At 41.0% G+C, this 144179-nt stretch overlaps 3 protein-coding genes and 1 long non-coding RNA gene across 13 annotated transcripts in view; 1 reads left to right on the top strand and 3 right to left on the bottom strand.

Moving 5' to 3' along the window:
• The window catches only part of LOC119502908, a 52833-nt gene extending 21918 nt beyond the window's left edge, over window positions 1-30915 (top strand). The window contains exons 3-6 of one of the 8 annotated variants that reach the window (XR_005210207.1): window positions 26154-26300; window positions 26739-26932; window positions 30451-30515; window positions 30856-30870. This is a non-coding gene — a long non-coding RNA (uncharacterized LOC119502908). Of the gene's footprint in view, window positions 1-26153; window positions 26315-26738; window positions 26933-30450; window positions 30516-30855 lie in introns of those variants that run through there. The other 7 variants (XR_005210210.1, XR_005210208.1, XR_005210211.1 and 4 more) reach the window with 7 other exon arrangements.
• Window positions 24281-29214, bottom strand: edn1 (endothelin 1). The gene is made up of 5 exons (XM_037794192.1): window positions 27149-29214; window positions 26735-26930; window positions 26134-26286; window positions 25789-25893; window positions 24281-25245 (listed from the first exon to the last, which is right to left on the bottom strand). Exons 1-5 carry the CDS (start codon window positions 27207-27209, stop codon window positions 25107-25109), a joined length of 654 nt encoding a protein of 217 aa, XP_037650120.1. The 5' UTR covers window positions 27210-29214; the 3' UTR covers window positions 24281-25106.
• A 3626-nt stretch (window positions 30916-34541) lies between the features above and the next one.
• On the bottom strand, window positions 34542-107617 carry hivep1 (HIVEP zinc finger 1). Of its 3 annotated transcripts, none has more exons than XM_037794172.1 (9): window positions 107504-107617; window positions 102247-102380; window positions 52234-52287; window positions 41938-47720; window positions 41715-41848; window positions 41426-41601; window positions 39521-39622; window positions 37601-38133; window positions 34542-36349 (listed from the first exon to the last, which is right to left on the bottom strand). In XM_037794172.1, exons 2-9 carry the CDS (start codon window positions 102284-102286, stop codon window positions 35198-35200), a joined length of 7974 nt encoding a protein of 2657 aa, XP_037650100.1. In that variant the 5' UTR covers window positions 102287-102380; window positions 107504-107617; the 3' UTR covers window positions 34542-35197. The 3 variants fall into 3 exon arrangements, with proteins under 3 accessions (XP_037650100.1, XP_037650099.1, XP_037650098.1); XM_037794171.1 differs by lacking the exon at window positions 107504-107617 and adding an exon at window positions 107171-107480 and having other exon boundaries at window positions 35198-36349; XM_037794170.1 differs by lacking the exon at window positions 107504-107617 and adding an exon at window positions 105333-105865 and having other exon boundaries at window positions 35198-36349.
• A 33700-nt stretch (window positions 107618-141317) lies between these two features.
• Window positions 141318-144179, bottom strand: part of tmem170b (transmembrane protein 170B) — a 15418-nt gene continuing 12556 nt past the window's right edge. Inside the window, exon 3 of the mRNA XM_037796107.1 lies at window positions 141318-143613. Within this exon, the coding sequence (XP_037652035.1) occupies window positions 143483-143613 (131 nt within the window). The 3' untranslated portion in view covers window positions 141318-143482. The remainder of the gene's footprint in view (window positions 143614-144179) is intronic.

The raw sequence follows: 144179 nt of genomic DNA, 5'->3' as shown, positions 1-144179 counted from the left end.
ACTAGGGCTGGGACGATACAACTGTCTGCCTATTCAATACTATCACGATACTTGGGTGCTGATTCGATATGCATTGTGATTTTTAATTATTGCGATTTGATGTCATGATTTATTTTTAACACTAGACCATGGGGAAAACGTTGTAACGTAACTTCTGGTGAATATAATCCAATCAATCTTATTTCCATATAAGTATATTGCTTTAACACCTTATTTTGTAAACCGTCCGTAGTCTCACGTGTATACTTCCGCTAACGTCGTCAAGTGCGGCGCTAGCTCTCCCTTCAGCTCCGTTCTCTTTATACATCCATGGTCAGCTCCATCGAGGCTGTTTGAATGCATTTAACATAAATGTCAGTATATGGGTGCTCTACAGTTGTAGCGTTGGCCGATTTGACCACGGAGATGAGAGTGACGGCTGGCTTGACCGCACGTTACCACAATATGATAACGTTTCCTGTCCATGACAGAGTTAGTATGCAGCTTTAGCCGTGATGTCTAGCTCTGCTTTTCCTGTCAATGTGTGAAACCCAAAGTGTTTCCATACTTTACTGTATGTGTAGTGTTTACCACGCTGGATTTAATATGTGAGGGTGCAGGTCGTATCCACGTGGACCCTCCGCTGTTTTCTACTTTCTCGTTTCGGCTCGCTGTGGCCGGCTGCGTTTTGTTTTGGTGACGGATACAGAACGTATATGATGTCACGTTATTCCGACTGCAACAATAAAAGCAGTAACTTCCTTCTTCCCCTGCATAGACTCAATGGAAGCAAATATATCAATTCTGGCATGAAAAATTTGACTTCAAAATCGTAAAAAACTAATAAATTGCAATTCATAGGTGAATACATTTTTTTTCCCTCTTCTAGTCTTCACTGTCAAATCCCCCCTCCTATACACGTAGACAGATGTTTGCATTCCTGGGCGATTTAGACTCTCTTGGTCAGCTATATGTCTTTGGACTGTTGGAGGAAACTCTGCAGACTCTACAGTTTCCACATGGAAAAGCTGCAGTCAGCCGGCTCAGTTTCAAACTCGGTACATTTTTGCTGTGATGTAACCGTGCCACCTGGCAGCTCATTTGTCTATTACCTGACAAAGGAGCCGATCAAAGTTAGTTCTGCATGATGATGCAGTTGATTTCATCTCTTTCCATCACAAACTCTGCGCTGCTTGTGGCTGCGAAATGTTGACAGTGTATCAACCTGCCTCTTCACATGCAACACTCGCCTTCGGCTCCAAACATCATCAGCTAAAGATCAGCTGTCAGGCCGTCGTTGAGCCAAATCTGCCTCATGTGTCAGAGGAATGCGTGCAGCACAAAGATTGTGGCTTGTTGCATTAGCGAAGCTGGAAAGAAATTATCATTCTTTCCTCCAGCACCTCAGGAATGCTGGTGTGTGAACTGAGGGGTCACTGCGGAGCACACAGAACATGAATGCGAGGAATTTATTTTTCCAAAATCCTTAGCAGGTGCTTGCAAGCATACTAACTGTACATGTAATCTTCCCTAAGGGGACTGCAGCGCCCCTGATATCACGCAAGTCTCCGTGCGACTTCTTAGTCATGTCATTCTTGGTCTGCTTCACCTGCGTGCAAAACATTAAACCACAGGACGACTTGTACAACTCTGTCTTATGTTCAACTCTCCAGATGCCACCTGGGATGTGGAGTCCTAAAATTGGAAAACGGCTCGGACATTACGTCCACCTGCTATGTGGAAAATGTTCCAGAGGAGCTTTTGGGATTGAAGCCGTGGCACAAAATGTTCACAATGCTTGAAGTGACACTTTAAAAAGAGTTTTCCAGCTGATTTCACTCAACCTGAACACAGCAGTTCATGGAAAGTTTGCAGAACTGCAGGGAGGTCTGTTGGCTGTTACAGTCCAGCGAACAAACAAACTCGGATGCATTAAGGTGATGCTGAGAGAGGCGGCAGTGCTGAGGAAGGGGATGCTGTTCACAGCGGGGTGGTGAATGAATGATGCCAGGTGCCACCTGCACTAGACAGACCCCACAAGTTTCCCCACTCGTTTCTGTCCTCACATTCAGCTTGTTTATGTGACTGAGTTCCAGTCAGCTGGCCAGACATTACCGGGCATTACTGCCACAGTTCCCTTTTGTTTAATGGCATCTCTCTCTTCTCTTCCTCCTCCTCCTGTTTCTCTTCCTCTTGTTCTGCCAGCTTTTCTTTTGGCTCAGTAATGGGAAGTAGATTTAGTCGAAGTAGACTGTAGTCCTGCTTCTATCAAAATATGTTTAAAATTTGGACTGAATGTTGCTGACCATTAAAGCTAGGGTTGGTAATCTTGAGAAACTAGCAAGAGTACGCTAGATTTTAAAAATCATCCAACGAAAGTAGCTAGCAGCGCCAGCTCCAAAAGTTGCTAAATCTAGCGAGAAAGTTGTCAAGCCGGCAACAGACAGTCCGTCTCTTCAGGTCTCCCTCCAAAGCCACTCCCTCAAAATTAGCATTGCAAACATAAACATATTTTAATGAACATAAACAACAAACATGTCTATAGAGAGCTCCAGATATGACATATCTTTTTCTAGGCCAACCAGGAAGTTAGCATCGCCCGGGGTTCTCCCAACAAAAAGTCAATGGAATTTTTTTCATCGAGTTTTGGATTATTGCTGAAAATAAGCTCTGTGGCAAACAGACGTTTATGATACTTACACATTTTGTTCCGTGAGATAATTTCCGGTCACAAATGACCACCACTTTGCGACGCGTAAATGCTATCGCCAGAAGTAAAAAGCTAACGCTAGGCTATAAACGAACTACACCACGGTTGCATGAGCGTGAGTATATACGACGAGTACGGCGTTTAGAAGTCTCATTTAGCCACTTGTTAGCAACCGCCTTTTTTAAGACACAGGAATATCAGGGCTTTCTTTTATTTGTTTCCACAGTGTTAATTTATCATAGCCTCAGTTTGGTTTGATCACAGTTTGACTTCAGAGTTGATGGTTTTCATATCAGTTTTTCTCACTTTTTCAGTGTTAAAAAAAAATCTGTGCTTTATAAATTAAGAGTCTTATTATCTAATTAATATTGAAAAAGTCATGTACAAGGCCGGGTAAAACTTGTCAGAAGCTTAGTGGCGTCAGTCATCCTTGCTCCCTCTGGGCATCGTTGGTGCCTTAACATCCCCCCCACACGCCCCTCAACTCATTTACCCCCTCATCTCCCTGGACCCACTGCAGGATTACCCCAGTAAGAAGCTGTCTGTCAACGCCCGCGGCCTGTGGCGGCGAGGTAATGGAGCAGTTAAGAGTGTTTTTAAGGCGTGTATGTGTCAGGCGGCGTGGGACGCTGCAGGCTCATGGCTCTGGGATTAGCGTGACAGTGGAGAGAACGGCCCGTTTCCTCATATTTGAGTTGACTGGGTGACCTCATTGTCTGCAGAAGACGCACTGCATACCATTAGCCTTTCAGCAACACAAGGAGATATTTCATGGTGTGGTCAGAGAGCAAGAAACTGTAAAGTTTATTACATTTGTTTGTGTAGCTATTGTTTCCGCAGCAGCTTTGACAGCTTTTATCAGCCCACCAGGGGCCTGAACTCTTTGACCTCTGGGTCTAGCTTTGATCCGTGGTGTTGTTGCCTGGGATCTCTGAGGTGACGGGTCAGGAATTAGGAGAGAGTTAGGCTCCTTCTACAAACAGGCGGTGTCACCAGCACTTTGCCAAAATATTTCATGCTTCGCCAGGTTTTCCCCGAAGCTCATTACTTAGGTAAGGCGACAAGGTGAGGTAGGATGTGGGGGGGGGAGTGCTGCCGGTGACACCAGCATCAGGCCAAGATGAAGAATGTGGATAACGCTGTTTGTAGGGATCTGCCTGCATAGAAATTTAAAATAACAAATGGAGTCGTCAGGAGTTATAAAGTCTTTCAGCAGGTGTTAACAAGGATTTGATGATTTCTTCTCTCGCCCAACAATAACAAATCACAGACATAATGACGCTGTCAGAGGAAAACATTGCATCTCCGTACATCAATATTTTTAGACCTGCATGTATTTCTGTTTATAATTGTTGTCATAACAGAGAATTATGAGGAAAGATGGACAAGAATCCTATTTGTTTTAACATATATTACTTGACAACAATCTCAACTCAAGGTCCATTCAATAGCTGTATGGAGCTTTCAATCGTATCCCACACAGATTTCTTCAGTAGATGAAGTTTGCCCAAATCTCAGTTTTTCTGAGCATTTCTCATCCATGATCACACTGATATATAATTATACTAGTGCAGTGGTTACCAAGCTGGGGTCCAGGCCCCCCTTTGGATCTTTGGAGCCCACCAAAGGCGAGACTCGTGGGTACCCATAGAACCAGTTTTCATTCACATATCTTGAGGTCAGAAGTCAATGGACCCCTTTGAAAATGGCCATGACAGTTTTGCCTCTCCAAAATTTAGCACAAATTTAGAGCGTTATTTAGCCTCCTTCGCAACAAGCTAGTATGACATGGTTGATACCAATGGATTCTTTAGGTTTTTCTAGTTTCATAGTTTCTGAAACTGAAGCTGCTACAGCCTCTGAACCCGGTATCTAATAAACAAAACATCTCAGCAGTGATGTTAGCAACAGAACTGTTCCCTGCATCCACAGGTAAACTGTATTGAACAAACACTGCATCAGCTTCTATTCAGCAAATCAAATGAGCTGGAAGAAGAGAAGCTCAGTAAAATATGTTATGATATTACAGTATTTTCACATTCAGTTAAGGTTGCATCATTGGACATGCAGATCATTGCGATGAGTGTGGCATGAATGAAATGACTGCTGCGTTACTCATGTTTATTTTAAAAGTGTTTTCTGTAGGCGTGTTTGGATAGAGACAGAATTCAGGATAACAACTTCATCTGATACTATCGGTATCTTTTCGTCTCTCTCGCCTCTACTTGTTCAATGCTACGATTACAATGAATACTGAGGTATTTTAGCATCTCAAGATTTATCGTCAGGAAGCGATAACATCAACATGGTGTTGAAATAACAACAGGACACTGGTGTGATCTCACCACAGCCAAGGAGAAAGTAGGCATGCTTGGGTGTTAAAATCACTCCACAGCATGTTCACTGTACATTCACTCATTATTAGCAATATGTACCTGTAGGTGTAATGCTATATTAAGACGCTGTAGTTCTGCTCTGAGCCCACTTGATTCTACTTTACCCCATGCCGACACTTTGCACTCTAACCTTCCTGGACAAGTTTTTTTTCTTCTTCTCTTCATTCATCTCTTCCTTTCAGCCTTTTGTCTCTGACTCTTGTCTTCCTCTGGCCTTTCAGGAGAGCATGCTCCTTTCAGGTTCAGTGAACAACAAGCATTTAACACAATAGTTTTGAGTCTGAGAAATCGGCTTCGACTTGGGTCCTGTGCAGAGAAATCCAGTTCTTTCCAGTTTGTAAATGACACCGAGACATTGTTTTCTTAACGGGGTTTTATAACGTCATTGTGCTGACAATCCAATTATTAAAGGATAAGTCTGGTGTTATCCTGCATTTTTCTTATGGTTAACAAAGCTCATGAAAACCTACAATGATTTGATCCATCTAACGAGTATCGTCTGTGCAGCCAAAGCCTGATGTAGCTTGTTCCTCTGTGCCATAGTGCTTGAATTGCCGCCTAAATCTTTGATTTGTTACGAGATTCAAATAGGTCTGGTATTGTGCTCATTGATGGCAGTTTCCTTGGTTGGAAAAACCATCAGAGCTTTATAAGCCATATTAAAGATAAGGACGTCATCTTTCTTACAGCCAGCAAAAAAAGCGACATAAAAATGACAAGAAATGTGGATGAGATCAATGTGGCTGACTGTACAGGTTGTTGTAGGTAAACAGAAGTAACATCTATTAAAGCAGCGGTGGGTAGCATTGGAGCAAATATGATTTAAAAAAAAATATTTTTGTAAAACGGTCACTATATCCTGACAGTACTGCATGAGACCAGTAATCCGAAAAAAGTCATATGCCTCGGTGTCCTACGGTGCTCCTAATGCCATCTGCAAGATTAGCATCCGCTGTCAATCACTCGCGAACTCCGATCAAACGGCAGTGCTGATCAAATATGAATCAATATTCTGTTACTGTAATGCCTATTTCTCGCCTCAAATGTTTTCAGAAACATCTTGTAGTGTACTGTTTAGCTGTAAAATGATAGTTTGTGACCCGGCAGCCATGTTGAGATCAGTTGAGGAAATACCAAGCACCGCCCACCAGCCGAAGCAAACTTTCTAATTTTACAGCTAAACATTTTACGTGAGAAATAGTCATTACAATAACAGAATATTGATTAATATTTGATCAGTGCTGCCTAGTTTGACCGTTTGATCGGAGTTCACGAGTGATTGACAGCTGCCTCCGTTGAATGGACAGCCAATAGGAACACTCTCTCTCTCTGAAATGACCTGTGATTGGCCAAAGTCTTTCGTCACAGGCTAGACTTTTTAAAGCCTGAAAACAGAGCTATGAGGAGGTGCAGAAGTCTAGTTTTCTCCCAGAACACTTGAATTACAATATTCTGAAAGGTTATTATGGATTTTTTGTCCAATGATGCCAAAAACATTCTGCTTACTGCCATTTTAAATCGGCATATTTCTTTGTCGTGAAAAATGTAAACTCCCTAGCAACCGCTATCGCAGCTTCCTTGTCGACTGAAAATGACGACGACGGTACAAATATGTCACTGGCTACCGATTGTTTAGGACAAAACATTATAGAATAACCTCCTCTTGTAACAAGAAATCCTGTAACTGCTGTTACTCCTGTTAATTCATTGACTATTGACTTATCAGACTAATATAGACCATTTTTTACACAATTCCTCTCTGGGAAGCAGCCACAAGGCAGACAGATATAGAGTGGTTTGGTGACATTAAGGGGCTCAAGCTCTTCCACTTAACCACCAGTCCTCCTTTGAGCCCCAAACTGTCACACCATCAGTCGTCTTTCACTTCCCGTCTCTCCAAAAACAACACAAGTCACTCAGGTGAGGCGAGGCGCTGGCGTGCAGCAGCAAATCTCCCAGCAGTCACTTTTGAAAAGTGGCTGTTTGGATTGTGGCGGTGAAATCACTCCTGTCTACAAAGGGACATTAGATTTATTTATTTTTTACTCCCTGGTCCCTAAATGCCTTGTTAAGAACAACAAACAAGCTGCCAAGATAAATCACGCCATGTTTTTCACTCGTGGTTCTAAAGGCTGCCATTTCATCATGCTGCTGTCATCCTCACAGCGCCGTTCCTCAGGCTGAGATAAAGGGTCAAGAGACTAAGAGGGTGTAGAAAGCAATCTGTCCTTCGGCCTTATTCACTACACACAAACACACACACAGTTTGCATCCTCCTGTCTGTGGCTTTTGGCAAGTGAGCATGAAAGGGAAATTTACATTGAATTGTCCGGATGTCTGCATTGCACCGGCCAGAACGTTGATATGAGGTGTTTTTACTGAGGAGATAAAAGAGCCGGACCACAACAACACTGGAGGGCAGCATCGGACAGGATGCACTCTGCTAAACAAATATGACCTGTGCATTGATAAATGTGTCACAGTGCTATTATCATTTCCGCTTACTCTGATAGACAACACAACATTTTCCCTTCTAACAATCTTGGATACCAGACAAAGGCATGGAAGGGCCATACTGCTGTCTATGTATGTTCCATGTCATTAATGACACACATTTAAAATTCACCTCAGAGAAAAGTCAGTTTTAAATTTTATTGACGAGAACTGGATGTTTCCGCAAAACCAACACATTCTCACTCCCAACTCGGCAAATGTTCAGATGTATGGTGCATCCATGTGAAATGTTCTCAGTAATCAGAGGTTTGCGTGACAATAACATGGTTGTTAGCAATGGAGATAAGTGTGCGGTTGCTTCTTTTCATCTGATTATTAATCTTAAAATTTCTCCAGTACAACATGTAGCTGCACGCGTCCTGTGCCGATCTTCATCTTAAAATCTGATGAAAGCGGTAGGTGTGGCTACTTTAGAATACAACATTAATTAGCCTTTTATATTAGCCGCCTCATTTGGAGAAAAACAACAGACATACCGGTATTTGTGGGAAAACTTAAAAATGGCTTCTACTTAGTCTCAGTTGGTTTCTTACTCCCTTGTTGCTGGTGGTCTGGTGCTGCTGCTGCTGATGACCTGTGTGGTCTAAAAAGTGGATGTTTGGGTCAGGGGAAACCATAAAATCTTGAGGATTTATACAGCCCAGTTAGGAGCCCAGCAGAGATTGAAAAAGGGACTCGTCGGGTCACACTGTGAGAGAACTGCTGAGTCACTTGTCTGATCAAGACAGCAACACAGTTAAATGTGCAATTTGTAGACAATGTCAGTGATGTAACATCATGGTCCCAATTAAGGGATTTGCAGAGCCAAGAAGGGACGATGACATGTAGCACATCATTTATAACCAGCTAAACAAGTTTGGTAACTTGTTTCTTTAAGAAGTGTGTGGGCATTGTGCTTCAATTACCTTTACTGTTGCGTGCGGCTAAAGGATCCTCCTCCCTTACTAATTAATTTGTCTTATCTGTATACAAGAGCAGGCACTACAGTAACGCAGCAAACTTTGACACTGTTTTTCAGTGCCTCAGTGAGAGGTGAATATCAGTGTTGATCACTGGCTGAGCTACAACTTATCTGTCAGTGTCACTCACCAGCATGCGGGGACTGAAAGGGAGACAAAGAGCAGTGCCAGTTGTCTGTGCTGTTATCGCTATATAAACTCTGTCTGACACAGAGCCAAAAAAACTGCTCAGTGTTCAGCCACACAAACTGGATCAAATGAAATTTGGGCCATTTTTGTGAGACTTGTTGATAGTTACATCTCTTTTTTTAAGACCAGAAAATCCATTTTTATTGGTGGTTTAAGAATTATGATACTGTGACACACACTGAGCAGATTGACCTCTGACCTTTTTGTTGTTGTGTCATGATCAGGTCATTTAATAACACTTTAGTCCATGACATGGCATCTTGAATCAAAATGCTGAATTCCCATTAAATCTGCTGTGAATATGCATTCATTTAGACTAACAAGAATATTTTCATTATTTTATTTATACTTTTTTTTTTTTGTCTTTCAGTCCAAATTTTCACTATTACACAAAAATGATCAAAATCAGGTTTCATTCAAGTTCCCTCGAGGATGGTCTCTTCTCCATTTTTCATCATGAGTTTTCCTGTATCATTTACCTTAAATTCCAAATTATCCATCTCAGTATGTAGCAGCTGGACTACCATGAGACATTTTATGAGCACCTGCACGTATTAAGTGATGGACCTACTTACAACTGCAAACATTAAAACAAATTGCAGATGATGGTGAGACAGCCCAAGGAACAACAACAAATAAAGTATTAAATTCTTGGAAAAACATTTGTCTCTTTGTAGAGTTTAATTGGCAGCGGTGCCAAAGGTGCAGTTTGACGTTCGTTCTACACGTTAATCACAAGTGCAACTTGCGATTTTTAGGTTGTAGTGGGCTCAGTTTTAAAACTAGAGTGATACTGGCATCATATGAAACTGGAAAACCTAAAGAATCCATTGGTACCAACCATGGCTGGCTAAATAACACACAGAACTTAGGCTAAATTTTGGCGAAGGAAAAACTGGCATGGCCATTTTCAAAGGTGTCCCTTGACCTCTGACCTCAACATATGTGAATGTAAATGGGTTCTCTGGGTACCCACGAGTCTCCCCTTTACAGACATGCCCACTTTATGATAATCACATGCAGTTTGGGGCAAGTCATAGTCAAGTCAGCACACTGACACACTGACAGCTGTTGTTGACCGTTTGGCTGCAGTTTGCCATGTTATAATTTGAACATATTTTTTATGCTAAATGCAGTACCTGGATAATATTGTTTTGTGTTGGTTATTGATAATAAATAAAATATATACCTACATTTGCATAAAGCAAGCATATTTGCCCCCTCCCATATTGATAAGAGTATTAAATACTTGACAAATCTCCCTTTTTAAAGAACATTTTGAACAGATAAAAAAATGTGCGTTTAATTTGCGATTAATTATGTTAATCAATTGACAGCCCTAATTATTTGTATGCATATTTATGTATATCCCGTAGTATGAGACTGGGACAAAGGTTTGTATTGTGGATTAGAATTAACACTGTGACCTCATGGGGCCGCTATTGGAGCTTTAGATTTATGGTCTTTCACTTTTCTTCTGTACTTGGTTTGCAATCGATATTGAAGTAGACTGTCTCCATGCATATGACACTCAAAGGAACATTAAATATTATGGAACATGCTGCTCAGTGTTTACAAGCTGACAAGGAGTTAGTTTTATTTCCACTTGTCATCAAAAAAGGAGCCGTGTTTTGGTACAGTGCGTGATGTCAGATGATTACTACAAAGCAGTGTACTTTTTCAATATTTCATTTTATTACAGCACCCAAACAAGAGTGAAGTGCATCATCTGTTTTATTCCAGACCAAAACATAAACCTCCAGAGTGATAACCAGCTCTAGTTTCCTTATCCAGAGTCGGTTTCATGTCAGGGTGACAGATGTGGCATCTGGGGTCACACCTGCTAACTATTACTGTACCATCTGTGACAGTGCAGTGGTACAGTAATAGTTTATGTTTGGTGCAGCGGTCAGATACTGTCCCACCTGCAAGATACAGTCTAGCTCACCCTGTTAGAATACGTCAGAAGCTGTCTTTGTCTAATATATATATATATATGACCAAGAAGCTGGACATGTGCCTTTAACCCTCTTCTTGCTGCCCTCATGTTTCCGTTCCCAGTGGGTGGTCACTATATGTTTTCCGTAGCTTGTGAAGGTTGGTCAAATGGAGGCCATTCAGAGCAGGAGAGAATCAGGTTGACCCTGTTGTTTCCCTGCCACTCCCCTCTCTGCACCAGAGGCCGTATCCCCCCACAGGGAAGGTCACCACGGCCTGAATGGCGTCCCAAATAGCCCTCATAAAGGCATAGTGGGGGCAAGACCTCTGTGGGGATCAGGTAGTGCATTGGGGGGGTCCCACAGACGAGGCGGTCCTCAACATTTTGAAAGGTTGGCAGGAGAGGAGTGTGAGATCTGACCTAACAGTCGCACCCAGTAGGAAACATGAGGTCAAGCCAAAACCAGTTGTAGGGAGAAGATTTACCTTCATCCTTATCCAATCTGTACTTTTTCTCAATTATTTTCATTATCGATTTATCATTATAATTATTATTTTGATTAATTAAGTCTATAAAAGTTTAAAAAAAATCCAGTTGCCCAATGTGACATCTTCAAATTCCTTGTCTTGTCTTGTCTTTACATTTTTATGGTTAATTGATTTTCAAAATGTGTGCATTATTTTCTGTCGACAAATTTATTAATAACCTTTCTGTATCTCAAAAGGACCTTCTTGATCAGCAGTAAGTCAGTTGGCGTTGTTGTCTGGTCTGGACGTTGTCCGTGTTTTCATTGTGGAACTTTAACCCTTTCACAGTGTGTTTGCGGTTCATAAAAGTTAATTGTAACCTTTGTGATTGCCTAAAAATGTCTCAGCTTTCGGTCGTGCTTAGCTCTCGTGTCACTTTTGGTTGCAAAAAAAACAAGATGGTGATGACCGAAATGCTGAACTCGAGGCTTCAAACCGGCAGTCCACGACCACTTCTTATATACAGTCTATGGTTTAAGTGGAGGCTCACTCTGGGTTGTGATAGTCTTCCATGTTATTTGGGTTAGCGTGGTCTGTGGAAGCGTTGGGTGTCAGCTGGCTCACCCGCTGTTGACAGAGTTTTGAGATTTGTTTGGGAACGGCTGCTTCAACATGCTGCAGGTGCACGCAATCTTGTTTAGCTTCAGGGAGATAGCACCAAAGCAGTTAGGGAGAGGTTACATACAGCGAAGGGGCAGAGCGACATGATCAGAGCTGCACATGGACTGTAGTAGCTCGGTTACAGAGGAGGATGACAGAGTGATAGCGGGAAGTGTAAACACTTTCCTTTTGTGTCTGCGTGAGATTCTCTGGAAGTTGGTGGCTGTTGCATGTGGTGACAGGTCACAACCAATGCAGACAGGCAGTCACATAATCTAATTAGCTGACTGATACTGGAATGTTTACTCAAATTTTAGGCTAAAGGAAACAGCTCAGACCACAAAACTGCAGAAGGTGCAGGGATTTGCACAACGCCACAAAATGAATACCTCTACTAGTGATTTTGTTTTGTCCAGTAGTTTAGCCCACATCCCAGTGCAACGAAATACAGTTTAGCACACAAGCAGAAAGTACAAATGGCAGCAAAGTGCATATAGATAAAATATGCAGATGAATGAATAAGCAATAAAAAGTAGTATGTAGAATGTAGTGTTGAATGAATTAATGTAATTTTGTAGCATATAAACATAAACAGTATTGCTATTGAGGAAAAAATGCTGACCATAAATGGTATAAAAAATGTGGTTAAATTTCATGGAAATCTTAAAGGAACAGTGTGTAACATTTTGGGGGATCTAATAGCAGAAATGGAATATAGTATTCATAACTATGTTTTCATTAGTGTATAATCACCTGAAACTAAGAATCGTTGTGTTTTCGTTAGCTTAGAGTGAGCCCTTCTTATCTACATAGGGAACGGGTCCTCTTCACGGAGTCCGCCATGTTGCTCCGCCATGTTTCTACAGTAGCCCAGAACGGACAAACCAAACACTGGCTCTAGCGAGAGCCTTTCAAGCTTTTACGTTACCTGAAGGCCACCGTAGTTTTCCAAACGCATGTGAAACTGCGGTAACGGGAGCCGCGTGTAAAACCGTCTGACATCCGTTGCTCCTAAAGTAGTGTTATTATTGTAAGGATGGCTTCTGAGGGAGGCCAACAGCGTTACCACGGTTTTGCACTCAGCGGCTCACGTTACCACAGTCTTGGAAAGGGAGGAGTGAGCGGAGGGGTACTCAATTGGTTGCAATCTGCAACCACATTCACTAGGTGCCGCCACATCCTACACACTGCACCTTTTAAGGATTATGACTAATTCAGAAAAGGATTGGTGCACTGTTGCAGCTTTGACAGTTTTTACTTTTTCGGATATTCTTCAGACTGACCAGAAATGCCAGGGGAAATTCTTGTGCAGTGGATTTCCAACTTCAGAGTCCTTCCATAAAATATTGATAGCAAGAGTAACCAGACTGAAATGCCTTTTGCACTAATTGTATTGCATTTATTTTTTTTTAGATCTTCCCTGGTTTTCCTTAACTTTGATCATCGTGTTTGGAGTTAGAAATAGGCCCTTATGTGTCTGTGCTGTAAATTGCTCCTCTACCACCACACATTTATCTCTCTGTGATCCACAATCTCTCACGTGATGGGGCCACAGGACCCTTCAGACCACAGGCCTCCAGTGCAGCTGCACCGTCTGCACCGGTGCTGTGAGTGTGGCGGCGTTCAGTGTTGAGCGGGGACATGTGGGGCCTCGGTGCAGACTGACACACGCTTCGGGAAATAGGACAAAGTCTTGCAGAAGATATGTCTGGAATGTGTTACAGAAACAAGGAAAGAAAAAAAAAGGGACAAACTTTCACAACCAAACCAAATGAAGGTTACGGTAAGAGTATGGTAATCTCCCAGTTTATCAGTGATGTAAGTGTATAACCCCTCGGCCATGGAGATAATTTTCAAGGATATTGGCCAAGCTGTGGATATCATTTACATCAGCATGTGCAGTAATTTAATTCAGTAATTTAGGTTAGGTAATTGGGATAAAGGTTATGGGTCGTGTCTTCTATATAATGTGGTTAATTCTCTGGTTTGTGCTACTTTACATCCTCATATATGGTAGCTGAGAATCATGTGAGCACAATTACAAAATTGAGTTATTTAAGGGCATATTTTAAACCATAAAGGCTAAGAAGTAGTACATTTTTGTGTTCATAGTGATTGTGATTCCGGCCCCCTTGCTTGCACCACACCCATCTTTGAACTCTACTCTACACACCTGTAAAGTTTCCTGACTGTATTTTGCATGGTTGTGATGCTATCGCGTGACAAAATCTGTCCACTGACAGACGGACAGACAAATAAACACCTGGCAAAGTTCTCAAAACCTCCTCTGTGGTAGTTCCCGCTACAGCAGGCATCTCCAGGACCACATTTTGCCATGATGACTCACACACAGACTTACAAGGTGAAACAATACCAGCCACATGCTGCCGCGACTGGTAAATAGTGATTTCCAACCTGAATCCTTTAATTTATTATTAGACTTTACTAACCTTACTTAATGCTTTTCTCGTCAAATACTAAAGAAGATTTAACTATTCATACTTAGTCTGAAAATTATTCAAATTTAATTAATAGATTTACATTTTGGGAAATATGTTGATGCCTCTCTCATGTCTGTAAATATGAAGCTACGGTTATGAGACCGTTAGCTTAGCTTAGCTTAGCACAAAGACTGTAAAATGGGAGAATCAGCTAGCCTGGCTCATTCTGAAGGGAAGATAAACTTGAGAATTGCGTTTACCAGCACTTCTAAAGTCTTATTTGTTAAATCCGCTCAAGAAACAGAAGTGAAAAAAAAAGGTTTTGTTTTTACGGGTGTTTATTTGCAGAACTATGTCTTGGCCGGGTGTAGTGACTATGTGGAGTCCGGTCATCACTATAAGGTAGGGCTGCACAATTATGGCCAACATTTTAATCACAATTATTTTGATTAATATTGAGATCACGATTATCACAATTATTCATAGATTTTGGGGACAAAATATTTTGCAATTTCACATTTAATTAAACAGAGCACTGCTTTCACTTCCATGTTGTGCTAAATCCAACCGTCAAATATTCTAAATGTTATTCTTTTACTTTGTTATTGTGATCTTGCATAAAAACACACAATTTAAATGGTTAGGAAATAAATCTTTGCATTTTTATTTAAATATTTGCTTTGATTAAAAAATGTCTTGCATTAATTGTTCTAATAATATATTATTAGTTGTTTCGAGCTAATGTTAGGAAGTTTGTAATTCCTTCTCTATTATCTATTTTATATTGAAACCATCTCCTTCAAACAACTGGATTGGACTGGACTGAAGTTTCTTGTCAAAAAATACATTTTACAAGATTACATTTGAATGCGTCATGATAGTGTTATGATTTACCATCGTCCAATACTTGAGCTTGAAGACGACGTAATGTAACTAAATGTAACCTCTGTTAACTGAGCTTTTTAGCTCCATACGGTCAGCAGACGAGCCAGTCACTGATTACTCTGAGCAGCATCATGGGAATGAATTACAATATAATACGTGTCTGATTAAGTTAGTTGTTCCAATGTTTTTAAGGTTGTTCCTCCACGGCTTATTAGGGACTTGCAGTTGTGACAATTTGAGAACTTTGTCTTCTTCACGCAGCTGAAGAAAGTCCACACCGACAACATGTTTAAGAAGTGCTTGATTTATGCAACAGAGTTTCCTATGAGCAGAGCCTTTTAAACGTCAATATCGCAGTCGATCATGTTTATTTAATTGTGGGATACCGAAATCGTGACCGTGATTAATATTCAATTAATTGTGCAGCCCTACAATGAGGTTGCCAGGCAACTACCAGAGGGTAGGAAGTCACTGCGCCTGGCCAAGGAAGTGGTTCCACACATAACTCCCAGTAAAACGTTTTTCACTTTGTTTCTTATATGGACTAAACAAATTAAATATAACATGTTAATTCGTGAGCTTCAGTGTCGCTTGTAAGCCTTTTTTTTTTTTTTTTTTTATATACTTTGGACAGAGCCAGCACTAGCTTTTCCCCCCAGTCTTTATGCTAAACTAAGCTAACTGGCTACTGATATATTTATATGACATCATGACTATATTTAACAAACAGGTATGAGTGATCATCTTATCTAACTCTCTCTATGATTTCTTTGCATTAAGGGGGTCACAAGCTAAAAAGGTTGGGAACCACTGGTGTAGGAGACCTTATGATAACATGATAACATTTTTAGGAATACTCTCTCCAAATAGTCCCGGAAACCCACCATGTACATCGTATCACCTTGGAAACGACCCAAATTTAAACAGACTGTCAGCCATGGCACTTTGCACAGACCCGTTGGCCTGCACTGCTCTACACTTCAAACAATTAGGATGTTTACATCCCGGGTTGCATACATGTTTTATCAACGCACACATGTCAGCGGTCTTCTCATTCCTGTGAGCTCCCGTATTTATAGAGCACATTCTGTAGCTCACCCGTATTGTTGTTACTCCCTTAGTTCCCACCTCAGGATGGGATTAAATCTCTGAACTTCCACTGAACTACATCAATCCGACTTAACCCAAGAAATATGGTACACGTTGAAGGCTGCAGAAACCAGCTAATTTGTTCTGTTAATTCTACTTCAAACATTGCAGCAAACCTGTGCTGGTATAATAAAGTGACTACCTGTTGCAACAAAGGCTTGGAGAAACTTCAGACTCTTTCAAACAACATTAATTACAAGCAAAAATGTCAGCATGTTATGTAATCTGATTGGCGCAGTCACTCCTTGAAAAATGATTGAATAATGATTACTTCCGTTTTAAATGATTTTCTTGTGACTCTATCAACAAAAGTGTTTTAAAAAATGCAGCTGAATTTACGAGGCTATAAAAAGCCTCCAGAGATATTAGTAATACAAGTGCAGAGTTGACTCATATTGGGCAGCAGCATGTGTTATTGTTTCGGCTGAGACTGCTGTCAGATCAAACCACACATTGTTTTTGTGCGTTGACAATAGAGGAGAATGAAAAATTCCAGGCCCCGACATGAACTATCATCTTGGCACCATCGTATACAATGAAAGGCTGAGCCAAAGAGGACGATGATGGAGCATATAAAAAGATTTGACACAATGAGTCGAACCCAGAAGTTTATCACTTGGCAGCCGTCCTGTCAAAACAACAACCCGGACTCTTGGTGCTGGTGTCCCAGCCCAGGTTGGCTGTCGCTGGCAGCTGGATGGCAGAGAGGCTCTGAACACTCGCTCAGGTCATTCACCTCTCAACAGACTGCGTTAGGTGTGTTTAGCGTCAGTGTGAGCCATATTGGCAGTGTTGTTGAAGGAATAGTTCCAACAATTTAGGAGATACAATTATGCCAATGTCTGTGTGTTAAGTACTGTACAGAGCTACAGAGTCATGATGTGTTTAGTCTAGTTTAACATTAAGACTGGAAGCAGCTAGCCTTGGCTCCGTCCAAATGTGGAAATGAAATGAAAAAAAGAATCCACACCACTTCAAACAACAAATTTGCTTCCTTTCTGAGAGTGAGATGAAAAGATAAATATCGATCTCATGTCTGTGCGCTGTGTGTGGAGCTAAAGCCGGGATGTGTTTAGCCTGGCCTAGCAGTAAGACTGGAAGCAGGGGGAAACCACTAGCCTGGTTCATTAAAGGTGCTAAATTCGATATCCAGAGCATTAATATAGCAGCAACAACTATTTGATATTTAACGATATAGAGGAGTAATGTCTACCTGAGCAGAGAATGAAGTCTCTCTTCCTCTGTGTGTGTTGTAATCCGAGCTTCATCTTGCTTTGTTGACATAGCCGGGCTGGCTGTGCATGCTTTTAATGCATGTGAGAGTGCACGAACACTGCTCTGCACTGCTCTCATACGACGGTTACAGCTGATAACGGCGTCCCGATCGACGGCGTCGTCGCGGAAGTGTAGCACCCACCCTCCGGTTCCCCTTTGTGTTAACACTTTTATGTATATCAGCACTTTCGCCCTTGTTTGCACTGTTTAGTGCTGTTAGCACCTTTAGCTGCAGGCCGGGGCTTGCTGTTGCCATGTTAAGAACTGTTGAGAGGCACTAGAAATGCTCCCGATCCCGTATTAAGCACCTCTAAGAAAATACACCCAAAATGCACATATTAAACAAACAAGGAACAATGTGTTAATTAGTGAGCTTCAAAAGGTATTGGTAGGTGTATGTTTTTCACTTTAAACAGAGCCAGGCTAGCTTTTTCCCCCTGCTTCCAGCCTTTATGCTAAGCTAAGCTAACCATGTCCTGACTTGTACTCCGTACTTAAAGCAGTAGTTTGAGATTTTGGGAACTACACTTTTTCCCTTCCTTGTAGAGAGTTAGATCAGAAGTTCGGTACCACTCATATTTGTGAGTTGAGTGTGAAAATGTAAAAATGACAATTGTGGTTATGTGCTTGACTCTTTCTTGGCCCGGTGACTTAGCTAATCATGCCCCGGCTCAAGCTTCATACTTTACGTAAAGGTATTGATCTTCTTAACTATCAACAAGAAAGGGAATAAGTGTATTTCCAAACACATTACTTTATTTATTTCCCCAAAATGTCAAACTATTCCTTCCTTTATCGCACAATAGTGAGATTGATATCAATAAAACAAGTAAGTGCCTTCCAAAATGTTAAACTATTACGTTAAAACAAGGATTCTACTGTATTTTAAATTGCGTTAGTATCTATATTGTTACCCAAGTTGTATAACTCAAATTTTGGTGCCTTTTGATTTCAGTTTCACAGTTACATATTATACTCTGGGTTGAACTTATTGGATAATGTCAAAATGAGTTTGCAATCAAGCCAAAATCAAGGCTTTTTTCTTTTTTACCAACATGTTGGAAACCGAAGCTATTTACTGCACAGTAACCTATATAATTTTAAAAGAACATAGGCTTTGACTGTCAGGATGTGTTATGAAATAGTTTGTGTACTAATGGATAAGCTGCTCCAGATAAACATTGAATGAGTTACTCAAACATTTGTTGTTGTTTCAAACTGGCTTATTCTAAAGACTGATGCATGGCTTTGATATTTTACATGCATTAACAAATGAAAACTGAGATACTGACATTGATCTCTGATGAAATGTCTTTTTTTTAAAGTGATTTATACACAAAGGAAAAGGCTTCACCGCTATCATGTCTATCAACGTTTACCTTATGCATCCTTCAGAAGGGATTTTCATCACATGTTGAGAGAGTGACAGAATAATGGCTTAATCTCCTAGCAATGTAAACAAACACAGTGATAAAGGAGAGCAAAACAAACAGGAACATGCTTAATAGCGTGTTGCAAGCTGCTTTAAGTGAGTGCCCCCATTTCTTTGTTTTTTTCTTTGAAATAATCTTTGCGAACCCAAAGCAGATTGATATCTGTATGTTGGCTCAGTGGCATGTTTTCTCAGATAGTGTTATGTTTATTTTTGTTCTAATATATCAGCACTTACTGTTGACAATTATAGTAGTGAGAAAAATATGGGTCAAAATCCTCAAGCTGAAAGAGACACTCCTATCACTAGCACATTATCACTGGACTAAGATAACCCGGCAACAGTTTTAGTCTGTCAAAAATTAAAGGACCACTGTGCAACAATTAGGGCAATCTATTAGCAGAAACAGAATATAATATTAATAAGTAAGTTTTCTTTAATGTATAATCATCTGAAAATAAGAATTGTTGTGTTTTCGTTAACTTAGAATGAGCCGTTTATATCTACATAGAAAACGTGTCCCCTCTCCACGGAGTCCGCCATGTTGCACTGCAATCCGTGCAGTTGTTGTGGAGATATTTCAATTACAACCAAAAATGTCAACCTGGAGGTGGCGCCAAAGGAAAAGTCGGAGGATCACCAAACTCATTAGGATACATCGTCTGGGAACCATGAATGTCTGTACCAAATTTTGTGCCGATCCATTGAGTAGATGTTGAGATATTTTACTGAACGAGTACAAATTTTGACTCGATAGTTTCAGAGGGTCAACAAAGTCATTAGGATTCATCCTCTGGAGACATTGAATATCTATAGAAAATCTAATGAAAATCCATCCGATATTTCACTCTGATCCACAAGTCATCCTCTGGGGACCATGAATGTCTGCGCAAAATTATGTGGCAATCCATCCAGTAGTTGTTGACGTGATTCAGGACCAAAATAGTGGACTGACTGACTGACATTGCCATCCCTAGAACAACACTTCTAGCATGACTAAAAATAATTGAAACTATGACTCTTTGAAGTTAATTATGCTGTTTCTAAAGTTCTTTGACTGAGGTTAAAGTGTACTTCTACATAGCACACCCGCAGGCTTTTTCTCATCACGTTGATGAATGCTAGACAGGGTGATTTACTCCATCTGGAATGCTCTAAGAATAACACCTGTTAGCTACTTCAACAAAAATGCAAATAAGTACTTCAAGTGCCAAACAAATGCAAATTTCGCTGTGCATTTACTATCTGCTTACATGAAGTGTATATATGTTATGTAACGTGTATATATTTGACAGTTAATTTTGGACTACTGGAGTTCAAACTGTGAGCTGTTCCTGAAACTTGGTGTATAATTCGTTGCATTCTGAACATTCCCTCCAAATGTGTATATGAGCACTGGCTGACAGGGCCCCCCACTCTCTTTGATTTCAAACTATAAACCCTGGGAAGAGCAGAAATATACAGTATAACTGCAGACACGACTCATCCTCACATTCATGTCTGCCAGCAAAGCATTTTTTCAATATCTCTGGGATAATTCCTGTAATGCGTTTCAGTGTTTGTTGTGCCTGTGGCAGGCAGGGAGGGAGTAACTGGGTTGGGTTGCACCGAGAGCGGGATTACAGGCAGACAAAGTGCTGAGAGATACCTGCAGATTCCCATAATCAGCTCTCTTGAGAAGTGTGTCATCCCCTCTCGCCCAGATGTGATGACACATCAAATTCAACCACAAAAGGGAGTCACTCAAGTTGCAAGTCTTGACTTTCTCTTGCAAAGCTAAACGCTAAAAGGGCAACATCTCCCCACTCCTCAGATAAACCTCCCTGACAGGTTTCCCCGTGGTGCTCGGTCATCCAGCTGTCTCCTGGTTACATTTTCAGCCAAATCTTGAGTTTGACTCAGGACACCACGGTAATTAATCCCCTCTGGTCGGTTTGCAAAAGGGTTTCGTGACATGCTTTGGCACAGCTGGGAGTGCTGGCTAGAAAACAGGGTGTGTGGAGGTAGAGTTGGGCGTTGGCCAGACGTAAGAAGTCGAGGCCAGTCCGTCCCGCCCAGATGTTCCTCGCAGATTCCTATTGTTCGGCCCGCGTCGAGGAGATTCCTCGCCGTGTAATGGGTTATTATGTTAGCACTCGCTCTATTCAATAGACTAATGAGTTATGCCAAAACCTAATGTCTCAAGGGAGCTCCTTGCATAGAGCTGCATAGTTTAGAGGTGAAGTGCCATTGTGTTTGGTCCCGGGCCCGTCCGCATGCTGTTAACCTCTTCAGTATGCAGGTACATGAAGGCACCCTTTTTTAGCAATGCTCTTGCAGAACTGAAAGCTTAATAAAGCCACGGCTGGCTCGTGACGTAAAGGGCATGCGATGATTTTTAAGATAAGGAGTGAAAGCGCCAAGTCATAGTAGTAAACATGCAGCAGTCGTTTTGATAAAGGTGATCTGATAAACTATGGAGTCAGTGTGTTAAAAGGGCATCAGTGATTTCCAATGGCAGTGTGGTACAATAATAATGTCAGCAGTGGAAAGTAACTAAGTACTCAACTACATTAAGTACAAATTTGAGGTACTTGTACTTTAATATTTCCGTTTAATGCCACTTTATACTTCTACTTCACTACATTTCAGAAAGAGATATTGTGCTTTTTACTCCACTAGTTATTTACAACACTGTCTCATCTCCTACAAAATTATGATCCCATACGACTCAACTGCATTCTCATGTATGTTTCGAGGAAAACATATTTTCTCCCAGAGTAAGTTTGCAGTTTTAAACATGTGGTTAACGTTGTAAATTATAACAAAAATGCAACAAAACTTCTTGGTTAGGTTTTGTAAAAAAACATCGTAGTTTGGCTTAAAATTAACACAAATTTGAAATAAAACAAAAAATGCAACAAAACTATTTTGTTAGTTTTAGTTTAGGGCTGTCAAAGTTAACGTGATAATAACGCGTAGAGCGCAGATCTGCTTCCATGAACAGGAGGTTGGTTTGGCTGCAAAGACTTAGTGCCCACTGTACCTGTATCGTGGGATTAAATCCAGTTGAACACATTTCTTGCGTGTCAGCTAAACTTTCTCTCTATTGTCCTCAGACGGTTTCTGCAGTCCTCACTGTCTCCGGGCAAGTCTTAGAATTGTTTTTCAAACAAAGAAGTAGGTCTTGTCTGGAAAATATGACGTCAGTATTATTATGATTGGACTCTGCACGCAGGAGGAAACAACGGAATTTCTTTCAGTAAGCCCAGAGGCGCAGAATCCACCATGGATTTGTTTGCTAAATGGGCTGGATAGATAAGACTCTTCAACCAATTTGCATTGGATTGTTCTCCACTGCCAGATCAAGCAGCTCGGTGATGAGTGATGGGGGCGAGTTTTAGGTGCACCAATATTTGAACTGAACCCAAGAACAACTTGTATGACATTCATATTAACAGCTGAGGAATAGAGGGGACAAATCTGACGGTTTGATGCAACACATTCACGCTGCTTTAATCTCTGCATTGCAAAGTTTTTAAAAAGTGCTTGTGATGCTAGAAATAACTTTTAAGAACTACCTACTTTAATCGTTGGATCCCAAAGAGATTAAGTTAAGTATTATTTTCTAATCTAAACTCACTGGGTGAGTCTTTTTAAGAGATGTTTGAGAAGAATGGTTTTGCTGTCCATTAAAGTCTATGTTTGGTGGTGATCTTTACATTTTCACATTGAAGTTAAAGGATTGCATGCTTGTCCATAGGTTGAGAATATTCTCCATCTTGGACTATTTAAAAACTTTTATTTACTCTTTATAGGGCTGTCAAAGTTAACGTGATAACTTGCTAGTATGACTGGTACCAACCATGTCATACTAGCTTGTTCGGGAAGGAGGCTAAATAACGCTCCATAGTTGCGCTACATGTCGGCAAGGAAAAACTGTAATGGCCATTTTCAAAGGGGTCCCTTGACCTCTGACCTCCAGATCAGTGAATGAAAATGGGTTCTCTGGGTACCCACGAGTCTCCTCTTTACAGACATGTCCACTTTATGATAATCACATGCAGTTTGGGGCAAGTCATAGTCAAGTCAGCACACTGATACACTGACAGCTGTTGTTGCCTGTTGGGCTGCAGTTTGCCATGTTATGATTTGAGCATATTTTTTATGCTAAATGCAGTACCTGTGAGGGTTTCTGGACAATATTTGTCATTGTTTTGTGTTGTCAATTGATTTCCAATAATAAATATATACATACATTTGCATAATGCAGCACATTTGTCCACTTCCATGTTGATAAGAGTATTAAATACTTGACAAATATGCAATTAATTTGCAATTAATTCACAATGAATCGTTTATTAATAGATTAATCGCGATTAAATATTTTAATCGATTGACAGCCCTACTTTTTATTTACTTTTTTGATTATTTCACTCCTGCAGAGTTGGCATTTTCATGATACAGGGTTTTCTGTTTGACAGCAGCAAAATTAGCTGGATGAGTGATTTACTGAAATGAAAATGAAAGTTGATTTATGTGCCGAGATTAAATTAAAGATATCCGCGAAATTTCCAGGAGGTTTGATTTCATTTAAGGAGAGAAACAGATGCAAAGGCCCCTGGAGGAAGAGGAGGAGGAGAAGGAGGAGGAGGAGGAGGAGGAGGAGGAGGAGTGGTAAAGGGTGATTAAGGGACGGCAGCTGTAAATAATGGCCTTTATCTGCTATAATCGTTGAGAGGTGAGCCGAGAGGCCAGGGCAGGTAGTTAAGAGAATAAAATAAGAGTGACTCAGGCTTTGTTGAATTTTGCTGAGTCACTTGTCAGCAAAAGTTGGAAAAGCTCAGGTTGGAATGTGGTAGATATCTAAAAGTATTTTGAGATCATTACAGAGCTGAAAACAAACAACGTGCTGGATGTGTCTTTGAAATTTAAGCTGCTGAAGGAAACCTTAAATCCACTTTCAGCTGATTTAGAAATTGCAGTGTATACTCTGGTTTGGCACCGAGATGAAAGGGCAGGGTAGGCATGGTTTTTATTGCTCTTTGCCTCCTTGTCTTCCACATCAACACTTTCTTGTTATCACATTGGAGTCTGGCTCTCTCTTTATCCCCGTCTCTCCCACTTTGTCTCACACGTTTCTCTTTCACTTTTAGTGCTTTGTTTACCAATTTAAAATCATCCCTAAAAGCATCCCTACAATTTAAAATGGTGAAACAGAGCTTTTCTCAAGTCAGTGATCTATTTTCAAGGATCTAATTGAATACAACACAGCATGAAACAATAATGACGAAGGAGTTGATGAGTTGTTTTTAAATAATTGTGAACAAATTTATTTAAGTTTGGCCAAAATTTGGCACCTTGGTGACAAAACATTTCATAGAAATGACAAATACCGAACATGTGACGGACCAATGTGGCCAATCAAATTACATGATCTGTAAAAAGAATAAATAAATAGAACACAACATATTCAGTGAAAAAATAATTAAATTATGACAAATGCAAAGATGATAACTGTACTGCTACTAGCTACTGTACTGCATAGCTACAATGACCTGACACACAGGAGACAACCTGTTACGTAAAATGTGGTAAATAGTTTCAGTCAGTGGAAAAATGTCTGGTCTAAAGCAGTGACACAAGGCACATAATCCCTTCTATTGTACAGTATGTCTTGTATAACAGTCTGTTTTTGCATTTTGAAATATGAGCAGGACTGCCTTTGTTCATATACGGCAGCGATTTTTATTTTCTGTAACAGGGATTTATGTTAAATCCTTCCGGTAATGTCAAGCTTTTGAAATGCTATTTGGTGGTGTATTTTGGGTCCGACCGTGACCCCTATACAACATGAATGTCCTTGATTTTTGCAGACCGAGGCCAAGTTCAGCTTATCTCCTTTCACCTGAACTCCCTGTATTGTCTCTGACCTGGTTCATGTGTCTCATGAAGTGCAACCAAGTCCAGTTGTGAATGCTCTGACGCCGCAGCCACGAAGCCAACATGGAGCACGTTCGCCAACCTCATTGGGGGCTTCTCCATTGTCTCCCACGGGGCTCCCCGGTGGCTTTAGAGAAGGGCTTATGAAACCCTCTGTACGACAAGGCTCGGAGGTGTTGCGTGTCGTCTTTAGGAGGCCGTGCTCTCGCCCTCCCATGATCTCGCCCTGCGGCGCTGTCTCGCCCTCCACTTCTTGAGCAGCATACTGGTTTTCACGGCGGCCCTGATGGCTAGAGGGGACACCCGTTTCTTGTTGCTGTTCCTCATCCTGCAAACAAAGACAGAAAACAATCAGTCATCTGAACCATCGATCTCTCGGGTTGTGTTAAAGGTGAACCTAAAAGCTAATTTAACTGTCAGTCACTCACATTTTAAAGTATGCCAAGTGTCACACAGAACACACTATTACACTGAAGTTTATTTTTTTTCCAATATTATTAATGTGTCAGAAAGTGCAGACGTATGGCGCCACAAACTTTGAGATGTGTTTTGAAACATGATGGTACATGAGTGTAGCGTATACCCACATTACTCTCATGGTTAAGTGATGGAAAGTGATGCATTGGATTCTCTACAATCTAAGAAGTTTTTATAGAACTCATTATGGTGCTCAATCATCATGTAGGGAATTCCTTGCTTGAGGGAAATTTTTTATCTCTCAAGCATCACCATGTAAAAAGTGATGCACCCTGAGATATCTTTAGCCTACAAAAGACCTCAGTGTTGTGAGGCTATAATATTACCATGTCCGTTTATTTTGCAAACACGCTTTTGAGAGATATTCAGCCCTGAGCAGGTTGTCTTAACCCACCTCTTAATCCTGCCTGTGTCGGCTGCCAGCATTTGTTTGCACTGCGCTCCAGCACAAGCATCGCCCTCGGCGGAGCGGATCAGCGCGTCTGGCGGTGTTTCATACCTGCAAGGACAGAAACAAAAAAAACACACGATGAGAAAACGTTTCATTTACTCACCCCCATAGTTTTCTGACACATTTCAGAGAGAGAGGGGCTACTTAGGACACGGAACTTGTTCTCACAAGCGGTGCGTAAAAATGATAGACTCGGGCGATTCCTAGTATCACTGACAGTAAATATGATGAATGTATTGCCTTATTATTGTTATTATTGCCTACTGTGAGGGAATATAAATTACATACCTGAGGACGCTGTTTTCCAGGTGGCAGAAGTTTCTACAGGTGTTGTCTTTTTGGTGTAAACACTGGCAGCGAGGTCCGCTGCTGGTTGCCAAGGACTCCGCCACAGCGCGCCTTGTTCTGGGAGAGTTGCCCAGTCCGTATGAGACCATGCGCCTGGAGAGGGAAAGGTGACACAATTCAGGTTAAAAAAACTGTCCGTTTGATTCACTTTTTTTAAAGTAAAATGTATCCAATACTGATAAAATAGGCAACTTTTCAATTCCTCCAAATAGCTTAATGTTACTGTTTGCTACTTGTGCGTACAATGGCTATTTAACATCTATCCAATATTTTAAAATAAATAATGAATTTTTTTTTTTTTTTGCTCGGAATAAAATGTCTACTTTTTACTCCACTATATTTATCTGATAAGTTACTTTCCAGATTCAAAGTAATAATACAAAATATAATAGGAAAATTATATCATATCATATCAATAAGTACTTTTTACACTTTGGTATTACTACTTTTACTTAAGTAAATTAACTGTGAGAAAGCTTTTCAATGAAAACTTGTCTACTCTTCTGGAGAAACATTATTTAATCTGTTAATGTTGACTTACTCAGGTGTGTTGACCCATATGATGTCCAGGTGGCAGAAGTAGATGCACTCATTGTCCAGGAAATTGGCGCAGGAGCAGCGCTTGGTCCGCACATGGCTCCGCTGCTGCTGCTGCTGCTGCTGCTGCTGCTGCTGCTGCTGGGTGTCGGTGTTGGTGGTGGAGGCTGTGGGTGTCTCTCCAGCTGGCGCTGATAGCACTGTAATTAAATAATCATTATCAGAAACACTGCATATCAGCTATTAAACTTATGTGTCAGGAGGGTGCATAATTGCAGCAGGATTTTGCTCTTGCAGATATGTGATTCACATTTTAACTGTAAAATAATTTAAGTAATTCAGATATTACTTAGAGCTTATTATGTGCTTAATGTATAAGTGTTAATGTATTGGTTAAATAGTTAAAATTAAAAGTTACCTGTGCACAAAATCCAGGAGTTCATCACTGAAAACACGGAGATCAAAATGTATGAATCCATTTCTCCAGGCTCTTCTAAAACAAAATACTGCTTAAGAAAATTAATAATCCTCCAGAAGTGGTAAAATAATCATCCAGTGTATCAATCCTTGTCCTCAGAGATTCACACAGGAGCGCAGAGGAGTCAGTGTGGAGTCTCTCTGTCAGTGTGGAGTCTCTCTGTCAGTGTGGAGTCTCTCTGTCAGTGTGGCCCTACATATGCAGCCCTGTGACTTTATACAAGTGCTTCCCTCCTCCTCCTCCTCCTCCTCCTCCTCCTCCTCCTCTTCCTCCTTCTGTTGCTGCAGCGATGTACTGTTCAGTTTTGTCCTTTGGCTTGTACCCAGACAATGGTGTTTGTTAGTAGTCGGCCACTGATAAGCAGCCGTGCACCAATCTGGAGACTTTGAGATAGAAGCCTTGTGGGTCCGGAGTTGGTGGATGGAGGAGTGGAGACTCTGGCTGATTGAATGCAACCTATTAAACCCTTGTAAGACTCTGTGGATGAGTTGCGCTTCTCCATCAGCAGGTGGCAGTCAAGCGACAGGATTAATGTCCCCGTTTTGTTTTATGGAGAGCACTGAAACACTGTGCTATGATGTAAGATTAATGGACATTATTTTGCGTAATGTTTATTATAAAGCAGAAGTGTAGAAATATCAAGTACTGTTACTTGACTTACGCAAATAGAAGTGAAATTCATTATTTTTTTTGTTGAAAACTACTCAAGTTAAATGTGAGAGGTAGGTGGAGTAGGCTACTTTATTAATCACAATTAGAAATTGCAGTGTCACAGCAGTCATGTCACTCACTTTTTAATTGTTTTTTTGCCATTCGGGCTGGAAACTTCTTTTGCGAGGAAGACAAATCCATACAATAGATAAAAAAAATATAACAATAAGTCAAAAATAAACCAGGAACAGAGCCAAATTAAGAAGGGAGTCATTTAATGTAAGATTTACAATAGTCTTGAATTCGTCCAGGGATACCAAATTACTTGATTTAAAATCACAAATGAGATCAGGGAATAATAATGAAATACAATATGAGAATAGAGAGAAAGAATAGAACTAAAACCAAAGGATCATATTAGACTCTAAATATGTGTTGAATATATACTAAACCTCGGTAGTACCCAGTAGTACATTGTGCGTTCTATATGTAAGACAAGTAAAAAAAGCAAAGAGTTATGGTATCAAAATACGTGTGACAAGCTTTTATTATAAAGCTTTCTCACAGTTAGTTTACTTAAATAAAAGTAGTAATACCAAAGTGTAGAAATACTCTGTTACAAGTGAAAGTCATGCTTTCAAATATTTACTTAAGTAAAAGTACTTATACTGATATAATGTTTCTATTATATTTAGTATTATTAATTTGAATCTGGAAAGCAACTTATCAGATAAATATAGCGGAGTAAAAGTACCTCAAAATTGTACTTAAGTACAGTTCTTTTCCTTATGTGATTAAAAAAGGGTCCAAAGCAAAACTGACATAACAGCACAAGGTGGTGTCTTCTGTTATTCTTACCTTTTGAAAACAGAGTACCATTCTTCAATGTGTACATCAAATATGTATTGAAGTGAAAAAAAAGAATAAAAAGTGTACTAAAAAAGTACTTTGTAAATTTCCTTAATTACAACGATAAAAAGTACTTCTTTATAGATATTTCAGCCCATTTTAAAGCAGCGATCTTGTCACAAAGAAGTTGCCTGATGGTAGAAGGGGATTTTGCCCGTTGATTGCATGATTTGGACTGAAGAGTTGGAATAAAGAAAAAATCAAAGTTTAATGCACCTCATTCTCTGCCCCGATTAATGAAGGGTTAAAACTAAGACTGGACGCTACACCCACCATTACATAACCAGCGCAAACATCTTTATCTATAGGTTTTTTTTAGCAAGATTCTTGCTGGGGATTATAGATTTCAACAGGAAATTAAGAGACACGAGCCATTGCTTGAAATACAGATCTGTGTATATAAAAATCAATATTTATAGTCTAGGGCAGGGGTCAGCAACCTTTACTGCCAAAAGAGCCATTTTAGAACCGCAAAACATTTAATCATTGTGATGAAGGTAGCACAGTTTATAGTCTAACTATATAGTATATAAGTCTAATGCAGTGAGGGCCAAAGTGCAAATGTACTACGGAGTATTAGGGCCACATTGAGCGAAAAAAGAATTTGAGATTTCCAGAATAAAGTCATAACTTTACGAGAAAGAAAGTTGTAACATTACGAGAATAAAGATATAACTTTACGAGAAAAAACGTTTTTTTCCTCAATGTGGCTCTTATACTCTGTCGTACCATCGTATCATAGACCTACAACAATGATAAATAAAAATGAAAATGTAAACAAAAAACAGTTATTCATTTCCATTTTTAAAAATCCACAGCGAGCCACTGGAGAGGAGCTAAAGAGACCGCATGTGGCTCCGGAGCCTCAGGTTGCAGACCCCTGGTATAGGAGGTAATCTGTTTTTTCCAGATGCAGTGAATTCAAGGTCCTGTTGGCGTCGTATCTTGTGTTCCAGAACTGCTGTTTTATTAATTGATGAATGATTACTGACAAAGTACAAACCAGGCTCCAAAGTGGCTTGTAATCTAATGGTTTCTCTCCACCACCAATTGTAATGAACTGTGGAAACCAAGGGGCTACTTCATTTCCCTGAATCACATATTCAGAGACACTTTGCTGTTAGGCAGCAGTGGAAAATTGACCTTGTTTGTGTAAGTGTGTGTGTGCAGGCATGCTCAAAGTGGAAAAGTGCAGGTAAAGTATCCTGACATGCTGCAGCTCTGAGGCCCCTAATCAGAGGCTGGTGTTAAGAGTTTCCACTGGTCAGTGGAACAGCTTGTGCTAACGGCAGGAGGAGACAGAAACAACCCAGTAGAATAGCATTAGAGTCAGGACACTCACGCTTAGCTGGTTGAATCATGCAGCTGCTGTGATGTTGTGTAACATCAGAGGTTTGTCGTGGTCTTGTGGGCTCTTCACTTCATCAGCGTGTATTTTGTTTTCTCAGCACTAGCAGATAATGACCTCTAGGGGTCCCTGTTTACTCTGCTATAGTTTCACCCTGAAGGTTTCAGTCAGGCCTGCAGGAGGAGGGGGTCTGTAGATGGATGAGTCACCTTCTGAATGGGTTGGAACGAGGAGGATATCACTGTGAAGCCTCTTGAGTGGAGAGAGAAGTTTCCTCATTAAGGCTAGATTGCTATGTTTGGTCCACTGAGAAGCTTATTCTCTCTTCTTGTAGGTGGTGAAATAAAACAACACCTGCTGATTAAAGTGAGCAACACATCCGGCTCAGACTCACTTAAGGTGGGCTGGTAAGGTGGACCAGCTATTCTCCTTTAAGTGACCAACCGCTCCTCTGAGTTTTGCTCAGCTTTTTATTTAATTTTTAATATTTCTTTTAACCGATTTAAATGATGGCATTGATCGTTCAAAATCCTTATTGTCGGTTAAACGGTTAATTATCAACATCCCTACCTCTATTACAATCCCGCCATAGGTGCAGGGCTTTTTGTGTTTCATTAGGATGTTTGCCACTAAACGAAACCTCTGTTTCTGCGTTGGTCGTCTTCATCAGTTTGGTAAACAGAGACTGTTGTCTTTTAAGCTTTGTTTTCAGTTCCTTTACCTTCTCTGTTCTCCGTAGACTGCTACCAGATGGAAAGTCCCGTGAAAAGATGCTGTGGACTTTGATGAGGTGGCACTCAACATTACATTTTTTACCGACTGACACGCTCGGACTACAAGTGAGTCACACATTTGTCATTCACATTCGTGAAAAAAACAATCCCATGTGAAAATAATATAATTTTTTTATATTAACCTGACTATTTTCTGCGATAAGCGTCAAATCAGGTGTGCGCCTGCTAGTTTGCTAACACTGCTTTGAAAATTGTAACGCATCGCCCAACCCTATTATGGTATACAGTTTTTATGGCATACTATACTTTCACTTTTTTATGAATTTCTGTATGATATAATATACTATGACATTTTTTACAGGATTTTTCGGACATGTTATACTATGACTTTTTTATGGCATGCTATAGGGTATTATGTTTTTTATAACATACTTTACTATAACTTTTTTATGAAATTGTTTTCAACATACTATGAATTTTTAAGACATACTTTAGTATGGCTTTTATGGCATGCTATACTATGAGTTTTTGTGACTTTTATTTAGAGATATTTCAATACCATTTTTTACTTTCCGATACTGATTCCGATACCTGAACTTGCGGTATCGGCTGTTACCAAGTAACAATCTGATACCAGTGTGATTAAAAAAATGGCTGGAAGTGATCTTAGGCTCTGAGGGCCTCCGGGCTTGCAATAGGCTGGCGGAAACTCTGGTATTGGATCGGTGCATAGACTGGTGTACTCGCCGATGAAAGATCCCGAATTTCCCGGGAAAAAAAGTCATAGTATAATATGTCGTAAAAAAAATTGGAAAAAGTTATAGTATAGTTTGTCGAAAAACAAAATGTCATAGCATGGTATGACGAAATTTAAAAAAAAAAAAGTCATATAGTATGTCGAAAAATTTAAAAAGTCATAGTATAGTATGTAGTTTTTTTTTTTAAAAGTCATAGTATTTTGAAATTAAAAAAAAAAAATCATAGTATGGCATGTCGAGAATAAAAAAAAAAAGTCATGGTATAATATGTCGAAAAAAGTCATATTATATTATGTCGAAAGATTCTTTAAAAAGTTATAGTATAGTATTTTTTTTTAAAAAGTCTGAATATTATGTCGAAAAAAAGTCATAGTATTTCGAAATTAAAAAAAAGTCATAGTATGGTATGTCAAAATTAAAAACAAAAAATCAAAGTATCGTAAGTCGAAAAAAAATTGAAAAAGTTATAGTATAGTATGTCGAAAAACAAAATGTCATATTATGGTATGACGAAATTTAAAAAAAAGTCATAGTGTAGTATGTCTAAAAAAAAAAAAAGTCATAGTATAGTATTTTTTGAAAAAAGTCATAGAATATTATGTTGAAAAAAAGTCATAGTATGTGGAAATTTAAAAAAAAAAGTCAAAGTATAGTAAGTCAAAAAAAAAAAAAAAGTCATAGTATACAGAAGTATGTTGATTGAATGTTTTAATCTGTTCTGACGACCCTTCCACTCCACTAGGTGTCCCTGTGTACTTTTTACCTTGCTTTTGTTTCCTTGCAGGATCCGGGTCGTCAGTTTCATGAGCCACACCTAGTTTCTGATATAAAATCGCACCACCCTCCAACGGAGTCCCCTTCTCTTCCCTCGCTGGCGCTATTTTTTTTTTCCCCACATCCATACACGCTCACCTGACTGATTACTGACTTCCATGTATGTTCTGTTTGTTATTGTTACTTTTTAAATAAATATGCTTGTTTGTTACTTGTAAACTCGCCTGGTCACCCATTTCTGTCGCAGCTCAGGAGCCAGGCTAGTATATATATATGTTGAAAATATTAGTATGTCAAAAGTCATAGTAAAGTGTGTCTAAAGAAGTCATAGTATAACATGTCAAAAAAAATAAAAAAGTCATAGTATAGTATGTTGAAAAAATAAATTCAAGGTATAGCATGTCGAAAAAAAAATAGTTATGGTATAGTATGTTGAAAAACAAAATGTCATACTATAGTAGGTCTAAATTAAAAAAAGTCATAGTATGGCATGTCGCAAAAAATAAAAAAAGTCATGGTATATTATGTTGAAAAAAAAAAAGTCAAAGTAAAGTATGTCGAAAAAATAAAAAAGTCATAGTATAGTATGTCGAAAAAAAGTCATAGAATAGTATGTTGAAAAAATAAAAAAAGCCATAGTTTATTATGTCGAAAAAAAGAGTATAGTATGTCAAAATTAAAAAAAAAAGTCATAGTATAGTATGTCGAAAAAAAAGTCATAGTATAGTATGTTGAAAAAAGTCAGTGTAGTATGTCGAATTTTTTTTTTTTTTTTTTAAAGTCATAGTATAGTATGTCAAAATTAAGAAAAATGTCAAAGTATAGTTTGTCGAAATTATTTAAAAAAAAGTCATAGTATAGTATGTCGAAAAAATAAAAAAGTTATTTTATAGTATGTCAAAAAAAGTCATAGCATAGTATGTTGAAAAAAAAAAAAAAGTCAGTTCAGTATGTTGAAGAAAAAGTCATAGTAAAAATTGTCAAAATTTTAAAAAAGTCCAAGTATAGTAATTTGAAATTAAAAAAAAAAATCATAGTGTAGTATGTCGAATTATTTATTTAAAAAGTCAAAGTATATTATGTCAAAATTTTAAAAAAAAGTCAAAGTATAGTTTGTCGGAAAAAAATTAAAATCATAGTATAGTATGTCGAAAAAATAAAAGTCATATAATAGTATGTTGCCATTTAAAAAAAATAAAAAAGTCAGTGTAGTATGTGGAAAAAAGTCATAGTGTAGTATGTCGAAGAACGTCATAGTATAGTTCGTCGAAAAAATAAAGTCATAGTATGTCAAAAAATAAAAAAGTCATAGTATAGTATGTCGAAAAAAGTCATAGTATAGTATGTTGACAATTGCTGTACTGTATACGACATGAAAGTCCTCCCATTTCAATTCGTCCATCTGCTGAGCTCCATAGAAACGATAGAAATCACTACTGAACCTAAAATATAATCATAGTGGAAGTAAAGTCTCACTAATTGAGACAATCACATAACCAGTTATTTATTTTAAGAATCTGAATTCATTGTCATGTAAAAAAAAAACGCTCAGTTTAGGCTCTGCAGAACACGTTTTCAGACCTCGTACAGTCGCTGTAGGTGATCAAATATTAACTATGAATATCTCTGATTTACTGGAGAGTCACCTGGGATTACTCAAAAAAGAAAAAAAATTCACACAAATGTTAATTATTAGTTACCCCAAATATGGCATCTTTTTACATTTGAGTTGTGGTTGCTTGGACATTATTCATACTCCAATAAATTATAGTTAGGGGCTGCAACTAAATATGACAGCAAAAAAAGAGCCTATCACAGTTTACCAGAGCCCAAGGTGTCAACCGACACCAAATATATGTAGTTTATGATCATACAAGAGTAAGAAAAACAGAAAATATTCACATTTGAGAAGCTCAAACCAGTGAATTTTTGCCGTTTTTGTTTAAAAAGAAAATTACTAAAATGATTTAATTAAATATAAAAATTGCTGCCAATTCATTTTATTAATTTTCCAATTCTAATATGTTTTCTTATGGAAAATGTGGCACTCACAATATTAAATGTGGCATAATAAACAGCAGAATAGATAATAAACACATGTACCAAACTGGATGGATGTCCAGTCCAGAGTCCACATTAAAATACGTAGCGACGACGTGTTTCTCGTGTTAAACAAAAATACAGCGATACCTGTTTAATGTTCGTAAACAAATTTTTACTGATACAGTTAAGAATATTGATACAGCAATGTAAAGCTACCATAATGCACATACCTATGGACTTATGAATCATAATGGGCACTAGATGGATTATAATAAATAGTTGAACACAACATCTGTACACAGAAACATTGCCCCATAATCCATAGAAATGTACATATACCAGTACAACATTTATAATTCCATAAATTTAATTTACGAATGACAAATCCTCCAAAATAAAATTGATATCCTCCATTTTTATGCCTCTCTTTACTTCTATTTTTTTGGAAATAAACACAAGCAACTACTGAATTTATAAGGAAATTATGTACAGGTTCCTAAACAAGAAACTCCATAAAGGCACAATTGTCTATACAACATGTACAAAAAAAGAAATTGTCTGGAGCGGACAACAAAAAAACAAAAAGGTAAAAATAAAATGATTGGTCATTATTATAATTATATGATTGCACGTACAATATGAATGTCAGCATCTGTGCTTTTGAAAGGTGATTTGCAACGAAACAAATCCCCTGAAAAGTGTTTTCAGTCTTACAAAGTGACGAGAATTACAAAAAAGAGAAGGAGAAGAGCTTTCCGTGTTCGGGGGTTTTTCAGGTGGCAATGACCAGTCTGTCTTCATCATCACTGGATACCTCGTTATAGTCATCGGTTACCTTCTGCCAGCTGGTCACTGGCGGCGGTCTTGGAGGTGCGGGATCGCCGGCTCCCTCCGCTGGCGACTCCTTAGCGCTGTCTGCTCGTCTCTGAGGAGCCGGTGATCGATGCCGCTGCTGTGGGGATTTATCCCTTTCTGGCCTCTGGACAGTCTGTGTGAGCGCTGCTCTGCTGCTACCTCCACCTCCACCTCCACCTCCACCTCCCGGGCTAGCTCTGCTGCCCGAGGTCACATCTGTACAGCTGCTCACCTTAAAAGGGGCGGGCGGCGACGTGGACATGCTGCTCCATACGGAGCTGAGCCAATGTTCGCTGTGAGGTGGATGCGCTCCCGGAGCTTCGGGGCTGGCCTGCCTCTCCGACAGCCCGGGGAGAGGACTGAGGGCGGAGAGCGGGCTGAGAGACGGAATCATGGCGGGCAGGGCGATGTTGAGTATCTGCAGACCGGGGATGTGCGTCTGGGGGCCGGTGCTGCTTTGGGAGGTCGGGTTGGCGGCTAAAACCTGCAGCCCGAGTGTGGCGTTGAGGGTGAGCCCTTGCTGGGGCAGCAGCTGGGTGGATCCTAGGCCTGTGTTGGTCAGCCCCATGAGGTTTAGAGTCTCCAGACCTAACGGCTGTAACGTTTGAGCCTGTAGGCCGGCGACCTGCCCTAAGGGGAAGCAGGGCATGACGCTGCTGATCGGCTCCTGGACCACGAGCGGCTGGGTGTGCAAGCCCTCCGGATGGGGCGGAGTGTTGGGAGCCGGTAGCGGGCTCGTGTTTCTGTGGATGACGCTCATCGCCGGGATGGTGAGCTGCATGGGGCCGGCCTGGATCGGTACGAAGGTGGAGTAAGCCGCCAGGCCGGCGGGCACAAACTGAATCCCCCCGATCGGGACCATGCTGTACGAGGAGCGGGAGGGCTGCTGGGAGTGCAGGGGCAGGTGACTGAACAGGTGCGTCTGGGTCTCTGTTCCGGGTGTATGGGAGAGACCCTGTGGGGGAAAGTGCATGAGACCCTGGGAGGCATAGAAGGAAGTCTGAGTGCTCCGGTCCACCGGTATGCCCGATTCACTGGTTGCCACGGCAGAAGGTGCAGAGGAGGAGTCCTGTGAACAGACGGACAAAACTCAATATTCAGTCTTATTACTTGACTTAATTGTGGCAAAATCCTAGAAGATTTAACCCTCTGAGACCCGCGATCCTGATTGACTTCACTGTTTTACAGAGGCAGTAGCAGGTTCAGTTTTAGAGCTAGAGAAAATGCCAAATAACGCCAAAATTTGACGCGGGAAAAACTGTCATGGCCATTTTCAAAGGTGTCCCTTGACCTCTGACCTCAAGATATGTGAATGAAAATGGGTTCTCTGGGTACCCACGAGTCTCCCCTTTACAGACATGCCCCTTTATGATAATCACATGCAGTTTTTGAATGCAGTATAAATGTGTTATTTGAATATGTGATGATGTTAGTCCCCATAGGAGCCATTTCATTGTGGTGAGACCATTTTTTAAAAACGTGACCTCACTGTATAAAATGACCTGTGGTGACCTCTAGGATAATCACAGCCTCATGAAACTTTACAGCCACAAACTAGAGACCTAGAGCATTCAGAGGATGGATGGCTTTCCTAGGTAGACTGACAATAAGGGGGTTTCTGAGCAGTTTACACAACAGAAGCGCTCGCCGTCCAATCGCCAAAAAATGCAATTCTTGCAGAAATCTCCAAATGTCAAAACGTTTTTGATACCAAATCACAGCATGGCTTTTTCTATGGTGTTCCTCAAGGTTTGTGTCTTAATTTGGTGTTTTGGAGGTATCTATTGATAATTTTTTATCAATTCTCGAGTGGTAAATTTTTTTTTTAATTTAGCATCAAATCTCAACCCAAAAATTGCTGCAACAATTTATGACACATAAAAGAAGAGCATGGGGATGGATCATATACTTCTATCATAATGTTCTGAGCCCTTATCGATTGCACAATTTATTTTGATTAGTTAATTAAATAATTCATGTTTATTTCTGATTGATGACAAGAACAGCTTGGCATGCAGTCATGAGCTGCATCTCAAATTAATTCCCAGCGTTCAGATGATGTTCACCACTTCTATGTGATATATACTGTTGACCTGCTATGTCCCACTAAAGACCCCCTGTACCCTCCTAAAAAATAACAAAAAAAACTGAATCAATGTGACTATTCACCTTTTTTCTTTTTTTTTTAGAGCATTCACAGGAGCTTTGTGGAAGTGCCTCGCATGCAGGACTCAAAGTAAGGGTAAGGGTATGGATAGGAAAGAAGGGAGGTGGGCAGGGAGGGGTGGAGAGACACACAATGAGAATACACGGGTCTCACCTGGCCTAGCTTGGAGCCCTTGCTTGGCACTGGGGGACTAGGGGGCACGTCAAAGTCGGGGTAGTCGATGGACATCTGCCTGCACGGCGACACCGGGCTCATCATGTGCACTGACTCTGTGTCTGAGGTGTAGGAGTCTGACGTGATGGCGACAGGCGGAGGGGAGTAAGGGAGGGGCATGGAGATGTAGCAGGACCCAGAGATGGATATCTGCTTGCTCAGGGACACGGGGCTCATCATGGGGACGGATTCGGAGTCTGACGTGTGGGATTCGGGAGCTGGAGGCTGGGAGAGAGCTAGGGAGACGGAGCTGATTGACATCTGGGCTAGGAGGGCGCTAGGAGGGACTTCAGCCTCTTTGGTGGGGATGTGCTGAGGGCTGGCGGAGACAGACGGGTTGGTAGATAGGCCAGACTCTGCCTGGCTGTCCTCCTCTTCCTCCTCGTTGTCGTCGTTCTCCTCGTCATCGGGGCCGTCGGAGTCGTCCCCGTCTGAATCTTGACGGTCAGCGCTGCTCACCTGACTCCGGTCTCCTGTGGAGAACATAAGAAGGAAGTCTATTCTTGGTGTTCTGCAGAGCATATGAGTCATCAGAGCTGGTATGAGAATATATACGGTAGTATTGAACCACTTTCATTCATTAAAGATCTTCTAGTATCATATAGGTTTCTTCCACACGGTGAGAAAATACACCACTAAGACTTAGGGGCTGTCAAAGTTAACGTGGCAATAACGCGTTAAACGCAAATTTGCTTCAATGTCACTAATTTCTTTAATGCATTAATGCAATTTGGAATTTTTTAGGTCAGTTTTAAAGCTAGAGAAAGCTGATACTGGCATCATATGAAACTAGTAAACCTAAAGAATCCATCAGTACCATCTATGTCATACTAGCTCGTCGGGAAGGAGGTTAAATAACGCTCCAAAGTTGCGCTAAATTTTGGCGAGGAAAAACTGCAATGGCCATATTCAAAGAGGTCCCTTGACCTCTGACCTCAAGATATGTGAATGAAAATACCCATGAGTCTTCCCTTTGTGTTGTTAATTGATTTCCAATAATAAATATATACATACATTTGCATAAAGCAGGAATCTTTGTCCACTCCCATGTTGATAAAAGTATTAAAATACTTGACAAATCTCCCTTCAAGGTACATTTTGAACAGATAAATAATGTACGATTAATTCGCGATTAATCACAATTAACTACGAACAATCATGCGATTAATCGTGATTAAATATTTTAATCAATTGACAGCCCTAATATAAGCTCTTTGGTAGTATTAAACCGCTTTCATTCATTAAAGATCTTCTTCTTTATGTAGGTTTCTTCCACACAGTGAGAAAATCCCGCACTAAGAACACAACTCAGTGATGTTTTGTTTAGTGCTGCTGCAGTGTTTCACATCCCGGACCACCACACGCCCCTGAGCTGCATCACAGGCAGAGGAGGAAAAACAAATATGCTCTTAGGAGACTGGGACTATAGAACGCTTTCAGGCAGCTTCTCTCTCTCTTTTTTTTTTTTTTTTTCTAAAATTAGACGCAGCAATTTCCTCTTTCTAAACGCTGTGCATGCCGCCCACATGCGCTTTGAGTTAACAGAGGAAGAAGCTGCATTTAGAATTTCTAATTAGACCATGGCAAAGCTATTGATCGACATAGCAACTGAGCACAAGCGGGGACAATCTGTGTTTTATATCTCATGCCGTGAACAGGAGGACTATTTAAAGAAGGGCAATCCTGTTGTTTGGAACCAAAAGCAAACGGCGTGAACAAGACCTGTCTGTATTAAGTCCCTTTGTAAGTGTAAATAAACCCCTTAATTTACAGACAATAGTTCATTTTGTTTGATAAGCTCTTTGAGCAATCCTTCTGTCTTTCCCTCTAAGGCTAAAGCTGCACATGGAAGCACTGTACCTGAGTCCTCCGCGTCCTGATCCTCAATGAGACCCGCAGGAACCCCCATCTCCGTGCATTTCTTACTGTGGGCCTTGGATTTCATGTGCTTGGTCAGATTCCCTGCAAGAAGAGAGGCAGCGAAGGTCTTACGGGTGGGTAGAGCTCGAAACAATAGCACACAGAAGGAGTTTATGTAAGAGAATGCGGTCTTTGGGCGAGCTGTATGTAAAGGGTGAGTAACTGATAAAGACATTTTTAAATGAACGTGGGTTGCTCTGACACCGAGTACTGTTCTGCAGCGTGGCGTGGGAAGGCAAGTTCGATAAAGAACGGTGAATCATACTGTCTTGGTTTAAAAGATGGTGGAACAACATATTTAATTTCATAAAAAGGGAGAAGTTGAACTATAGCAACTGTTTAAGGATATTACAAAGATGTTGTCTTGAATTGTGGTGAAAATGTAAGATTAATGTCACAAAATGTATAAATTAGTTGTACCATATCCATCGTGGTATAAATGGTATCCAGTAATTTAGAACCACATCCAAGGCAGTATATTAAAGAGGATCTATTATGCTCATTTTCAGGTTCATAGAACATGCTTACATGTTTTAATGTTCAGAAAACGCTTTATTTTTCTCATACCGGCTGAGCTGCAGCACCTCTTCACCCTCTGTCTGACGCCCCGTCTACACATATACAGATATTTTCCCCTCCGTTTAAAAAAATAAAATCTGTCCACACGACCTTCATTTTACTAAATATTTCCGTCCGCACTCGAACGTGAAAACGACTCCAAACGCTCGCTGTTATATTTACATGTCACCACAAGTGAGATCACAAGTTAAGGGTCATGGAATTTTAGTTACCACCCTTCTCACTCCCTTTCCTTCAGCTTCATCACAGTCAGCTCAATAACAGTTACTGTTGGTGGGGGGTTGGGGGGATTCCTGTCATCACTCTGCTGTCATCAACTGTCTCTTTACATGCATAAATGATGAAAGGGAGGTCATTCAGGTTTATGTCCACAGCCCCTCTGAGTGCTCCAGACCTCGCCTTCTATCGCCCAAAAGAACATTAAATCACCATTTGGTCTAACAAAACGTAAAAAAGCCGGTAGTCCGCCATCTCTGTTATTGTTTCTGGCGCATGCTCATTACACAAAGCAACAATGTGCATGTGCGAAATGAGGAGAGGACGTCATCGTTTCCCAAACGTAGAGGAAAATATCTGTATACGTGTAGACAGGGCCTAAAAACGCTCAGTTTGAGCTCCGAAAAAGCCCTGTCCGCTCTGATTGGCCAACCGAAGCAAACTCTTTGGACTCCGCTCTAACTAGCTTCGTTTGAGAGTGTGCCAAACTAGCCGTTATGCAAATGTGTTACTTGGTGACATCACCACATTACGGAAGAAAAAGCGAGGCGTTTCAAGCAGTTCAGGAGCAGTGTTTCTGTCGGGGAGTGTAACTCCCTTTGGTGTGGACTTTGTAACTTTGCAGACCTTTTACATGCACAAAAAAAACGATATAACACACTAAAGGAAAGGGGAAAAATTCACAAAAGCATAATAGGTCCTCTTTAAAAGAAATTGCGATTCAATGAAAAAACATTCTATTTTGAGAAATCCCACAGATGGTTCACATCTGGATGTAATATATATTTGCATTACGTGACCTGAGAATATATTCCAAATTATTTTCTAGAATGTTTTTTATGTATTTATTTGTTTTTTTGTATAATTGATTATTGTGAAAGTCCCGAGACTTTTAATCAGAATTAATCAAGAAGTTCAAATTTACTGGTTGATGGAAATATTGATAAAAGCATCTCTAATCATATCATGACTGTACTGTATGTACACAGGTAGAGGAGCAGTGGCTTTAGATGTGTAGCCTTGAACACTGATCAACTACCGAGCTCTAACCTTTTGTCTTGAAGGAGAAGTTGCAGTGGACACAGTGGTACGGCCGGACGTCGGAGTGGGTGCGGATGTGTTTGCGTAGCATGCTCGGCTTCTTGCAGCGGATCCCACATTCCTCACAGATGTATTTACCGCGTCCACGCCCACGAACGTAAATATACTCTTCATTAGATTTGTATCTGTGGGGTTGCAATAGAAACACGAGGGACACATAAGAAGCCAAACACATAAAAACAAATACGATTTCTAATTGTATTTTGATATATAATGAATGAATCGTTTTCAATCATACCCGCCATCGAATATTTTGACCCGTCTCGGTTCGGTTTTAGACGCCACCTCCTTGTCTGACTCGTGGCTGGCCTGAGATTCTGGTAGCACTTTACTTCTGCTTTCAACTGATATAGACTTCTGGGTAATTGGCAGCTGTAGAAAGAAGAAGTGATTGATGTATTTATTGATTTGATTTAAGAAACAAGGCGGCAATATAAGAGAAACGTTGCATTAGTTCTTACTCTGGGCATGACGTCTTTCAGCTTGCTCGAGTAAGACAGGATGTCCGATTTCCCGCTTGTTTTTATGGCCGAGGTGTAGTGTATTTTCTTGGAGGTCTGCTTGGAGTCAAACAGAGACATGACCACCTTGGTGGGCAACCCGAGAAGGTTATGGTTGTTGGGGCTGACAGTCCAAACGGCATAGGCTGAAGTCTTCAGGTCGGTCTGTGGAACATGAAGAGGTTTCCTCTTCATTAAGAAACACCATGTGAAAGTAGTGGTGGTCTTCAGGCTGGGGAAAGACAGCCGATGACTGTCTTTTGTGTTAACCACAGACACAGAAGTGGTCAGTTTCACCTGACCACCGTGGAAACTTGAGGGCCGAATGGGAGATTTGGCAGGAGTCCATCTCTGATCCTCAGCTTTCTCTTGGGGCTTCAAAGTGTTATTAGCCGGCATGCAGGTGCCCTGGCTACCCGGTGTAGTATTAAGGGCAGGGCATGCCTCCTCATGAATAACAGTGTTTGTGCCTTTATTAAGCCCAGCACTGTCGGGTGACATAGGCTTAACATCATCAGTAGCCTGCGAGTCCTTCTCCCCGTCTGTTTTAACCTGCGGCAGAGGCGGGGCCTCAGTTTCAATGGGACTGTCCACCGGTTCAGTTGTGCAAACCTGCCTGACAAGTGTTAGCTTCCGCTGTCGAGTGACCTCTGACATCTTGGAATTAAGATAATTGACGGACCTGCCGTCAGTTAGACAGGCCACACCGTGCTCGTCCTTAGCCCGCTTTTGGTGCTTTTCCATGTAGATGTCCAAGCTGTTGGCAGGTGAGAGCATTCGTTTACTTGAGGCAGTGGGTTCCTGCTGCGGGCATAGAGTCACTGATGCCAGTTTCTGTGTGCAATGTAAAGACCCAAGAGAAGCTGCGTGTTCCCCAGTGTGGTTATGAGTGCTAACTGTGTGAGTTGGAGTCCTATCCTTCTTGGTGTGAGCGTGAGTATCACTCTCTAAACTGTGAGCGGACGAGAGGCTATTTTTATTGGACACGTTGGGAGCTGGGTGCATCTGCTCATGAGTTATGAGGATCTGCGGCAATGGTATAGCACCTGTTTGGGCCAGATCAAATGAATCCCTTTGATGTTCACCTGACAAAACAACAGTCTGTGTCTTAATCTCAGAGGCCTTTTGATTGGTTTGACCAACATATACATTTTGGAGCACATCTGACGATTTTGAAATGCTCAAAATTGAATTGGCAATAGGTATTGTTAAAACTGGCAAGGCTATCTGAGTTCCCTGTGTGCTGGAGAATGAAAACGTTTGGCTTGCTCTCAGAGCGGGACACTGCAGTTGGTATTTGGGCACAAAACACTTCCTTTCTTCAGAGTCGGCTGGCTTGTTTTGGACGTTCTCGCGGCAAACTAAGATCTGGCTCAGTGGTTCGTGCATCTTTTGGCATATTTGAACCCTTGATGTTTGATGCCAAGGGTGTGGAAGGCCATGGACTTGAGGCTGCTGAGTTGAGCTACCCAAATGAATGCTTTGCACCATTTGCTCGTTCGTTTGCAAGGGTGCTTCTCCAGTATGCAGGATAAAAGGCTGAGCCATGGGGCGCCTATTGGCAATGTGAATCTGCTGGGGTCTATTCTGAGTTAAAGAGCTAACATTTGTAATGGGAGGTTTATCTAGAGGTATGACAGCTTTACGAACGGGTTGCTGACTCTCGGGGCCAATCTTTAAAGACATTTGGCGAACTAATGGCCCCCGCCTCCTTTCAATAAGTGGCACCTGGGAAACTTGTCCACTTTTTGGCTGGCCAGCAGGTGACAGAGATCTGCTGGGAGACACATTGCCACAGTCAAAGGACTTGCTACGGTAGTCACATGAAATCTCCACAGAGGGTTGAGTACAAGTGATCTGTTCGGATGCGGCACGCCTCATCATTCCAGGCACACCGAGGGTGTTGAAGGCTGTTGGCAAGCCTTGAGGCTCTGGAACTTTGCTGACGCACTCCCCTCTTGAAGGACTCTCTGACCTGGATGGCTCATCTCTGTCAAAAGAGGCTGAGACGCTGGAACAACGGGAAAGACTACTCTCCCTGCTGAGGCTTCGCGAGAGGCTGGACTCGAGACTGGATTCACCCGAGGAGTGGTCCATTTGAGCGAGACGAATTCTTTTCTTTTTTGGCGGAAGTTTCTCTGCTGGTAACTTTGACAAACTCTCACTTCTCTGAGGCCAGTTGAACTGATCTGCAGGCTTATCTGCTGGCTCAGTGGTTTGCGTTTCATGTTCTCTGTCGGGCTCCTCTGTGACCAGAATCTCAGGAACTTGGATGTTATTTTGACGAACGAGACGAGACTGATGGACAGGAGTAGAGTTTTCGCCAATTGCTGCTACTGCGCCATCAGTGCATTGTTCTTTCCTTTGATTTCCATAGTCTGGATTCTTGGGCATGGACATTTTTTCATGGTAGCTGTCAGCTGACACATTTGATATTACATCTGTTTTGAGTTTGTTGAGGGGATCCTTCTCCAAAATATCAACAGGAGAGGCCCTGTCAATAGATTCTGTCTCAAATGAGTTAGGTCTACTGAGGGAGTTGGTGTGTCTAATGACTGAAGTACCACTGCCTTGCCTTTGCAATTCTCCTTTAGGAGAGGCGCTGATCTGGGTCTCTCGTATTGGTGATAGTCTGGAATCTGAAGGGTTAATACCTCTTGCTACGAGCTGAATCTGAGGTAGCTTTGACTGGTTGTTTTTGGGCTGTATGTCTACAATAACAGCATGCTGAGAAAAAGCCCGACTTGCAAGAGCTGATGGGAGCTCAAAACTAACTGAACAAGGTGGGATGGTGTCAGTAGGAGATTGATCATCTTCATCTCCGACACTTTTCATTTTCCTTCTCTTCCTAATTGATGTCTGTTGATCAAGTATTCCAGAGCCAGTAGTGGATCTAGGGACTATGGGCTGCATTACGTTAACGTGAAAAACATCTTGATCAGTTTCTTTAACTGTGATTGGCTTGTTTTTTGGACCGTGAAGCTCAGAGCAATAGAATTTCTTGTGAGTTTCAAAATTCTCTAACTTTCTGTACCGATTGCGACACGTTCCACACTCGTACATTGAGCCTTTGTTCTGCTGTGGCTTTCTGTTTCTGTCCTCAAAAGATCTGCTTCTTTGCATCACCTCTGCGGAACTGCATTGACCGTGATAGCCCTCGTCCATGGAGCGAACAGTAGGGAGGCCGTGCCCCTCACTTGTGGAAATGTCCTCCACTGCTGCCTGTCTGACTAAGGTACGAGAATGTATTGCTGGATTTGGGGTTGATGGGGCTGATGAAAATACATCATCATTAAACGAACTAATTTTGTCATCAAATGACTGGCAAATTCGCAGAGGGTGGGGCAGGGGGGCAACGTTAAGGGGAAGAGCAGAGTGTCCTGGTGTAGTAGGCATAGAGTTACTTCTTGTTATTGGCAAACAATCCATTGGTGGGTATTGAGAAGGTACAGAGAGAAGAAATACTGGCTTTGATTTATCTGTAGGAGTGAATGGGGACTTGGGGATGTCTGAGCTGGAACTTGACCTTCTTCCCATTGGTTTAAGATCAAACTGAAAAGAGTCTTTAAATATGTATGATTTAGGGGAGTCTATGCTACCTCTCCGTGAGAGAGATGTCCTCCTGGGCTTTACACTGTCCAGCTGCTTGTTGTCAACTACTGCCTCATTATCAGATATCAACTTTGAAATCCGTTCCTCCAGAGAGAGTGCTTTGGCTTCTAACGGCGGACGCATCTGTCCTTCTGCGGCTCGTGGCTTTTGCTCAGTTGCTACATGCATTACTGTGGCAACCACAGGAGGGACATTGGGAAGGGTATTCTTGGCAATGTCAATGTCCACTGGTGGAGTTATCTTAAAAAATGGGCTGGGTGGACTCATTGCCTGGTCAGCACTTTCAGAGCGTGAGAAATAGCCAGAATCTGTGCTTCCCAAACTGCGAGGGCTTAGCAGACACTTCATCTGCTGCTGTTGGGAAAAGTCTGTTGCTTGTTGCCTCTGAAGCTGAGCGTGTCCACCCAACAGTGGAGACTTGCACTGTTGGTCTTCATCTTCACTCACAGCATCTAGTGAAGGATTTGTACCATCCACCTCTTTAAGAGATGACAGGACCGTGATGCCTGATCTCATATTGGCGGTCTGGAACTCTCGTTGCCGTTGCGCGGCCGCTTGCTCCGGTGCCGCACACGTGACTCTCGGGCTATCAGCTCTCAGAGGGGAGACGTTAACTGGGTATACAACAACTTTTGGAAGCGCAGCTGTCACTTTGGGCTCATGCGCCCTCTGACCTGGGGCTGGTTTGATTGACTCAAACACAGCTGAGCAGTCCGCCTCCCCGTGGCTTGCTTGGGTCGTACCTACACTCTGTAAACTGTTTTCGGACAAAGCTGCCACGCTGCTCTGCGACGAGTCGGGGTCCAAGTCTGCGGTGCTACCATCCTCGTCACTGTCCCCACTGTCCTCCGCCTCTGAATGTATCCCTAGGGCTTTGTCAGATTCTTGAGAGAGTGAGCCGCCTCCGGATTCAGAGCGCGCAATGAGACCCAGTTTTATAGCATGAGCATGCGATTTCTTATGCTTGTACAAGTTGCTCTTGGTTTTGAACGAGAAGCCACAAGTAACACAGGGGTATGGTCTTTCTCCTGTGTGAGACCTGATGTGTTTGAGCAGCACGCTGGGTTTTGCACACGCCCTACTGCAGTATTCACAAACGTACTTTCCGGGCTTCTTGGGCTTTTGGTCCTTGGAAACCTGATCAGCGCCAAAATTCATTACAGTGGTCATCTGAACTTGGTTGCTGCCGGGTGTGACCGGGACCTGAATGGTGCTGGGAACACTTGCAGAGAGGGACTGGCATGTGTGCACGACTGGTGGTTGGCTTTGTGGCAAAGCGTTGGGGCCTGAGGGAACGGGTGCGTGGGTTATAGCTGATGGTCCAGTATTAAAGCTCATGTGCAAGCTGGGCTTTTCTGGATTTGAAGCAACAGGCATAAAGTGTGGTGTAGCAAGCGGAGAGGACTGCATGGGGGTACCCTGTGTAGATGTCTGCACGTTTCCCTGTAACGATGCTGCAATGCCAATGAAGTTGCCTTGCTTGTCGATATAATAAGTCTGCATATGGGAGGGTTGGTTCTGGAGACCAACATTGACAGCGGGCATTGTTAATTCACCACTAGATTGAGCGTTAAGGGTGGAAGCTTGTTTTCCAATGGCGGTGACCTGCAAGGAGTTATTCCTCTCAGCCAGTGTACTAAAGTCAGGCTCCATGGCCTTAAGTAGAACATCAAGTGGAGCGCTGCTCTGGAAAGGATCTCCTTCAAAGCTGGGGTCTCTGCTCTGACTGTCTTTGGGCTGAGACACTTGAATCAACGAGCCCTCCTCACCATCAGGGGGCTCAACTGACGGCGGCCTAGAAGATGTTTCTTCCTGCTTCAGCCTTTCAGCGTCGGTGGAAGGTGACCCCTTGTGAGGGGATGCTGCAACTGGTTGGGCATATTGCGGGTCTCTTTTCCCACCTAGTGATGCTGAAGGATTGTGGGAAGGGCTGTTGGAGGAGGAGCAGCAAGAAGAAGAAGGTGTAGTTTCCTTGGACGACGCTCCGCGGAGCGCAGTTTCAGGTGTTTTCAACTGAAGGGGCTTCTTCACCGGAGATTTGGGGATTTTCTCCAGCCGATTCTCTGCGACAACCTTTTTCCTCTTCAGGCCTTTTATGTTGTCTGCATTTCTCCGACTGCTTTCAGATATCCCTGTGGAGAAAGAGACAGAACAAAAGACAGTTGGTACAACAACACCATTTTTCTCTAAATGTTTCCCAACACCATACGGGCAGAGTGAGCTCTCCTCTGAGGAAATAAATTATATTTCATGTGAATTGTTGAAATGTCCTTATTGGCTTATGAAACTAATAGCACTTAATTAAAAACTAGAGATTATTTTAGCATATTTAATTTAGCGATCAGAATTTTTAGACATTTTGTAATTTGGTTTAAAAATAGTGGCTATTTCCAAATTAATAAAATAGTGGATAAGAGAAAGCCCACCAAAGCTACGGCACTTGGTCCAGTGTTTATTTCTTTGACTAGTCAATTATATAACTGCCATTTAAACAGGGGTGATTTTCATTAAGTTAAGCATGTGGATGGAAACAGTGGGTACAGTTTATCTCCCCAACAATCAATAAACAACATTCGATTTTATCTGACATCCATTGATGAGCACCAGCTGATCAATTACTAAGCCTAATTACTATACTTGTCATTTATTAGTCACAGCTGCTTCAGACATATTTCTTTCATAGACCAAAAAAAACAAACAAGTATTATTGCAATTATTACAGTATTTTAAATAATAATTATATGTAGTTCCTCCTAATTAGACTACCTTTATTTTACTCTTCACTATTGTGAAAATTTGTATTTGTATAATATAAGCTGGTGACGATTAGAGTTTTACACGGCTGAACTGTTAGACTGAATCAAAACTAATATTCTTGTTTGATTTGCTTTGTTATCGAGCCATACTGGAAACCAGCAATTTAATGCTGATGCCTATAAGCATCAGTGCAATGCAATTTCATAATTGATGTTTACCATTCATAGCTGTTGTACGAGACAAAATATTGTACTCAACAGATATTAAAGTGTTGTAATTTAAAGGGTTGTCTTGAAGTGGGGTTGTATGAGGTACTTATCCATAGTAGGTGTATGACTTACATGTGTGCGTGCCGGCAGTTTGGAGAAACAGCAGAGTAAATCAATACAGTGCTGTGGACGGCAGCAAAACACATTTTTAGCCACCTAAAAAAAAATCAGTTTAAGTGTACGCTATATTTAGGATATTTTACCTGCTTTATCTCGCCCTTCCCTTCTCCTTTCTGACAGAGAACTGAACTGAAAGTGACATTTATCTATGCTCTCTCCAAAGCCAGCAGGCACAGATGACAAAAACAGTATAAATAAGTTTCACTTTCAGTTCAGTTTGAATTGAATATAGCATACAATTAAACAGATCTTTTATTTTTTAGGTGAGCCTTTCTTTTAGATGGCTAAAATAATGTATTTTCTGCCGTCCCCGTCCACAGCACTGTAGTGCTTTGCGCCGGTGCCGGTGCTCCTGTCTGTTCCTCCATCATCCACTGTAGGTAATACACCTACTATGGATAAGTACCTCATACAAACCCACGTCTTCTTTCCCTTTAAACATCAAGAGCATAACTTTCTGATCACCTTTACTCTGTATTTTCATTGTTTTTATCAATATCTTCATTAGTTGAAATTGGATGGGGATAGATTTTACAATTTAGACTCCTCACCCTTACTTTTATTTATCCGCTGTGTGACTAATACCACCGAGGCCCACGCTTCATTACATAAGACCGTCGACGTACAGAGGCTTGGCTGATCAGAAAACTCAAGTGCTTTCAAAACTGCATTCCGATAATAAAGCAGCACTGTTTTTAAAAAGGGCGCACCCTTACCATGGTCGAGTTGGCCCTGCAATAGTGATTCAGGCGTGTGTTTTTAAGGACATGTTGCATAAGATTAGCAGTGCCCTGTCACAGTTTCCTGGCCTGTGTAGGTATTTCCCAAGATGAGGTCAGGGTTCCTTCAAGGTCTCTAGTATAATTAGATAGAGGAACGCCTTGTCTTTACATAAGTTAATCCGTTCTCCACACAAACACCGACCGTTTTTAAAGCGGCACACAACCGATGTGACACGCTCTCAAAGCAAACCCTGTGATTGTTAATAACTCGCCTTTAACACAGAAACACATTTGTATCGACGGCTGAAGGACATGAGAGTTAGTTAGTTAGTTAGTTCTTCCTAACCCACAACTAGGACGAGTCTATAAAAGAGATTCCATGACTTCACTGAAACTTTTCCATCGTGACAAAGAAGTACTTCATAAACAAACAACGTTAGTCATCGTCTGTCTTTAACTTTTATTGTGAGAAAGAAATGTTGAGGCTATCGTCGGATAAAAAATGTATGTCTGTTCCGATATAATTTCCTTGTCTCTCTAATCATTTAATAATGAAGCTTGTGATGTTTAATGTAAAATAAAGACTGAATGATGAAGTGTGAAAGAGTTCACATCCTGGCGAGGTCAGAGACTTGTTTGTGTCTATTTGGCACCCAGACTTAAGGAAGACTGTACTGTTAGATCTTATTGTCCTGTAAACAATTCTATCATAATATTATATTAAATTATATTATATTGTATTAATTTTTTTTATTTAATTTTATTAAAAAAATATATTATATTAATATTATTTATTTTTTTATTTTTTTTATTTTATTTTTTTTTTTTTTTTAAATAATCACTTACCCTGTTTTGTTGTATTGTTGTTTTTGATGTGCTGTTCTATACCCCTACTTAATAAGTCACAAGTGCAATTAGTATCTAAATGCTGATTATGTTTGACGGAGGGATTAACATCTGACCGGCAGGCTCGGACATCAGTACCTGCTGTACCTTGAGAGGGGGATTGAGATATTCTTATTTGTGCTCCTTCTATTTAGCGTCTCCAGCCAATCTCAATTACAGCGGATGATTCAATCAAAGCTCGCATGTCCTGCAAATAAGCCGGGTGTGTTTTTTTAAAAGGACAATGCTGCAGTGACGAGTTAAGCTCAGCTTAAACAGAGACCACAAAGCTGCTTCGGCTCAAACAAACTGGCTTTTCTATTTGGATGTACTGTAGTTACATAATAACCCACTTAACAGAAGAAAACGCTCCTCATGTGTGTGTCATAATGGCATCGCTGTAGTGTTACTGCAATACAGTGTTCTCTATATGCAAAGATTACTGTGTATACTGTATATCAGATTTATAAAATAAAAAGGCAGAGGTGGAAGAAGTACTCAGATCTTTTACTTAAGTAAAAGTAGCAGTACTGCAGTGTAAAAATACTCTGGTACAAGTAAAAGTCCTGCATTCAAAACCTTACTTAAGTCAAATAATTCAATAATATTGCAAATGTCCCCGCTGTGGGACAAATAAAGGATCATCTCATCTTATCTTAACATGATTGAAATTGAATTGTGTATCACTATGAAACAGGTTTGAAGTATTGAGGTTGAAATGTTTTAGAATACAAATAGTTCCTATAGCGTCTAAGAGTACAAATGGTAGTAATCATTATGTTTAATCTGCGTTACGATAAAGAGGAGATCCTTGGAATATATTTCCCTGGCCCCAAAAAGTTTGAGAACCCCTGGTTTATTTTATTTGATATGGATCTCACAGTAGCATTAAAATTGTAACATACATTTATGCAAAAGCACCAGATACACTGTGTTTAGTGTTTGTAGCAAAACGCTAATTTACACTAACACCTGTACACTGGAGGCTTTTTTTAAAATAGTTAAAATAGAAAAAAAAGATACAAAATACATACACAAAAATATCAAATACAGATGTGTCTATGGTGGTATTAGGCGTGCAAACAATGTTGTTTCTCATTTTAGCCATAATTTAATATCTCTACCCATTTCTTAATCTATATTTTGTATTAATAATCTGAATCTGCAAAGTAACTAAAGTTGTCAAATGATTGTAGTGGAGAATAAGGGTTTTTTGCCTCCAATTTGCAGACGAGTAGAAGTATGAAGTAGCATCAAATGGAAATACTCAAGTAAAATACAAGTACCTGAAAAATATACAGTACTTGAGTAGATGTACTTAGTTACATTCCACCACTGATAGAAACATTTTCCGAAAAAGATTGTTTTCTTTGAAGCAAAAATATTTTTACTGCAATGATTTAACTTTCTGCAGAATAAAAACACAAGAACACATTCAGACCAAATATATTAAAAACAAAGTTTGTGCCACCCTGCTATTGTAAAAATATTCACTCAGGAATGTAAAAGCCAAATAAAACTTTATATATTGCAAATAGTTTTACTGAAAAAGAAAAAATAATAAGACTCCTGCAGAGATCCAGATGCTGCACATCAACTAGTTACCAAATATTATTATTATTAACTTCACTTACATGTAAATACAGCATTCTTTAAAGGACAAAATAAATAAATCAATAATGGTTTTAATTAAATTACAAATAAATAAAGGAAAAAAAATCAATGCTGCAATGCACCTCTAACAAAAAAATGTTTTTTTTTGCTTTTAGTGAAAAATCTAATTTCATTCTTTAATGCTATAAAAACAAATTCAAAAGAAAAAGAGAAATCATTTCTTCTTAAAAAAACAACAAACAACTTTTAATTTAAAGTCTTGATAATACATCTCTTACCTTTCTGTGAGCCTTTGGGGTCTTTGAGCTCTTTCTGTGCCTCTTCGATTTTATCTGTAAGCAAAGAACAGAAACCATTTTCAGCACAGATGCAGGCAGACTCTCGCTGCACGGCGACGGCGGTGCAGAACGTTCAACTAATGATACTGGGGATTCTTCCCACACGGCTGCAGCAGGACGAAGGTCTTTTCAAATGAAAAACAGATATTCTTCCATAGCTGAGAGAGAGAGAGAGAGAGAGAGAGAGAGAGAGAGAGAGAGAGAGAGAGAACTATTCCATTATGGAAACTACTGTAATTATGAAGGGGGGGAGCCCTGTGTGCACACACACACACACACACACACACACACAATAACACAACCATGCAAGCACACCCACTTATAAAAATAAAAGCGTGAGTATATATACAGGTTAAATTTGCAAACAAGTCACTATGGCGGGTTCATTCTCATTATCACAGATCGCTCACCCACAGATCAGTTTGCATATTAAATACCATTCACACCCCTCGGGGAAGTTTTATATGTCATAATCATCACCCACAATGCAGCAGGTGAAGAACCTGTTTCTGTGTAAACCGTATGGATGTGTGGGAGGTGGCGCAGTATTAACGTTGTGTTACTGTAATCAATATCAATTAGATGCGCTGGCTCAATGTGGCGTGAATGGGTTTATACACACAGAGGAGCAGAGGCTTCCTTCAGGGTCTCTACCACAGGCTGTGGGAGTGTGTGTGCGTCATGAATGTGCACATGCATGTCCGAGTCATTAGCTTTAATTCTACTGGGAGACACTAGAGGTGAGTAGGGTAAAAAGAAAACAACTAATAGATTTCGCCATGAAACTTCCCCAGTTGATGACTTACGTTAAGATAATTATTTTTTGTATTACAAGTTTTCTGAAAATGTATGTTTAAATATGCAAATGAGTCATTATCTTATTAAATATGCACTAATTTGTATACATTTCCAGAACAGACATGTGAACATTGGATAAAGCTTTATTAAAAATTATTGTTATACTTTGTTGACATATTAGTCAAAGTTTTTACTGAGTGGATTTTTTTTTTTTATCACTCCATAAATCTGAAAATTCAGCCATAAAATATCAATTTTCGCCATGTTTTTAGGAATAAAATGTTATATAAATCCGGCTATGAATGATGTATGAACAATCAATATGTCAGTAAAAACCTTCAGAATATAGATAAGAATGAAACTAGAAAGTTTGGTGTATGTAAGTGCTGCTGATGTGGAGATTTCTGGTTCAGTCTGAGAAAAAAAAACGAATTTTGAGAAAATGGCCTTTTATTGTTGACACTACAGGTGAATAGGGTAAAAATGTTAAATAATAGATATCGCCATGAAACTTCCCCGGTTGATTACTGACGTTAAGACAATTATTTTTTGTATTACAAGTTTTGAAATATTATGTTTAAATATGCAAATGAAACATTATCTAAGGCTAACTTTTGGTGAATTTAGGAGAAATCTACAGACCGGATAGACAAAGTAGTAAAGTAAAAACATAAATTTGTATTTTGTGATGTTTTCTCTCCACTAGTCTGAAAAACATGAAACAAAATAGCCTAAAATCTCAAAATTGACCTGTGCATGAAAAACATTGTTTTTGCCAGGTGTGTCTGTCTACCCTTAAAAATATTTCTAGTTTAAACAACAGGCAAAAATGTGAACAATACAAATACCCAGATTATTAAAACAATATTTACAGTGCAAACTCTGGTTTGCTTTTCCTTATTACTTTGAGGAAATCTGGTGCACCAACAGAATCTTTTTCGGATTTTCTCCCTATTTTTCTCTTCACTTTTTTATTATGTGAAACGTATTCTGAGCTGTGAGCTCACCACAAGACAGTTTGGTTTGCTGCAAACTGCAGTTAATCAGTTTGCTCAGAAAACAGAGCAACATGTGGATGTGCAAAGGCTTTAAAATCTACGTGAAAATTAGTTTAGACGCGTCAGGCAAAATAATGTTTTTCATGCACTGGTCAATTTTGAGATTTTGAGCTATTTTGCTTCCCTAACACGTCTTCTTTCAGACTAGTGGAAAGAAAACACATTTTTGCGTTTTCTATTTGCATTTGTAGATTTCTGCTAAATTCACCAAAAGCATTAGATAATGTTTCATTTGCATATTTAAATATCAAATTTCAGAAAACTTGTAATACAAAAAACATGATCCTATGTCCACATTTCTGTTCTGGAGATTTATGCAAATTAGTGCATATTTAATAAGATATTGCCTCATTTGCATATTTAAACATACTTTTTCAGAAAACTTGTAATACAACAAAACCTTGTCTTAATGTAAGTAATCAAGTGGGGAAGTTTCATGATGATATTTATTAGTTAACATTTTTACCCTATTCACCTGCAGAGTCTCCCCTTAAACCAATCTGCTTTCTTTGTGTAAATCTCCATGTTGGAAACTAGATGGAAAAACTAAAGCGTCTGTAGTTTCCGTGCCCTGCACATGACATTACAGTGCAAGGCGAGTCCTCGAGGACCAATGCTAACAGATTTGTCCTAGATTGCACAAACGTTAATGGAGGGTGAAAGAGGATGTTCTTCTGTGGTTCCCAAAAATCACAGCGCCGATGCCGGGAATACTCGGAGGAGGGGGTGGAACACGAGCGGGCCGTGGAAGAGGTCAGTAGATTATGTCATCATATGTGTGTGTGTTACTATAGTCACACCCTTCTCCATCTCCCTCTGTATCCCAGGCACACGCCACACATTACATAATGCGTCCCCACCCCTCCCTGCGCTGCCGTGGAGCAAAACAAAGGCACCCTGCCAGCGGAAACACAGCAACCGAGGCTCATGAGGAGAGGGCAGAGTGTTTGTTTATGTCTCAGGCAGAAAGGTATGTCTATTTGCATATAAATGACCACGTGAACGCCCTCCTACGACAGGAATCAGTTCAGGTTGTGCTTTCCTGGCAGCGACTCAGAGAGGATCCCGCAGCTTCCCTCGTGGTTACCGCCGCGTCTCAACCTCACAGCTTCCTCAAGCAAATGCCTGTTATTGCAAAACCAATTTGAGATAATAAATGCTTATTTTAGTGGTTTGGAGGTGGATTTTTTTTGCGAGCATATGCTTCATTGTTTGCACAGCTTGATACATATGTCTTGTATTAGACCGCACTGGCAAACCGAGGCGTAAGTGATTACTGCCCAACAAAAATCGTATTAGTGGTTGTGTATGGTAGGAGACCAGAGTGTAAGCTATTATGGATCGGATCGCGTTTCTTACATAACAAGCCACAAAGAAGACCCCTCACGCTGAATGACACCCATGAAGCGAAGCTCTGGAGCATGGAAAAGAACAGGAAACACCCACATCAGTGGAAAGGGACAAGGCAGCGCAAGGACAAAAAAATATTCCATGCACAGTGCCCTCGTTATTAAGACAGCAGGGAATGATTATAGGCTCGCTCATATTTCCCTCATTACGGCTGTTGGGCTTGCTGAGGTGGTCCGGGTGACATTACACTACATATTTCACTTGGAGGCTGTCATCATGCCATCTGAAATCTGTGTAATTGTCCTGCAACCGCAGGAAAAAACAATAGGAGGAATGGACACCAGTGTTGCGTGTCGCCGGCGATGAAAACCAGAACACACTGATGGAAACATGACCGGGAGACAAAAGAGGACCCACTTATAACTAAACTGTTTACAAGTGTGGTCTTAAACAAAACAGAACGAATACTGTACTTTACATACTGCAGACAAGTTATTCCTTTTTTCGTTAAAGCTCCTTCTGACCAATAAATGACACACAAATTATCAAGAATCTGCAAAGCACATTGAACCACTCACATCAGGGGTTCAGTAGGCTGTGAGCTAAAAGCATCCAACAGTAGAGTATAAGTCAATACACTTAAACATGTGGCTCTGATATTACATCTTACTTTAATCCAGGGCTGTCAGAGTTAACCCGATAATAGCATGTCAATGCAAATTCGTTTTAATGCCACTAATTTCTTTAACCCTCTAACGCAATTGATCTTTCTGAGGTTTTAACGGGCTCAGTTTTAAAGCTGAAAATACCGGCATCATATGAACTACCTCAGGAATCCATTGGTACTAACCATGTCATACTAGCTCGTCGCTAAGGAGGCTGAATAACGCTCCGAACTTACGCTAAACTTTGGCGAGGAAAAACTGGCATGGCCATTTTCAAAGGGGTCCCTTGACCTCTGACCTCAAGATATGTGAATGTAAATGTGTTCTATGGGTACCCACGAGTCTCCCCTTCACAGACATGCCCACTTTATGATAATCACATGCAGATTTCAAGTCAAGTCAGCACACTGACACACTGACAGCTGTTGTTGCCTGTTGGGCTGCAGTTTGCCATGTTATGATTTGTGCATATTTGTAATGCTAAATGCAGTACCTGTGAGGGTTTCTGGACAATATTTGTCATTGTTTTGTGTTGTTAATTGATTTACAATAATAAATATATACAGACATTTGCAGAAAGTAAGCATATTTGCCCACTCCCATGTTGATAAGAGTATTAAATACTTGACAAATCTCCCTTTAAGGTACATTTTGAACAAATAAAAAATGTGCGATTAATTTACGATTAATCGCAATTAAATAATTTAATTGATTGACAGCCCTAGCAGAAGGACAACCACTGTTGTCATGGCGGCCACGGCTAATGCATGAGCTAATGCAAAATGCGAAGAGTAAAGTAGTTGTAAGATGGACCTCAGAAATGGAGGGCCAACTTAATTTGTGGCAACAACATGAGCGTTTATACATGACTCCATCCATCCATCCATCCATCCATCCATCCATCCATCCATCGCTAATTCTTCCTGCCCATCATCCACCATGTTTGTTTACAGTAAAGTCACGTTTGAACGTGAGAGATTTTGCAGGATTTCTTTCTGTTAAATTTAACGTAACATGTCGTTATGTGTGGGGTCTCGCATTTTCATAATCTATCAAGATCTGAAAAATCTATTTAAGGGGTTAAGGTAGGCTGTGAGCAAAAAGCATCGGAAGCATCTGACTGTCTTTCAGTAGAATATGAGTCAATACACTTAAACACGTGGTTGTGATATTACATCTTAGAGATTCATCAACACCTGACCCGTCTTGTTTAGTCATCTTTCCCTCCTCTATCTACCACCTGACCCCTCTAATGACTCTCCTTCTGTAGCGTCCTACAAAGACTCGAGATCTTTGATCTGTGCAACGTGACATCTGAGAATACGCGAGGAGTGGGCGGGTACACGTCAATTAAGCAGGAGTTTGTGGGCGAGGGGAGTCGGTCTCCTCTCTGGTCGCTGTCATGACAACCACGAATCTTTAATGCCCCTCCGTCTTCCATGCGTGCATCTCCCAGCCCACTCCTCTCCCTGCACAGTCGAGGACGACTAGGAAATGGGATTATTTGCGCCCCCGAGTGCCAAACGTGACGTCGCTGCGGAGGAAACGTGCATGCTTTTTGAATCCCCAACGCCCACCCGATGTGAATTTACAACCCGTCAGCTGTGGTCGCTCAGTGGGAGGGGAAGCCCATCTCCAACTCCATTAAGGCGTCTGACTGACAATTATCAGTGGAGACGTAGCCGCGGATACAAACGCATGCTAATGAGCTGGAGCGCCAACTCGCCTCTGGAAAGTGGACTTAATAAACCAAACTTCTGCGTGGAACTGTCTAATGAATAACAATATTACATTACAGCAAAGTGGCAACTTCAACCCACATGGAGCAGCAGCAGCAGCACAACTGCATCTCCTTGACACCGGATCCCCCCTGAGAGCCCCCTTCTGCCTGTTGGCCGACAAATAACCACCAGGCTCCACACACCCTCCTCCTCCCCCTCGCTGCCAGCCTGTAACACATTCATATTTTGCTCGACAGCCTGCCCTGCTGGGCCTCAACATGCCAAATGGCGGCCGTCAACGGCAGTCCATATGCACGACGTTCACGTGTCTCAGATGGCCCCGACGGCCCGGCTTCAGCTCTCCTTGCTAGCATCAAAGATATATGTTTGAGGAGGGGGGGGTTGTTTTGCTAAAACAGCATCTGTGAGGGTTGAGGTGTCATCAGTATGCGTGACACTACACCAGTATACCAGCAACAAGCGCCTGAACAATGCCAGTGGACCACAGTGTGTGGGCAGATGGGCGTCCACCAGCGATCATGATGTAAACGCTGCAGCGGATCGCTTTATCTCACCATATTTAATGCTTTAGGACAGACTGCATTGGAAGTGTTAAAGGTTGAAGCCGTGCGCCTGTTAGTGTGGAGCAAGCTGTCGATATAACACACGAGCATGCAGTGATAGCAGGTTGATGTCTGGGTGCACTGCCAGCTGGATGTGGACCGCACGGCGTAGCAAACCAAACAACTGCTGTGGTGTTCGGAGAGGAAGAGGAGGAAGAGATGCCTCGGCAGGCTGAAGATGACGAGATGGGAGGCGGCAGCTGCCCCCTTCTTCCCCGTCACTGAGCGGGAGGGAGATGGAGATTATGTAACTGGAGCAACTTCACCAGCCTGATGTACAACGTCCCAGCAGTGTGCAAACACACACGCATCAAACACCCCCCTCGCAGTGGCTGATGCATTCTTACAACCATCACGAACAAAGACATCTTTCAGTAAACAAAAACAGACGGAAACCTAAATGTAGAGATGAGATGATAAGTCCATTAATCAGCAACTATTTTGGTATTTCATCAATTGTTTAAGTCGTTCTCCAAGAAAAAATAACAGATATTCTCTGGTTCCAGCTTCTGGATTTACAGCTTTTGTTTGTCTTATGTGATAGACTGTTGGTCGGATAAAAATGATCTTGAGGGTGATTTTTGCTCGTGACATTGTACAGCCCAGCAGGTTAATCAATAATGACTATAATAGTTAATTGCAGCCCTCTAACCCGTTAATACATTTTAAATTCATCTGCAACAATTCTGACTTTAGGATGGATTATTTAAAGGTACAGTGTGGAGGATTTGGCGGCATCTCCGTGCGGTTGCAGATTGCAACCAACTGGGTACCGCTCACTCCTCCCTTTCTACGACTGCGGTGCCACCGAGAGCAAAACTGTGGTTACGCCGTTTACCTCTCTCAGAGGAAGTCAGACGGTTAGGCAGTTTTACACTCTGCGGGCGGCTCACGTTACCGCAGTTTCGCAAGCGTGTTCGAGAACTACGGCGGCCTTCAGGCAATGTAAAAATGTGAAAGGCTCTCTCTAGAGCCAGTGTTTGGTTTGTCCGTTCTGGGCTACTGTAGAAACATGGCGGAGCAACATGGCGGACTCTATGTAGATATGAAGGGCTCATTCAAAGCTAACGAAAACACAACCACATTCTTAGTTTCAGGTGATTATACACTAATGAAAACATAGTTATGAATATTATATTCCATTTCTCATACACATTGGTACTTTAAGTAATTTTTCAAGGAAAGAATTCAATGCTTTAGTTTGTCTTATATAATGTCTGGGCCGGTTGGAGCAATTCTCATGACAATAACTCTATTATTAAACAAGGACGTCTCCTCCTGTAAAAGTCATAACACCAGCTGGGAGATGCATGAACTCTGCAGACCTCCCCGTCACCTTTAAAGGGAAGTGTGTTGATCTTATCTCGGCTTTTTCTTCCTGTGGCCTGTGGAGGAGACGCAGCATTTCTGCAGCCCTCAGCAGCTGACCTGTGCAATAAGCGGCCATAAGGGTTACTGTCAGCATCTGACACATTCTTTATCTTCGCGGACACGCCCATACGAAGAGACGGCCTTGAGGGAGACCAACCGCTCTGAAAGCAGAGCCGAGACCGAGAGACTCACATGAGTGCTACAGGAAGTGCTCTCGCCGACAGACGATGATGCAGAGAAGAGGAATCCCCCCCACCCCTCCCACCTCGCCATACCGAGAGTGTCCCATTACCCTGCAGTCCATCATCATCAGCTGGCTTAGAGGGGAGCACAAAGTGACTTCCCTCCCTCTCCCTCCTCACATTAGCCGGACTGAGAGCCGGTCTGACTCGCTCTATCAAATGTAATCGACACAAAAGGACGGAGATAGAGAAGATGAAAGATGGAGACGGAGGCAGATGGAGCCTCAAGACAAATAAAATATTCTCATAGTAGTGCTTAAACAAGGACATTTTGATAATCAATTAATTGTTTAACTCTGTGTTCATGCTATATCGTTCAGATCATTATGTACGAGCAAAATCTAATATGAAGTGTTTGCAGCTGGAGTCACTTTTTAAGCTTTTGAAATGGAGTGACTACAAGGCTGGGGAAGTCTGGATGACATATCAATGAAGCATTATCGTCTTTTATCAGGGAAAAACTATTATATTTACTGCTTCCATTTTCTCAAATGTGGAAGCTTTCTGCTTTCCTCGGTTTTAAGTTGTTGTAAATTGAATATCTTGGAGTTTTGTATGGACCTGTTCAGGGTGTACCCCGCCCTCACCCAACGTCAGCTGGGATAGGCTCCAAATGAATAATGAAAAATACCTTTCATAATGTCTTTAAGTCCAAAATAAGGGATGCATTGATCGGATCGGATATTTGATTCAAATAGCTGGATCTGATATCGGTGACAATGGGGCCGATCTATTCAATTCAATTCTATGTTTATATACTACATGCATTATAAACTGTAATATTAATTCTTGTTTAAGTTTTGACCAATTTATTGCTGCATTAAAAAGGTTTATATTTGTAATTTCTGTTAATTTTAAAGGTTTTTTTTACCAAAGTTGCTGGTGTACTATTTATGATTTTAATAACAAATACAATTAAATTAATTTATTAATTTGTTACATTTTGTTTTACAAAGTTAAGAAAGCGATGTTTAAGTCCATCCTGATGTTGCTTTACACAGAAATGAATGATCCCAGTCACTTCCACACAGTGAGGCATACAGCTAATTAATTAAACACTGGTATCGGAGCGGTGCTCGGTATCGATACCAAAGCCAAGGTATCGCTATCGGTATCGGGACTGAAAAAGTCAGATCAGTGCATCACTAATTCGGAGCAGAATCAAACATTTTAAAGTGATATAAGAGCAACAAGGAGAGCAGGAAGAGGATTAAGGTGGGAGGCAGCAGTCGAGCCTCCTTTGTGCAGCACGTTGAATGGAAATGATGGAGCCAGGGCAAAAAAAATAAATAGAGCCTTAACTAGAGCTTTGGGCGGACAACCTTTTAATAATGTATGTTTATAAAAAGATGAAGAGATGCCAATCTTGTTCACAAACACACAAGATGAACAAGCAGAAATATGGACTTATTCGAGTTACCTGTCCCATTTTCTATAATAATAATAAAAAGAAGAAAAAGAATTAGAGGATATGTTTGGAGGCAAAGTCATTACTCCTTCCCTCTTAATAATTTGTGATGAAGCTGCAAACAGCCAGTAAACAAATGAAATATTGATCACACACAGACCAAGACAGTGGTTTGGTATCTGTACAGTACTGCTGCCCCCGCAGGAAACTGTAGGTGGAAGAAGCAGCAGACTGGAGGCCACTGATTATTGGGACTGCGTGGGCACCCTTGTGAAAAATTGATATAACGAGAACTCTACTGGGTGGGTAGAGAAGTGTGTGTGTGTGTGTGTGTGTGTGTGTAGGGGGGTTTAATGGTGCGGGCGGAGATGAACGTGAATGTGAATTATACCTCTTCCATCTTTTTCAGACCACACACATTTCACTTTCCCCCCCAAAAAAAACTGCCTGCACTGAAATAGACAAGAAAGAGCCAGACTCCAAACACAATACAGAGGAGCAGCGCCAAGAAACACTAAATAATGATTTCCTTCCCTCGCAGTCACAAATCACGGAAAGGTGTGAAGCCTGTAAAGCCGGTTTTATTTAGGATGTAGTAAAAAGAAACCACAAGCTGCCCTGAAGAGAATCTGCAACATGCAATTACAGTCATTATCGATTTAGTCTTTTTTCCAATTAATGAATCAACCTGGGGGGTCTTGAGATCATTAACAAGATATTCAAGCAGACACAAAATTCTGATCTTAAAATTGAAACTTGATTTCTAGCCTTTTAAAAATGATTCAAACAAAGCAAGGGGAGAAAAAAATATCATTCTTAAAGTTAAACTTGTCAGAAATGGTCAAAATATGCAACCGATTATGAGGGATAACGAGCCAAAAAACGTTGGGAAACACTGATTTAGAATAATTTAAAAAGTAAAAAAAAAAAAAAACACAAGTTTTCCTAGAATCCAAGGCAACATCTTCAAATTGTTATCTGAGTAAACAATCGAAAAAACCCAAAGATATTCAGTTAACTATCATATAAAACAGAGGAAAGCAGTATTCATATCCTTAACTTAAAGGACCAGTGTGTAGCATTTTGGGGGATCTATTGGCAGAAATGGAATATAATATTAATAAGTATGTTTTCTTTAGTGTATAATCACCTGAAAATAAGAAACATTGTGTTTTCGTTACCTTAGCATGAACTGTTTATATCTACATACGGAGCGGGTCCTCTTCACGGAGCCGGCCGCCGTGCTTCTACAGTATCCCAGAACGTACAAAACTAACTCTAACTCTAGAGAGGGACATTCACTCCTACATGCTCGGGAGAAGTTTCAGTCGGTTGCAATCTGCAACCGCACCACTAGATGTCACCAAATCCTACACACTGCACCTTTAAAGTAAAAGTACCAATACCACAAATAAGCAAAACACTCCATTAAAAATAAAAGTTCTGCATTAAAAATAGTAAGAATTATCAGGAAAATGTACCTAAAGTATCAAAAGTAATATACGAATATGAAAATAATAAGAATATTATTACTATTAGAACATTATTGTGTGAGTAGCATTTTACGGTTTCATTTCTAATTATTTGATATAGGGCTGTAACCAGTAGTATTTTCATCCTGGATTAATCCGCCGACCGTTTCCTTGATCAATCCATCAATTGTTTGGTTTGAAAACATCAGAAAATAGTGAGAAATGCACCCAAATTATTAAATTTACCGTAACTGAAGACAAAGAAAAACAGCAAATTGTAACATTTGAGTAGCTGAAAATATCAGTTATGTAGTGGAGTAAAAGTATAAAGTAGAGGGACATTTTCTTATTGTTTTTTAAAAAGTTACTACTAATAATTTACACCTACTGCTCTATAATAAAAAGTCCTACCTGAACTTTTCGCTTTATATTCCTGTCTGCTGGAGCCCAACTGCTTCAGATAAGACGTGAAAACAGTCATTGAAATTCAGCAGCGAGTCCTCGACTGTACACAAACACCCACTTCTTTCTTCCTTTCTTTACGGAGGCTAAAAAAAAAAAAAGTGGAAGTAAAACAAGCCGCACGTCAAACTTCATCCAGTCAGCGTCTCGAGTTCCCCCTCCGGGTTGTGAGGTTCTGTGACACAGAACTAACGGAGCTCAGCGACTGACGGCCGGTGTGTTGACGGGCCTCATGGGACACGAAGCACGTTTCATACGCTTCAGAGCGAAAAATACAAATTTTGCACACGTACAGTGAGCTCTGTGCGTCAGCCGAAGAAGAAGAAGAAGAAGAAGAAAAAGAAAAAGAAGAAGAAGAAGAAGAGTTTGTTTCTTTATTATTGTAACTTAGCTACGCTATGAAACTTGCTTAAATAAGAGATTAATTCTACAGCTCTATGACAACTGGGTAATTCGATTTGCTGAGGAAGACCGTGCAATATGATCAAAAGCTCCAGAACAGTTACTGAATGGACGTTGAGCTGAGATTGTTTTTGCCAACGACTTCTTTCCAAGGTCAAGAAATCATTTTCAGTCTCCATTAAAGTGAATATATTTGGGGCATTTCCCCCTAAATGTTACACATTGTTCCTTTAATTGCTGAGAGTCACACAAAGGCAGCCAGTTAGCTTAGCTTAGCATAAAGACTGGAAACAGGTAGAAACAGCTAGCATGACTATCCAAAGGTAACAAAATCCACCTATACCAGCATCTCTAAAGCTCATTAATTAACAGGTTACATCTCGTTTGTTGGACTCTGTCTCGGCCAGGAGCCGTTGCCAGGCAACCAACAGAGACTCCAGGAAGTAACTAGTCCCAATCAAGAAATAGTCGGATACATTATGGTCATCCAAATTGTCCTTTTTACACTGTTTTTTGTACGGATTAAAGAAACAGGATAAATATATACAACATGTTAATTAGTGAGTTTTAGAGATGCTGATGTTGTTACCTCTGGACGGAGCAAGGCTAGCAGTTTCTACCCGTTTCCAGTCTTTATGCTAAGCTAAGTTAACCGGCTGCTTGCTGCAGCTTCATATTTGTGCGACTCTCAGCGATTAAAGGACCAGTGTGTAACATTTAGGGGGGATCTATTGGCAGAAAAGGAATATGATATTAATAAGTTCATTTTTTTTAGTGTATAATCACCTGAAAAAAGGAATCGTTGTGTTATTACCTTAGAATGAGCCGTTTATATCTACATACAGAGCCGGACGCCATGTTTCTACAGTAGCTCAGAACGGACAAACCAAACACTGGCTCTAGATAGGACCATTTGCGTTTTTGCGTCGGCTACTGTAGTTCTCCTACACGCTTGGCACACGGGAGAAGTTTCAGTTGGTTGCAATCTGCAACCTCACCACTACATGCTGCCAAAACCTACACACTGCACCTTTAAGTGAAGAAGTATATTTCCCAAGATGTCAAACTATTCCTTAAAAAGAAGCAAACAATTGATAGAATCATTGAGAAAATAACTCGGCAGATTAAACAACAATGAAACTTGTTAATTGCAGGCCAGTTAATTGATAAACTCTTTGCCCGATGGTTGCCATACTTATATGCACAAAAAGCTAAGCACTCACCAGCTACTCCAACCACACAGTCTCTGAGAATGGAGAGCTTTATAGTAACAATTAACTACAGAAATCAAACTTGAACACAAATTAAAGCCAGGACTTACACGTCAGTCTGTTTTCTACAGAGCAGCCTGGCGTCCCGCAGCTTCTGTCAAATCAAAACTGAAAGCAGCGCTGCCTTAACTTGGAAGAACTTGTCGGTTACCGTGGCGCCACGGTTGAGTGACGGCTCACTGACTGCTTCCTGTCTGTCGCTCACTTCGACGAGAGCCCGTCTCGTTCAGTTTGACTACGGCGCAGGTGTTTTGCTGCGGACTTTTAGTAGAAGTCAAGATACACCACAAATACACCAAACTGCAGCTGCACACTCATCTGACCTCAATCTGACACCAAACATCCCATCAGCACGGAGGCTACTTTATAACAGTGAATAATGCAGGATATGTGGCTGGTTCTGAGTGTTTCACAACAGTCTATAGGACAAAATGTTCACTTCTTACCCTGTTGATGTTTCATGGAACAAACACTCACAAGCTCCTTTTGTTCGCGAACAAAAGGCAACTAGAGAAAGAACAACAAGTGTGCACACACACACACACACACACACACACACACACACACACACACACACTCCAGTGTCAACATAAGCAGTCACAAGTCTGTGTTTCCGCCCAATCAGCTGTGGCTCTGCAGCGGTGCGAGGCGGTTTTCTCCGAATAAAGTGACGAGGAGGGGAATTCCTGTAAGGCCCAGGAAGAGAGGGGGGTGAGGGAGGGAGGGAGGGAGAGAGGGAGGAGGGGAGGGCCTGCCCAAACAGAGCAGGCCGGGTGACGTCACTTAAACCGGCTTTGGCACCCTCCAGGGGATCCTTCTCTCTCTCGCGCTCTCCGCGCTCCTCTTTCTGTTTGTGTCAGAGGGGGAGGAATTTAACGTGCCCTGCCAACTGCTGGTTGCCCAACAGCTCACTCACCGGGTGAGGAAGACGTCCAACTCTCATCCTACAGCTTCTCTTTCTATTTCTTCTTAACAATGAGGTTGAATCTTAACAGTCAGATAGTTTGTTTTGGATTTAGTGTGTCTGATATGGCCGAGTCCTCTTAAAGATTCACCTTCAGACATGTTTTAATTGAATGTCTGGTCTGATTCATAATATATAATCTATATGTGTGCGTTTTGCTGTTTATCCATCACAGTATATATATTTATGTGCATACCTTTGTTCCTATATTTTAACTGCTGCACTATTTTATGTCTTTCACTTACGTGTTTATTTTTAACACATATTTGCAGGTGCTCAAACATCCAAGTAACAATAAGCAAAACACATTTTTGACTGGAGTAAGACTAACTTTTTAATGTAATATGCATTTTCCTTTCATTTCTTTGTTGCTTGTATTTTTTTCTTTTTTGATTAATAAAAGTTCAATTTGATCTAAAGTTGATTTAAGGGTCCCATATTCAAAAAAATAAGATTTTCACATCTTTTATATTATAAAGCAGGTTTAAGTGCTTTAGAAATACTGTGAAAGTATTGAAGCGCTCAATACACGGAGAAATACACACAGCCCGTATTCAGAAATTGAGCGTTTGAAACAAGCCGTTAGGATTTCTGTCCATTTGTGATGTCACAAATATACAATATTTAGACCATTACACGATTTTAAATGTAAACATTCTAAATGTGTCCCAGTTTATTTCCTGGTTACAGTGTATGTGAATGACATCAGCTGACAGGAAGTAAACATGGACCCAAACTGCCAGGCAACGCAATTCCGTTGAAATGCACTAAAACGGAGCGTTTCAGACAGAGGGTAAATACGGGTATATTCAAGCAGAGAGTATGAGCAAATTAAAGTTTTTTTTTAACATTACAGTATGTAAACATGTTCTAGTAGAAACACAAAATACAAGTATGAACCTGAAAATGAGCATGATATGGGACCTTTAATGTAAAGCATTTAAGATGCCCTATAGAGTTTCCCATGTCGGGCCTTAAAAGCAACAAACCACTACTGTTCTTTATCGTAACAGAGGAAATCCGTAAAAAAAAAAACTGAGACGCCCAGCAGCAATATTGTTCTTCTTTTAACTCCAACAAAAAAAGAAAGAAAAAAAAACATTTAAGACTGTGTGTGGGCGCAAAACCAAGAGTCTGGAAGTGAAAACTGTGCAATTTTTTAAAGTCAACATTAAATTGTGCCACTCGGTTGAAGCTGCTGTAAACACTGACTGACGGAGAGATGTTGACACTGACAGGCTGAGATAACGCTGCAGGGTTCTCAGTCAGACACCGCCTGCAGGTCACTGTGGTGGTCCATATTTAAAGGAGGGGATTCACCAAGCTCAGGGCAGACAGGCTGACAACAGACGAGCGTTATATAAACACGACTGGCCCGGCGCTAAATGACAGAAGCGTCTCCCTGAGTGACGCTCGCCTGTAGGTTTAACATCATTGTACTGGAAAAAAAGAGGAAGCTCCCTCTGCTTTATTTTTGGATTAGTCATTACGGGGAATTCTGAGGGTTTTACAGTTCGGCCGCAAAAGAGGTTCCGAAAATCAGATAAATATTTACCCAGACAACAAACGGCGTGGCCGAGCAGTTTCTGCAGCGTCATTGCCGAGGTACACAAGATAAATACATCACCGGCGACGGCTCCAGAATCAACATCATGCTCTGTAATTAGGCCGGCCAAAGCAACAGCGTGTGAGTTGGTGTTGGCGAAAAAATAAGCACTGAGTCACTGAGACGGCCTCTACTGTTCTTAAAAAATGACCTAAGGAGGGATCACTCTGCAAACACGGGCCCTGGAAGTGTTTGTGTTAGTGTGGAGAGCAGTGGAGGACACGCCACCCCGTCCCTGTGGGAACATCGGAGTTAATGACAGCTGAGCTGGTGATAATGCAACAGAGCCTGAATGAAGTAATCCAGCTAGTAACCTCTAATACTCTGCCCTCTGTGTGTGCCGGGCGTCCATTTGGGTTAAAGGTGTCTGCAAAAACACACACATAATCACACGCGTCCTCACAGTCAGTCAGCTTGAAAATAGTCATGAATTGAATAATTTTTTTCGTGCCAACAAATGTTCTCCGCATACAACTAGACGCCCACGCTGACCCCTTCATACTCTGAATACCAAACTGAAACCAATCCGAAACCACGGGAAGAAGGGGGGGGGGACACGATGAATAACAAAGCTCAATCGCAGAGTCAGACATTCAGAGAGCGCCCATCACAACCTTCTTTTCACTTGGCTTCATCTCAAAACTTTAATGCGTACAGTTGCGATCAGAACCGCATTCAGACACACACAAAGGCCACATTCAGACGTTCTTTTGTTCATCTGGAATGAGCTGATTTTTTTTTTGGTAAAAAAGGGTTTCAACTTTTTTCAGAAGCAAAATGTCAAACTGCAGTCTGAAACCAGTGCGGTCACTAAGTACAATTTTGAGATGCTTGTACTTTACTATGCTACTTTAAACTTCTACTCCACTACATTTAAAGCAGCAGTAGGTAGGAGTGGAGCAAATATGATTACAAAAAAAGTTATTTTTATTAAACGGTCACTATATCCTGACAGTGAGACAGGTAATCTGAAAAAAAATCATGTGCCTTTGTGTCCTCCGGTGCTCCTAACGGCGTCTGCAAGATTTCACAGACCGGAGGAAAACAACCAATCAGAGCCGAGCTGGAGCTTTGCCGTCTCTGAGCAGCTGTCAATCACTCCTGAACTCTGATCAAACGGTCAAACTAGGCAGCGCTGATCAAATATGAATCAATTTTCTGTTACTGTAATGCCTATTACTCGCGTAAAATGTTTTCAGAAACATCTTGTAGTGCACTGTTTAGCTGTAAAATTAGAAAGTTTGTAACCTGGCCGCCATGTTGAGATCAGTTGAGGAAATAGTAAGCACCGTCCACCAGTCGGAGCAAACTTTCAAATTTTACAGCTAGCTTCGTATTTGATCAGCGTTGCCTAGTTGGACCGTTTGATCGGAGATTGCGAGTGATTGACAGCTGTCTCCGTTGAATGATCAGCCAATAGAAACGCTCTCTCTCTCTCTCTGAAATGACCTGTGATTGGCTAAAGTCTCCTGTCACGGGCTAGATATTTTAAAGCCTGAAAACAGAGCAAAGAGGAGGTGCAGAAGTCTAGTTTTCTCTCAGAGCACTTGAATTATGCTGAAAGGTTATTATAGAATTTTTGCTCAATGATGCCAAAAATATTTTTCCGTCTGTCCCTTTAATATTTTATTCCATTTCTGCCAATAGATCCCCCTAAATGCGACACACTGTTCCTTTAAGATACATGAGTAGCCTACCTTTCCCTGACAATACTTATGTACCTTTACGTAATTGACTGCAGGACTTTTACTTGATTGGAGTATTTTTCCACGGAGGATCTGAATAATTCTTCCGTAGCTGCTAAAATTCCAGCGAAGCCTGAACATGACGACTCACCATCAGAGACACATTTATAACTCAGACGCACTGACGCAACCGCGAGTCCAATCAGAGGAATCTAACACATATCTGGCCAATAAGTTTCATCCGGTTGACAGATGTTGCTCTCGCATCTCCGAATCTAATCACAGCGCCATCCTCGCTAGGGGAGGAGAAACTATTACAGCCGCCGAGCCTTCTAGGAAAAAGAGACAACTCTTAATTAGATCTGGAGCTTATGAGGCCGAGAGCAGCGGGAGGCAGCGGGTGTAACAAAAGGCAGAGAGCCTATACAGGAAATAAGGATCTAAAAAGGTACGCAAGGTCATTGATCATGTTACAAAACAGCAGTGGGTTCCTGCTCAGGATCAGCTTCTGTGTCTTGGCTGCCTCTCACCTATTCTCTTCCTCCCTCTCCTCTCCCTCCTCCTCCTCTCCCTCCTCCTCTCTGCTGTTTCGATTGCAAAACAACCATCAGCCTCTCCTCCATCCGCTGCCTCCCACTGCTCACCCCTCAGGGGAGGAGCTGAGATGTTAATGAAGGCTGTTCTGATGTAAGTCTATGAGAAGTGTTGTTCATGGAAACATGTGAGACATGTTAACAGCATGGAATCCATTATGATTCAATTCAAACATTCAAACAAATGTCCTTGATGTCTTGTCTTGATGCTAGAATGAAGATATAATTCTTATTACAGGCTGTAGCTAGTTTAGAGCTGAAATTATTAATCCACTAGTCGAGCAGCAGCTATTCTGACCGATTAATCGTTGTACAGTACAGTGTGGTGTTAGTGAATTCCTGCCATACAGTCTTGTTACAGTGTGTTGTTACAGTGTGTAGTTACAGTGAGTAGTTACAGTGAGTTGTTAGTGTGTTGCTACAGTGTGTTGTTACAGTGTGTTGTTACAGTATATTGGTACAGTATATTGGTACAGTGTGTTGTTACAGTGAGTAGTTACAGTGAGTTGTTAGTGTGTTGCTACAGTGTGTTGTTACAGTGTGTTGTTACAGTGTGTTGTTACAGTGTGTTGCTACAGTGTGTTGTTACAGTGTATTGGTACAGTGAGTTGTTAGTGTGTTGTTACAGTGTATTGTTACAGTGAGTAGTTACAGTGAGTTGTTACAGTGTGGTGCTTCAGTGTGTTGCTACAGTGTGTTGTTACAGTATATTGGTACAGTGAGTTGTTAGTGTGTTGTTACAGTGAGTAGTTACAGTGAGTTGTTACAGAGTGTTGTTAGTGTATTGCTACAGTGTGTTTTTACAGTGTGTTGTGTTGTTACTATTGTTACAGTGTGTTGTTACAGTGTGTTGTGTTGTTACTATTGTTACAGTGTGTTGTGTTGTTACTATTATTACAGTGTGTTGTTACTATTGTTACAGTGTGTTGTGTTGTTACTATTGTTACAGTGTGTTGTGACAGTGTGTTGTGTTGTTACTATTGTTACAGTGTGTTGTTACAGTGTGTTGTGTGTTTACTATTGTTACGGTGTGTTGTTACTATTGTTACAGTGTGTTGTTACAGTGTGTTGTTACTATTGTTACAGTGTGTTGTTGCAGTGCGTTGTTACTATTGTTACAGTGTGTTACTATTGTTACAGTGTGTTGTTACAGTGTGTTGTTACTATTGTTACAGTGTGTTGTTACAGTGTGTTGTTACTATTGTTACAGTGTGTTGTTACAGTGTGTTGTTACTATTGTTACAGTGTATTGTTACAGTGCGTTGTTACTATTGTTACAGTGTGTTGTTACAGTGCGTTGTTACTATTGTTACAGTGTGTTGTTACAGTGTGTTGTTACTATTGTTACAGTGTGTTGTTACAGTTTGTTGTTACAGTGTGTTGTTACAGTGTGTTGTTACAGTGTTGTTACTATTGTTACAGTGTGTTGTTACTATTGTTACAGTGTGTTGTTACAGTTTGTTGTTACAGTGTGTTGTTACAGTGTTGTTACTATTGTTACAGTGTGTTGTTACTATTGTTACAGTGTGTTGTTACAGTGTGTTGTTACAGTTTGTTGTTACTATTGTTACAGTGTGTTGTTACAGTGTGTTGTTACAGTTTGTTGTTACTATTGTTACAGTGTGTTGTTACTATTGTTACAGTGTGTTGTTACAGTGTGTTGTTACTATTGTTACAGTGTGTTGTAACAGTGTGTTGTTACAGTGTGTTGTTACAGTCGGTCTGCCTGTAGAGACCGGTGGCCGTCTCTGCAGACTCCCACAGGGCTTTCCTGCAGCTGCTCTGAGGCTCTCTCTGGTTTCTCTCTCTGTGGATGCCGCCAGACAACCATCTGCTTTTATAGCTCATTTAGCACATACGCGCTCTCTTATATACATGGCTGGTACTGCACGTAAACACAGAGGGACATGTCTCGACCAGTGGCCTTAACAGGCAGCCATGTGTATGTCAACCAGTGAAGCGTTAGAGCCAGAGTCAGAAATGAACCTTTAGAGGGATTCAACCTGTGAAAAAACAACCAAAACATTCAATTTCCACAGAAATACATCACTTAGGACTATTTCTTTTTACAGAAACAAGCCTGAATGTGTGGACGGTGGTCAGCAAAAACTATACGTGGGCCATTTAACTATCTTCTTACAGTTACCAGCCAGAGTGGACTGTCAGCCAAATAACATAGTAGGGCTGCAACTAACAATTATGTTCATTACTTATCAGGTCTATAAAATGTCAGAAAATGGTGGAAAATACTTTTCAGAATTTCCTCAATCTCAACTTGATGTCTCCAAATAATGTTGATAATCAATCAACAGTCCAAAACCCCCCCAAAATTATTGATTTACTATCACATATAAGAAAAATAGGTTTGGCGAACAACAAGTATCGTGGAAATTACAGGAACGTAAAAGCAGCTTTTGACCTTTGCTACGGTTCTGATGGATACTGCCGCAGCTTCTTCCTCTGTGGTGTTATTGTTGCCGCCCACCTCCACGCCATTCACTGCTGTTACTCCGTGCTTTCCTCTGCCATCAGCAGTAGGCAGGAGGTAACGTTACATAACCACACCGAGCACGGGAGATATGGCGTTCCCTCACCGTCTTTTTATGTTCCTCCTCCTCTTCCTCCTCCTCCTCTTCCTCTAAATCCTTAATTTCCCCACCTTGTCTTCCCGTTCTCCTCCTTCCTTTCTGCCTCTTCCCATCATCATCGCCCTCTTTTACTCTCCCCTTCATTTCCAGTTCTCTCCCTCCCCGTCTCTCTCCTGCCTCTATTGCCCACTCCTCTCTCCTCCATTTCCATCACATCACGGTTTACAAACAGTACCAGGACGAGGTAACCAACAACACATCTGTGTCTAAAACCAAACTGCTCTAATCACAGGTTCACCCATCTATCCGAGCACGAAAATACCAATGCCAGTCCCAATTAGGGTTCCAACTAACGATCATTTTCATTATTGATTAATCACTTAGCCAATAAGCTGCACATCACAACTTCCTAGAGCCCAAGATTACCTCTTCAAATGGCCTGTTTTGTTTGACCAAGAGTCCAAAACCCAAAGATATTCATTCATTTATTATAAGGTAAGACAAACAGAAGCAGCTAATTCTCACATTTAAGACGCTGGAACCATCACATTTTTGCCTAAAAAAAAAAAGTAAATGATTAATCGATTATCAAAATAGTAACAGCTCTACTAACGACATTCTTTTCTCCAACATAACAGTCAAGTTTCCATCCAAATTTAGCACAACTTTTAACCAAATTTGCAGAAAATCTGCAAAAACTAAATGAAAATTTATGCTCATTTCCATCTGCTACTGTTGGTTATGTCAATATTGGGAGTTGGTTCATTGAGATAAACAGCTGGTGGCGCTAATTCTCCAGTCGGGTGCAATTAAACTATTGATGAAGAAGAAAAAGAGAGAAGAAGAAGAAGAAGAGGAAGAGGATGCAACGAGATGACAGAATTAAAAAATGGGATGGAAATATGGCCTTTTCTGTTTATTTCATATACTAATTTGTGGAACATTACGGTCTTCTCTTTGCTCCGCACAGATCTGATGAAGTCGCATGCTTCAGGTACGTCATAATAAACCCCAGAAATGGGTTAGCATTTTAGCACTTCCTGTTCCCTCGTCTGGAAGTCAATGGGTTTTTAGTTAGAAGCCTGAAATAAGGTCTGTGGTTAAAACAAGCTGAAGAGATTTTAACGTGTTGTTCTACAATATAAAATATGTCAGTAAATATCACAGTCTTTGTGTCTTAAAAAAAGGCGGTTGCTAACGAGTGGCTAAATGAGACTACTAAACGTCATCACGCCGACTCGTCCGCCTTTGCAGCCTCGTTGTTTATACTCACGTTTATGCAACCGTGGTGTAGCCTAATGTTAGCATTTCACTTCTGGCGATTGCATTTACACTTCAAAAATCATAAAAGTGATGTTCATTAGTGTAAGTATCAGAAACGTTTGTTTACCACAGAGCTTATTTTCTGCAATAATCAAAAAGCCAATGGTAAAACCCCATTTGCTTTTTGTCGAGGGAACCCAGGGCGACGCTAACTTCCTGGTTGGACTACAAAAATACGTCATCCTTGCGTCTGTTTCCATTTCACTTTTGTTTTTATCGAAACATCAACTTTTCCACCTCTGCTGTGCGTAAAAAACTTTATATTTTGACTCTTTTTTTCTAATTTTCTGGGACTTCCACTCAGTTTATTTTTAGTGCAAATTGAAAATATCCATAAAAACAGAGGACACTTAATGAGTAGATGCGACAAACAGGAACACCGGAGGATTACCGGAGAGGCCGTAGAGGTGGAGGTGGATGTTTCCATGAGAGCTAATAAGATGACGCATTTAAAAGAGTGTAATGAAATTACAGCAGAATTTAAACAGGAAAGCAAATTAACAAAAGGATGTTTGCAAATAAGCAGTTCAGTCAGGAGGAGTTCACGCAGCAGCCGCACTCATAACTGACCTCTTGTCTATAACAGCTACATCTATTCTTGCATGAAGAAGTCGTCCAGCGGGGGGGCAGGGAGGGGAGCTAAGCGAGTCTGATGATCTCATGGTGCGTTGAAGAACAAGTCAGAAGTGTCTAAGTTCAGCTCTGCTCTATCTCTGGGGCCGAGCTGTTGCATAACACCAGCAGCTCATCCACCGGCTTATTCTGTCCTCATGGTGTACGTCAGCTGCTGCAGCCTGGACGCCGAGGACCGACACGCCGCCGCAGACGAGCGCTTGTTAGTGCTGGGGGTGAGAGGGGTGGGGGTTAGAGATCCCCTGGAGCCCTGAACCCCTTGACCGTTACTCACAAGTGATGTAAATAAGAAAGACGATGGATGGGCAGCGGGGAATGTTTTGGGCTGCTGAGGAATGTAGTAATCATATTTTAATGACTCTTCAGAAACTTGTGTTCTGCATGACAATCAGGTTATTTTTCTGTTGAATTCAAACTGTAAAAGAAGTAGAGCTGAAACTATTAGATGATTCATTGATTGGTTAAAACTATGGAAACTATTTTGATAATTGTTTGAAGACAAAAAGAAATGCCAAACATTTCATGGTTCCAGCTTCTTAAATGTGAGAATTTTCTGCTTTTTGCTTGTCTTACATTATAGTAAACTGAATAAATGTAGGCTATATGTGTCTTTTTTTATGTTGTCTTGTGTAAACAAGCAGGTTTTGGACTGTTGGAGACGTCACCTTAAGCTGTAGGAGACAGTTTTTCCACTATTTTCTGACTTTATAGACCCTAATTTCTATTAAATCAAGAAAAAGAAATTGTCTGATTAATCAATGATGAAAACAATAAGTTAGTTTCAGCACTAAAAATAAGTGAAATCCTGATTTCCCATCACACTATGCCAACCCCCTCATGAAACAACAGTAAAAACAGAGAGGCAGGAAGGGGAACAATAACAAACTTTGGCAAAATTAAGGAGAAATGAAATGATGTAATGATACAAGAGAAAGAAGGAGGAAGATGTCGTCAGATGAGCCTGTGTGAGCCCACGCTGAACCAAAAAAAAGCCTGCATCGAGGAACGAAACACAAACTGATCAGCACAAAGACGAGCTCTCGCAGCACAATACCTGTTAGGAGGCAGAAGTGAACCAAAGAAAGTCGATACTTTCTCAGAGAGTAGCTGCTGCTGCTGCTGCTGGCGGCTGCTTTTTCCTCCCGGAGTCAGTTGTGCTTACGGGGGAACACCTGACATTCCCAGCCCAGACAGACAGACAGACACTTTCCCGACCAATAACTGCTGACATTCCTGTGCCTCCCCGTCTCCCGGAGAAGAAAAAGAAAAAATGCCACTGCGGAGCGGAAAGCTGAGCGTCTGGCCGCCGTCTGTCCTCACACACAGATGTGTCGCTGCGCTTTCACTTCTCACTTCTGCTTGGTTTGTCTACTGTCAGTGTAGCAACCACGCTTCTTCTTCCTCCTCCCAGCCTGCCTTTGTGTTCCTTCTCCCTCCTCCTCTCCTCTCCTCCCTCTTCGTCTTCCTTTTTTTGTTTTTTTTTAAATCCCTACTCTTAAATGAGGGAAAGCCCTCCCTGCCGAGCAGCAGTGCTCAAAGCAAAACAAAGCAGGATGGAGGATCTAAAGACAGCACTAATTCCTCTGTAACTCACACACACGCTTGTCAACATGAGATTAGCAGCTAACCTACTTGTGGCACACAACCTCCCACGCCCCCGCACTGCCTATAAATACCCATCTATCCGTTCTGTGCATTGATCCTATCTGGCGCAGGGCGAGCAGGCGAGTAGCCGGGGACAGCCGCGACGGCGGGACTAATGAGGACGCTAATAGGAAGAAGGTATGTGTGTGTGTGACGTACTGGGCTAGCCTGCACCTGAACACACCGCCGCCTCCACGTCAACACACAGGGAAGACACTGCCAAGTACTCATGCAAGTCATCATTACGTTGAGGATTTTGACTTTGTATTCACTTAATCTGCAGATTAATTTCTGCTCAATTAATGAATCTTTAGTCTAGTCTTGTCTTGTGTTGTTTTGTCTCAAAGACACAAAGACACATGACACAAAGAAATGCAGCAAATCCTCACATATGAGAAGGTAGAACTAGGAAAAATCACTTTTATCAATTATTCGATTGACAGAAAATCCATCACAGCTATTTTGATAATCGATCAACTGCTAATAAACTCATAGTTTCCTCTCTACTATACACAGTGTCCACTTTATTAGGTACACCTGTACAATCTACTTCATCTTAAAATCCAACAACATTGCCAGCAATTAGGGCTGCCCCCTCTTAGTCGACTAATCGGTCCGCTTGATGTCGGTCAACTAAGATTTCATTAGTCCATTAGTCGTTTTTTTATGCTTTCTTCGTGCTGAATGACTTGTTTCCAAGAAACTTATGAGCACATCTCTGGTAAACACAAGATTTAAAGTGGTGCTTTTGTGTGATTCTTTGTGGAGAAACTCGATCAGAAAGTTATTGAAGAAACTAAGATTGTTTTTTGGGTCTACCAACATTTAACAAAAACAACCAGAAGTAGTAAAAGGATGGCAGCTTTGGTACAAACAACCTCCCAGAGTTTTGACGCTGCATGTGTGTGTTTCCTTCAAAGGTTTAGTCTATAAAAGATGAAAAACAGCCGTCAAAATGTCCCTGATTTTGTCTAAGAAACGGGTCAAATTCAAGATAATTAAATCTACAATATCAAACAGTGAAAAAGCTGCAAATCTTCACATTTGAGAAGCTGGAAACATGAACGTTTGTCATTTCTGATCAATAAAATGACAAATGACTGAAAGGAATAGTTCCCGATCAATATCAATCTCATGTGTTATAAATACGGAGCTTGAGTCGGCATGTGGTTAAACTCTCTAGCCACTTTCACACAGCCCGTTCAAGGCAGGAAAGTTGCGCCATTATTCCGCCTCGCTGTTCTGTATGGAAGGTACGGAGGCGGAATGGGGGGGATAGAGTTGTTCCGCCACGGCAAGAGGTGAGAGTGGTTTTGAACTTCTTATCAGACTCTCAGAAAGAAAATCAAATGTTGAACGTGTCCTTTAAGCAATAATCAAAATGACTTTTCTGTTCATATCAGCACTACAGATCAGGATTTTCTTCATCGCTCACTTACTAGACGAGGCTGATGATAGCATACACACACCCACACACACACCCACACAATCAGACACAACACCTGCACACACACCGCTGAGACTCATTGTTCGTCATGCCCTGCACATAGAAAAAATTGAAATCGCGGTTATAAACAATGCCTGGATTTCATTTTAAAAGACACACCTGAACCAGAGACTGAGTCACACATCGACGCCCTGCAGGTTCCCACACACACACATACATACACACACACACACACACTTCTGACTCTCTTTCACATGGCGGCAGCTTCCTTATTTTGTGTTTTAAATGTGTTTGGGAGTCGCCGGCAGCTTTGCTTTGTGCTTTGACTGAAATCATCCAGAATGCGAGGTCTAAAAATACCACCAGAGGATTTTTTAAATCGCTCTTCTTCTCTGTTCGAGGAGGGAAGTCGCAACTCAGAATTCCCCGGAGTCTCTCCCTCCCGTGAGGCATCGGGAGCTCAGAAACCCCCCCTCCCAACATCTCTCCCCATGGCAACAGCGGCTAAAGGAAGAGACTGTGTTATGCAAGAGGATGAAGATTTGCCAGCAGGCAGGCACCCCTTCCTCCTCCTCCTCCTCCACCTCCTCCTCTCTCTTACACATATTTTCACAGCCTCCCTATTAACCCTCTTTACATTTGTCCCCATCGCTCTGTTAACCTGACATCATTCCCGCTCTCTTTCACGCTCCCTTTCACACCCTTAACTCTGGCGCTCTGCCATCCTCCCCTTCCCCATCCTCGACTCTTGCTTTGCCCCCTTTTCATTTTCCCTTTTCGCCCTCTCTTCCAGTCTTCTTCGGAGGCATTTATCTCCGTCCGTGGCTGCAGAAACACCGTGATGCTGCTGCTGCACGACTGAGCGGCTTTCCATTTAAAAAAAACTATTTCTACAGTCAACTGACTCGATCGCTTCTCGGAGGCTCGATGTGACCGCCTGACCCCGCTGAGGGGAGCCGAGCACGAGTTTCCCATCGTAAAGCCTTCGTCACGTAATCAAGGTTTCTGCAGGGTTCACCGAGTTTAAGACTTTTAACATCTTTTTAATACCACGCAGAATGAAATGTAATCACGATTATATTGGCCAAAATATCAAAGTATGATGAATAATATGACCTCGAGTGATATATTATATCATATCACATGTTTTCATACTTTCCAGCAGTAGAGAATATAACATTAAGTCTTAATTATATAATTAAATGAATGCAACCTGGACCCAGATAAGCAGCAGACAATGGATGGATGGCTTAACCAGCTGATTAATTCATAAAAGTTCATCTCAGTTTTTGCTAAAATCGCCACAAGCCAATCAGAGCAGACTGTTTTTTGTCAGGAGGGGGTCTTAAAGAGACGGGTGCTAAAACGGAGGGTGAATACAGCTATATTCAGACAGGTGGCATGCAAATATGTTCTAGTAGAAACACAAAACATAAGTATGAACCTGGAAAGGAGCATGATATGTCTCCTTTAAAAAGGGACTGTATGTAACTTTTTACACGTATAAATGTGTTTTAATCGTGTTTTTTTGCCAACGTGGGATCAGGTTGTAATCTAACCTAAACAATGAGACCTTCCGCAACTTTCTTGGTTTCCTCTATCAGTCTGTAGGCTGCTGTAAATGTGAAGAACTCAGGCCTGTTTTTTACGGGAAAAATCCAACAGATGTGACGTCATGGACATTTGCAAGTGCCAGTCCGCTAACTCCAACAAACGACCAGCCTACACCACAACTCAGACTCATACACAAACTCCACGGAAGCACAAAAAAAAAACAAAGTTATATCTAGTGAAGCCCGTCTGGCAAAACAGGAAAGTGACTGACGTCGGCGAAAACTAGTGTTGTGGGAGTGTGTGTGCGTGTGTGTTCCTGGGAAGTGAGTGGTGAAGCAAGAGAGAGAGAGAGAGAGCGGCGGCGGCGAGTGTGTGAGAAAATGAGCAAGCAGCGGAGCAGTAGAGAGTTAGTTTAACTTTGAGAACATCAAGGGAATGTAAGTTGCAGGTGTGCACAAATGTGACTCGTTTCCCGGCGGCTGAGTGGAGTGACGGGGGTTAACTCCGGAGTGAGTCACGTTATCGACTCCGGCCCAGGAGACCAAAACTACGGTGTCTCTCCTGGGTCTTCTGACCACGGTCGGGAGGCTGAAGCAGGAAAAGTTATGATCAACGTCGGACGGGACTTCAATTCATGGAGGGACCTTCGTTTGGTCAGCTAACATTACTGCAAAGCAGGTGTAATATATAGTGATGTTGTGGTTTTAGCTGGCTAATGTTGCTAACGTTAATTAACTATAGTTGTACATAAATGTAATTTCTAGGAGACATATTTCAGCGTTGCCTGGATGCATCAACCTGTCATGTCCGTCTCCACTCCCGTAATAAGAATGACGGCCGACAACCTCCTGACCTGGCTCTAAATATATACGCCTGTGTGTGTATATATGTCTTTAAAATATTGACCCGACCCCCGCTGACCCCGCTCAACTTTCCCGATGACTCACACTCCATTTGGGGGCTATCAATCTTTCACCATCGACCCGTCGGGGTCCAATGGGGTCCTGGGCAACGAAGGACGAGCCCCCGAACCCCTCCACTCCCCTTCCCCGAACACTGACAGACACTTCAGAACTACTTCAACGCTCACTTCCTCCCACTCCTCCTCCACATCCTCGCTTCGTCAATACCTTTACACACACACAAACCGCACAGATGAAGCAACACGTTTCCTGCTGATGGCGAGCAGCGAGCAAACACAACAAAGAGTTTATGAATGAACTTGATATGAGGCAGGGCCCCTGTGTTTTTAAAGAGGCCCTACAGAGGGAAGTTGTTTGCTGACATGCAAAATGTCCGCTGATTCCTGTTAAACGCCCACAGCCCACAGCCATCATTCAGCATCCTGCTTTCTGCTGACAGACTATGAAGCCTGTGTGTGTCGAGTGAACACTTACATGAATGTATGTAGAAGTCCCTTTCTCTTTGACTAGATAGTTCAAGATTAAATTTAACATTTAGCCAATTTTAGGTTGTATTTTATACGTGTAAGGCAGCATTTTGAAGAACATTTGAGAAATGTTATCTTTTTTGCGTTTTGTTTCCTTTCCTCCGTGTTGCGCAAACTATTAATTGATTAATCAATTAGTCCATTTTGGTAATTGTTGACTGATTAAGTCATTAATCAATGCGAGTTTGAGAGCATTTCTATTGCCTCCACACGGCTCTCAACATGGCAACGGCTGAGAAGGCGGCTCATAGCTAATGCTGCTAACAGTGAAAACAACGGCAACAGTGCTGACAGAGCTAACAGTGTTAACCTGGGGGGGGGGACCGGAGGGTCGGTGCTACGCTTCAACGACAGCGCTGTCGGTCGGGACGGCGTTATCAGCTGTAACCACCGTATGAGAGCAGTGCAGAGCTAGCCAGTGGGGCACGAACATGCACTAAAAAGGCACGCGCAGCCGGCCCGGCTATGTCAACAAAGCACAGAGAAAATCGAATTACAACACACACAGAGGTAGAGACTTCATTCTCTGCTCAGGTAGACATTACTCCTCTATATCTTTACATTGCAAATAGTTGTTTGCCGCTACATTAATGGTTGAGTACAGACCTGGAGTCACAACTTGGTTAGCTTAGCTCAACATAAAGACTGGAAGCAGTGGGAAACAGCCTTGTTCTGTCAAAAGTGATAAAGAACTAGAATTAGCGCCCCTGTCAAGTTGCAGTTTACATCCATATCTGTCCAAAATGTCATCACTTCATTTTTTTTTTTATCCTGTTAGACATTTGTGTGAAATTGTCATAATTAGCATATGAATTCTTGAGTTATGGCCAAAAATGTGTTTTGTGAGGTCACAGTGACCTTTGACCTTGTGAATTTTGAATCCAAGTGGACGTTTTGTGCTAAATTTGAAGAAATCCCCTCAAGGCGTTCCTGAGATATCGCGTTCACACTAATAGAACGGACAGACGGACAACCTGAAAACATAATGCCTCTGGCCACGGCTGTCGCCTGCGTGGAGGCATAAAAACACTTAGCAACATCTCTACAGTCTAACACATATCTTGTTTTTAAGTAAAAGATGACAAGATGTTTTCGTAGCACCGCCATCAGAAACTATTGTCTCAGCAGTGTTGTGTCAACAAACACAGAACATCCTTCTCTGCGCACCACAAAAGCCTTGCTGCAATTTTCTCTAATCATTTCAAATTGCTTGTTTTGCTGCTAAATGCACAGCACTTCTTCAAGTTTCCCCTCTGCGCTTCTCCACAGATCACAAAGTGTTTAAGGGGGAGGAGGACAACAAAAAAGTCAACGCTTGAAAGAAGCAGTGAGGCGAGGCGACGGGATGATCTCTACTGGAGCAGAGAGGTGCTGCGTGGAGAATTTAAAGAAAGCAAATTGACACGTCTCCTGACAGCGAAGTGTCGTGGAGGAGGGAGGGGGGATCGCTTCAGTTTGTCGCCTGTTAAGCAAAGCAACGGTTTCTGTTCACTCGAGGCCCCCAATGGTTAGTCATCCCCCCACCTCCTGCATGTGACCCCACACAGCTGTGCTCTGATTGGCCGCTGTGCTGCAGTGATGATGGCAGCCGTCCCACGCAGCAGAGAAACAGCAAGTGTCAGTGTTGATAAATACAGCCCACGGCCTGACCTTAAGGAAACCACACAGCTAACCTCTGCCTCCTCACCCATCTGCCCACCTGCCCTCAACATCTGGTGGGCACAGCAGCGTGAGAAGTCTCCTCCTGAAGGTCCCCTGAAGACTGACTAGACCCACAAACTGTAATTTATGATCTTAAATTCAGCATAATGTGTATAATCAGTGAAGAAAATACATCAGGGTTACCGTCCTAGACGCCGTGAGCAGAATTAAGACGCTGACATTGAATTAATTATGAGCTATTATGTCGCTGCAGCAAACTGCTCCCGTCAATGCTAATAGCGGAGCGGCTTCATAAACATGAGGGGGAATCAGAGTCAGCAGCTCTCCCGACGGCCTCCCTTATGAATCGATGCATGATCTGAGAGCAGCCCTGACTGGACGGCGACTGGAGAAAAGATGACGAGCAGAGAGCAGAGAGGGGATTCACAGAGGAGGAGTTTAACCAGCTAGGAATGTCTGACTGTACCGCCGGGTCTGTCACTCAGAGGACAGGAGGGGGGAACACCACATCTGAACTGACATCCACACATTCAGCCATTTTCTCACTCAAACCTCAAACCTCAGCGCCCCGCTCTCTGCCAGGTACTCCACTTCAATTGACAGTATTGTTGCCCTCTCCTCCTTTTAGAGCTCCTTGACTTGCCCCAAACTGCATGTGATTATCATAAAGTAGACATGTCTGTAAAGGGGAGACTCGTGGGTACCCATAGAACCCATTTTCATTCACATATCAGGAGGTCAGAGGTCAAGGGACCCCTTTGACAGTTTTTCCTCGCCAAAATTTAGCACAAGTTTGGAGCGTTATTTAACCTCCTTCACGACAAGCTAGTATGACATGATTGGTACTAATGGATTCCTGAGGTTTTATACTTTCATATGAGGCCAGCGTTATTAGCGCGTTAACTTTGACAACCCTACTATAAATACTTCTGCTATCCTCCTGTGGTAAATAAAAACAAAAACAAAAAACTAATTGAATTGGAAAAATTGTCTCTCCAAGTATATTGAACATTTTTTTTCTCTGTGCGCAAGAGATGATGCTGGGAGAATATACACACTGTGATCTTCTTCTAGTGCATGTTTAACCTTTTTGCATTCAATTCAGACATGTTGAAAGTAAAATGAAAATGTTCCTGGGTCCGGTCCTGTAGGATTTCTATGTAAAAGTGACTCAGATACTTATCAAGATGTGAGACACATGTTCCATCCTCAGATTAACGAGGTGCACGTCTTTCACCGTTCTATTAATCTGTCTCTATCGACCCTACCGTTTTAACAATCCCAACTTTCCCTGCTTCATACTATGTCCTGTGTGTGTGGATCAGCTCTTCTTTTACCGGTCTCACTGAGCTTTTCTCCCACCAGAATGCTTCTCTGCCCTCCTTCGTCTTGTTACCCCTCCCTGCACACTCGTAGGAGGTTCCAGCAGTAGGACACAAGGAACAGCACCTGCAGACCGAGACTCATGCTGCTCTGTTTCCCTGGCAACCCCTACATCGGGCTTTGCGTGTGCAAACCATTAAGCAATGCCAGCTCTGCATACACACACACAGCTGCACACACACACACAGAAAAGCGCCCCCACACAACATCCCTTTTAAGGGTTTCCGGCTTGCAGACGTTTTTTTTTTTAGTTTTTCCAAACCTTTTTTTTTTATTTAATTTTTTTAAACTCCTGCAGCTTAACGGGCGTCACATTTTCCCCACAATCATAAAAACGGACCCCCTGAGTATCAGCAGCCCCTCGCCGAACAGAGGCAGGTTTTGTTGGGGCATTTCTCTGCAGATGACATACATCCTCCTCAGTGCGTATAGGGAGCTCTCCGCCCCCTCTATGTGTCATGAGCACATCTCCAAATAATGTGACGTCCAGGCTCGGCGTCGCTCCTGCGTCGCCACCGCCGGGAGAATTTCTTCCACTATTCTGGGTCTCTGTGCTGACGTGCGCAGAGGCAAATCCTGCCGGCCCCCCCCCAACCTGTTTTTTTTTTCCCCTCCTCGTCATTCCCGCTCAGACGCTCACCTTTCTGAGTTGCCAACATCGATGCTGCTCAACAAAAGTTTCCAGGAAGTGGCTCCGCGGGCCACAAAAGCTCACCTGTGGAGGGGAAAGGTACTAACAAGTCGGAGAAGGTCACCGTTCGTTAGCTCCAATTTGACTCGGCTTGCCTGAGCCCTTCACCGACGCTCCGGTTTGAAAAGTTTAATCCCAATAATTTGATTGATTGGGCAGCAGTCCTTGTTACTGACACATGATGAAGACACACACGAGGCTGTAAACAGTCAGGTCACCTGTCTTCAGGGGGTCGTACGTAAATGGCTCACACACCTGCCTCGGCTGTGGACGTCTGAGCAGCGGCAGGTAAACGGGCTTTGGCAGGCCGTTAATGAATGATGCCTTGAACATTTTTGTCTCACGAGAAAATGCATCTCTGCCTCCACAGAGCGACGCTCGCAGCACAGGGTGGGAAGGCGCAACACTAAACGGATGGAGGAACACGAACACATGCATGCACACAGTTTTAACACACACACACACACACACACACACACACACACACACACACACACACACACACACACACACACACACACACGCAAGACCTTTTCTGCACAAGCAGGCGGGTGGTGTTGGCTGTGGTATTAGTCACCAACGTCTGGTAAACAGGCAGACTTTGACAGACATTCAAACTGAGAGTCTGCACACAGCGAATGGTTTTAGTTGAGGTGGGAGGAAGAAAGTGGGAGAGATGTGAAATCATTTCTTTGTGTGATAGTAAACTGAAGAGCTTTAGTCTATAACATTATTTAAAATGTTGTTTTGTCCAACCAACACCAACAGTCTAAAAAATAAATGATTGATCGAGAAAATAATCGTTGGTTGCAGGTTTGAGCAACATACATTTTAGCAGCTTTGGTTAACTCGAAAGCATCATGTGGTCACTGCAGAGGAGTCGACATGTAATAATTAGGGCTGTCAACCGATTAAAATATTTAATCACGATTAAACGTATGATTGTCCATAGTTAATCTCACATTTTTTATCTGTTCAAAATGTCCCTTAAAGGGAGATTTGGAAGTATTTAATACTCTTGTCAACATGGGAGTGGGCAAATATGCTGCTTTATGCAATATATGTATATATTTATTATTGGAAATCAATTAACAACACAAAACAATGACAGATATTGTCCAGAAACCCTCACAGGTACTGCATTTAGCATACAACAATATGCTCAAATCATAACATGGCAAACTGCATTCCAACAGGCAACAACAGCTGTCAGTGTATCAGTGTGTTGACTTGACTATGACTTGCCCCAAACTGCATGTGATTATCATAAAGTGGGCATGTCTATAAAGGTGAGACTCGAGGGTACCCAGAGAACCCATTTTCATTCACATATCTCGAGGTCAGAGGTCAAGGGACCTCTTTGAAAATGGCCATGCCAGTTTTTCCTTGCCAAAATTTTGCGCAAGTTTGCAGCGTTATTAAGCCTCCTTCGTATGACATGGCTGATACCAATAGATTCCTTAGGTTTTATAATTTAATATGATGCCAGTATCTTCACTTCACTCTGGCTTGAAAACTGCAAAACCTAAAAATTGCAAGTTGCGTTAAAGAAATTAGTGGAGTTAAAATTAATTTGCGATAACTTTGACAGCCCTAGCATATATATTTGATGAAAACTGTTAAAATTGTGATAATTTATTCAGTTACAGTCATACAGGATTAATTGGATGACCTTTGCAGTGCAGCAATTAAAGAGCCCTGTTAGGATTAACAGATTCTTCAGTGTTACTGTACGTCTTTGGTTCAACACTTTAAAGACACACAGAGAAGTTATCATGGGAGACAAATGTCAGCTCACATGGAAAGAGCAAGATGTTATTATTACTCTGAGGATTGAAAAAGAAACGTATCTGTGAGCGCTGAGGTTAACAATGATCAATACGGTGATCAAAACCTCTCTTAAAAAACATACACATTCCTAGCGTGGCTGCAACTAATGATTATTTTCATTACCAATAAATTGATTTATTGTTTTGTCAACAAAACCCAAAGAAAACATCACCAGGAAGAAGTAGAGAAGAGGAAGTTCTCAGATATTTTACTTAAAGGTCCCATATCATGCTCATTTTCAGGTGCATACTTGTATTTTGTGTTTCTACTAGAACATGTTTACATGCTTTAATGTTCAAAAAACACATTATTTTCCTCATACTGTCTGTCTGAATATACCTGTATTCACCCTCTGTCTGAAACGCTCCGTTTTAGCGCAATTCAATGGAATTGCAACGGAATTGTGTTGCTCAGCAACAGCTTGGGTCCATGTATACTTCCTGTCAGCTGACGTTATTCACATACACTGCAACAGGATATAAACTGTGACACATTTGGAATGTTTATTGTTAAAACTGTTAAATTGTATAATTATTGTAGATTTGTGACATTACAAAGTTACAGAAATCCTGACGACTCATTTAAAAGGAACATTGTTTATTTCTCCATGGATTGAGTGTTTTTATATTTTTATTTGGCACTTAAACTTGCTTTATAACATAAAAGCCATGAAAATCTCACTTTTTACAATATGGGACCTTTAAGTAGCAGTAGAAATACTCTGTTTCAAGTAAAAAGTCACACATTTAAAATTTGATTTAAATAAAAGTACACAAGTATTAGCATCAAACTGTGCTTAAAGTACCAAAATGAAAAGTACTCAGCTCATCACATGTTATGGTTTGTCCAACCAAAACTCCAAAACCCCAAAATATTAAATGTATTATAAAGTAAGACTTTACTTTACTTTGTCTAAGATGTTGCTTTAAAATTGACTTAAATAATTTATAAAAAATACTTGATTATTTTTAATTAATTTTCCAACATTCAGATTAATGAATTGACTAATTATTGCAGCACTGATTCTTATAATTCATTAGAAAATAATACAAGGTGTGTTGTCTCTTCAGCACCTAATTAAGTGATCAATAGGCCATTTCCTATTAAATAATTTTTTTTTTTATATTTCTTAATTTATTTCTACTTCATTAATTGTATTTAAAAGGAGCACTGGCAGATACAAACATCAACAAGCTGCCGTCTGAAATCCACACAAATTAGCCAACTCACAAACTGGTTTCCTCTAAACCAGATGTTACCAGGTGTTGGGGAGGTCCCTCTCTTCACCACCGTGGTATACTAGTTACCCTGAGGGCTGACTTGCCACAGAGCGACGGCCCTCCGCTTAGCAAAAGGCCCGAGGGGATGAGAAACACCGCCATTAGTGAGATACACCTCATAATTAAGAGTTCACACAAAATGGAAAAAGGGCACAAGTCTCTGATAATCACATTTTCCATCGTCTAAAATGCATTTTGCAGAAGGTCTGAACCATTAAACTGAAAAAGGATTAAAGCATATGCTTTTATTCCTCCGTTAATAAGAAGGAATAGACATTATCCCACATTTCGGGATGGCAAAGTGAACGTATTCAATTTCATTCACACAAAATATGGCCATAAAAATTCCTCCCCGCCCCGTCCCAGGCTTGCCTCTCTGTCAAAGTGAAAGCTTCTCCGAGGTTACCACTAATTCAAACAGACATCCCTGAACCGGTTTCAGCCCGTCTGTTGTAGTTACTGTTGCTAAAACCCCGGTTTATTCCTGCCTCCGGGAGAGAAGTTCCCTTTGTGTGAATCTCGCTGCGTTCGAACACACTGTAATTTGAAGGGACCATACGGAAACACTGGTTTGGCTGCCTGAGCATGACACAACATGTAAAAATCCATTCGCTCGGGCCAACATGTTAACCCTTTCTCTGCACCTCTGAGGCATTCACTTGTTTTATAATAGTCCTGTGATAGGGTGCCGGGTTCAATGGAAATAAATTGATTCACAATGGCAATTTTTTTTGCACTTTTTTGTAAATAAGGCAACAGAGTGCATAAAAAAAGCATCAAAATAGACTAATAGAGCTTGTTTATGAAAAACATAAGTTCCTGTGGAGGATCCCTGGACCCCCCACAGCGGTCTGGGCTAAGCCATGAAATGATTAACTTGGCCCCTGACCTCCTGTCATTTTGGCCCCCGGGCAAAGCAAGTCTTTTATCCCTGGTCTGCACATCACAACAAAGTCATGCTCATTACCTCACACAGCCTTTTATGTAAGGAAATCTAAACTGTAAGCACTTTTCCATTTTTTTCAAAAGAGGATAAAATAATTTTTGGATATATTTGTATAGAGTCTAAGTTTCATGGCGTTTTCCACGGCAACGGTTGACTGGTATTTGAGGGCCGGTGTTGCTAGGAGATGCGGAAGCTATCAAGCTGGGTTAACTAGCTTATACTCGGAAAGTGGTGGGAGAAGTACTGCTAAGTATTTGACTTTAAATTAGCAATACGACAGTGCAGAACTACTCTGTTCCAAGTAAAAGTCCTGCATTTAAAATGTACCTTAAGTAAAAGTGCAAAAGTATTAGCATCAACAGGTACTCATAATGCAGAATGACCCATTTCAGAATAATATATATTATATTACATATATATATATATATACACATATTTTTTATATTACTTTATATACTGCTGGTGAACTTGTGAATCAATAAAATCTTATTGATAAAATAATATAGTTTATTTATTGATTATATTTTGTATTGTTATCAGAATCTGCAAAATAACTTAATTTATCAAATAAATGTAATGAATTAAAAAAAATACAATATTTCCCTCCAAATTGTAGAGGAGAAGAAGTAAAGTAGCAGAAAATTGAAATACTTAAGTAAAGTACAAGTACCTACAAATTGTCCGTATATTAGCCCAGAATTCAAATCACACGACACAGCGTGACGTGCAAAGTGACGTACAAAGTGATTTACAAAGTGACTTACAAAGTAACATACGTTGTAGCGTACATTGTAGCGTGCATTGTAGTGTACAATGTAGCGTACGATGTGGCATACAATGTAACGTACAAAGTAGCGTACAAAGTAGCGTACAAAGTAGCGTACAAAGTAGCGTACAAAGTAATATTCAAAGTAGCGTACAAAGTAGCGTACAAAGTAGCGTACAAAGTAGCGTACAAAGTAACGTACAAAGTAACGTACAAAGTAACGTACAAAGTAACGTACAAAGTAACGTACAAAGTAACGTACAAAGTAATGTACGGAATCACAAAGTAACGTAGGCAGTGCTGAGGTCACAGTTGGGACAAGCAACAGCTAACAGACCTGTGTGTCCGCTAGAATTAAAATGGCTTTACGAATAACTTTCAGTGGCTGCAGAAACAGATATTACACCAAATCAAAACCAATTTTATAGTCAGAACAGAAAATGTAGGGGACATTGTGTCTGCAGGAAGATAAAGAAAACTTAAATGTCTTTCTTTTTGGTAAAAGCTTTGACCAAATAAAGTAGAGAAGTTATAAACACCATGAATATATACATTAGCAAAAACAAATTTTACATAGGGCTCATGATTTACTGTTTCCTACAAAGCACATGGTTGCAGAAGCAGGTGTGTGGTATGCAGGAGACCCTGACCGTGGGTCTGACAGGGGGGTTAAAAGGGATTGGGAAGGAACTGCAGGTTAAAGAGGGAGCACAAGGCCGGGGCAAAGAGCTGACAGACGAGTCATCACAAACATCTCTGACCTTCATTTTGAGACGCTTCTGAGGGTTAGAATAAATGAGGCTCAAAGCCTGACTCACACTGCAGCTTTAAAAGCAACAAACAAACAAGTCTGTGTCCGTCCGGCGTCAGGCCATCTTTGGGTTATCGTATAACTCTGATTAGCGCAGTTTATTCTGACCCTGGATATTTAACCACAGTCAGCGCTGAGGTCAGAGGCACCATTGATCATTAACAGGAAACTGTTGTCAGTTTGTTGTAAATTACTGAGGCGGTGAAAAACGACATGGAAATCTGAACTGTCTTCATCCTTTCACATTTCGGCTCGTGAAGGCAATTTTGCGCCTGCTTAAAGCCCAATAAATCCGCCAAGCATTAATCAGCCATCACAGTTAATGTAATAAAACACACTAACTTTATTTCTGAGCATAAACATCCTTGTCAGCTCAGTGAAAGATGTCGGAGGGATGAGAAACTCCGTCTCCGTCTCCCTGCATCGGCTTTATAGGGTAAACATTTTCCACCTTGTTAAATGTACCACCTTTCACTGCCGTTGTTCACCATTTATCACGCAGCATGTTCTCCACTAAAGACCTGTTGGGCCCCGGTGCGAGGAGCCTTTTTATAAGACGGAGGAATGCAAGAGTCAGTTCTATAAACACTGGTGTTGCTAACAAGTCTGGGCATTTTCAGGGGCACTTTGAAACCCAAACGCCACACAGACGGATGACAAACAGCACGTACCGTCTGGATGAAGACAGCAGCGGCGGAAGAATTATTCAGATCCTTTACTTAAGGATAAGTACTAATACCACACTGTGAAAATAATCCACTATAAAGTAAAAGTCCTGCATTCAAAACCTTACTAAAGTAAAAGTATTATCAGCTTACTTAAAGTATCAAAAGTAAAAGCATTCATTGTGAAGTAAAATGTTCCTTGTCAGTGTTTCACTTTTATATTTGATGTTTCTGGATTAATATTACTGCTGCATTAATGTGTATGTTGCATTTTACTGCTGTAGAGGTTTAAAGGGGACATATCACACTGATTTCCAGGTTCATAGTTGTATTTTGGGTTTCTACTAGAACATGTTTACATTCTTTAATGTTCAAAAATCACATTATTTTTCTCATCCTGTTTGTCTGAAAATACCTGTATTCACCCTCTGTCTGAAATGCTCCGTTTTAGCACCTGTCTCTTTAAGACCCCCCTCCTGAAAAAGCCCAGTCTGCTCTGATTGGCTCGCGAGAAAAAAATATGTTGCACCTTTGCAAAGTTAGTTGTCAAGCTGTGGGCGGTATATCAAAAAGTATAGAAGCATAGAATTGTTTGTTTTTTTTAACAACAGCCGCTGCCGCTATTTTGGACTGAAAACGCTTATTATATATTATATAGAAATAGCACTTTTTTCGGCGGACGTTTTACTGGCGTCTGGCTGTCGCTTTCAGTCCAAAATGGCGGAAGCGTAGCTCTGCTGCTGGGCGCTGATGTTGCAATGGAACGACCAATTGGTTTTCACTTCTTGGCAATATACTGAACGTTCTTTGGGTATATTCTAATGAGTCTGCATGTGACATAGGAAGGGGAGCCAGATCTGAATGGCTTGTTGAATCCCATGTTTTCTGCTCCAGGCAGCCAGAGGAGGAATTTCCCCAGCGGCCACGGCGGCCCTGGCCGTCGAGGCCCTCTACTGTCTGGCCTTGATGCCCTTCTGAAAATCGTATGCCTTGCGGTCACGGTGGCCTTGACGCACCGCCCACACTGCCCCAGCTGATTTCGCTGTTTTCTCCTCTGCGTCTTTCCTGTCATGGTTTTTAGACACCAGTGTCTTTTGTTGAGAATCCTTACTGGGCAACATCAAGTGAAACAGCGCATATAATCAGTGGTGGATTTGATTTCGAGGCCTGGTATGAACCGCTGGAATACTGGGCTATTTACGTATGATCATAGTTTGACACCTAAACACAGCCTTTCATAACTGGACTTTTAATGGTCTGTATGTTACAGTACAACAAAGTAGGACATAACAATATTACATTATTTATTATTATTTTGTGAAATAATATATAATATAATGATAATATGTATTTATTTCACTGAGAGTTATATTATGTATTAAAAATAAAATCATCCTTAGCCCTTAAGTTAAATTCATTATTTCAGTGGACTTCATAGTTTTAGTTGATGGCTTTGCTTCGGCCTAAAAAGTCAGAAAAAACGCCTTTTTTGCAGCTTTGTGACGATGCATTTTCAGCTGATCCAAGAAGCTTTTTAAATAGCTTATTAAGCTGAAGAAGTAGGAGAATTTTCTCAACCCATACAGAAGGCTTCATCCTTTGATTTATCACAAACATGCAAAATCAACACATCTGGAGATACATGGGTTTCACTGGACAGGAAGGGGATGAAAAACTGTAATCTGGAAAGTAACTAAAGCTGTTAAATAAGTGTAGTGGAGTAAAAAGTACAGTATTTGTTTCTGAGATGTAGTGGAGTAAAAGGATAAAATGGAAAGTAAAGTATCAAAGTATCTCAAATTTGTACTTAATTACATTTCACCACTTGAAGACACAAACAGCAGAAGAAGAAAGAAAAACCGACCACAGACACTAACTGTATAAAGAGAGAGAGAGAGAGAGAGAGAGAGAGAGAGAGAGAGAGAGAGAGAGAGAGAGAGAGAGAGAGAGAGCAGCAGAAAGGTTAATGAACTGCACTCATTTCCAAAGCGGTGGGTTTTAACTTCGGGTCACATTTTTCCGTTGCGACTAACCAACTAGGCCACACATCCTCCAGCACGCTGCACAGCACAGACTGCATTTGAATTTAAAGCAACTCATGGGAATTTGTCAACATAGTTCCAGGTGCGCACCACAACACGTAACAATTATTTGATGCATTTAAAGCTGGAGTTGGTATGTTGGAACAAATATGATTTAAAAAAGTTATTTATATAAAACGGTCACTATATCCTGACAGTAGTGCATCAAACAGGTAATCTAAAAAACATCCTCTGTGTCCTCCGGTGCTCCTAACGGCACCTGCAAGATTTCACAGACCGGAGGAAAACAACCAATCAGAGCCGAGCTGGAGCCTTGCCGTCTCTGAGCAGCTTTCCACCGTTCGCAAACTCCGATCAAACGGTCAAACTAGACAGCACTGATCAAATATGAATCAATATTCTGTTACTGTAATGCCTATTTCTCTCCTCAAATGTTTCCAGAATCATCTTGTAGTATACTGTTTAGCTGTAAAATGAGAACGCTTGTGACCCTGCAGCCATGTTGAGATCAGTTGAGGAAATACCAAGCACCACCCACCAGCCGGAGCACACTCTCTTACTTCTAATAAATAGGGCTGTCAATCGATTATAATATTTAATCGCGATCGGCAACAACAGCTGTCAGTGTGTCAGTGTGCTGACTTGACTATGACTTGCCCCAAACTGCATGTGATTATCATAAAGTGGGCATGTCTGTAGAGGGGAGACTCGTGGGTACCCATAGAACCCATTTTCATTCAAGGGAGTCCTTTGAAAATGGCCATGCCAGTTTTTCCTCGCCAAAATATAGCGCAAGTTTAGAGCGTTATCTAGCCTCCTTTGCAACAAGCTAGTATGACGTGGTTGGTATCAATGGATTCCTTAGGTTTTCTAGTTTCATATGATGCCAGTATCTTCACTCTAGCTTTAAAAATTAACAACCTCCGATCGATTGCAATAATGTATTACTCTATGTTAATCTATTAATCTAGCTTTAAAACTGAGCCCGCTACAACCTAAAAATTGCAAGTTGCTGTTAATGCGTTAAAGAAATTAGTGGCGTTAAAACAAATGCGTTAACACGTTATTATTGCGTTAACTTTGACAGCCCTGTTTATACTAAACGTCACATTTTATAAACTCTTTGCATGTTTTGTTTGTAAAAATCTTAATTTGTAAAGTAGTCAAAGCTGTCGGATAAAAGTAGTGAAGTAAAAAGTATAATATTTCCCTTTGAGTAAAAGTAAAAAGCGGAATGAGAAATAAATACTCAAGTACAAGTACAAAGAACTTGCACTACAGATAGTACAGTACAGATTCACTCACTGAGAAACACTGATACAGAAAATCTAGTAGTCGGAGGAACTACACTGTTCAGTCTGAATAAACTAACTACTTGGTTTCTACTGTACACATTTAGAAACCCTAATATTTCATTACTTCACAGTTTGCCTGGCAGCAGCGAGTATTATGTGTACTTCTGCTGCCGTCCACAGAGAGAGTCTGTCTGAAGGGGAAACCACTGTGTATCCCTGCTTAGAGACCAGCTGTTTGAGCAAAGTAAACAAAGACTGTGAGGAGGGGGACAGGAGTTCCTAACTTCCTGCATTGTTGCCCACAAACTGCGTCATAGGACACACAAACACAGGAGCAGCATGAACTATATACTGACGAGCCTGAGGCAGGTTGGAAGTCAGAGCGTTAAATGTTTATAAAAGATTCAGGTTTGAGTGAGTGAAACTTTCATTCATGCATTTTCACCTTTATTTTGTTAAGCTGTCAAGCTTTGTGAATGAATCTCGCAAATGTCCCTGGAGAGTAAATGAGTCATTGAGCGGCTTGTGAGTGGGTTTTTCTTTTCTTTACATCTCAGAGAAGGAAAAAAAAAGGGATCAGAAAATAAAGGACGGTTCCTTTTGTTTCTCGGTTTACAGTGTGCGGTGGTTTATCATGATTCAGATAGAAATACAGCCAGGAACGCTCACCCAAAGTAGCCCAAAGATTCATCAAAACAGACTCAATGTTCCTTTGTCTCTGTCGTTTATATTCAGCTGTTCATTTCTGCATTTAAACACAAAGTCACCAGTTTAGGTACACAGGAGGTATTTTTATAGGGCAGGTGAAAATAGGGCTGTGTATTGGCAAGATGATACGTATCACGATACAGGGGTAACACTTTAATATATTGTGATTGTGTGTTGTACCAATGGATTCCCTAGGTTTTCTAGTTTCATATGATGCTTTAATATAGCTTTAAAACTGAGCCCGCTACAACTTACGAAAAACAGAATAGCGGCCGGGTCCGCCGACGGACCGTCTGATTTGGAGAATCGATACAGTATCGCAAAACACAATATCTTGATACTCATGTGTATGTTTCCCCTTTCCTCTTCCTCTTATGCATCGACTGGATCAAGAAACAAACAACCAACAATACAAAGACTGGCATCCAGTGGAGTCTGACAGAATATCTAGAGGACCTTGACTTTGCTGATGACATCGCTCTGCTCTCACATACCCACCAACAAATGCAAAACAAGTCCCAGCTGCTAGAAGCAACTGAGCTAAGCTTGGACTCAAAATAAATGGACCAAAAACAAAAATCAAGCGGATCAACAAACAAAAGCATGAATCCTATAACCGTCGGGGACCAGCCACTGGAAGAGGTCGACAAATTCACATATGTATGAAGTGTTATAGCTGTGGATGGTGGAATAGAGGAGGACATAAAAGCAAGAATCGGAAAAGCAAGAACTCAGCATTCAACATACTGAACAAAATCTGGAAATCCAAAAACATTTCACTGAAGACCAAGCTCAAAATCTTCAACTCCAACGTTAAAACAGTACTGCTGAATGGATCAGAAACCTGGAAGACCACCACTAACATCATCAACAAGCTGCAGACATTCACTGATCACTGTCTGAGATGCATCCCCGGGATCTACTGGCCAAACAACAATCAGCAACATCAACCTGTTGGAACGCACCAAACAAGAGACAGTAGAAGTACAGCTGAAAAGGAGAGAGTGGAGCTGGATTGGACACACTCTAAGAGGCAAAACGGCAATAACCAAGCAGGCACTGACGTGGAACCCACAAAGCAAACGGGGGAAGACCCAGAAACACCTGGAGAAGGAGCACGGAACAAGAGTTCAAAAAGAAGGGACTGACGTGGAAACAGCTGGAGAAGATGGCCCAAGTCAAACAAGGGTGGAAACTATTCATCAATGGAATACAAAGGTTAAAAATAAATGAATGACTCATGTGTATCAATATTTTCTTAAACCAACCCGATCACACAGGAAGGTGTATAAATGACACGATGATAAAAGGACATTCCACGTGTCATGAGGACGCATTTTAGGCTTTTGGCATGTCATTTGTACGCCACTTTTCGCCGGTAATTTGTACGCCACGCAACAAAACTACGGTAACGTCCGCAGTTAGGTGTAGGCAACAAAATCACTTAGTTAGGTTTAGGAAAAATGTCATTGTTGGGCTTAAAATAACTACGTAAACTATGTAAAATACATACAGAAACAATGTAACACGTCACAAACGTTACTAACATTACTTACAGAAGAAAACATCTGTCTCCTGGTTGAAAGTCCTGTGTTTGTTGGACTCATCCACCTCCCCTCCCACCCTCACATGCATTTACATTGCAATCAGCAGAGTCATACTGTGATGACAGCATCGAATCATTTTAGCTTTCTACAAATTTCTGTTATCAAAATGAATAATTCCAGGCACGTTATATAAACAACATAAAAACGATTAGTTCCTAAAATATGATTTAACTCACTATGAAACTGCTGTAGAGGTGTTTTAAATATCCGTTCCCTTTATATAATATATAACCTGGCCTGAAAGTTAAAAAGTAATACAAGTTTTATTACTTATTGATTAACAGCACTCTCCCACAATGCCAACAGAAACCCATCATTATAAGCTTCTTACAGTAAAGGTGTATAGCAGGGCTGGATAGTATTAGATTAGAAATACTGATAAGAGTATTTACGTTTTGAATTCAATAAAGTTCACACTGGGTTTTTTTTAAATTATGGTTTAAAATATTATAAAATATTATATAATATAAAATTGCATTCAAGAAGTCATATCACTCTAAACTGAAGTGAAGATAATATCTTATCTCATGAAGTTGAGTCTAGAGCTCAGACTGCAGCGTCACCGACTGCATGCTTGTACTCGTACAACCAGCAAGAACGCCGCGCCGCCTTAAATTCACCTGATAGATGTCAGCGAGTGCAGCCGTGTCGGGACGGTGTCAATAAAACAATTCATTCTTTGTGTCCCCCTCCAGACAGGACAACGTGTGTCAAGTCCGATTCCAGATGACTGAGAGGAAAAATGTTAATGTGGTTTCTTTTATACCAGAGTCAGACTGCTGCCAAGCCTCCGAGGCAGGAATGACCCGAGAAGAGCCGAGGCTTCCCGTCATCCAGCCAAAACTCTGAATACTGAAGTAAATACCACATTTAGCTGCGTCACTGCTGAGATTAATTACTGCTTTGTTATGAAGCAAAGAAAATACTGTGTTAAAGGCTCATTTGGCGAAAAGCGCAGAGTGTTTTAAAGCTAGCCTGAAGCATTAAACGTCATTAGCCTATGTGATGGCTTTAGGGCAGCGTGAGGAGAGTTCCCAGGGAACAACATTCTCCGCAGCAGAGGTTAAGCATGTGATAGCATGCCATGCAATTATCGTTTCCTGTCTGATGAAGGAAAAGCCTTGAGTGCATGCCCGGGAGGAGAGGTGATCAACTGGGTCAGAAGGCAAAACAAAAAGCCAAGCTAATGTCTCAACAAGTTATCAGATGATCAGGAAGTGAGCTGGGTACTCCCCACAACACGTCGAGTGATTTCACTAGAACTGGAGACGGCAGGTTACATCAAGTTCAAGTTAACACCTCTAAGACGCTGTGCAGGATGTAGATGAGAGACTGTTGCTGCTCATACGGCCTTTAAATTTAGTTCTTCACCCGATTTAAAATACTGTACGGTCTTAAATTATAGAGATAAAATCCTAATAAGACAAAAGGGAGAGATACACCAGCATTTTTTAATTACAATTACGGCAGAGGGGTGGCCACAAAGGGACACAAAATGATCACAAAGAGACGCAAAACAACCACAAAGAGACCCAAAACGAGCACAACAAGATGAAAAACTGCCAAAAAACACCCAAAATGACTACAAAGAGACACAACAAGATGCAAAACGACCACAAAGAGACACAACGCTAGGGGTGTATGAAAATATCAATAAACGTGAGAATTGCAATGTTATGTTTTGTAATACTATACTGATTCTCAAAAACACTGCATCTATTTCTAATTAATAGTTTACATGCAGAGATTCGTAGCAAACAGTGGCTCAGATTGCACAAAAAGTATTACTATGATGTTGGATGTTACAGGGACTGTGATACATGCAAATGCAAATCCAACTGTTCTGATTGCTTTTTTTACACTCAGATTTTACGTACAGTATATGGTGGTGTGTTCTTTATACAATGACAGTTTTCCTAAAATTGGATTTACATTTTTTTTTAAAATCAAAATGTATTGAAAATATATTGAATCGTAACCCCGGCATCATGATACATATTATATCACCAGATTCTTGCTAATAAACAGCCCCAGAACACAACCACAGAGAGACAGAAAACAACCACAAAGGAACACAAAACAAGCACGAGATATAAAACGAAAAGAAAAGAAAAGAAAGAAAAGAAAAAAAAAGAAAAAAAACGAAACGAAAAAAAATACTACAAAATGATGCAAAACAACTACAAAGAGACACAAAACAACCACAAAGAGACACAAAACAACCACAAAGAGATGCTAAACGACTACAAAGAGACACAAAACAACCACAAAGAGATGCTAAACGACCACAAAGAGACACAAAACAACCACAAAGAGATGCTAAACGACTACAAAGAGACACAAAACAACCACAAAGAGACACAAAACAACCACAAAGAGATGCTAAACGACCACAAAGAGACACAAAACAACCACAGAGAAACAAAACAATTACAAAATTATGCAAAAAAAATCACAAAGAGACACAAAACAACCATAAAGAGATGCTAAACGACTACAAAGAGACACATGATATAAAACAACCACAGAGACACAAAACAACTACAAAATGATGCAAACAACAACAAATAGACACAAAACAACAACAAAGCGAAGCCAAACGACTACATAGAGACACTGAAAACAACCACAAAGAGACGCAGTTGATTTGTGTCTCTCTGTATCTGTTGTCTTCCTCTTCTGTAGGAGGCGTGGGGGGCCTTCTACACGTCTCTGCCCAGGGGCCTGTTATCTCATAATCTGTCCACGGCAGTAGACTACTTGGATTTACAAATTGCAGCTAATATTTATTTTATTTCATATTAGAATAATAGAAGTTATTTATTTGGCATTCATTTATTACACTGAATAACTCTTAATGTACAGTTTATTATTGCTGAACATTTAAAATTCAAGCCTCAACACACTTTAAACTCATTTTACAAATGTGTCCCCCTTCTTTAAAAGTCTCTAAACCCGCCCCTGAATTAAAGATCTTCAATCCCAACCGAATTACTGTCAATTACAGTCTTTTCACGTCCAGATCTTTTACCCTCAAGTACAGAAATCCCACAACACTGCAGCAGCTGCAGCTCTATTGTCTGCACCGCGAGAAACGAGGGAACAGTCACCATTAAAAATAGAATCAAGTATCATTTGGCCGCCCGTTTCCATCGTCCTCTGTCGGGCGATGTGAATGTACCATTCTGAAACTTAATTATTTATGTTGTTTGGCCAATGAAAAGAAAAGCACAGGAAGTGTTTATATGATAAATAAACAGAGGGACTCGCTGGCTGCTCACAGACATGAGGAAATCTGTCGTGTGGATCTGCTGCTGGGGAATGGCAGTGATGCACATTTTCACACCCAGCATGTAACGCTGCAAATTCCTAGATCTGTGAACTGCAAACGTCTGTTGACACGGAAATCTGTCAATTCACAACATAACACGAAATCCTTCAAGCCAATTGGTGCTCTGTGTTAGCATGGGAAGATGCTGTAGCTTCACTATGTCAGCCCTGTTATCTGCAATATGGACTTCTATTGCATTTTGTTTTTGTGTTTCTGTTAAGTTGTTTTCTGCTGCACAGGGATCCGTCTTATCTCAAAAACTGTCCCATTTTCTCACTCGTGTTGACACATTCATTCACACCAAATACTGCTTGAATAAATACGTCTTCATTTAACACGTTGGTCACATCAGATACGAGACAATCTGATCGCCACTGAGGGAGATCAAAAGCAAACGATGCGGTAACAGACTCTGCTGCTTGTCAATACGCATGTTTACAAAGACAAATAAAGCCAGAATGGTTCGTTTACATCAAACGCCTCGAGAGAGGAAAGCAGAGACGATGGAGTAGACGTGTCATATTGTTCATTTCTTATAACAACACGTAAGGTGAAGATTAAAATTTGTCATATTATGATTTGTTGTGATGTGCTGATTTATTTATTTTCGTCATACCTGGATTAGAGACACCCAACAAAATGAGCTAACCAAATTCCTTTTGTTTGTGCAACATATGCATGTATGAAATTATAATATTGAACCAGGATTGGCTTCCAAACTAGTTGTGATTTCACAAAAATCCTCTCATACACACACACTCAGATTTAAGTTAAAGAAACTTCCTCCCTTCAGCAGATGAGAGTGAAAACAGCCTTCTAGTGTCAACCCATCATTCTGCACAGTGAAGGTCAAACATCAAAGTGAAGTAACAACGAGAAAAGCACGTTTTCAAGTGGAGAAAAAGTAGCTCCCCAAAGTCTCTGCTGGATGATGTCGTCATTTAATGATCCTCTTCTTCTTTAACTATTAATCAGGGAAACAATTCAGACCGAACCGCTTTTACACACTTAATCAAAACGAAAAGAATTGGGAGGAAATGGTGCAATCAGGCGACGCTGGTAGACTCCAACAAAGGGAGCAACTTCAGTGGTGTAAAACACTGTCAAAGGTCAGATCTACACGAGGCATAGTGACATGTAGACAGAACTCTGATCCCAAGCACAAGCAACTGGTTGAGCACAAGAAAGCCAAAGATCACATGATCATTGCTGTCCTGCAGAAAACCATGCATCTCCAAAAGAAGAACAGCACTGTTGTCAGCTTAGTGACAAAGCATTCTTTTAGATAATCTATTGGATTGTTCATTTGTTTTGTTGAAGGGGAGGTTAAGAATGAGGACTTTTCTATTAATCCATAAAAAGACAGTTCATGTGAAAAGTTAAAAAACGAATTTGGAGATGCATCACTGGACAGCATGATATGCATGCTTGCCAACACTCCTGATTATCCCGGGAGACTCCCGTTTTTCATCGCCCTCTCTCGGTTTCCTCCCGGGGTCACAATCCTCCCGTATTTCTCCTAATTTATGACAAATGTTCACACCTCTTTTTCCGTGTCTGGCACTGTACGGCGTGTATAAGTCCTACTTTTTCCTCCCGTAACGGCAATAGAGCTACAACAACTGTTGTTTCCCAGTGGAAGAGATGCTCGCAACACAGCGCGGTTTGAGATGCGGTCGCCGCACATCAGAGCGTGCAAGCGCCTGAAGTTGGGCTTTGCTCGATGCAGCAAAAAGCCCTCGTGGTGCGGCGCTTGCCATTAGAAATAACGGGATTCAGACGGCAGTGGTGCCGTTGTTGCATTGTGTCTGAAAGTGAGTGAGAGACGGAGAGAGAAATGGAGAGTGCTAAGAGAAAGACATCCTCAAACAGGGACAAAAAAAATAAATGAATGAATAAAAACTGATGAATATTAGCCAGTTAATGCCAGAGATTCACACAAATTCACCCCGAAGGGGAAAATTATTCAGTTTTCTTTCCTGAGAATTAAAAGTAAACATAAAAGTAGGCCTATTCAACAAAAAAAACACTGTTGCAGTGTCCTTAATCTTTTGCTATTTTCATTCTTTAAAAGTCACCAGAATGCAGGAAACAAAGTCTGTGAAACTCAAACCCCCCGCTGGTTTGGAAATCCTCCCTATTTCTGACGTCTCATGGTTGGCAAGTACGATGATGTGAGATCTAAAAACAGACAAACTACACTGGCAGGGCCAAACAACGCCATACCAATGTTGGCCAAAAGTCAATGAAGTATTTCTCAGTATTTTATCACATTTGCCACGAATAGATCCGGCAATAGCATGGCGTCATTTGAAGGCAACGTCGCCCACCACTATGACAGAGACAGGAGGCCGCCTGCTCTTACCAAAGCTCTACCGACTGTAGTCCCTTCGTCAAGTCTTTCTGTAGTCGTATTTCAGGACACGTAGGAAGGATATAATCACACTATTTCCAGCCAAACATCTCAGACCAACAATAAGAAGCGATCCAACTACTTTGTGGTGAGAAGAGACAACTGTAGCAGCTCCTCTTTAGGCCTTTAAATATGCAAATCAACAAATCCACCAGCTGACAGGAAACGCAAAACCGCAGCAGCGTGAACTCACCTTTTAAGTTTTTCGGGTGGTTCTGTTTGGTGCGCGGCATCTTTTCCGCCCTCTCAGTTCACAGGTGCATCTTGGGGAAACTCTGACGTTGGGCCTTGAGAAGAGCTGACTCCTGAGCCGCAGTCTGGGTACATCTACAGAAAACACACACATAACAGTATATAGAGTGTCAGAATCAGCTAAACATGAACTCCCACAGATCAATAAAGGCACTTTGCTGGTCCTGCAGTGTGTAGACTAGAGTCCTCTGCTCTCACTCGCCAGCTGTCTGGGAGTCCAGGACAGTCGCCGCTGATTGAGTTTATTCCTCAAACAGGTGCCCCAAACAAGGCTGGACTTTTCATTTGGGGCCTCTCCTCTCCGAGCTGCTGCTGTGTAATAATGTGCAGTGCGGCTCAGGCTACTGTCAGTGGGAGGAGGAGGTGTGAATATGTCCCCCCCCACCTCCCCGTATCAATATAACCTCTGCAGCAGCAGCTGCTATCTGTCGCTCTGATCTCAAACAAAAAGACAGAGAGGTGGAGGATCGGCTGTTGTTTATGGGGAAATGTCTGATTGACGTGTCAGCGGCTGATCTTCGCTTTGACGAATGTCAGCGAGGATGACGAATGATGCAAACAATAAGGTCCTGTGTGCGCCGGTGATGAACGCTCCGGGGCAGCTGGGCGGCCACACAGAGGTTACTATCTGAGAGATCTCCCCCACGTTAGAGTTAGATCACTGCAGAGAGTCAGATCATCACAGGGGAATTGTTTCCACTCTGATGCCCTTGTTACAAAACGAAAGATCAGACGCTTAATATAGGTTTCATGCAAATTGTGGAGTTAAAGCGGCAGTAGGCTGAATGTTTCTGGCATCATTGGGCAGAAACTCCATAACAACCTTTCAGCATATTGCAATTCAAGACTTCTGCATCTCCTCATGGCTCTGTTTTCAGGCTTTACAAATTCTAGCCAGCCACGGGAGACTCTGACCAATCACAGGTAATTTCAGAGAGAGAGCGTTCCTATTGGCTGTCCATTCAACGGAGGCAGCTGTCAATCACTCACAAACTCAGATCAAGCCGTCAAACTAGGCAGCGCTGATCAAATATGGATCAATATTCTGTTACTGTAATGCCTATTTATCTCCTCAAATGTTTTCAGAAACATCTTGTAGTGTACTGTTCAGCTGTAAAATGAGAACGTTTGCTCCGGCTGGTGGGCGGTGCTTGGTATTTCCTCAACTGATCTCAACATGGCTGCCAGGTCACAAACCTTTTCATTTTACAGCTCAACAGTACACTACAAGATGTTTCTGAAAACATTTGAGGCGAGAAATAGGCATTACAGTAACAGAATATTGATTCATATTTGATCAGCGCTGCCTAGTTTGACCGTTTGATCGGAGTTCGCGAGTGATTGACAGCTGCTCAGAGACGGCAAGGCTCTGATTGGTTGTTTTCAACACACGTTTTTGACACAGAAGATTTTTTTTTTTCAGATTACCTGTCTAATGCACTACTGTCAGGATATAGTGACTGTTTTATAAAAATAGTTTTGTTTTTTTTAAATCAGATTTGCTACCCACTGCTGCTTTATATTATATTATATTATAGGTTTCATGCAAATTCTGTGAGGCAAAAAAGGAGGGTGTTGGGAGTTAAATGCTTTTCAAAACCAACTTAAAACGTCTCCTGAAAGCTGCCCAGCTCTGTACTCACTGATCTTAATTCCAATGGTCTTCATGACTTGCTTTTACTTGACAAGCATACTTTGTGATGTGCTATTGTGTGTAGCTGTGTATTGTATGTTCTTTCTTGTATATGACTGTAGTATGTTTCTTTGTTTTGACCTGCACAAGGGACTACAGATGTGAATCTACTTAAAGCTATAATCTGGTACGGTGCATCAAATGGTGATATTTATGTTTTAAAGGGACTGTTTGTAACTTTTTAAGCGTATAAATGTACCGGGTCGGGACACATGCGCGCTCGCATATGCGCGCTCGCGTGTGGTTGAAGTCTCTGCTCCTATGCCTGCTTGCCTTCACTCAGACAGCGCGTGCGTTCTCGCGTACTCGCTCCACCTCTAGACGTGAACGGGCGCTCACTCCACACTGCAGAAGAGTTAGTTTAGCTCTGAGAATATCTAGTGAATGCACAGTGGACGTTTGTGCAGAAATAAATGCAGCAGCTCCTCCAGACCAACAGAGATTTTCCGTGTCTTGTGAAGTGACGGGGCTCCGCAGCCAGAAACGTTATCGTGTCTGACCGGGTGCCGGTGTCTTCCTGCTCACTCCGGCCACGGTCGGACACGATAACGCTACTCGCTGCGCAGCCCCGCTGCTTCAGAGCCCCGGCACCGACACTAGAATCAGCATTGATTCATGGAGAGACCTTCGTCTGGTCAGCTAACATTACTGCCAAGCAGCTGAAATATAGAGTGATATTGTGGTTTTAGCTGACGTGTGTCGCCTCACTGTTTTGATCGATGCTCGTTCATGTCTATTTAGCGCGAACCCGACGCTGACTTTCCACAGGTGTAGCTGTTAACAAGCATTTCTGAAAGTGACAAATAGTCCCTTTAAACTGTACATAGTCCCTTTTAAATAAAATTATAAAATAAATAAATAACCAAGATGAGAGCTATAAAAGCTTTTGTGATGTGCATAAACAACCGCAGGAGAAAAAGCTCACCTCTGCAGAGATAGACAAAAAAAACATGAATAAATATTAAAATTAAGACATATTATTTTTTTAAAAGCTTTCTTTCCCTTGCATCACCTCCAACATCACCATCACCATCACCCCAAAACACCTCTATACCTCCATGCATGTTGCAGAGAGCAGCAGGAATCAGCCTTTTGTTTCCATCCCCATCTCCACCAATGTTACATAACACTTACTACAACTGGATGATGATTTTGCTCCATACAGTCAGTCAGTACATGTGGCGCTAGAGCAATGACGTCATCTCACGGTGGATTTCGGGTATAGAGAGAGAGAGTCGTGCACGCGTCTGTGTGTGTGTGTGTGTGTGTGTGTGTGCGTGCTGCAGCAGGTCGCATAAAAGCATCCGATAGGAACACGATGAAGAGCGTCTCACCTGTGATGCACAATGTTGCTTCAGCTCAGGATCGACGGCGCGGTGATGATGGTGATGAGGAGGAGGAGGAGGAGGAGAGAGACGCGCACATTTCTCCTCTGGCGCGTCTGTCTGTCAGTCCGTCTGCCAGCCTGTCTGTGTGCATGTGCGTGCATGCATGTGCGCGTGCCCGTGTGTGTGTGTGTGCAGCAGATATTTGAGGAAACACCCTGATACTGACACGAGGAGAGAGAGAGAGAGAGAGAGAGAGAGAGAGAGAGAGAGAGAGAACAAAACAGAAGCGGTGATTCAGCCGCTGTAACGCGATGTTCCTATGACAGAGAGAGAGAGAGGCGGGCTGGAATGCAGCAGCAGGTGACTAATGATGAATCCTGCTCACACCTGAGGAGGAGCTGGCATTATGTAAAAAAATAAAAAATATGCACTCATGTAGTCACGAATTGACGATGTTTGAGTGTGTGTGATATTAAAATATGAGAAAATAGAAATAGAGTGATGCAGCACTGTTTTGTTTTTTTTGTGCAAGGAAAGAGTACCTGGTTTTATTTGGTGCAATCATGACAGAAATATTTGAGGATTTAACTGCATGCAATGAAATCAGCAAAAACAAATGCAATGTAATATTTTGGGTATATTTTGTTGCCTGTGATATAATTAAAATATGAGAGAATATAAATAAAGTGATGCTGCACTGATTTTTTTGTTTTGCAAGGAGAGCTTCTGGTTTTATTTGGTGCAATCATGACAAAATACAGAAATATTTTGGGATTTAACTGCAAATATGAGATAATATAAATAGAGTGATGCTGCATGGATTTTTTTTTTTGTTTTTTTGTTTTGCAAGGAATAGAGCTCCTGGTATATTTGGTGCAATCATGACAGAAATATTTGGGGTTTAACTGCATGCAACGAAGTCAGCAAAAACAAATGCAATGTGGGAAATAGCGTATATTTTGGTGCCTGTGATATAATTAAAATATGAGAGAATATAAATATAGTGATGCACTGATTTTTTATTTTTTTCTGCAATCATGACAAAATACAGAAATATTTGGGGATTTAACTGCAAATATGAGATAATATAAATAGAGTGATGCTGCATGGATTTTTTTGTGTTTGTTGTTTTGCAAGGAGAGAGAGCTCCTGGCTTATTTGGTGCAATCATGACAAAATACAGGAATATTTGGGGATTTAACTGCATGCAATGAGGTCAGCAAAAACAATGCAATGTGGGAAATAGCGTATATTTTGTTGCCTTTGATATAATTAAAATATAAATATAGTGATGCACTGATTATTATTTTTTTTCTGCAAGGAGAGAGCTTCTGGTTTATTTGGTGCAATCATGACAGAAATATTTGGGGATTTAACTGCATGCAATGAAATCAGCAAAAACAAATGCAATGTAATATTTTGGGTATATTTTGTTGCCTGTGATATAATTAAAATATGAGAGAATATAAATAAAGTGATGCTGCACTGATTTTTTTTGTTTTGCAAGGAGAGAGAGCTTCTGGTTTATTTGGTGCAATCATGACAAAATACAGAAATATTTTAGGATTTAACTGCATGCAATGAAGTCAGCAATGCAATGTGTGGGAAATAGCGTATATTGTGTTGCCTGTTGCAACACGTGAACGCCCTGTAAAGAGAGGGAGGAGCCAGGGAAAACCCCTCACTGGCTCTCTCTGCTCTCTGCAACAGCCAGCAGCAGCAGCTCGAATGGGACATTTCCTCCTCCTCCTCTCCTCCTTCTTATCCAACACACAAAATAAAAACCTTTCGCGTCCACACATGCACATTTATCACAACATTATCAATGACAGAAATAAGCTTACCTATGGTGCAAAAATAATATATATAGCAACAAAGAGAAGAAGAGTGCTGCGTAGAGCTGGAGTTGTCTCCTCAGAGCTGCACGGTTTGCTGCAGAAGTCTCACAACAACACTGCGCCAAACACACCTGCTCCTCCACCTGAACAAACTAGACCTAACAGAGCGTTTAAAGTTCACAGCAGGCTCAAACCGGACGAGACACGATAAAAGCATGTCCGACTCTCTCTCTCTGTCTCTCTCTCTCTCTGCAGCCACCGACAGCACCGACCTATATATCACACTGACACACAGATAGAGCTCCAAAACACACAGATAAATAGCATATTAGTACTCACAGGTGCAGGGCTGTAACACACCTTTCAGTGTGAGGAGGTGGAGGAGGAGGAGGGGGGTGTATAGCTCTGTGTTTTCTCCCTTCACCTTCTCTCTCACTTTCTATTGCAGGAAACAGACAGGCCCTCTGACGTCACCGGGGGTCCCGTCTCCGCCTCCCAGCCACGGGGAGGGGGTCCTCTCCAGGCAGCAGGGGGCTCCCGACGGACGCAGTCACCAACAGCAAGGACCGCTTTGACCCAGGGGTCAGCAACCTGCAGCTCTGGAGCCACATGCGGCTCTTTAGATAGATAGTTAGATAGATAGTTAGATAGATAGATAGATAGATAGATAGATAGATAGTTAGATAGATAGATAGATAGATAGATAGATAGATAGATAGATAGATAGTTAAATAGATAGTTAGATAGATAGATAGATAGTTAAATAGATAGATAGTTAGATAGATAGATAGATAGATAAATAGATAGATAGTTAGATAGATAGATAGATAGATAGATAGATAGATAGTTAAATAGATAGTTAGATAGATAGATAGATAGTTAAATAGATAGATAGTTAGATAGATAGATAGATAGTTAAATAGATAGATAGTTAGATAGATAGATAGATAGATAGATAGATAGTAACTTTATTGAAATTCAAATATCCAGCATCACAGTTCCATAGTACAAAACATGTTAGTAAAAAGGCAGTAAAAAAGTTAGTAGTGCAAAGTACAAAGTAGAAAAAAATATACCAGATATAAAAATAAATTATAAAATGATAAAATGATGAAAAAAAACTGTTAAAACTGAATATAGTGCAGAGTAACAGCTGTGATACACGACTATTAAAAAAGTGAGTATAGTGCAGAAGAGACTGTTAAAAGTGGGTATAGTGCATTATTTTCCGTCCCCTCTCCAGTGGCTCCCTGGGGATTTTTTAAAATGGAAATGAATAACTGTTTTTTGTTTACATTTTTCATTTTTATTTATCATTGTTGTAGGTCTATGATATGGTGGAGTATTAGGGCAACATTGAGGAAAAAAAATTATTTGAGATTTCGAGAATAAAGTCATAATATTACAAGAATAAAGTCATAAGTTTACGAGAAAAAAGTCGTAATATTATAAAGTGGTAATTTTATGTGTTATTTTCTTTTCTCGTTAAGTTATGACTTTATTCTCGTAATATTACGACTTTTTTTCATAAAGTTATGACTTTATTCTCGTGATATTACGACTTTTTTCTCGTAAAGTTATGACTTTATTCTCGTAATATTATGATTTTATTCTCGTATTATTCCAACTTTTTTCTTGTAAAGTTATGACTTTATTCTTGTAATATTCAGACTTTTTTCTCGTTAAGTTATGACTTTATTCTTGTAATATTACAACTTTTTTTCTCGTAAAGTTATGACTTTATTCTCGTAATATTCAGACTTTTTTCTCGTAAAGTTATGACTTTAATCTCGTAATATAACGACTTTTTTCTCATTAAGTTATGACTTTAATCTCGTAATATAACGACTTTTTTCTCATTAAGTTATGACTTTATTCTCGTAATATTCAGACTTTTTTCTCGTAATATTATGACTTTATTCTGTAAATCTCTGATTTGTTTCCCTCAATGTGGCCCTAATACTCCGTAGTACATTGTCTCTTTGGCCCTCACTGCATTAGACTTATATACTATATACTTAGACTATAAACTGTGTTACCTTCATCACAATGCTCACATGTTTTGCGGCTCCAGAGAGATTTTTTTGTTTTTGTTTTTGCCTAAAATGTCTCTTTTGATAGTAAAGGCTGGTTTAAGCTACACTCCCTCCCTCCTCTCTTGTATTAATCGTTTCGAGTCGCTTCAAGAGGAGCCTCGGTTGTCGTGAGCCCCCCTAGCGGCCCCCCACAGCCTCTCTCCTCTTACATACTTTAGGACTGACGGTTCTCCCGGAGGTTCCTTGTTGTCAGGTCACGTTGTGCCCCTCCGCCACTACCGACCGGGCTTTCCCATGCACAAGCTCATAACAGCGGGTCTTTCTGCACTATAGTGCAGGGTAAATAAAAAAAAGTAGTGCGTGGCCTCCATTGGTGCAAAAACAACCACTCAAATAGCAGCAATTCAATAGTATCCCAATAGAAATGTTAATTTATGGGATTTGTTTTCCCAGATAATCATGACCTTGACCTGTACATTTCACCAGGTGTGGCTTTATTTGCAATAATGGTGGTTAATAAACATATAACTTTGAGTTTCCCAGGTAGGCTTACAATCCAAGTAGCCTATATTAATTTATATTAGTTTAATTCATAAGAGGAATTTACTACTCAAAGCCCCAGTAGAATGGAGAGCTCCAGGAATGACGTAATTTTGTTGGTCAACCAGGAAGTTAACATCACCCGGGGTTCCCTCAACAAAAAGCCAATGGTGGTTTTTCCATTGGGTTTTGGATTATTGCAGAAAATAAGCTTAGTGGCAAACAAACGTTTATGATACGAGTATACACAACGAGGCTGTGAAGGTGGACGAGTCGGCGTGATGACGTTTAGTTGTCTCATTTAGCCACTTGTTAGTGTCGTAAAGGCTTCAAAATTCACGAATGGAACATTAAAGGGACTGTTTGTAACTTCTTACACGTATAAATCACCCGGGTTGGTGTCCCATGCGCGCTCACGTGTAGCTACGCTGTTCAGACTCAGACTCCTACACAAACTACACGGAAGCACCAAAACCACAAAGTTCTATCTAGTGAAGCCCGTCTGTTAAACAGTGTTGGCCGCGGTCGGAGGACGCGGGGGAGACTGTAGCTCTGATCTCCAGGGCCAGAGTCTCTGCTCCTCTGCCTGCTTGCCTTCACTCAGCTCGCTCCACCTCTAGACGTGAATGCGCACACACTAAACACTGCAGAAGAGTTAGTTTAGCTCTGAGAATATCTAATGAATGTACAGGGGATGTTTGTGCAGAAATAACTGCTGCAGCTCCTCCAGACCAACAGAGGTTTCCCGTGTCTTGTGAAGTGACGGGGCTACGCAGCGAGAGACGTTATCGTCTCCGACCAAAACTCCGGTGTCTCCCCTGTTCCCTTCATCCGCGGTCGGGAGGCTGAGGCAGGAAAAGCCAACACTAGGATCAGCAGTGATTCATGGAGAGACCTTCGTCTGGTCAGCTAACATTACTGCCAAGCAGCTGAATTATAGAGTGATATTGTGGTTTTAGCTGACGTGTGTCGCCTCACTGTTTTGAGCGATGCTCGTTCATGTCTATGTAGAGCGAGCACAAGCGAGCCCAACGCTGACTTTCGTTGACTTAACGGCCACAGGTGACGCTGTTAACAAGCATTTCTGGTTCTTGCAAACAGTCACTTTAACTGACATATTTTATATCGTAGAACAAAACGTTAAAATCTCTTCAGCTTGTGTTAACCACAGACCTTATTTCAGGCATCTAACTAAAAACCAATTGACTTCCAAATGAGGGAACAGGAAGTGCTAAAATGCTAAAACTCATTTCTGGGTTTTAGGACTCATTCCTGTAGCACTCTATTAAAATTATGGGAGTTTTTTTTTTTTTTTTTTAATTAAGGCTTAAAGTTATGCCTAGGCTTCACTTTTATCTGTGTGAAGGACAGCTAACTTACAGTCTCAAACACAATAACAGAACACCAGTTGACAGACATTAAGTATATATTACATTTCTAACCAATGTCTCTTTATCTTATCCTCAAACATAAAACATAAAATGTCTGCTCCCCTTGTTGAACAAGCTGTGGTGGCACACTGTGAACAGCTTGAAAACGTACCTTAAAGTGTTAAGATCGGCCGTTTTATATGCTGAAAAAGTGTTACTTTACATCAAATTTAGCAACATAGACTACATAAAGACTGTAGTTTTTTTTGCGCAACTCAGTTAAACAAGTATCAGCCCATCACTGCAGAGGCTGGGAGGCTAAAGGAGCTATCTTTATCTCCAAAGCAGACATTCATTCTTTATTTTATAAGCAAAATAATATAAGTTAAAAAAAGGCTAATTGATTAAAATGAAAATTACTTTAACACCCTTTTTTAACAGCTCTCAAACTGAATGACAAGTGACTAACAATACACAACAACATTTAATCAGCTAATGTTTCCCAATTATGCTGAGGCTACACAAAATGAATAAATCTATGAGTGTCACTCCGTGTGCGTACACTAATATAGAGTCAAATGACCTTTGTGAATTCACACTCACTTTACATGTGTGTTTCCCCTGCGTTAACTCAGATTTTCCACAGTGGCTTTATCTTAGCGAGCCGTTTAGGCTGTTGTTTTAAAGCTAGTGAAGAGAAACATGGAGGGAAATTCTACATCTCGCTCAGTTTCACCTTTCTTCCAATAAACATGTGAAAAGGCCATGAAACGAGGCCACCCCGCAACGCAACATGTTCTCACAGCCCACACGGCCAAAGAAAGGTCTTTGAAACAAGATAATTGGCTTTAACTGTTGCATTAAGTGTGTTATAATTGTATGTTTTAAATTGTTGGTATCTTCATGTCATTGGCCACAGAAGAAAGTGGTTGCCTGGGTGAACTGGTGTGTCTAGCGCCAAGAAGACGCAGTGTTGTTATTTTTATCCTGTTGTCTGTAGTCCTCTAACCACCGTGAGTGTGAGTTGGACCAGCTATGACGAAGACGATAAAAGGTCATGCTATTTTCTGCCACATAGTCAGGAATAGCTCTCGAATAAATGCGTAAATAAATCGAAAGTTTTCACGCAGCAACTGAAGAAAATGTGTTTCGCAGGGCAACAACAACATGTGATGAAAACACGTGTATGAGGAAAACATGACAGTATAATTAGCACACAACTGACAGGCTGTTTTAATTAAAAAAACAGGCTCTTTTGTATTGAATTTAATGTTTTTGAGAGATGACCCAGATTACTGAACTAAACCGCAGTTTTAAACAGTTTTGAATTTTTCATACGAAGCTGCTGTTGCTGCAAAAAACTGTCTCTGAGAAACACACCGTCACCCAAAGAAACTTTGCTGCAGTGAGGCAAATCTCCCCATTAATAAGTGATTGTGTGACATCCGCCCACCTTCATATCACAGGCTTCCTGCAGACTGCAGAGTGGGACTCCTGGCTCAGCCGAGCTTTATGACTCACCTGTTTCAACTGCAACAACTTAAAATGGCACATTTGAATAGTGGAACTTTTTTTTTTTTTTTTCTCCAAGTATAAGAACGAGGTCTTGTCTTCTCACAGCCAGAACGTTTGTGCAGCTTTTCTGTCCATTTAGTATGAATGAATGAGGGGTGTTGATGACTTCATGCTTGTAAAAGTGTTTCAGCTTTCTCTCAAATGTGACGAAGCTTTCTGACAATTAAAATCATCTAAAATGTTAACAGACTTACATTTTTTTTTTCTGAGACTGAGACATTGCTCTGTGCATTCACTGCTGTCTGTACGCCCACATAAATATTGAGACGTTTTGGGTTTTTCAGTGCAGGATGAAAAAGGCAAGCAGGGGGAGGGAGGGTGTGTGATGTGAAAACCTTTTTACATAACCACATTTTTTTCCTGAGAAAACAGCTTGTTTGGTTTGAGCAAACGCAACGCCAAGAGTAGAACAATTGGTTTTTAATTGAGCCCTCAGCTGCCAGTCTGTTTGCCAAAGTCAATGCGAGCATCGATCAAATCAGAGTTTTTCTGTGGTCAAAGCTGGACCGGATTCATTTGTGTCTTTAAGATTCAGCAGAAATGCGGGTTTTGCTTTGGAAGTGTTTGTAATATTTCTAGTAATGAAGTCCGGAGGGGAGGGAGAGGTGCTGCTCTTCTCTCCTAATAATTCACCTCTTGGACAAATTCTCAGGCTTTCCATTCCCGCGTGGCACATTTGCAGTTTACAATAATAACAGTGGCGGATAGCCAACACTCAAAATTAATGGTCATTTTTGTAACAATTGGTCTTTGAATTTCATACTGAAGTAAACCAAGGCAGGCTTCTCACTGCCAGCCAACGGCCATTGAATTTGTCAGCTGAAAAGACGGCTAAAATGAAACGAGATTCAGCAGTATTTCTCGCTTAAAATGTTTTCAGAAGTAGATTTTAGTGGATTGTTTAGACGGAATAACAGAAAGCTTACAAGCAGGCAACCATATTGTTTCCTGTTTGAAACGGCGAGCAGAGAACCCGGGACCAATCAGGTGCATTTCACGATCGGGTACGTCACCGCTTGAACGGCCAGTTGAGTGGAACAGCGCGTCCTGGTGGACAGGTAGCGCTGGATTTAACATTATAGACAAGAGCACTGACTATTTGTGTAACAATTTAGCCACAGACTGAGACCATACACAGATATACAGATTCACAGACTGACCATACACGGTCCAGCTATATACTTGGTATTGACCGAGTCTTGTTTCCTCGTCTGAATTGAGGGTCTCGGGTTAGAGTGTCTGTCCTGTGCTGTACGATTTGTGATTGGTGATTTTTTGGGCTGTATAAATAAAATTTACTGGACTTGACCCCGTCACGCTTTTAAAGATAATATAGCTCTGCGTGTCAACTTACAGACTCAACAGAAGGTCAGAAGCCGCTCTGTTCGGATCCCCCTGACATTCCCAAACTCTGCCGTGTCAGTTAAACTCTTGTCAGCGCAGCAATATAATCACAGTCATTATAAAGAAGGGGACTTCCTCAACTGCCCCCAAAGCAGTGCTAGCGAACGGCTATTAATATCCTGGAGTGGTTACAGAAAATAAGCACAGCTGCCCAGCCGAGCTGTCCTCCTGAACAATAGCTTCTTATGTGAAGGGAAGGCACTGCTGTTTGTGTCGCTCTGTAACTGATGTTCACGGGGGTTCTGCTGCTGTTTTTCTATCTTTGTTTTCCTTTCGCATCAAAAATAGATATTTATTGAATGCGACCTTCCAAAGAAAGACGGTATTCATAAGGGAATGCCTGAGTGTCCTATTTCTCTTGGCACACGGTGAGGCGTTTTGGATAAAGATTGATGTTGCTGAAGTATTTATAGGGTGGCGTCCTTTCATCCCCCTTTCTTTTTTTCTTGCCTATGTACACTTCCTATTGCTGCAGATTTGCGAGGAACCGGCCATAAACACCTTGTATAAATACGGTACAATGCTTTTGACACCCCAAGCTGTCCCGTGGAGATAAGCTCTACCTTATGCACATATCACACCGGACAGCTTTCCCTTTAAACACCGTTACAGAACCCAGAGCGCAAACAGCCGCTCGACTCCCCAACAAACATTATATATTTCAGGATTTTCAATTAGAGGTACATGGATGTGAAAGGTAAATTATGAGGCTGTAATGTCCACTGCTCTCAGTGTAATTTGCATCCTTAAAGGGTGTTTTGTTTTTTTAAATCATCAAAGCAACAAAGTGTTGAGAGAGAAAATGTAACTGTTTCTGTATATTCTCCACAGCATCGACAGAAGACGTTACTGGATGCTTTGTTTACTCCGCAACATATGATGTTACATAACCGAGGCTGTTGCCGTGGCAACGCCAAGACTCCACCCCTCACCCAACCACCCTTAGACACTCACGTATAAACACACACACACCCTGCTCAGGCAACGGGACACTCTGCGACCACATGACTCGACTGGTTGATTTAACTCTCTATTAACGAGATAGCCTCTCTCTGGTGTCCGGAAACGTTGCTCCTAAGAGATATTTTACAGTCACCAGGAGGGGAAACATCTCCGCAATGATGATCCACCCCGGTGTTGTTTGATAGACAAATTAAACATTCACCACATTTTATTACTTGCACTCAAACAATCCTGTTATTTATGGCCGTGCATCAAAGCGCAGCCCACAAAAAAAAAGAAAAAAGAAGGGAGGTAAGCTCTCACCCAGGTTGCACAATCTAATGTACATGTTGTCGGCGGCTGGATGTCAACGGTGTGAGTCAGTTTTCATTACTTTGTGTGAGCAATCAGCTCCACTAGTTGAATTCAAGGTCAGGGAGGCTCTCCTGCCTTCCTGAGCCGCACAATAACAACCCCAGGCATCCCCGCGCAAGAGCTGTCTCTTTGTGTTGAAGGGTACAGCGCTGAGTACTCTCTCAGCTCTCCACGCCGTCTCAAAGCTCCGTTCACGCGCCATCTGACAGTCCATCGAACCGGCTTCTGGTCCAGGAGGCAGAAATAGGATCTGGGCCTTCCCCCCGCCGCTGTATCTGTCAGCAGACTGATCAATTAAAAGCCTTTTTTTTTGTGCTCCCCCTGGACAGTGATTTTACCCATCTCCAGTTTCAAAGAAAGCAGTCCAAAAGTATGAACTCGATGTCTGCAATGCTTCTTTACATCTTTTATATAATGGCATGCCACTATTGTAGCTTATAGAAAGTACACTATGAAGCTGGGCATACACTGTAGGACTTTAGAAATGTTATGTTACGCTCAGAATCCTCTCACACTGAGTCCACTGAGTTTTATTATTCTATGAGTTGTGAAAATTCGCAGTACAGGAAAGAAATGAATTCATTACGTGGGTGCAAGCGATGGCTCTAGTCCCAACGGGGCTAATGAATGAATGACATTAGCAGGAAGCTATCGTTCAGCTGCCTGGAGCACAATCACTACTGTCTAATCTTTCCTACTGTACATCTCTGATTCCAAGCTGTTCTGCAATCACCTGCCACAATCCATCTACAATCTATCTTTAAATTCTGCATCTCTGTATTCTTTTATTTCTTTATCATAAAGTGCTTTGTTCTGGGAGACAAAGTGAATGTTCGTATTATGCCATTTTGAATGATGACATTTGCACGGACGGTGGCTTTGAGTGGTCAATCAACCCTCTTTTGCCTTTGGACGAATGCGAAGAAAAACGCAGAAAATCAAGCCTGTTCCGAAAACTTTTAATGACGCACAAAAGTTTTGGAGTCGGTGTGTAAACGTGAGTGATGCAACGTGATGTCGTATTTTTTTATTTTTAAACGTGCAACAATTTTGGATTAAAAAAACAGACTTCAGAATGTGTCATCACTGCCAAGGTGGCGACGGCCGGAGCCACCCACTTTGAGCTTTACAACGGCTCTTCAGAAACCCGAGGGTGACATCACAGAGACTGCGTCCATATTTTATACAGTCTATAGTTAGTAATGTCATTTTGAGCTTGTCATCAACCATGACGTTAGTATTTAGAGCACCACTGTGCTTAAGTGCAGCCTGGTTCCAGTGTTTCCAATCAGCAAGGTTAAACTGATTTCTTTTCTCAGCAAATTAAATCAGGTATGGAAAAGGTATGCGTGTATAATCTGTTCACACATGCATGTTTCAGTGCTAGAGAGAGATTTTTCACATACATGTATATAAAGAAATGAAACCATGAACTCTCAAGGTCTTGCGGACGTCTTCCGGCACGCAGGGATCGTAAAAACTGTCCCAAAGCATGCAGCCTGGCACAGATCCAGAGATGCTAATCTAAAAAAAAAAAAAAAAAACAGTGTGTATGTGTGTGTGAGCAGCCATGATTGTTGGTCCTTGGAGGGAGAACATTTGACAGTATTCCCATGTCATCCATCACGGCAGAGCTGTGCAGTGAATACATGATTTGCAAGTCAGCTGCCTTTGTTTCACCTCTAGACGAGATATTAAAAAGTGTGTATAATTGTGTGTATAAGAAGCTGACATTCACACCTGTTTCATATGGAGATTTTGTTTGTGTAAATCTTCTCTGTTAAAGCTGGAGTCCACTCAAGCTAAAGCCACTTTTAAAGCTGGAGTAGGCAGATTGGAGCAAATATGATTTAAAAAAAGTTATTTTTATAAAACGGTCACTATATCGTGACAGCTAAAAAGTACACTACAAGATGTTTCTGAAAACATTTTACGCAAGAAATAGTAATTACAGTAACAGAATATTAATTCATATTTGATTAGCACTGCCTAGTTTGACCGTTTGATTTGAGGTTGTGAGTGATTGACAGCTGCCTCCGTTGAATGAACAGCCAATAGGAACGCTCTCTCTCTGAAATGACCTGTGATTGGTCAAAGTCTTCCGTCATGGGCAAGATTTTTTAAAGCCTGAAAACAGAGCTATGAGGAGGTACAGAAGTCTAGTTAACTCTCCGAACACTTTAATTACAATATGCTGAAAGGTTATTATAAAATTTTTGCCCAAATGATGCCAAAAACATTCTGCCCACTGCCGCTTTAAGGCCCGACTTTAAGCATCGTCCAGTATGTGGATTTGATGTTTAATCAGCGGAGCAGAAGTGGAAAGATTTTACGCCCGACACTAATCGCTGGTGAGAAAATCACTTTGCCCGGTGCCAGCTTTAAACGCAGCACTTCTTCTCGGAAAAGTATCGCTGAGGTAAACACCGTTTCCGTGCCCCGATCGACCCCGGTGGCTCCATCCAGCTCTGAGCGTCCTGCAAAGTGAGCCCTTAGGAAAAATAAATCCCCCCCTTTTTTACTGCTCCCATGTGACCCACATATTGTCCAGAGAGGGGGAAAAAAATCAAATGTTATTTGAGCCACTCTTTAAAGCACGGCCAACATCCTTGCCCTGCGTTGAGTCACTGCCACAGACTCGGTGCCACTGCCAGTGAGTTTTACTACAGTCCAGCTGAGTTTCCATTCAACTGCAGACACAAACCTGCAGACCGGGCTACGACACCAGAGCCAGAGCTGTGACGACACCGCCACGGCATCGCCGAGTGGGATGTGGGTTGAGGGAGGCCAGACTGAAAATCCCTGGATCCTAAAGTAGAGAGGAGTGTTTTCGGGGAGAAGCCTGGTGTTGTGTCAACATTTCCAGTGACGTTACCACAGAGGGAAAAATCCCTGCTGTTGGGAAGGCCAGGCTGTGCTAATAAGGGAAAATGCTTTGAGTGTCTGCTTATATGACAGTAAATGCACTATTATGAGAGGAGAAATTCAATAATTCCATTCCAGGGTGGAGTAGAAAAGAAATATTATATAAAGAGAGTATTATGTATTACTGTGGCTACAAATATGTATAGCAGTGCTTAAAAACCATGCCATGCACTTACCATTGAGGACTTGGGAGGTTTTAACTATCTGGACAGGGTAGTTTTAGGATGAATTGGTTTGTAATATCCTTATTAAGTTAACTACTAGTTTTAAGATAGTGATTTACTAAAGCTACAACCACACTAATATGTTTTCCTTTTAAAATGCATAACTTTTGCTACGTTTATTACAATGACGCAGACACCCACGATCGCTTCTTGATTGGCTATTATCAGTCATGACGTGTGAACAAACGACATCTGCTATATTAATGCAATGCTGAATCCCGTATAAAGAACCTTTAACGTTGAATGTGATACTTGTTTGTCATGGGTTGTGAATTTACAGGGGATACCAAACGCAGAGTTACAGGCAGAAAAGGTAGTTTTTAAATAAAAGCGAGATTTAATAAATCCAGCTGAATAATCCAAACAACAACAAAAACACCAGGCATTGAGAAAAACAAAAATGCAGGGAGGGGAACAAAGTACAAAAGAACAAATCCAACAAACAACAAAAAAACAAACTGAGAACAAAACCAAAAATCACCAACCAGGGGAACATGAGGAACACCAGGATCAGGGCAGGAGGTAACAAGCAAAACGGAGGAGCAGGTAGACGGGGCTGGAGCGACAATCGAACTGACAAAGACAGAGGGGAACACACAGGCTTAAATACAAGACAGTGATTAAACACAGGTGAAACAAATCAGGGCGGGGCAGACAATCAACAAAGGCGGGAAAACAAACAAAGGTAGGAAGTAAAACCAGACAAGACACAAGAGGAGTGAATTACAAAATAAAACAGGAAACACTGGAATGAGATAATATAAAAGAAACCAAACACAACACAAACCAAAATCACATTAACATAACTAATAACAAGAGACAATCTTAACTTATAACAAAAGCAAAGCCAGAACATGGCATTGTTAGACTCAGCATCTTCAGTGTTTGACTTAAGGCACAACAATACAAATAAGATATAACTATAATCTAATTAAAGAACTAAAATGTGAGAAGAATTCAAATACTTGGAGACATTTAGAAACTTTTCTTGGTTAAAATAACCATCATACATTTCCTTAACAAGGGGTGGTGTAACATTGCACCGATTCATGAGCTCACCATTTCTTCAGAAAAGATTGCAGAAGTGAAAGTGAAAAAGGCGATTCAAAAACTGGCATGTGTCCGACTCCTACTTCATTTTTTAAAAACAGCACATGAGAAAACATATAAATGCATCTCTAACTTTACATCTTAAGTACGACAAGGCACCTAAAAGTTCTCAAAATCCATCAATGAGTTTGGCGTATGCACTCGTTATGTAACATTTCTGACACATCGTCTATTCCATCTTTTAAATTCAAGTTTTAATGGTTTGTTTCCACTTGTTTGCACTCTGAATGCCTGGAAAACATTTGCGGGAAGAAGAGGAGGAAAAAAAAAAACGGAGGGGAAAGAATCATGTCAGCTGTATTGTTTCTACTTTTAGAACCTTCACTGGAAAAGAAAAGAGGGCAGGAAACAAAGAAACACACTGGGTTTCTTTGGAAAAATGCTGCATTAGCCGGAGAGGGGAGGAGGAGCCGGATGCAGCTCCCCTGGTACTTCATACATCAGCTGATTTATGGGTTACACACAGCACTTAATAACCCTCTACTGTCCCTGTGAGCACGGGCCCTGGGGAGCCTCAAAGTAGTCCACCGGCTGAAGCGGAGAGCAAAGAGACCCAGTGGTCGGCGGGTTGGGGGAACCTCCAGTATCCAATATATTGATCCATTAATTGTTCTCTGAGTGCTGCAAAGAACATGTTTTGTGCTCGACTTGGAGATCTACCTTGTGTGACGCTGCTCACGTCACATCCACACTGATTCGCGTTTATGGTTTGTGTTACATTAAAGTTCTGGTTCAGTCCTATTGGTTTTGATTTTAATGATCATCACCAAATCAGTGGCTGAGATCTGGAAACACTATGACATTGCTAAAAAAAGATGTGCAATTGGGCCAAAAACATCTGCAGTCATACGATTTAGACAGATTGTAAAGTCAAATCGAAACCGTTTTATTTGGAAGTGAACGCCCCAAGATGGGAATTACGGTAAGTGTTGTGGGTCAAAGATAAACCACAGAAGTCTGAATCTGTTACGGATGTTTACAACAAACCATATTGGTAATAATTCCAGTGTTTTGAATGTATCTTCTCTTCTAAATGAAGTTTGACTAACTAATGGATTTGTTTACCACCAGGAATACGCTCATGTGCCTTCTTCTGGTCTGGTTTTTGAGGCTCTAGTCTGCCCGTGACGGAGGTTTTTCGGCCAATTCAGCATGTTGATTCAGCATATTTTCCCAAAATGTAAAATTATTCCTTTAAGAGTGGAGACTAGGAGTGTGTTCCAATGCACGTACTTCCAGAAGTACACTTCAATGTAGTGCTCTTTGTGCACTCTGTACTCACTTGAGTAGTGTGTAAATTTCAACGGGGTAGGGTCGTCTCAAATCGAATAATCTGCGGCGCACTAACCAGAAATGACGATTGCAGCATTTGACCGCGTCTCGCTACCCGCCAAAATATCCTCTGAAAAAAAATAAAAGCAAAGTGGAAATTACGTTTCCAACGCCGTCGCCTACGCCAACGATGTGTCGTCCTGTTGGCTGAAAATGCACCGGTATGTTTACGTATTGTTTTATTCTGTTATCTACGTATGTTTGAATAGTGGTCGTGGTCCCGCCCCTTCTGCTACGTAGCCAAGATGGCGACAGTTGAGTGTGGAAAGTGTCCAGCGTTGCACACTCAACGATCTGACCGTTTTGAGTACAACATCCAGGTACTTTGAGTGCACTACATTTTGCCGTACTTCCCAGTGTGAACGCATTTATGCACTCAAAATAGTAAGTGTAAGTACAGAAGTACGCGGATTGGAACACACTCCAAGACTCTTGTTGTTGTTTGTTGAGAGCACAAATAACATACGTCAGACTGAATTCCAGTGATTCAAGTGCTAGGATTGTAGATTCCTGTATTTGTCTTGTTTATTTTTAGCTTCTTGTTTAGTTTAGTTTTAATTGACTGGTTAAACTAGTTTTGGTTTCTGTCTTTACCCATACTGTCATCTGACATTAACGAAGAGGAAACGAAAGCATCTTGGTCACTTGCTGACATATGAAATACAGTGTTTCCCCAAAGAGACCGAGTGTGTGAACTTTGTACTGCCAGGGTCACGCAGAATAGTTCAAACATTTTCTTTGATACTGTGGATATCAAACTATGCAAGCTATATATATTGTTAAATCATTATGGCCTTCTCATCAACCTCAAAAGTTAACAAAAACATATATTCTATTATATTCTATCTCAAATTGTGGGAAGAGTTTCCTCAAATTATCAAATAATTTCTTTTCACATCTTCCACAGTCAGATCTGATCACTGTGGACTGGAAACATGGGATTAAGTAGTTAAAGTATATTAGCTGTAATCAAATGCAGGCTCTCCCCAGTGCTGCTCTCTCTCATCTTCACTGCTCTCTTGATACTACAGCTGGCAGCAGCTGCGGCTTTCATTTATTTTTCTCTCTGATAGACAGACAAGTTAAAAAAAAAAAAAGTCTTCTCATTGGAAATACAAATTGTTTTAGGATGATGAGGCATTCATACAGGATCACGTAAACAGTGAAGTATGAGGGCTTTGACTGCAGTGGACAATCATACAGTTGTTACTGTGTTTGAAGCTCTCTCACGCCCCCTGTGGACAAAACACAAACACATTTCTAACAGCACTTTCTACACCTGAATTAATATCAATAACAAATAATAGAATATCAGACCCCAAATACTTTTGTTGTAATATTTATAAAGAGGTGATTCTGATGAAATCTGTTCTTTTTTGTTTCTTTGTGGTGGTAGTTTTTGCAGCATGCACAAAACAAACAGTTTTTATTTCATTCTATGTAACTGCCCTGTTACTGTATGTATGTGTGCAATGGTGTCAATAAGTACTGTACAATTAAACCTTAAATTCTACAGTACTTGTGCTTTATTTGAGTATTTTTAATTTAATGCTTCTTTATACTTCTACACTATATTTCAGAGATAAATATTTTACTTTACACAGCATTTATCTGACAGCTGTAGTTACAAGTTACTTTGCAGATTAAGATTTTAAAAACCTATAATGATCCTGTAAAAAACAAAGCATTGTTATACAGTAAATTAGGCCACCTGGCAGTTTATAAAATGCGTAAAAGTAGCTCTTTAATGTCTGAAATGTTATCTTTTTACAGTAAATCAGAATTAGAATCACCTTTATTGGCCTAGAAGCTTATGAGTGCACATACAAAGAATATGACTGCATGTCTCTCAATGTCTTTACACAGAAATAGTAAGTAGGGGCAGGGACAACAAAGCTGGATGAATAAAGGGTAGAAAGGATAGACAGGACTGTTATGTACACAAGTAGTGAAAAAATTAGGTGTATATATATAAATATTATATAAATTAGGGCGATTAAAATCGAACGATTAAAATATTTAATCGCGATTAATCACAAATTAATCACACATTTTGTATATGTTTTGTTCAAAATGTACCTTGAAATGAGATTTGTCAAGTATTTAATACTCTTATCAACATGGGAGACGGCAAATATGCTGCTTTATGCAAATGTATGTATATATTCATTATTGGAAATCAATTAACAAAAAAAAAACAATGACAGATATTGATCCAGAAACCCTCACAGGTACTGCATTTAGCATAAAGCAATATGCTCAAATCATAACATGTCAGTGTGCTGACTTGACTATGACTTGCCCCAAACTGCATGTGATTATCATAAAGTGGGCATGTCTGTAAAGAGGAGACTCGTGGGTACCCATAGAACCCGTTTTCATTCACATATTTGGGGGTCAGAGGTCAAGGAATTTTGGCATCGACTTGGTACGGAGTACGCAACTCTAAAGTTCCTCTCAGCTCAGAGCATTTTAGCATCTTTCAGCTCATTTTTTTGGTTTTCCACGTCGCAACTTTATTGATTTAGTTCAGTCTCATTTTTGGCCGCAGCTGTTTTGAGCGAAAAAACTCTAAAATCTGACCGTAAACTACCTGCTCAGCACTAAACAGCAGACAGACACAGTTAGAGAATAGTTTTGTGAACAAAGTGGAGCATTAAGCAGCTAAAGTTTCAGAAATTTCCCCCAGGAGTTGGAGGAGACCAAAAACAGAGCTAAAAGAGAGAGAATATTGGGCTGGTGGACAAACTGAAATCACTCCAAATGAATGATAATGTAGCTCTGTGTCTGCTGGATGTGTAAATAAGATACTTGCGGTGATTATATGTGGGTGTTGTGTTTGGTTGAAAAAGCCATTTATTGCAGGTTTAAAATGAATTGAAATTAAATTGACTCTGGTATATTTGAAGTGACGTAACCAACCTCCTCCAACTCCTGGGAGATTTTTCAGCGCATCCTCGTGTCTCCACTTCTGCTCCACCGCTGTGACAATCTGATCTTTCTCTTCACTTCGTGTCGTGTTTGATAACTGCTCTGTGCTGCAGCCTCTGGGCCGTCTGTCAGTTTAAACCCACCGCTGCAACTGACTGATTTAAAAAACACTCAAGTCTGATTCTCAGGTCCGTCCATGCAGAATCGAGCATCAAATTCAACCCCAAAAAAACATCAGTGATGTTTTCGGGGGCTCACTTGGGTATAAGAACAACCCCTCAGTTGAGTCCCACATTGATGAATTATACATGCCTCGCATCACACCTCCCACGCTCCGTCTTATGTAATGTCAGCCACGCGTGGAGAAGCGTATGAGTGTACGTGTGTCTATGTGGATGTATTTATATCCAGACTGGGATTGAGGGAACGGTGACTCATTCTCTTTGCTCTTTATTTTTACCCCACAATCTGCCCACCCACCCATCGCCTATTTCTAAGAAGAAGAAGAAAAGAAAGAGTATTAGTTTAGACATTTCCCAACTGAACAATGTTGTTCTAATATCACTGCATCGTCTTCACCCCGAACTTAAGAGAAAATAAATATAATAATGTTAATCAACCTCCTGTAGGATCATTTTCTCTCCTATAAACAACAGTGCACGGGGAAATTGTAAGAATAAAGGAACTGATAAGACATCTTTGTTCCTCTCCAGAAACATCACTTGATTATACAGTATACGTTAATCTTCTAGGGATGGTGGAGGAAGCTTTTTTGAGTCAATGGGTATTCACTGAGCCAATTAATTTCAGTAGTTAATACGGTTTAGGAGTACAACCCAAAGCTGCTGCTTTAAGACCTTCTAATGTGTGTTTTAGAGCCTTGAACAAATTATTTTATACTCTCACCTGCCATTTGTCTGCTTCTTCTGACTGTATATCACTCTGAGCAGAATTTCTTCTATAAAAAAAGTATAAAATAAATTAATTGATAAAATTATTAGGGCTGTAAAAGTTAACGTGATAATAACACATTAATGCAAATTCGTTTAAACGCCACTAATTTCTTTAACGCATTAACGAACTTGCGATTTTTAGGTTGTAGCGGGCTCAGTTTTAAAGCTAGAGTGAAGATACTATCAAATGAAACTAGAAAACCTAAGGAATATGTATGTAGTATGTCATACTAGCTTGTTGTGAAGGAGGTTAAATAACGCTCCAAACGAGCGTCACACCAAGAGTGGCTGATCCTCAAAAACGCTGCAAACACGCAGTAAAGTACTCCATCCCCTCCCTACACTGCCTCCGACAAGAACTGATCATATTTGGTGCATAGTCAGTATTTTAAGAGACTGCAGTCAGCACAAATCCAGCATTATGTTTTATTACATAACGCTACACCTGCCTGAAACTCTCATCCAGTGCTCAGCAACCTGCAAGCTCAGTTCACACCTGCCAACACATCACCGTCACATTCCTGCTCAGCACAACTGCGCTAATCAGCATTTACCTCCAAACCAACACTGGTGGAAAGGTCAGCGTCCCAGCCAGCGGACTGAGAGTAATGGCCGGGTTAACGGTGCTCCTATCCCTCCCCTCGCTGAGGGGAAAGTCACAGGATGGCGGACGAAGCCCAAATCAGCGGCGACATCTCAGCGGTGGCTTGTTACCGCCACCGACCCCGTGTGCTCAATCAAAATGTCAGGGCCCAGGCCTGGCAGGAAGGCTCAGGTCCGGGCAGGCAGGTCTGGAGAGGGCCTGATAGGGGTCCACCATTGTCCCCTCCATCTCAAAGAATGTCATCCTCCCTGTCTGTGGCATTTTACTTGTCGGCCACGTGCTATACAAAGGCGGTGCCAAAAGGGAATCTCTCTAGAGTCAGACAGTGATAGGTAGTTAGTAGTAGTAGTTAGTATCATGGATGGATTACTGAGTGGGCCTACGGGGATCAGGCCTAAGGGCCCCAAAGAGATGCAAACACTAGGATACTCAGAACGACCACAAACATGCAAAACAACTACAGCCCAAAGAGACACAAAACAACCTTAAAAGAGATGCAAAACAACCACAAAGAGACACAAACAACCTTAAAGAGATGCAAAAGAGAACCACAAAGAGATGCAAAACGACCACAAGACGCAAACAACCACAAAGATGCGCAAAACTATACCCCGGATGCAAAACTATACCACAGAGACACAAAAGAACCTCAAAGAGATGCAGAAAAACCACAAAGAAACGCAAAATGATCACAAAGAAACGCATAACTACCATAGAGATGCAAAACAACGATGATACGACCACAAAGAGACACAAAACTACCACAGAGAGACTCAAAACAAGCACAAACAGATGCGAAACAACTACAGTACAAAGAGACACAAAACAACCTTAAAAGATATGCAAAAGAGAACCACAAAGAAATGCGAAACGACCACAAAGACGCAATAATTGACCACAAATAGAGACAAACAACCTTAAAGAGATGCAAAAGAGAACAACAGATTTGCAAAACAACCACAAAGAGACATAAAACTACCACTAAGAGAGGCAAAACAACCACAAACAGATGTGAAACAATTACAGTACAAAGAGACACAAAACAACCTTAAAAGAGATGCAAAAGAGACAGAAAACAATCACAAAGGGATGTAAAATGACCACAAAGACGCATAAAAACTACCACAAAGACACACAAAACTACCACAATGATGCACAAAACAACCACAAAGATGCGCAAAACTAGGGCTGACCGATAAATCGCATTTTCATTGTCATCGCGATATGAACATGCTCGATAAACACATCGCAAAAGGCTGTCTGAAAAGCGATGAATAAAGAAAAATCATTTTATTTAGGGATGGTTAACAAAACCGACAGTGGTGTAGTGGTCGTTGACAAAGAGGGTGTACTATTAGGTAGAGATGGGTGGTTACAGAGGAGGAAGTGGGTATACTCTCCTATTCAAATGGCTTTTTGGCTGATAGGTGGGTATACTGTTAACCAGAAAAAGAGGTGGATATACTCCATATACTCGCGCATACCCTCCACTACATCACTGACCGCAGAGATGCAAAACAAGCACAAAAACACAAAACAACCATACTGGGAAGAAAAACAACCAGAAAGAGACGCAAAACGACCACAAAGAAGTTGTTATCTGGAAGTCTTGCTCCTATGTAGGAGGGGTGGGGAGGCCTTTAACATTGTCTGATAATCTGTCCATGGCTGTAGACTATTTGGAGTTCTTCACAAGTTTCCAAACCCGCCCCTGGTGTTACATAACTGTTCTGGTTGGATGTGGAGTTAGAAGGAGCGGTCCTGAAGAGCAGGGACGACAAACGTTTTTTACGGTGGGGGAATCCATTATTGATGAGGATGAAGCTTGTTTATAGCACAACTCGTTTGGATCAAGAAGCCACCACCAGACACTTTGCAGTTATAACTGAACACGTTACATAACAGAGCGGCGGAGTGGATGGAGGAGGAAATCCTTTAGTCTTGTGTCTGAAAAGCATCCGACATGCTCGCTGTGCAGCGTGATGCTATCTCGGCTGCGAGACATGTTCTGTCTTATCATCACACTGTGTGAAACGTGTCATCCTCAAACAGACACATCGTGTCTGATGGAGATTCTTATCACAACGTCAAATCGCTTTTGTCCATCTGACAAGGAAAGAGAAACTAAATCCTGTCAGAAGGGAAAGAAAGAAAACGGCTCTTCAAAGCACATTTCACTCAAAGGACGGGTGACATTTCTGCAGATGTGAACGTGTTTGCCAAAAGGTTTTAGAGGCAGTGAGCAGAGTCGCTGAATGTCAGAAAAATTTTCAAAAAAAGTTTGAAAAAATGTCAGAAAAATGTCTGGAAAAAAAGTACAAAAAAAAAAAAGTGAGAAAAAGGTAAAAAAGAATGTGGGAAAAAAAAAATAAAATAAAAAAAAAGTCTGGAAAAAAAAAAAATGTCTGAAAAAAGGTTTTTAAAGAAATGCCCGAAAAAATGTCTGATAATATTGTCCGAAAAATAGTTTAAAAAAATGTACGGAAAAATGTCAGAAAAAAAGTAAAAAAAAAAAAAAGTAAAAACAACTGTCTGAAAAGGGTCAGAAAAAAGAGTTTGGAAAAATGTTTGGAAGAAAAAGTAAAAAAAAAAAATTGTCAGAAAAATGTCAGGAAAGAAAGTTTGAAAAAATGTCAGAAAAATGTCTGGAAAAAAAATAAAAAAAAAAAAAAATGTGGGAAAAGGTAAAAAAGAATGTTGGAAAAAAAAGTAAAAAAAAAAAAAAGTTTGGAAAAAAAAAATGTGACAAAAAGGTAAAAATGAATGTCGGAAAAAAAAAGTAAAAAAAAAAAATTGTCAGAAAAATGTCAGGAAAAAAAGTTTGAAATAATGTCAGAAAAATGTCTGGAAAAAAAGTAAAAAAAAAAAAATGTGAGAAAAAGGTAAAAAAAGAATGTCGGAAAAAAAAAGTAAAAAAAAAAAAGTTTGGAAAAAAAAAAAAATGTCGGAAAAAAGGTTTTTAAAGAAATGCCCGAAAAAATGTCTGAAAAAAAAAAAAAAAAAAAAAAAATAGAAATGTCTGATAATATTGTCCGAAAAATAGTTTAAAAAAATGTACGGAAAAATGTCAGAAAAAAAGTAAAAAAAAAAAAAAGTAAAAACAACTGTCTGAAAAGGGTCAGAAAAAAGAGTTTGGAAAAATGTTTGGAAGAAAAAGTAAAAAAAAAAAATTGTCAGAAAAATGTCAGGAAAAAAAGTTTGAAATAATGTCAGAAAAATGTCTGGAAAAAAAGCAAAAAAAAAAAAAAAATGTGAGAAAAAGGTAAAAAAGAATGTCTGGTAAAAAAAAAAAAAATGTCTGAAAAAGGTTTTTAAAGAAATGCTCGAAAAATGTCTGAAATAAAAAAAAAATAAAAAAAATAGAAATGTCTGAAAATATTGTCAGAAAAATGTCTGGAAAAAAAGTACAAAAAAAAAATGTGAGAAAAAGGTAAAAAAGAATGTCGGAAAAAAAAAGTAAAAAAAAAAAAAGTTTGGAAAAAAAAAAAAATGTCGGAAAAAAGATTTTTAAAGAAATGCCCGAAAAAATGTCTGAAAAAAAAAAAAAAAAAAAAAAAAATAGAAATGTCTGATAATATTGTCCGAAAAATAGTTTAAAAAAATGTACAGAAAAATGTCTGAAAAAAAGTTTTTAAAAACAACTGTCTGAAAAGGGTCAGAAAAAAGAGTTTGGAAAAATGTTTGGAAGAAAAGTAAAAAAAAAACAATTGTCAGAAAAATGTCAGGAAAAAAAGTTTGAAATAATGTCAGAAAAATGTCTGGAAAAAAAGTAAAAAAAAAAAAAATGTGAGAAATAGAATGTCGAAAAAAAAGTTAAAAAAAAGTAAAAAAAAAAAATGTCTGGTAAAAAAAAAAAAAATGTCTGAAAAAGGTTTTTAAAGAAATGCTTGAAAAATGTCTGAAATAAAAAAAAAAAAATAAAAAAATAGAAATGTCTGAAAATATTGTCCGAAAAATAGTTAAAAAAATGTCCAGAAAAATGTCTGAAAAAAAGTTTTTAAAAAAAAGTAATCCAGCAATCCAGCGGTACATGTCCACCAGGTCCGGCGAGGACACTAGGGGGTGCGCTGCTCCACTCAGCTGGCCGTTCAAGCGGTGATGTACCCCATTGGTGAATGCACCTGATTGGTCTCTGGTTTTTTGCTTGCCGTTTCCAGATACGTTCCAGCTGAATTGGACAAATGAAGTGGGTTTCTTCCAAAGTTATAGTCTTTTTACGACAACATTTTGGAAAAGTAGCTAACCCAAAATTTGTCTAGACTGCTGAAGCCTCATTTTAGCTTCGGCTGAATTTTAACATGCATTTTTACACTAAATGCCCCTCATCCACCACAAAGGAATTGCTTTAAGAAGGGATCTCAATTACATACAACCAATAACTCTTTCAATGAATCTATCATTTAACAAGGATATTAATTAATTCACACTTGGCTGTGGCCTTTCTGTTTGCATGCTCTCTCATTGCGAAAAACTACCCGTAGGTATGAGTGTGAATGCCTGTCTGTCTGTGTGCCCTGTGATTGACTGGTAACCTGTCCAGGAGGACCCTGCCTCTCGCTCAATATGACCTTAGATGGACTCCAGTCCTCCGGGACCCTGCACAAGATAAGTGGGTATATCTGTAGATAATGGACGGATGGATAGACGGATAATTACCTGTCAGTCAACTGTTAACATCTACTTTACATGGATGTTACTGCTATTTACTGTGCAAGTATACCTTGTGGTTTGTTTTCAGATGTAGAAATGGTACTTGTATTAAGGCTACGGTAGGTAATGTTAGTAGCAAGAGTACGCTAGATGTTAAAAATTAACCCGGCCCAGTGTTGCCAACTCTTTTCCAATGAAAGCAGCTAGCAGCACTAGCTCCGAAAGTCCCTAAATCTAGTGATCTAGTGTATCTGATCTAGTGTACGCAGGCAGGCAGGTCGGTAGCTTATTCTTATTAATATGTAATTCCATTTCTGCAAATAGATCGACCTAAATGTTACACACTTTTCCTTTAAGTAAATGTAATAATACTACAGAGTAACAATACTCCGTTACAAGTTAATGTCCTGCATTCAAAATTTTAATTAAGTACAAAACTATTAGCATCATACTTAAAGTACCAAAAGTAAAATTCTCATTTTGCAGAATGGCCCATTTCAGAATAATGTATATTATTGGATTTTATTACACGGCTGTGTTGAATACTCGATCCTGATTGGACAATCACGGCGTTCTACGGTCTGTAATTTCTCTATAACAGACCGTTGCTATGTATAACAGACCGTTGCTATGTATAACAGACCGTTGCTATGGGCGCAGCTCTGATGTCGGACTCTGGCGGACCGTTTTTGTGTCAATATATTGATTTCTTAAGTAAGTAGCCGTGTAATAAGCGGGATAATGTACAGCTAGCGGGTCATTGTTGTGAAAGAATCCCCTTCAGGGCGATGAGAGACCCCACCGGCAGCATCGCCCTGTCGGGGATTCTTTCACAACAATGACCCGCTAGCTGTACATTATCCTGCTTATTACACGGCTACTTACTTAAGAAATCAATAAGTCCCTTCCATAATTATTGATGCATTAATATGTAAGCATCACTTATGTTGCAGCTGGTAAAGATGGGGCTAATTTTAATGACTTATATTTATACTGCCGGGTAGCTTAATCCATAATAATACATAATTTATTAGTTTATTTATATTTTGTATTAATAATCTTTAAAGTAACATTTAACTACAGCTGTCAAATTAATGTAGTGGAGTAAAAAGTACAATATATCCCTCTGAAATCTAGTGGAGTACCTCAAAATTGTACCTAAATACAGTACTTGAGTATATTTTTTATCTGGATGAACAATAAATACAAACAGTAAAACCAGTACGCCTCCTGCAGACCAGTCTGACCCTGTTTGTTTTTCCAATCATTCCTCCCGTTGGTGCCACAGCTCTGTGAGAGGCTTCAGAGCAGGCCATCACTCCCGCTGTGCCACAGGTGAATATCAGGCTAATGCCTCGATTTACGGGGGATCATCACTGCTTGGATGGGATATTGACCGGCTAAATGAGTGATGGGCTCTCTGACTCAGTGGTCAGTCCCAGCGGCTCGGAGGATGAATCACTGTGGGGATCCCAGTGGGTGACGTGTGGACAGCCGGCAGCCACACAACACAGTGAGGGGTGTGATGCTGCTCTCTTGTGGCTTTTAGGGAGAATAACAATTGATGCAGCAGCTTTGAAAGACTGTAGCTGTCCAAGTCCATTCATTACTCTAGAAACGTGCTATATACAGTACTGTGAACTCACACAGCTGGTTGTAAATGATCATTTATAATCTGCAGCCATGCGTAAGGTCACTGTAAAGAAACGTTAAAAGTTGAGATCCAAAATGAGTTTAGATCTTCAGCAGAAGTGGTGGAGCAGATGTAATAATTGTTCAGACGTTGGTATTAGATTGAACAATGAAGTCACACGCAAATAATTGCATAATCTCTTTGATGACAACAGAAAACGTTCAGGTTATGAGCTTTTACTGTTGTTAGATCTCCAAAGATATAACCCTTTTTAACCATTTAAACCCTTTTAATGTAAGTACATATATTTATTTTGAGTGTAAAATCACAGTATCTCTTTGCAAAAAGGTAAAAGGACAAAGAAAGAAGAATCTGATGGTGGCACACTAGATGAAAAGTCAGGAGGCTCACCAAAGTTATAAGGATATATCTTGTGAGGACCATGAATGTCTGTATAAAAGGTCATGCCAATCCAACCAAGAGTTGTTGAGATATTTCAGTCTTGACCAAAGTGTTGGACAGATGGACGGACATTACCATCCCTAGAACTGCTAGTATGGCTAAAGATTAGGGAGCTAAAGATGTGTTTTTCAAACTGAACTTGAATGAAATGGATGTAAAAGGCCCAAAGATCAGATGTGTACTGAAGAATCTGGGTATGTAAAAGGTCCTGCCCTTTCAAGGTTTCCTGGATTCTCGCTCAATCATCACAGTTCACAGTCCTTCCTGTCTGGTGCTGGAGGAGACAGAGCCAGAGAATCGGGGCTGTTCTGCTGACGTTCGTCACACTGTCCCTCGCACGCGACCGCTGTTAATCGAGACAATAGTCCCTCATCAGAAAGTAATCATCAACAACGGGGGGAACCCAGCAGGGGATCCCACATTGTTCTTACCGGGGAGTGTGGCGCAGACGCTCTGCAGAACAATGGAGGCAGAGAAGAAGCCTATTTTTCCTCATCATCATCATTTAATATCCAAAAACAAAAACCTTCCCCAGAGACGGGAAGAGGAGGGGACTTCCAAAATAAATTAATCCGGACCACATTTCCTGTAATCTGATTACTTTTAGTTACTTTAAGTTAACTTTGCAATCTAATATAATGTGATGATGAGACAATTTATACTAATTTATCACCTATAATTAGAAAAACAGCTGGTTTTTTTTTCTACATAAACAAATATAAAATCCAAAGTGATTGGAACACGAATACTAAATCAGTTCCACTACTTTCAGATCTTGCACTTCAATTGATATCTTAACTGTCAGTGATAACATACCAACTGACAGCCTTCTGCACTTCCACTTCAAATATGAAGTACTTTATTACTTATACAATAACTGACATTTCAGCTGCGTTCCTCCTAAACTTACAATTTAACGGGTTAAATAATTTACTCTTCAACTGACACTTCATCTGCTTTCAGTGGTAACACATCATCTGCTTTCATTTCTTACTTCTTAAATGACATCTCAACTGTACCACTTAAGTGTAAAGTGACATTTTCACTGCATTAATCTCTTTCTCTTCAACAGACATTTCAACTCCGTTCAATGCTTACACTTATATCCCTTTCACATCTCAGATCTTCATCTTTGAACAACATCAACAAACTTCCACTGTTCATACCCAATTTACTTTAGATCATCTTACACTTCAACCGCTTACAGTGCACACACTTGAACTGTCTTCAGCACTTCCACTTTAACTGAAACTACATGTACCACTCACACACACCAACATTTCAACTCCTTTCATCTTTTACTCTTCATATAACAATTCAACTGCTTTCACCACTTACATGTCAACTGACATTTCAGCTCCTTTCAGTGTTTACACTTACACTTCAAACCCTTTCAGGTCTCAAGTCTTCACCTTTGAACAACAATAAGAATAAAACTTCTTCAGCTCTTCAAATTACCAAAACATCTACTGTTCATGCACAATTTACTCCAACTACTTTCAACACTTATACTTCGGTCAGCACTTTAACCGACTTCAACCGACTTTCTATCAAGGCTTCCTCTTCAACTGAAATCTGCAGCTCAATGTTTCACCTGCACTTCGACTGACATTTTAGTTTCTTTCAGTGCTTGAACTGCAAGTGCATCTTGTTTCACCCCTTTCTTTTCAACTGACATCTAAATTTCTGTCAATGCTTACACAAAGGCTACATCTGACTAAAACCTTGTTGTTTACCTACTTTGACTGACATTTCAACTCCTTTCAAAGCTCACGATTCAACTCATACTTGCTTAAACTTCTTTCAGCACTTCCAGCTTAACTGCTATTTCAACTTCTTTCAGTATTTGTATTCTGACTGCCACTTCACCTACATCTTCAACTGTTTAAGTATTTCGACTATTAAAAATGTTTCAACAGTAAATTTCTTTCCTAATTCTAATTTATAACGTTAATTCAGAAAACCTTCACCCTCATATTCGGCCACCAGCAGCTGTTTTTCTTCTGATTGATCCATCAAAAGAATCATTATCAGGCCAAAAACTGTGAATGGTTTCTTTGAAATCACGTCAACAAACCTAAATTTGGAGTGACTGGAAAACTCTAAAGAAATAAAGTACATTCATGGCATTCTTTCGACTGTAAACGGAGCCCAGCCTTACTCAGATTTCATTGTGTTGACACTGTAGGATCCATGTTTAGGATATTACAGGAGACGGAGGAAACCCAGACGACGAGCACAGCTTCATCCAGACGGTGGGCGCTGTTTGTTGTCTGTGCTTTATATACTGTACATTATGAGCAACTGGAGTCAAGTCAGCGAGCACAAAGGCAAGGTCAATAATGTGAAGTGATCCGCCGGGTCAAAGGACTTGGCCCGGTTCCAGCCATTGTTTTTTTTCAAAGCAAGCATGCAATCCCCTTGTCTGTAGTCACGCTCAACTCTTTTGAGTATTTCCGGTGGAGGAATCAATAAGACAATAGCAGCGAGTGGCGGGGTCAGCGGTCAGCATGAAGGGGGCAGCTCTGAGAAGTCAGGGGCCTCTCCATATCTGTGTGTAACACAATGTGAAACACAATGACATAGCTGAGCTTTAGACAGCTGTGACCCTGACAAACCAGCGTCCTAAAACCACCTTTACAACACGCTCACATTACAACTCGTCACATACTGACGCTTTGTCAGGACTCCTTAGCGTCACTTTACTGAGGTCGCAGTAAACACGTGGTTAACATGGTAAATTCAAACAAAAACACTTACGCTTAGGTTTAGGCAACAAAACCACTTAGTTAGGTTTAGTGAAAAAACATCATGGCTTAAAATTACTACATTTGTAAAGTGAAAATGAAACTTAACGTTCGGGACACGAACAGCGGCCTTAAGCCATGTGTTTATTGTCAATATCTAGAAGAGTCATTAACTCACATTCTCAGGAATTTACAGGTAGACACTTTGAAAGGTGCTAAATGCAAGGTTGGGAGCATTTCTATTGCCTCCACGTAGCTCTCAACATGACGGAGATAACAGTGTTAACCTTGTTGGGGAACCGGAGGGTGGGGGCTACGCTTCCTCAATGGCGCTGTCGGTTGAGACAGGGTTATTAGCTGTAACCGCCGCATGAGCGAAGTGCAGAGCGGCGGCCCTAAGCTAGCCAGTGAGGCACGCTCACATGCACCAACATGCACTAAAAAGGCAACCTCGGTCGGCTATGTCAACAAAGCACGGAGAAGCTCAGATTACAACACACACAGAGGGAGAGAGAGTTCAGTCTCTGCTCAGGTACACATTACTCCCTTTATATCTTTACAAAGCAAATAGTTGCTACATTAATGCTCTGGATATCGTATAGAGCACCTTTAAGTCCCTAACAAATAACGGCATTTTTGTACTACTTACATTTGTCTTCCTCTCTCAAAGTGTCAGGCAGCAGGTGAGTGTGAGGCAGCAGGGGAAGGACCCAAATGCAGACATTCCAGCCAGACAGGAAGAATCCAGGCTTCAGGCTCCAGGCCCCAGATTCCGGGCTCCGGGCTCCGGGCTCCGGGCTCCGGGCTCCGGGCTCCAGGCTCCAGGCTCCAGGCTCCAGATTCCAGATTCCAGGCTCCAGGCTCCAGGCTCCAGGCTCCAGATTCCAGGCTCCAGGCTCCAGGCTCAAGGCTCCAGTTCTCCAGGCTCAACATGGCTGGAAAGCAAGCCGTGAAGCAACATTGACAATCTGGCCAGGAATGAGTGGAAATGGGCCGGTTATTGGCTATGCGGCAGGGATGATGAGAGAAACTGGAAACAGGTGATGCAGGTGAATGAGAGAGTTACTGGGATATAATATAAAGGGGAGACTCGTGGGTACCCATAGAACCCATTCTCATTCACATATCTGGAGGTCAGAGGTCAAGGGACCCCTTTAAAAATGGCCATGACAGTTTTTTCTCGCCATAATTGTACGTAAGTTTTGAGCGTTATTTAGTCTCCTTCACAATAAACTAATATAACATAGTTGTAGCAATGGATTCCTTAGGTTTTCGTGTTTCATATGATGCCAGTGTCTTCACTCTAGCTTTAAAACTCAGCCTGGTACAACTTAAAAATCACAAGTTGCGTTAATAAGTTATAGAAATTAGTGGCGTTAAAACAGATTAGCGTTAACGCGTTATTATCACGTTAACGTTGACAGCCCTAATAGAAATATCATTCACATGTTGCAGTGATGAAGGTCATTTAAGGTCAGTTAAAAGCACAAATATTATTGTCCCTGCTGTACAGTACATTTTTTCCAGTTTACCAAACACACATCAAACACCCATAAATACCAAAGGCCACATTCCGTGGTCTCTTATGAAACACTTCCTGTCCTCAGAGCAGCCGCTGACCTCTTATCAGCTCTGCTCAGCCTTTTCTCTCTTATTGGTAATAAAGCCACCGTGGAAACCAGGAGTCTCTCTGCCATTAAAGAATAAAATAACAAAAAACAAGGTGATAACAACTCATGACCTTTGTCCTTTCAAATCCACAAGCATGCTGATTAAATTCCATCCCAGTTATTCATAGCCGTCCTTCTCTCAGCGTTATAAACACATCACTTTAGACAACCGGCTCTGCTGAGGTTTGGGTATGTTCGCCTTGAAAAGCCTTGAAAAAGTAGCCAGCAGTCAAATCCTTTCAAGCCAGGGAGGAAAGCACATCACACGGGTGGAAATAGCAATGAAATGTCAAATCAGATATGAGAACTAGTGTCTGGGTCTGAATTGTGTTTTGTTCAGTCATGGAGTCTTGGGCACAATCAGAATGTTTTGGGAGGTCCTGCCCCTGTCATTACAACCATGAGGCATCACGTACTGGAAGCTTTTTTTGGGAATGACATCACCGAATGAAAACAGCCAACTTCCTGAAGACAAAACATAGCTTTTGCCTCTCTAGAAATGGTTGCTGCAGGAGAGCACGTACGGCAAAGTGAAGCGTACGTCTCTCAGCTGTGCCAGGAGTGCCGGTGATCTCCGTCTGCCTCGGTGCCACCAGACGACGAGCCAGGAATGGAGACGACGCTTCTGACCCCGAGGACAATAGAAACAGAGACGCAGTGAATAATAATGCATTCACAAACTGGGCTTTGTATGCCAGCTTGATGCTGCCTCTAACTGCATTCACAAAGGGGGCAAACACAACAGTGTGATGAACACTAATGAGTTTGATTCTTTACGTTCAAAGTCAAGCAGCCACTTTGGTAACAATGTCAAATAGGCCCGCCGATTAGACTGTTATCAGGCCATTAAATAGGCGTAAGCGGTGGTTATAAGCCCTATAGATGTGGGTCAGTAGGGCCCTGCTACACCCACATAGTAGGTTTTATCATCTATTCACATGGTAGAGCACCGAAAGAAGGTATAAAGGAAGACGACAGCGTCCTCTAGCGACATAGCAATTATGACAGGAGCAGATGTAGAAGTAAGGCGCTGTAGGATAGACAGCGTGAAACTCCATGTAGGGGGGAGGTCGGTGACGATGAATTGGACGCAAAACACAGGGTTTCACCTCCTGTGTGATACAAACAGCATATAGTTGTGTTTGAGTTATTTTAGGCCAAAACACAATGTTTTTCCCTAAACTTAACCAAGTGTTTGTTGCTTAAACCTAAATTAGTTGTAGTTTTGTTGCTTAAACTAATATAAGTTGTAGTTTTGTTGCCTAAACCTAAAGAAGTTGTAGTTTTGTTGCTTAAACCTAAAGAAGTTGTAATTTTATTGCCTAAACCTAAAGAAGTTGTAGTTTTGTTGCTTAAACCTAAAGAAAATGTAGTTTTGTTGCCTAAACTTAAAGAAGTTGTAGTTTTGTTGCCTAAACCCAAAGAAGTTGTAGTTTTGTTGTCTAAACCTAAAGAAGTTGTAATTTTATTGCCTAAACCTAAATAAGTTGTAGTTTTGTTGTCCAAACCTAAAGAAAATGTAGTTTTGTTGCCTAAACCTAAAGAAGTTGTAGTTTTGTGGCCTAAACCTAAAGAAGTTGTAGTTTTGTTGTCCAAACCTAAAGAAGTTGTAGTTTTGTGGCCTAAACCTAAAGAAGTTGTAGTTTTGTTGTCCAAACCTAAATAAGTTGTAGTTTTGTTGCTTAAACCTAAAGAAGTTGTAGTTCTGTTGCTTAAACCTAAAGAAGTTGTAGTTTTGAACCATCTATGGTGCTTATAGGGACCGATAACGACTATTTAATGGCCTGATAACAGTCAAATCGGGTGCACAGAACATGGGCACTTTGAGGGGGGAATTACTTGTGTTGAAAAGTCAAATACTTGATTATTCCGTTAGGTTATTCTATGCTTTTAATAATTTAGTACACAGCAAAACTCTCAGAGCATATTCACTGTAACTTCGAGAATATAAAAACCCAGTATATAAAAACAAACACAATGTCAGAGTTAATGTTAATCACAGCCCGTTATCAGCTCTAAGAGCAGACAAATAACTCCCAGATCAACTCTTGTCAACTTTAAATAAATCATCTCATAAACAATGGAAAATCTGCAGCATTCCTCATTTTAAGGCTGATTCAGGTCGCCATCCTGACAGATTGAATCCACACGACGCAGCAGATTTTCCAGCCTTTAGATATCCTTCCAAAAAACTATCTGAAAGAACTCAAATTACTCTGCTGAATGTGGACTTAGATTAAAAACTTTGGCTTTGACTTTTTTTCACTGACAACTTTGCTGAGTTTATCTAAATCGGGAAGGACATTTTCTGTCCTCGGCTAATGAAGTATTTTCATGTTCTCTCACCTCTAAAGTGATGATTGGAAAAGAGGAGGGAGGCGAGGGAGAGGAGCAGACCAAATCCTGAAAGAAGAGGGATGAAGAGTGATGGTAAACCAGAAGACACAGATCTATGCAGTCAGTTAAGAACGGAAACTCCTGAGCGTTTATACTGCAAAAAGATTTTTAATTCAACCGACTGTTGAGTATGTACAGGAGGAACAATTTGTACATAAATAGGCAATAGTTATAAATATCAGCGGCTCGGCTGGTACAAAATTAAAAAAAGAACATATCGTACATTATCTACAAGTGCCACTTTGGGTTTTTGTACAACATTGTCTCTTGTTGGATTGTCCGTATACGGTAGTCCCATTCACACGTTATCTGAGCTGCAACTGCACGCCATGCAATCACAGCAGGAACACAGTAAGTGTCCAGGGAGGAGGGCGGAGGGGGGATATGTGGCATTTGGACGACAGTAGACTGAGGGGTTAGTTATGAGCCTATGACAGAGACAGGATTATTGAGCTGGGCGTCTCGCTGCAGTGCGATGGCATTTTTAAAAGTCTAGAGGGGATTATTAGTCGCTGGGTGTCTCCTTAGATATTGCAGTACACAGCCACTTAGACGGCGGCTGAATCACACAACCTGGAGCGGAGAAACACAGCATTCATCATCATTCAGCGATCATGATGTGAATGCTCCATCACCAGTGGTTGAGTTTGTTCATATCAGCTGTTGCGTTACACTTCTTCAGGTTGTACACTTTGGCGATATACAGCTCAGGATGTACAGTTAAGTGCACTCATCTAACAACTTCAGTCCTTTCCTTTTGCAGTTTCATTGGCAGAAAAAAAAATCAAATAAGAACCCATTATGTAAGACATTGCTCAGTGAACTGCTCCTCCGAGCAACGGGCGTCACTAACAATTAAGTCCTCTCCCTTTCTGACGCTTTAGGGGTCCGCTAAAGAATGTGACTCTAATTAAACAAAAATAAATGTCTGTTATACTACTCACAACACGGCGACACTCGCATGTCTCCTATGAACTGCACATACAGTACAAACAAACATGCCCCTCAAAGAGATTTCATCGCTATGACAGGAGGTGAGTCATCAGCAGCAACTCACATTTGGTCCCTGAAATTGAGCTAAAACATTCAAGCAGGTAGTACGGGCAATGTGCAGAGCGTTCAGTGGATAAAAAGGGGACTCCAAATTACTTCTCGGGAATTTTCACTAAATTTTTTCAGGGGGGGAAATTAGGAAAGAAAACATTTTTTTGTCAAATGTCTGTATCAAAACACTTCATCATTTCATCAAAATCCACAATCATCTTCCAGGCTGCTGCTTCATTTCTGTGCAATATCGCCCTCTTGTGTGCTGAGCTGGTACAGAAGGTGAGCTGTGTCAATTACATAACTCCTATGCGTTTACCTTTAGAGCTACAAAACCACGCAGCACACACACTTACTCACACAAACATCTTCTTTTCTTTTTGTTGTTGTTGTACCATAAGTCTGGGGGGCCGAGCCAGTGTGCAAATGTTTCTAAAACTAATAAAAACGTGGCTGTGATATCAATTAAATGACACAAAGATGATAAATAAAGCTAGAATGTGAGCGATACTTTGGCTTTACAACCTCTCACCCTGCTGCACATGAGATAATCTGTTAGAATTTAGGGAGGACTCAACGGGCCGAGCAATGAACATTATACTTAAAGCTGTAGTAGGCAAAAACGTTATTTTTATAAAATGGTCACTATATCCTGACAGTAGTGCATGAGACAGGTAATCTGAAAAAAAAAATCATGTGCCTCTGTGTCCTCCGGTGCTCTTGCAAGATTTCACAGACCGGAGGAAAACAACCAATCAGAGCCGAGCTGGAGCCTTGACGTCTCTGAGCAGCTGTCAATCACTCACGAACGCCAATCAAATGGTCAAACTAGGCAGCGCTGATCAAATATGAATCAATATTCTGTTACTGCAAAGCCTATTTCTCGCATAAATGTAAAAATATAAAAATGTAAAATTTGTGACCCGGATGCCATGTTGAGATCAGTTGAGGAAATACCAAGCACCTCCTGCCAGCCGGAGCAAACTTTCTCATTTTACAGCTAAACAGTACACTACAAGATGTTTCTGAAAACATGTGAGAAGAGAAATAGGCATTACAGGAAAATAATATTGATTTATATTTCATCAGCGCTGCCTAGTTTGACCGTTTGATCGGAGTTTGCGAGTGATTGACAGCTTCCTCCGTTGAATGAACAGCCAATGAGAACGCTCTCTTTCTGAAATGACCTGTGATTGGTCAGAGTCAGATTTTTTAAAGCCTGTAAACAGAGCCATGAGGAGTTGCAGAAGTCTAGTTTTCTCTCAGAACACTTGAATTATGCTGAAACGTTATTATGGATTTTTTGCCCATTGATGCCAAAAACATTCTGCCTACTGCTGCTTTAAATAAAGTCAGTGCATCTCTCTATTCTCAGTGAAGAACTCAAACTAATGCATAAACACAATAAACCAGTTTTGAGTAATTAAAGTAGCTTCAAGCACATTCCTCTTCTTTGCTTTACCAAAACAAGGTTATCAGTGTCACTGATTTCTTATCGTGTATAATAACTGTGATTACTGGATTGGGTCACACTGGAGTAGTATCATCGCACACTGTGCTAAAAACAAGGCAGATTCATTTCAGTGCAATATGCAAAGTTAAACTTAAGGAACATGGGTTAATAAAGAAAACAAAGAAAAGATAAAGCCATAGAGAAATGGCCATCTGAGCAGCAGAATCCGTCTGACCTTCACCGGGGAGGGATGGCTTTCCACGGGGGGGAATTCACACTGTAGCAGTGCAGACAGTGTTAGTAACACTACCGACGTTATTACAGACAATCTGCACCAATCGCAGACACAGAATAGTTTGTCTGAATGTGTGACTGTCGAGCAGCAAAACAGCCCCCGTCTTTCGAAAACCTGAATAAGAAGAACCTGACCCTGATCTCACGCTAACCAGACCTGAATCAAACCTGCTCAGTCCAAACACATCTGAGGGCTCATCCAGGCCTTTCTCTGTCTGCTTTAAAGGAACAGTTCAATTATTTTTGGAAAATGCGCTTATTTGCTTTCTTGCCGAGAGTTAGATGAGAAGCGTGACTTTCGGATCCAAACTAACGTGGCGTCCACAGCAGTACATTAGCTTAGCTTCAGTGTAGGTAAACTGTCATCTAAGTTACTGTATGTAACATTAATAATGCAGAAACCTATGTCAGGTCACGTAGGAAAGCGTTTTTTGGAAGAGCTTGGGAAAATAGCATTTTGACGCTAAAGCGTACGTACAAAATGTGAATGTTCGGATTTGAATAAATAAGGAACACAACTGGGGAACTACAGAATGATACAAAAAACAAAAAAAACAAAACAAAAATAATGTACCCGCCCTTTAACATAGAGATATATGTAACGTGTTAATGATTGAGCTTTAGAACTAGTATGCAGATTTTGTTACCTTTGGACAGAGCCAGGCTAGCTGTTTCCATCCGTTTCCAGTCTTTATGCTAAGCTAAGCTAACTGGCTGTAGCTTCTTATATACCATACAGACATGAGAGTGGAATCTCTGCATCTAACGCTCAGCAAGAAAGTGAATACGGCCATTTCCCAATGCGTGGAAATAACTCCAGTCGGAGTTCTCGTTGGCACACAATGAATCAAACCAAACGTAGCGCCGATGCTGGTTTTTCTCCTCCACGTCTACCGACCACACCTTCACACCTTCTCAGGTAAAGAGCGTCTCAAACGTTTACAAAGTGCTAAATTTCAAAGCTGCATCTCGCTCGCGTGTTGGATGGTGCAGCTTTAAAACCTTTTAAGGAAAAGGAATGATCATAACAATCTGTTCTTGGAGACCTACAGTAGAGGTGATGTTTAATACTGAAGAAAAAATGGTGTTTTTGCTGATGAACAAATGTCGGGTTGTCACTTCCTAAACACCGCTCATTGCTCAACCTTTGTTCTCGCGCTGATCACCGAAGGAGGTCACCATTACAGGTCGTTACTCTGCTGTTTTTCTATTTTAAAAAGAGGGTTTTGTTTCCCCCCCCACAGGTGCAACAGAAAGCCTTCAAGTGTCAGTGGCCATAAAAGGCATCTGGATGTCCCAGAGAAGGCTGTTGGCACAAAGAAGTGATGGAAACACCCGGAAACATGGCTTTCAAGTCAAGAAGCTGAGGATGGCGCCGTCTCCGCCCCGGTGCTGCTGTCTCCGACGCAAAGAACAACCGGCCTGCGTCGAGTTCCCTCTGAGTTGCAGTGTGATTGTGGCAGTAACAGAGCAGGAACACCGGGGGGCGCTGTCTGTCTCCTGCATCCAGCCCCAAAAGGTCCAGAGCATCTCTGCCTCCTTCTCCTCCGTCAAACCACCTTAAAAGTCTCCGATTGGCTCGCTTCATTCGTTCTCGTCTCAGCCTCTGTGCTTCAACTCGTCCAGGGGGGGGGGTGAGGTTCTGCTTCACAGAGTGGCGAGGACGCGTGAGAAGGATATGATGATGGAGAGGGTGGTCTGGCCCACGCCGAACACCAGAGCCTCCAGCGGTGCCATGTCCTTCCCTGCGACGCGGTACACCCCCGCCACCGCTGCGCCTGAGGGAGGACAAACACACACACACACACACACATCACCAGCGTTAATACACACAGCGAGTAAACAAACAGATGGGCAGACACAGCTGTCTGTCACGGCCTGTCACCATTACTGCAGATTGTCCGTTCACAATGAGGACAAACACGTCCGTCCTCATCTCTTCAGCTTCCCGCCGGGAGTCAAGTACTCTGCACAAAAGTCTGGTTTTGTGTTTGGATATTTATTTAAAAGATGGTTGAAGGGCGGTATTCAATACACAGACAACATACTGTGTTCACGCTTATCTTCACAATACGCTGTTTGGGCCATCGTCATGGAAACAGACAGCTACAAGAGGAATCTCTGACACCAGGACCAAAACAGAGCGGCCTTATTTTGGGTCAAAACTAAACAAAACTGAGAGATAAAGTTGGATTTAAAGGCCTTATAAGCTGTATTATTTTGTCTGGGCTGCTTCCTTTACTGTAGTTGAATGTGGCCTAGTTGGGAAAAAGGTGATTTCACAGATTTCTATCCACCAGTTAAGTGGTGTACATCATGTGAACGCTGGGAACCCGAAGATTAA

This window comes from Sebastes umbrosus, chromosome 15 (assembly GCF_015220745.1).
Source record: "Sebastes umbrosus isolate fSebUmb1 chromosome 15, fSebUmb1.pri, whole genome shotgun sequence".
Taxonomy (NCBI): domain Eukaryota; kingdom Metazoa; phylum Chordata; class Actinopteri; order Perciformes; family Sebastidae; genus Sebastes; species Sebastes umbrosus.
The sequence above is the reverse complement of the archived record's forward strand: the minus strand, read 5'-3'. Positions and strand labels throughout refer to the sequence as shown.

Excerpts from the sequence above, each read along its gene's own strand:
- hivep1 (XM_037794172.1), bottom strand. The coding sequence starts at position 102,286 with ATGCCGCGCACCAAACAGAACCACCCGAAAAACTTAAAAG. Across the intron at positions 41,849-41,937 it reads TGAAAGACGTCATGCCCAGA|CTGCCAATTACCCAGAAGTC; the intron begins GTAAGAACTAAT and ends TTCTTTCTACAG. Across the intron at positions 39,623-41,425 it reads CTTCTCCTTCAAGACAAAAG|GGAATCTGACCAAGCACATG; the intron begins GTTAGAGCTCGG and ends CTCTTCTTGCAG.
- edn1 (XM_037794192.1), bottom strand. The coding sequence starts at position 27,209 with ATGGATTCATACATTTTGATCTCCGTGTTTTCAGTGATGAACTCCTGG. Across the intron at positions 26,931-27,148 it reads CTCCTGGATTTTGTGCACAG|TGCTATCAGCGCCAGCTGGA; the intron begins GTAACTTTTAAT and ends ATTTAATTACAG. Across the intron at positions 25,894-26,133 it reads CTGGAAAACAGCGTCCTCAG|GTATGAAACACCGCCAGACG; the intron begins GTATGTAATTTA and ends CTGTCCTTGCAG.